General features: G+C 29.6%; 1 protein-coding gene across 2 annotated transcripts; it reads right to left on the bottom strand.

Annotated features, from left to right (window-relative positions):
- Positions 1-18,236: 18,236 nt before the first annotated feature.
- Dad (Daughters against dpp) lies at positions 18,237-86,637 on the bottom strand. 2 transcript variants are annotated; one of them, XM_065515023.1, is made up of 8 exons: positions 86,418-86,637; positions 83,644-84,118; positions 73,102-74,593; positions 49,284-49,331; positions 43,553-43,675; positions 25,193-25,417; positions 24,968-25,118; positions 18,237-24,899 (listed from the first exon to the last, which is right to left on the bottom strand). In XM_065515023.1, the coding sequence occupies exons 3-8, from the start codon at positions 74,288-74,290 to the stop codon at positions 24,731-24,733; spliced, it is 1,905 nt and encodes a 634-aa protein (XP_065371095.1). In that variant the 5' UTR covers positions 74,291-74,593; positions 83,644-84,118; positions 86,418-86,637; the 3' UTR covers positions 18,237-24,730. The 2 variants fall into 2 exon arrangements, with proteins under 2 accessions (XP_065371095.1, XP_065371097.1); XM_065515025.1 differs by having other exon boundaries at positions 86,517-86,637.
- Between the last annotated feature and the right edge of the window lie 37,799 nt (positions 86,638-124,436).

The raw sequence follows: 124,436 nt of genomic DNA, 5'->3' as shown, positions 1-124,436 counted from the left end.
TCAATGAAAAACTTTATTGCGTTTGGTGCGTGAAGTTTTTCAACAACCGCGAAAAAATAATACTGTGGTTTTTCATATTTTTTAATGCTCTATCCGACTATGCTATGCCAATTTGCATATTTGCAAAAATTGTCAATAGTTATATCCCTAATGTACATATACAATATATATATCGCACTCGTTCAACAATACTGTATTAACTCAAAATTTTTACAAATTCACTTTTTGCAAGAAATCAACTAACAACATCAATATCTATCTACTGTAAATTTCAACGTATTCCGATTACTCTTTCATCTCGAAAACCACATTTGAGACCATTTTCGTGATAATTAGTGACTACCTTGTATCAACAAAAAAGTATTATTTTGAGTTAATACAAAAATTTAAATAGAAATACATCGTATATTTTCATAAAAAAATGTATTATTTTGAATTGAGCCTTTATTCAAGTTAAAAATAATCAAATTGTTTTATTTAAATTTGGTTGTATTTTTAGTTGATACTTGGGGTATTCACATGGTCTGCTATTAGTCATATTGTCATAATGTCCTAATATATTATAATAGTTGTTGTTGTGTTTTAAACAAAAAAAGTATTATTTTATGACAAAACAATAAACATAGTTCAAATAGTGTTATTAGTTTAGAACTTTTTTGTTTGAAACACAACAAAAATTTGATTAAACTATCAAAATATATTAGGACGTTATGACAATATGACCAAATAGTAGACCGTGTGAATACCCCAACTGTTTTGTTGATAAAATAATACAAAAAAAATATCAAGAAGTTTTAGAAAAATGGTATTAACTCAAAAAATAGATTTATTTTGCAATAATTGCAAAAATTTTAAAGAAAAACAATGTAAATATATTTTCAAATGGAATTTGCTTAATATGATGTATTCGGATTTTCAAATTCTCTTAAAATGTAATCACAAACAGTTTTTGCCCTCTACTGAACATTTTAAAATTTTGAGTTAATACAGTATTGTTGAATGAGTGCGATATGTATGTATGCATACACACACACTTCCATATGTATATTAGAGTGACAGCCGATTTTTTTTTTTTAGATTTCAAAGAGTGCCGGGTGGAATATTGTGACACTAGGCCTAAATGTTAAGTGCTGAAAATTTGAGCCAAATCGGGCAACGATTTCTGGACGCACATCGTGGTCAAAGTTCAGATATATGCAAAATTTTACTGTTAATATGGAATAAATAGGTGAAACTCGTTAACTTTCTGCATTGTTTTCTAGAAATATGTAGATTTATTTATATTAATGAATATTACATTAAAAAAAAGTTTTGGAAATTAATCCTGTATCTCCTTTGGTTCAAAATTACCCAAAAACTGTATTATCGCCAAAATTAGAGAAAAATGCAAATTTTTCTGTTTTTGAAAAAATTTTGCTACTAAATAAATACTTTTGCAATTGAATGCAAAAGAATCGAAATATGTACGTAATTATCGATGTAATGAGATATAAATGACAAAATTTGATTAAAAATATTTAAAGTTATTACAAATTCGCCAGACCATTAACTTGTTTCAGGCCACTTGAACAAAAAATTTAGAAAAAAAATTAAGATATTTCGAGAAAAATTAAAATAAAAGCTCAATTTTACTTAAAATATGTCCATATTTACTTGTATATGAGTTTTTGTCTTCGTAGGATACCGTTAACCTTTTCGCAGGTATGGCCAAAAAAATATTTTTTTTAACGGCTGTTAAAACTCCATTTTAAAATTTTTAAAAATTTTGTTAAACAAATTTCAGATTTTTTCGATCATCACATTGGGGTTTATTGAGCTCAAAATAGGGAATAAAAATATGAAAAAATTATGTCAATACCTCTTACAGTTTTTCCGTACCTGCGATTTAAATTTTGCGTTTTTCAAGAAAAACTAATTTTTTGTCCATATTTAGGCGAATGAGCCCAATTTTCTTACTGTTATACATTTTAAGTAAAACCTATTCATAATATTATAGTCCTTGTAATTTTAAATATATAACCTTTGAATCGTGAGGTCAAAGTTCAAATTTTTCAATATTTGGAATTTCTAATGAAAAGATAGCGAAATGTTATATATTTTTGGGCCGATTTTCATGAAACTTAACATAAAGTCCTGAATTTAAAATAACTGCACAAAAATGGAAATTAACCCTTAGCAGCACTTGGGGTCCAAATTACCCTCAACTTTTAAAATCACGAAAAACACAACCATTTTGACCTCAAGTCCTCTTAAAGGTTAAAATTCATTTTTGCACTTTTGTTGTAAATGCTAGACCCCAATATATATTGTCCTCAAGTTTCATGAAAATCGGCCCAAAAATATATAACATTTCGCTATCTTTTCATTAGAAATTCCAAATATTGAAAAATTTGACCTTTGACCTTCACGATTCAAAGGTTATCGTTTTCCGATTTTAGTAAAACTTTCAGAACATATTTAAAATTACAAGGACTATAATATTATGAATAGGTTTTACATAAAATTTATAACAGTAAGGAAATTGGACTCATTCGTCTAAATATGGACAAAAAATTTGTTTTTCTTGAAAATCGCAAAATTTAAATCGCAGGTACGGAAAAACTGTAAGAGGTATTGACATAATTTTTTCATATTTTTATTCCCTATTTTGATCTCAATAAACCCCAATGTGATGATCGAAAAATATTGAAATTTGTTTAACAAAATTTTTAAAAATTTGAAACAGCCGTTAAAAAAAATTATTTTTTTTGGCCATACCTGCGAATAGGTTAACGGTATCCTACGAAGACAAAAACTCATATACAAGTAAATATGGACATATTTTAAGAAAAAATGAGCTTTTATTTTAAGTTTTCTCGAAATATCTTAATTTTTTTCTAAATTTTTTGTTCAAGTGGCCTGAAACGTTAATGGTCTGGCGAATTTATAATAACTTTAACATTTTTTAATCAAATTTTGTCATTTATATCTCATTACAACGATAATTACGTACATATTTCGATTCTTTTGTATTCAATTACAAAAGTATTAATTTAGTAGCAAAATTTTTAAAATATCTGAAAAATTTGCATTTTTTCCGAATTTTGGCGATAATACAGTTTTTGGGTCATTTTGACCCAAAGGAGATGCAGGGTTAACTTCCAAAAAAAAATGTTTAATGTAATATTCATTAATATAAATAAATCTATACATTTCTAGAAAACAATGAAGAAATTTAACGAGTTTCACCTATTTATTGCATATAAATAGTAAAATTTTGCATATATCTGAACTTTGACCTCGATGCGCGCCCAGAAATCGTTGACCGATTTGGCTCAAATTTTCAGCACTTAACATTTAGGCCTAGTGTCACAATATTCCACCCAGCACTCTTCAAAATTTTAACAAAAAATTTTTTCCATACAACTGATTGTCACTCTATGCAAGTAAAGTATATATGTATTTATTAGCATTACACAAATTATAATATAAAAAAGCAATTCTGAATTCATTGTAGCAACTGTAATAAAAACAATAATAATGGACACACAAAAAAAACTGAAAAAATAAAACATTAAATACCAGTCAATAATATATTATTACAAAAATTTATTATTTGAAATTTTAAATAATCTTTATTCATTAACAACAGCAAAATTTTCAAAATTTCGACGAATTCGGTGACACTCAATTTTTTTTTATATATGGGGCATTTCATGTCAAGTGAACCAACTTTTGAAATCGATGTCTTCCGATCGGGATGAAATTTGCACCAAGGTTAGCTCTATTGGATAGTAACTCAGACACAAAACATCGGTCGAGAACTCTCTGAGTTATAGGGGGTAAAATTTTGACAATTTGGTCAAACAGGGGTTTTTTCTTATCCATGTAACTTATTACCTATTGTTCTTAGCAAAATGTGTCCCAAATAGTATAGATAGCTATTTCTTCGATCTTTCGAAAAAAAATATTTAAAAAAAAAAATAAAAAATTTTTAATATTTTTTTTCCGAAATCAAAAACTTTTTTGACTTTTTTTTAAAATGCGTCCTTTTTTTTTTTTTTTTTTTTTTCTTAAAATAAAGTTTAGATATTTTCCTTGAACACCTACTTGGTCGCTTAGTGGGATGCGAGTGGGATATCTATCAAAATAAATATTTTGTAACTCAAAACATAAAATTTTTGACTTTTTTTGCAAAATCAAAAACTTTGTTGACTTTTTTTTTTCAAAATGGACCCTTTATTAATCTTTTTTTTTAGGTCAAACAAAAGCTTAGATATTATCCTTGAAGACCCTTTTGGTCGCTTAGTGGGATGCGAGTGGGATATCTATCAAAATAAATATTTTATTTTAATTTACTTAAAAGTATTACTACAATTAACAACTAAATAATAAACTACTATTATCACAGTATAAAGGAAAAGTAGTCCCTTGTAACCCTTGTAAACACATAAATGTTATAAGAAATTTTAAAAACAACCACTAATTAACAATCAGTTTTAGTGGTTATTTAGCAAATTTATTATTATTTCATGTGTAGACATTCTGAATTTTGCATTAAATGACAGCGTCAGTTCCCTTGCAAATGAGTTAAACATTATGTGGTTAAAGTTACTATGCAGTAAATCAGTAGGTTGTGTAATTTTTTTCAGATTTTTATTTAGTATTATCTGCAATTTTCTATTATAAGTTTTAGCAACTTTATGAAACCAGACTTGGCATCCATTGGACATAATTGGCCGAATACACATTTTGTAAATAAGAATCTTGTTTTTTAAATTATGTTAAGATCTTCTGTTGAGTAGGGTGTAAAGGGCACGACCGCATTTAATTGCTTTTTCACAAATCTATTTTACGTGTTGTTTAAATGAAAGCTTTGTAACTAATATGGTTTTTACACTTACGTGCATTTTGGCGAAACCATCAGCAAAATTTGCCAAAATATCAAAAATCCTATTGTTTTAAATGATACAAAATAAATTTAGACTGCTTTTCTTTTTTGTGCTATAAAATTAAACAAGAAAATAATTTTATTAGCAAACACTTTAGTTTCCGTTTTGCAGCTATTATTTAAAAAAATGTTGGACATGACCCTGTACAATATAAACGTATTAAGAACTTTTTTACGCCATTCATTAATTCGGGTTTTAAAATGAGTAACAAATTCTTTAGTAAATGAATTATTCACTTAGTCTAAATAATTTATAACAAATTGTATTATACCCGCAAGCTCTATAAACGTTGCCGAATCTTTGCTTAATTTTAGGGTCCTAGGGAGTTACACAAATCTGTCATAAGTTTGATATCATTGTCAGTGAACGTGGCTAATTTGAAGTCATACAGTGCATGATTGACGCATTTACAAATACGCTAAAAGTTTGTTACCATTTTAGAAAAAGATGTCCAACGATGTTTAACAGCATGTACAATAGAGTGTCCCTTAGAATTAAATTTTTGGAAATGTTGAGACGGTACCCCCTGAAAACTTGTGTAATGACATAAAATACCACCAAAAACATTTTTAGCTTGTTCTAAGAAGGAAAAATGCATTTTTTTCAGTTTTTGTAAAAATTTTGCCGTTAAATAATTACTTTTGCAACTTAATTTAAAAGAATCGAAATGTGTACGTAATTGTCATTCTAATAAGATATAAAAGACAAAAATTGGTTAAAAAATGTTATAGTGATTAAAAAATCGCCAGGCCATTAACGTGTCTCAGGCCACTAGAATATGAAATGTAGGAACAAAATTAACATATTTTGAGAAATATTAAAATAAAAGTTTATTTTTACTTAGAATATATCCATATTTACTTGTATATGAGTTTTTGTCTTCGTAGGATAGCTTTAACCTATTTCCAGGTATGACCAAAAAAAATTACTTTTTTTAACGGCAGTTTCAAAACTCCATTTTCAAATTTTTAAAAATTTTGTTAAACAAATTTCAGAAATTTTTGATCATCACATGGGGATTTATTGACAACATAAAAGGGAATAAAAATATGAAAAAATATGACAATACCTCCTATAGTTTTTCCGTACCAGCGAGTTAAATTTTGAGATTTTCGAGAAAAACTAATATTTTGGCCATATTTTGGAGAATGAGCCGAATTTCCTTACTATTATGATTTTAAAGTAAAAGCTATTCAGAATAATATAGTCCAGGTAATTTAAAATATAGTCTGAAAGTTTTACTAAAATCGGAAAACTTTAACCCTTAAATCGTGAAGGTCAAAGTTCAAATTTTTCAATATTTCAAATTTCTCATGGAAAGATAGCGAAATCTTATATATTTTTGGGCCGATTTTGATGGAACTTAAGAAAAATGTAACACAAAGTCTAGTATTTACAAAAACAACAGAAAAATTTAAATTAACCTATAATAGCACTTGGGATTAAAATGACCCCAAACTTCTAAAACCATTAAAAAATAGTCAATTTCAATAGTGCTGATGAAAATTTTATTTTTATAGGAAACAAACTTTAAAATATTGTGTTGTGTATTAGAAAATAGTATTACGAAGCCATTTTGAAAAATGTTCACAATTTTCTTCAATTTTGACCACACATTTTTCAAACGGCAAAATATTGTATTTAAACCTGATTTTTGCTTTAATAACGTAATTAATATTTTATTGATGATTTTTGAATAATAAAATTGATTTTAACCCTTTAGTGTACTTTTGATTTAATAGATTTAAAAAAATAACTGGAATGATTGAATTTATTTAACTCTGAAAAACATTAAAGTTATCACCATTCATATTGAATGTGTTTTTCGTGATTTTAAAAGTTGAGTGTCTTTTTAACCCCAAGTGCTATTGAGGGTTAATTTTAATTTTTGTGCTATTATTATAAATACTAGACTTTGTGTTACATTTTTCTTAAGTTTCATCAAAATCGGCCCAAGAATATATAACATTTCGCTATTTTTCATGAGAAATTCCAAATATTGAAAAATTTGACCTTTGACCTTCTCGATTTAAGGGTTAACGTTTTCCGATTTTAGTAAAACTTTCAGACTATATTTTAAATTACCTGGACTATATTATTCTGAATAGCTTTTACTTTGAAATCATAACAGTAAGGAAATTCGGCTCATTCTCCAAAATATGGCCAAAATATTAGTTTTTCTCGAAAATCTCAAAATTTAACTCGCTGGTACGGAAAAACTATAGGAGGTATTGTCATATTTTTATTCCCTTTTATGTTGTCAATAAATCCCCATGTGATGATCAAAAAATTCTGAAATTTGTCTAACAAAATTTTTAAAAATTTGAAAATGGAGTTTTGAAACTGCCGTTAAAAAAAATATTTTTTTTTGGTCATATCTGGGAATAGGTTAGCGGTATCCTACGAAGACAAAAACTCATATACAAGTAAATATGGATATATTCTAAGTAAAAATAAACTTTTATTTTAATATTTCTCAAAATATGTTAATTTTGTTCCTAAATTTCATGTTCTAGTGACCTGAGACACGTTAATGGCCTGGCGATTTTTTAATAATTTTAAAATTCTTTAACCAATTTTTGTCTTTTATATCTTATTAGAACGACAATTACGTACACATTTCGATTCTTTTAAATTAAATTGCAAAACTAATTATTTAATGGCAAAATTTTAAATGCACCTCAAAACTAATTCGCTAAGTCGGCACGGAACAAGCTAAATGGTATTTTTGGTGGTATTTTATGGTATTTTATGTACATTAATTCTAAGGGACACTCTAATGTACAATACTAACTCCATGTTTTTATTGCAACAAAACGTAAGTTTGCAATGTTTTGTGTTTATCATTAGATTCATTAAATATTTGTCCAACAATATTTTTAAATCATAGCCTTCGTCTATTTCAACGTAATCATTAAAAATGTCATCCTCAATATCACTTTCGACGACTGTTGGAATTGTAATTTTTATTGAGACTTTCACGATAACAATAAATTAGATACAAAAATTGTCAATTTCACATTCTATACTTAAAGCTATTAACGTTTTGCTTTATCACATTATAATTGAAAATGCTACATTCATACAAATTAAAATTTCGAATGTATTATAATACATATATACCAAATAAGTTCGTTAATAATGTTTGCTCCCGACATTAGCAATATCAAACAGAGATGTTCTGTTAAAAATGGATAAAAACTAGATAACAATTAAATTTTCACATCTGTTAAACAGCGTGGACAAAAAATGTCTAGTAAAAAATATCATGTTCTCTATCTACGAACTGTCACTGTCAGAGAGTGTTAAACTCTCTTGCTTTCTCGTTACAAGTTTTTAAAAGTAAACGAACGGAATCCCGTAACTTCCAGTGATAATTTGTACAAATTATTACAAATTATCAAGTACGCGAACACTACTAATATAAAACAAGTAAGAGTGCTATATTCGGCTATGCCGAATCTTATATACCCTTCACCTTTGTTGTGGATGCATTATTATTTTTTATAATAAGTATATAGGTATGTATGTACTAGGGTATTCGAATTGTTCGATTTATCTCTTGTTCGAATAAAACGAATAATTCGAATAAGAGATTTTAACTTGTTCGAATAATTCGATCACACGTTTAAAATTAATCGAATTATTCGAATAATTTAATTTTTTTATAAAAGTAAAGATGTCGGTTTTTTAATATTTTATTGTTAAAGAAAAACAAAAAATAACGTTAAAGTTAACAATTCAAGTATTGATAATGTTAAAAAACATTCGATAACAAAGTCCATCATTAAATTTTTAACAGAAATATTCTGATCAGAATAACTCCCGAACAATCTGCCAAACAATTGACTAGCAAACCCATTAGTTTTGGAGCTATGCTTTAAAAAAATTGAGCTAGTTGGACATGATCCTGAATTCAAATACAATATAAACGTATTAAGAACTTTTTTATTTCGTTCATTAATTCGGGTTTTAAATTGAGTAACTAATTCTTTATTAAATGAATTATTCACTGTTTTCTAAATTATTTATAACAAATTGTATTATACATCAAGCTCTATCAACGTTGCCGAATCTTTGCTTAATAAAGTGGTCTTGGGGAATTACACAATAAAGGAAATCTGTCCAAAGTTCGATATCATTGTCAGTGAACATGGCTAATTTGAAGTCAGGCAGTGCATGATTGACGCATTTACAAATACGCAAAAAGTTTTGTGATTATCATTCGATTTATTAAATATTTTGCAACACTTACGTATGCGATTAATAACATAATTTATAGACATATACCTATTTTAAGATCATGGCCTTCATCTATTTCAATGTAATCATTTTAAATGTCATCCTCAATATCACTTTCGATGACCGTTTCAAAATCACATTCTCCATCACATTCAACTCCACTTTAATCTCAGTTAATATTTTGATTATTAATTGCGATTCTTCTATTATTTCGACAGATAAATAACAAATACTTTATCCGTTCCTTTTATTTTCATTGGTTCAAGTCCTAAGTTAAAGATTTTTTTTTAGAATTGTAACTTCTTGCAGTAATATTTATATATTTATTTATAGGAACACTCATATACAGTGATCGAAAGTCCCTTTGTCTTTAGTTATTTGTCGAATTTCAGAAACAATATAATTTTTGTGAGTCATTATTACTTATTTAAATTTGAAATTATGAAAAATTTTATATAATTTAATAAAATTAAATATATATGAACATTTATTCGTTTTATTCGATTATTCTACATAAAATTGTTCGAATTATTCGTTATTCGAAAATGGTAATTTTTAAATTGTTCGAATAATTATTCGTAAGAAATTATTCGATTAATCGAACGATCATTAGTCGAATGAATACCCTAGTATACATTGCCCACTTTCAGCGTACAGCATCCTAAATTTATCAAGAACACAAAAAACAACAACAACGCCAAACGAAACAGAACACCAAAAGAAAAAACAAAAACAAAATACGCAAGGCAATGAAACCAACACACATCCAAACATACGTTTAATTGTATAAAAAACAACAACAACGCCAAAAGAAACAAAACACAAAAAAAAAAACAAAATACGCATAGCTTGCACATCCAACCATACGTTTTGTTGTTTTTTTGTCAAAGCATGCAATACATTGTGTTTTTTGATGAAATTTTCAGAGGTTGTCTCGGATTTTTGCTCATATCTCCGTTATTTATGGACGGATTTTGCTGATTTTAAATAGCAAAATTCTCGAAAGTATGTCTGACAGAATTGTTGAAGATTTGGATCCCGGAGATATCTGGGGCCTTCAGAAAATTGATTTCAACAGACAGACAGACAGACAGACAGACAGACGGACAGACAGACAGACAGACAGACAGACAGACAGACAGACAGACAGACAGACAGACAGACAGACAGACAGACAGACAGACAGACAGACAGACAGACAGACAGACAGACAGACAGACAGACAGACAGACAGACAGACAGACAGACAGACAGACAGACAGACAGACAGACAGACAGACAGACAGACAGACAGACAGACAGACAGACAGACAGACAGACAGACAGACAGACAGACAGACAGACAGACGGACATGGCTATCTATAAGGATCCAGAATATATATACTTTATAGGGTCGGAAATGAAAAATGTAGAAATTACAAACGGAATGACAAACTTATATATACCCTTCTCACGAAGCTGAAGGGTATAAAAAAGTTAAATCTATATACACTTGGCCGCATAAGTTTGCGTACAAGAACGAAAATTAAAAGTATACTCTAATTTTGGATATAAAAATAAACGTTACTCATTTGAAATTTTTTATATAAAACTCTTAAATATTTAAGAACACAACTGCATTGTAAAATTGATATTTAAGAATCAACAAAACTTATAAGAATTCAATTCATAAAAAAATTCAATTATGCATATAGGCAAAAGTTTGCGTACATAAAAAAAAATATTACTGATTTTTATAAATTAAACTGTATTTTAATGATTATTTGGATAACCCCGACGACCAAGAACATTATGAAGGCGTTTTGTCATTTATGAAACCAGTTTTTCGGTGTATTTCGAACTAATATTTCTCCATTCCTCAGTTAATACTGTTTGAAGCATTTCCTTTAATTTCATTACATGGTTTAATATTTTTCACTCCAGCAAATCCCATTAATGTTCTATGGGATTTAGGTCTGGTGACTGCGGAGGAGTTTTCAATTGTTTTTGTTTTATTAAACAACTACCAAAGCCTTGTGTTGTGTGTAGTATTCTTTGGGTGGTTGTCTTGCAGGAATATATAATCATCTTCAATGCCCAATTTGCTCACACTTTAGGTAAGATTTTTCATTAGAATGTCTAAATAGACCTTATGATCCATTGTCGATGGAATAAATTCTAAATTTCCCACGCCTTCACTTGTCATGTACCCCCGTACCATCACTGCACCACCACCATGCTTAACTGTTGGTTTTAAATTTTTAGGATTAAGCACTGTACAAGGCTTTCTCCAAACAAACTGACAGTCTTTTATGCCAAATATGCAGTACTTGCATTCATCTGTGAACAGAACATTTTTCCAGAACTCTGGAGGCATATTTATGTGTTCTTTAGTGAAAGCAATTCGTTTGTGTCTATTAACTATAAACACTGGCGGCTTTTTCCTTGCTACATGGCTTCTATAGTTGGCTTTTTCAAAATTCTGAGCACAGTGGCTTTGGACACATGTTTATTAAATTGTGAATTTAAGTTTTCAGCCATTTTCTATACAGTAAATCTGGGGTTTTCCTTTACAGATTGCATTATAACCCTCTTTTTCGCATTCAGTTAATTTTGGTGGACGACCAGAACGAGGCTTTGAGACAAAAATTCCAGTCTTTTTAAAATTGTTTATCACTCTCTGAATGAAGGAGTGAGTACGTTCAACTACTTGATCGATTTCGCGCAAAGTTTTCCCTTGTTTCCGTAAATATATAACAATTTTACGTTCAGCTATATCAATTAATTTTCTGTTTGCCATTTCTTGAAATTATTCCAATTTGAAACAAAAAATTTTCAAAAATCACTTTTATGATGAGTTTGAAACAAAAACTGCAGTATTGTAGTATCACACAATAACAAAAACAGTTACAAATTACATTTAATTTTTATGTACGCATACTTTTGCATACACGAAAAGTTAGCATACCATTGTTTTTAAGCTGTCAATTATTACCAATCTTTGCAAATGCAAAAGGAAAATACCTATCGTAATTTTCAAATGTTTATCTATATATAAAAACCAATTTTAAATGATTACCGTTGTTACTTACGACTAAAATAGCCTGTTAAAATATATAAAGTAGTTTGTACGCAAACTTATGCGGCCAAGTGTATGTATATGTATAAAAGAGTAACGTTACTGACTGACTGATTCATCATCGCACAGCCCAAACGGCTGAAGCTAGAATCACGAAATTTTAAATGTGGGTTGCTCCCTCCAGAAAAAGATAAGAAGGGATTTTTGGAAATTCGAACGTTTAGGGGGTAAAAACGGGTAAAACGGGAAAATTCGGTAACCTTATATCTTCAAAAGTAATAAAGATAAAAAAACTTAAAATTGCATGTTACATTCAAAAAATAAGCCGACAGGTGTTTCGTACTTTTTCAAAATTCGAAACTTTTAGGGGAGAAAACGGGTAAAAACTGTATTTTGGTACTTTTTTGGCACCCTATGTATCTTTTAAACCAATAAACATAGAAACTAATTTTAAATCGTATTCTTTAATTAACAAAAAATAAAAAAATATAAGTTTGGTACTTTTTGGAAATTCGAACCCTTAAGGGATAAAAATTGTGTTTATTTTTGGTACTTTTTCATAAAATATGATTTTCTATAATTTGACATAGACATATGAATTATGAGCTACCACCATTTTATTATGAGCTCCCACCATGATACAGAAATTTATTTGAATTAAATTTTACCAAAGCAATGGGGATAAAAAAGGTACCAAAAAGGGGATAAAATCGCTAAAATACATTATATTTGAAATTATGAAGCCAATTTTGATAATTTTTTAACATTGGTTCCTGGATTCGTACAAAAATTAACTAACAGGGTGTTATTTGGAACTCGAGTGCCTAGGTGTATATTGGGCCAAATCCGGGTAAACAGTTTGGTACTTTTTTTAAAACATATTTTTTCTTGGGCTCATTAACACAGATTTTAATATTTTGAGACATGTCTGTAGCATAAACAATTTTGGCAAAATGGAATATTTTTAAAGTTCGAACTTGATTGTTTCAAGGAAGAAAAGTGAAATTGGTACTTTTTTTTAATATTTTAAATTATTTCAGTTATCGACATTAAAGTTAGCTGATATGTATCTGAGTGAAGTTTGTGTTAGGAATAGGGTACAATATTTAGGTACCAAAATGTGAAAACAGAACTATAGGTACTTTTTTATTCATCTAATGGTACTTTTTGAATTTTATATGACAATGGACTTAGAAACATGAAATTAAGCATATATGGTCCTAAGTGAGTGTGAATTTTAGGGGTAGACTTTTTGGTACTTTTTCTTTAATCGAATGGTACTTTTTGTATTTTCTTCACCAATGAACTTAGAAACATGAAATAAAGCTAACATGGGCCAGAGTGGGTGGGAATCAACAAGTGTCTGCTTTTTGGTACTTTTTCTGTATTATAATGGTACTTTTTGAATTTTCTATAATAATGGACCTAGAAACATGAAATTAAGCGTATATGGTCCTATGTGAGTGAAAATTCAAGCGGGTACTTCATGGTACATTTTCTTTATTATAATGGTACTTTTTTAATTTTCTAGAACAATGGACTTAGACACATGAAATTAAGCATACACGGTCCTATGTCAGTGAGAATTCTAGGGGGAGACTTTTTGGTACTTTTCCTTTAATCGAATGGTACTTTTTGTAATTTCTTCACAAATGAACCTAGAAACATGAAATAAAGCTTATATGGACCGGAGTGAGTGGGAATCCACAAGTGCCTGATTTTTGGTACTTTTTATATATTGTAGCGGTACTTTTTTGAATTTTCTGTAATAATATGTAATTAATCGTATATGTTCTAAAGTGAGTGAGAATTCTAGAGATAGATTTTTTGGTACTTTTTCTTTATTCGACTTTTTGTAATTTCTTCACCAATTAACCTAAAACCATGAAATTAAGCTTATATGGGAGTGAGTGGGAAACCACAAGTGGGGGCTTTTTGGTACTTTTTATATATTCTAATGGTACTTTTTGAATTTTCTGCAATAATGGACATAGAAATATGAAATTAGGCGTCTATGGTCCCAAGTGAGTGAAAATTCAAGGCCATACTTCTTGGTACTTTTTCATTGTTCTCATAGGTACTTTTTTGAATTTACTATAATAACGGACCTAGAGTTTCCAAAAAACCGAAGAATTTCAAAACCGCGGTTTCGTTTTTTTTTCGGTTTTGTGATAATTTTTAAATATTAATTGTTATAGAAACAAAATTAGTTGATAATATAGGAAAGGCTATACAAATTTAAAATTCAAACTTGACGGGTTATGGTTTAGTGAGTGCGAATTCAAAAGTGATAATCAATGGTACTATTTGTTTATTGCAATGGTACTTTTTGCAATGGTACTATTTTATAATAATAAACCTAAAAATTTAAAATTAGGCACACATGATTCTGAATGAAGTTGAATTCACAAAAGGTGACTTTAGTGGGAACTTTCTTTTGCATTTTCTATAATAATGGACCCAGAAATATGAAATTAGACATTTACAATCAGATTCACAAAGGGAGACTTAATAGTACTATTTCACTCTTCTAATTGGGGTGGCTAAGCGCACCGGGTCAGCTAGTAAGATATAAAACACAAAAATTGGTTAAAAAATTTTAAAGTTATTGAAAAATCGCCAAGCCATTAATGTGTCTCAGGCCACTAGAACAAGAAACGTAGGAACAAAATTAACATATTTTGAGAAATATTAAAATAAGAGCTTATTTTTACTTAAAATATATACATATTTACTTGTATATGAGTTTTTGTCTTCGTAGGATACCCTTAACCTATTCGCAGGTATGACCAAAAAAAATATTTTAACGGCAGTTTCAAAACTCCAATTTAAAATTTTTAAAAATTTTATTAAACAAATTTCAGAATTTGTTGATCATCACTTTAGGATTTATTGTCGTTAATGGCCTAGCGATTTTTTAATAACTTTAACATTTTTTAACCAATTTTTGTGTTTTTTGTCTTATTAGAACGACAATTACGTACACATATCGATTCTTTTAAATTAAATTGCAAAAGTAATTATTTAATGGCAAAATTTTTACAAAAACTGAAAAAAATGCATTTTTTCCCTTGTAAATGCACCACAAAACTAAATCGCAAGTCGGCACGGGTTACAATCATGATAGAAAGACAAAATTTCATATTTAATAGTTTTATATATATAAAAAAAATTAGAGGGTATGCGTTCCGAAATTCCAAAAAAAAATTTTTTTGGGACACTAATGAACAATGCACTTAAATAAACGAATTTGTATGGAGTTTGATAAATAAATATGGGGCATTTCATGTCAAGTGAACCAACTTTTGAAATCGATGTCTTCCGATCGGGATGAAATTTGCACCAAGGTTAGCTCTATTGGATAGTAACTCAGACACAATTTTTCAACAACATCGGTAGAGAACTCTCTGAGTTATAGGGGGTAAAATTTTGACAATTTGGTCAAACAGGGGTTTTTTCTTATCCATGTAACTTATTACCTATTGTTCTTAGCAAAATGTGTCCCAAATAGTATAGATAGCTATTTCTTCGATCTTTCGAAAAAAAATATTTTAAAAAAAAAATAAAAAATTTTTAATATTTTTTTTCCGAAATCAAAAACTTTTTTGACTTTTTTTTAAAACACGTCCTTTTTTTTTTTTTTTTCTTAAAATAAAGTTTAGATATTTTCCTTGAACACCTACTTGGTCGCTTAGTGGGATGCGAGTGGGATATCTATCAAAATAAATATTTTGTAACTCAAAACATAAAATTTTGGACTTTTTTTGCAAAATCAAAAACTTTGTTGACTTTTTTTTTCAAAATGGACCCTTTTTTAATTTTTTTTTTTAGGTCAAACAAAAGCTTAGATATTATCCTTGAAGACCCTTTTGGTCGCTTAGTGGGATGCGAGTGGGATATCTATCAAAATAAATATTTTTTAACTCAAGACTTACAATTTTTGACTTTTTTTTTTGCAAATACGATTTTTTTTCCAAATGGGTCCTTTTTTAAAAATTTTTTTTGTAGTCAAAAGAAAGCTTAGGTCCATTCCTTTAAGATATTTTTAGTCCCTTAGTGGGATGCGAGTGGGATATCTATCAAAATAAATATTTTGTAACGCAAGACATACAATTTTTTAATTTTTTTTTGCAAAATCAAAATTTTTCTCCAATATGGGCCCTTTTTTAATTTTTTTTTTTGCTCAAAAGAAAGCCTAGGTCCATTCCTTTAAGATATTTTTAGTCCCTTAGTGGGATGCGAGTGGGATATCTATCAAAATAAATATTTTGTAACAATTTTTTAATTTTTTTTTGCAAAATCGAAATTTTTTTCAAAATTTTTTTTAAAATTTTTTTTTGCTCAAAAGAAAGCTTAGGTCTTTTCCTTTAAGACCTATTTTGTCACTTAGGAAGATGTGAGTAGGATATCTATTAAAATAAAAATGTTGTAACTCAAGACATTCAATTATTGACTTTTTTTTTGCAAATTCGAATTTTTTTTCAAAATGGGCCCTTTTTTAAAAATTTTTTTTTAGTCAAAAGAAAGCTTAGGTCCATTCCTTTAAGATATTTTAGGTCCCTTAGTGGGATACGAGTGGGATATCTATCAAAATAAATATTTTGTAACTCAAGATATACAATTTTTGATTTTTTGGCAAAATCAAAAACTTTTTTGACTTTTTTTTAAAATGGGCCCTTTTTGCAATTTTTTTTTAGGCCTATTCCTTTAAGATGGTTTTGATCGCTTAGTGGGATGCGAGTGGGATATATATCAAAATAAATGTTTTGTAACTCAAGACATACAATTTTTGTGTTAAAACATTTATTTTGATAGATATCCCACTCGCATCCCACTAAGGGACTAAAAATATCTTAAAGGAATGGACCTAGGCTTTCTTTTGAGCAAAAAAAAAAAATTAAAAAAGGGCCCATATTGGAAAAAAATTTTGATTTTGCAAAAAAAAATTAAAAAATTGTATGTCTTGCGTTACAAAATATTTATTTTGATAGATATCCCACTCGCATCCCACTAAGGGACTAAAAATATCTTAAAGGAATGGACCTAAGCTTTCTTTTGACTACAAAAAAAATTTTAAAAAAAGGGCCCATTTGGAAAAAAAATCGTATTTGCAAAAAAAAAAGTCAAAAATTGTAAGTCTTGAGTTAAAAAATATTTATTTTGATAGATATCCCACTCGCATCCCACTAAGCGACCAAAAGGGTCTTCAAGGATAATATCTAAGCTTTTGTTTGACCTAAAAAAAAAATTAAAAAAGGGTCCATTTTGAAAAAAAAAAGTCAACAAAGTTTTTGATTTTGCAAAAAAAGTCAAAAATTTTATGTTTTGAGTTACAAAATATTTATTTTGATAGATATCCCACTCGCATCCCACTAAGCGACCAAGTAGGTGTTCAAGGAAAATATCTAAACTTTATTTTAAGAAAAAAAAAAAAAAAAAAAAGGACGTGTTTTAAAAAAAAGTCAAAAAAGTTTTTGATTTCGGAAAAAAAATATTAAAAATTTTTTATTTTTTTTTTTAAATATTTTTTTTCGAAAGATCGAAGAAATAGCTATCTATACTATTTGGGACACATTTTGCTAAGAACAATAGGTAATAAGTTACATGGATAAGAAAAAACCCCTGTTTGACCAAATTGTCAAAATTTTACCCCCTATAACTCAGAGAGTTCTCGACCGATGTTGTTGAAAAATTGTGTCTGAGTTACTATCCAATAGAGCTAACCTTGGTGCAAATTTCATCCCGATCGGAAGACATCGATTTCAAAAGTTGGTTCACTTGACATGAAATGCCCCATATACAAAACACAAGTTTTGTGCACTTATATGCAAAATGCTCTTAAGTGAAAGGCAGGTATGTCAAAACTACTGTATTACATTCCAACTTTTTTCCCATACGATACAGGGTGAGCCAACTTTTTTATTTTTACAATTTTTCATTTTATTTTACGAGAACCTATCTAGGTTGAGCCAAAGGTACAAAAACTTGGTCAAATAAAAAGACATTTGTGTGTGTTTATATTTTGTTTTTAATGGTAAATATTTTTTTGTTTTCAATTTCATTTATTGTACAAAATTTCTTAAAACTTAACAATAGCCATACATTTAGATTATTTTAGTTTTTGTTTAATTTACTTTCGCATTTGTTTTTTCTTCACTTCACATGAAATTTGTTTAGATTTTCATTCTCTTTTTAATATTTGTTTATAATTTTACAATTAAAATACAATTTGGAATTTAATTTAACGATCCGTTTCACACAAAGTTGCCATTGTTTAAGTTTAAGGCGCTTGAATGCGACTGCTTTGACCGGGATTTAAAGTTGTCAAATAGTCTCTTCTATTTAATTTATATGGGTAAATGCGTCGTCCGTAAACTTTACAGCCTGGTATGAAATTGATCGTGTTTATTTAACTAATTTAGTTGTATTCATTTATAAATTTTATTTATATTTAGTTGATTTTCAATGGTATTTATTTAGTTACAAATAATTGTAGTTTTTTTCATCATCATATTCTTCTACTTCTTGTTGTTCTCTCAATAATAAATAAAAATAATACAAAAAGTTAACTAAACTACAATATTATTAAGGTATAATATTTATAAAAATAAAAATAATAATAATAATAATATCAGGAATCGACGATTTCATGAATTCAATTAACATTTTGTTTTCATTATGAAATAAATTTGTGTGAAACGATCTATACATGAAGATAGATATCTATATGAAGAATCATTTTAATATTAAAACGTGTGTGTGTGTATATATGTATGTATGTGTATGTTTGTGTGTACGTAGAAGTATATGTGTTAATCCAACACATTTAAAATTATTTTGGATTTGGATTATTTGCCAATAATCTTTAATTATATATGAAATGAAATTCATATAAATTAATCCATTAGGACGTTTGTTTACTAATTAAAATGGAATGAAAAAAGTTCATCCTTGCTGCTGCTAGTTACTTGATAGTATTTAATCATATCGTTAGGTCTTATAATCTTAAACACATCGGAGCACTACGACCATTTCATAAGAACATGAACGAGGAAAAAAACGTTCAGCTATTTACAAAAAGCTATAAAACAATTGATTAAATAAGTGTTCATCAAATAGAATTAGGAATAATTTACATTTTATGGGAAAATTTACAAAATCGCATTTTTGGTACTTTAATAAATATCTATTGTTGATAAATTTGGTACCAAATTAAAATAATAAATAAATAAGCCAATATTTCGTATGATTTATTTCTTTTTTTCGACCAATGAATGTTTTCCATTATTTATTAATCTATACCTTTTAGAAGACCAATCGAATAAGAATCACTGAGTAAACATATTTTTTGATGTCAGTATTATAAACTATAGGTCGGAATTATATCCTCACAAAGAAAAAAACTCAAATTTCATAGATCCCAAATAGTAATATTCCCAAATACCTACTGATAAATATCACGGTCTGATCATAATGTATCATAACTCTCATGTAGGAAGCAATTCCGAAAAACCCTTTAAATCTAATAAATCTCTTAAATTTGTTAGTACTATTAAAAAATCAAATATTTAAATACAATAATTCTCGCAATATGACATTAAGCATTTCAAGATATCGGTAAGAGGTATTTGACTGATTTGTCGGTGGATGGTCAGTGTTCGAATGCAATTATTATTTCTATTTACTATTACAGATGAATGACAGTATGTATCTCATTTTTGCATTTCCGCTTTGAATGAAATGCAAGTGAGTCTCACTGCAAAGACTTGCAGAAATTTCAAATCGTATATATTTTGTAATTATAATAAGATTCGTTTAACAATGATCATCAACTTGATATTAATGTTAATGTCACTTGAATGACTAGAAAAATTATACAAATTGAAACAGATCATAAATATTTTAGGTAGAGAGTTTTTTTATTTGGAACAGAAAATGATGCATATCAACATAAAATATTATAATGTTCGTATATGATCAATTTTTATAAATTAAATAAAAAACAATATTTAAAAAAAGAAATAATTAAAATTTTTAAATTTATAACACATAATGTAGGTAACACCGACACAACCAAATTGTCTTTTTGAGAAAAATATTGCATTTATTGTCTATTTTAAGTGAGGTTTTCTGTAGTCAAACTGGAGTGATTAAACAGATTAAACATTCTAACAATATCCATAACTGATGGCTTAAGATCCGCAGATTTAAAAACCAAGGTGAATTAATTACCAGAAATTTATTCAACATGTACATAAAGCCTGAAACACCAGTGAATTTTTTGATTATTTTAAGATCATTAAAATTATTATAGTCCCATTCTCAAACAAACCGGAACTTTTAAATTTTAATCGATGGATCGATTTTATTTTAAGATCATTAAAATTATTATAGTCCCATTCTCAAACAAACCGGAACTTTTAAATTTTAATCGATGGATCGATTTTAGGTTTTTCATTATCTTAAAAAAAATCATACTTTATAGTGTTTACTCACTTTTAAGGCTGTGTGTATGTACATTAGGGATATAACTCTTGACTTTTTTTGCAAATTTGGATAGCATAGCACAGTTTTTTTTATTAAATATTTTTGTTTTGAAATGTTTTATATTTAGTTTATTTTAAAAATTTGTGTTGGTGCGTGATGTTTTTGATTCCAAATGACCTAAAAAATGATTTTCATTGCTTATACAACATTGACCATCACGTGATGGTATGCCAAACATTTCGCCAAAATTAGTTATATCCCTAATGTACATATGTATGTATGAAATCGTCAACTTTTAAATTTCATTAGTTAGAAATTTAGAATTCAATAAATTTGTCTTGAGTTCAGTGCTTTGAAAATTTGACAACGCTGATTTGCCCATATGTTTGAAAAGAGAAACATTTTGTATAATTTTTTCTCTCTCCTAACCTTCTGTGTATTTATTCTATAGTGATTCTATAGTTATCTATGATAATCAATCAAAATAACAATAGTTAACTCGATATATGTTTTATTTAAATGCAAATAAGGTTTAAAAACAAAAACATTTTAGTGAACATTTTGAAATGTGGATTAGACAATTTTTAAATTTAATTGAATTTTTTATTTTTTTTGACATATGTACACTGATGGACAAAATTCACCGCCATTTCCCCTTTAGGATGTGTAAAGGACCGCCACGCTACGTATTTGTAAATTAGGTTAATTTAAAAAGACTTGTTTTAACTGAAGTATAATAAAAATGAATTATTGTTTTTGTTGAAAAAATAAAATTTTGTGTTTCAATTATATTTATAACGTGGTAGTCCTTTAAACATTCTACAGGGAAATGGCGGTGACTTTTGTCCATCAGTGTATATGATTTTTAGACTTTAACCCTCATTAACAATAAAACCTTAACTTTAAGCTCTCACTAACTATGTCTTAATATTTAATTTTGACACTGAAATGTGTCACATTGATTTTGCTACAATTATTTGGTAGTAAAGTGTTAACTATACAATTTATATTGGATAATTTTATAACTGAGAATTATTGAAATTAAGACCTAACGTTAAGTTATGTTTTTATTGCTAATGGGGCTAAGTGGATAAGTTTCAAGGTTGACTCGTTTAATTTCATTGAAATCCGATATGAAAAATTCATAAATAGTTATTGTTTGTCCTTTTTTGAGAGTTATTTCATTTTTAAAGTAGGGTGTTATACGTACATAGAGTACAACACAAAACCGTTCACAAAAAGTCCCGAAATTTTTCTATTACAGAAGAATTTTATTATTCACTATGTATAAGAAAAATATTAATTATTTTTAAAAGAGTATCAATTTAATTTAAAAATTAGATTAAATACAATATACATACTACTTTTAAAACAAAAGTCGGTGTAAACAGTTTTGCCCCTTGTTTGAAAAACAGATTAATTTTAAAATAAATATTTTGTATGACCACCACGAGCTTTGATTCATTCTGGCATACTATTTACAAGATTTTACGATATGTTTGGGCTTATATTTTGCCTTGCTAGAGGAGCTCGCTCCCACATTTCAACTACAGGTCTTGGAGAGTCTTTTTCGGCAAACATGTTCCGTTTCAAAATTGTCCAAAGGTGCTTGATAGGGTTTAAATCTGTGGCCTGGAAGAGCAGTTTGATTTCGTTATTTTTTTTTGTTATTTTCGCGTTGTCCTGCATAAATATTTCTTGTTGACCATTTTCAACACCGAATATAGCCAGACTCGGGAGATAAGAGGCCGCCAATATGGTAATACAGTCTGTGGCACTCATAATACCATTGATACGCCGAAGTATACCGGGCTCATTGCCATGAAAACATCAGCAAACCATGATTGATCCACCCCTAAAATTTCATAGTTTGACATATGTTGCGATGTTGTACCTCAACGCGTTTAACAACCCATGTCTATCTGACACCACCCGATTAATTTTAGTTTCATCAGACCAACTAACTTGTTACTAATCGTCAATGGTGAAGTTTTCGTACGATTTAACGAACTTTAATCGATCCTTACTATGATTTGACTTAACATTTTTTTTTTATAATCGCTCTTGCTATTTTTAAGACATATTCGAATTGTTGTCTAAGCACTTTATTAATCTAATTGCAGTGGAAACTGCAGTATTTGTGGCTCGACGACAACCACAATTTCGTGGGACTTTTAAATTAATTTATTTTTTTATTTTATTGTAAAATCCGATAGAAACTTTGTATTTTTTTTAGCAATTAATTGCTACGAAACTCAATTTTGTATATCTTCTTGGATGTTTTTCTTCAAAACTGAATTTATAGCTTTATCCATTGTAAAGTAACTGAAATTTTATTGAAGTGCTTTATTTTGTGTTTTCTTGTAATAAAGAAATTAAAAGGATTATATTTACTTAATTTTCTTCTTTTAATATCAGAATTTAATATAATTTTTTCACAAAATCTATTGGGGGACAATACTGTTCACATATGACTTCGTTCAGATGTGATTCAAAAAACGTATAAAAGTTCGGTTAGTTTAAGAGTGAGATACCAGATAATAGTAAATAGAGTGCTTAACAATTTACAAAAGGAAAATGTTATGGGACCAGTTGTTATGTGCAAGAAATAATCTGTAAATTAAAATTTCATCTAATCGTGAACAGTTTTGTCTTCTACTGTATGTATACTACTTCATTTCAGTATTGACTTATTTCATTTGGGAATTATTTGACGGTACCATAGTATTCACTGTAACAATAAAATGCAAAAAGCTCTAACTAACATTTTAATAAATATGTAATTGTAATTGAAAACACACTGCGAATCTATTATTAATATTTGAAAAAATGGCACTTAATGTACATACATATATATTTTTTATTTTAGAACGTTTTTTACATCTCTTTTTAAATTATTGAAATGTTAGTTACAACTTTTTTTTTAGCATTTTAAGTGGCAATATTGTAGATTTTTAAAAAAAGGTTATGTTACAGATAATGATTTTGATATCTGACCAGCAGAATATCAATATTTAAATTTACATAAATACACATACACACACATACAAGTACTAACATACATACATATATATATATTACATAAATAGATATTGATTAGGATGTAAAAATTTTGAAATTAAATAATTTATGTAAGTAAGAGTGTTTTACAATCATCGTGTGTATTGTAAGTGCAAATAGACCAATTGATTTTAGCTGAATCATTAGTGGAATTGTACTTAATATATAAGTTAATTAATTTAATTGTTAATCAGTTTAATTGTTTTTTTTTTTGTAAATTTATTTTGTTACTTGGATCACAGGATTTCCATTTAAAACAGTTTAACCGTTTTGTTGCAGAAAAGTCTACAACTAAATAATTAATTAATATTTTGATTAATTATTTATTTCTTTATATTTTTTGTATTTTTATACCTATTCGTATTCGTATATCTGTTTGTTTCTTATTGTGTCATCATCGTTGATGTTAATTTCAATAACGAAAACGAAAAATCTTCATGTAAATTGTAATTCCAGTCCTTGAGTTTGAGTTTATCTTTATAGTTGTAGTTGTGTTATTGATGTTAAATTAATTTCTATCATACGTGTAAATTGTGTTGATCCAATATCTGTTCTGTTCCCCATCTATTGAATTCACATGGCCATTTTATGATTTCTCGAAATTGATACATTGTCCAGCAGAAGACATTTAATCACTCTGACTAGGGTGGTTTGTAGTTTGAGCTTGAACAGCTTACACTGGTGCATTGGATGCTTATGGCCAATAAAAATTGAAGACGACCACTGCTTTTTTTTACGAGCTTTAGTTTCGATGGTGACGGTACTGTGACAGAGACCATTGTCGTCATCTCTTTTCACTCGTTGTCGTTGTTGCAATTTTGCTTTATTGATTATTTCTATCATTACTGCCGATTTACTATTGGAAGTCACTGCTGGACGGTTTTTACTATCCCATCTTGCTGTTTGTTCCAATGGTACAGATTTTACACCGTTTAACAGTTGCAATGCCTGTCACCGTTGAGGTTTGAAAAGCACCTCCAGCCAACAGGGGCAGAGCGTTATATCGGGCCGTTTGTAGGAACAACCCCAGCCTTTGCCAAAACTGATGCGCATGCTATATTTGTCGATTGGTCCGGTTTGTACGCCTGTAAATTGGCCAGGATGTACCAAGGTTTGAGCCCTAAAATACACGTAATCATTGTATACATAAATTTACAGAATATTTTTTAATGCCGCCATACACCATACCTGTACTTGTCAAAGGCTCTCAGACAGTCTCCGGGTTCAACGCGACAGACACGATACCAACTTTCGGTCAAGGTGGGCGAGTACACAAATATGGGCACTGTCGAACGATTATACAGCCACACACCATCCAATTCTTGACTTAGAGTCACACCTAAAGAAAAAATATTATTATTGAATTAATATTGCAACTACAGAAAGACTCTTATTATTTGATTCTAATCATACCTAAGCCAATTTTTTGTCGTGTGTACTGTACATCGTCCGGCGACGGTGTTGTACGTTTCTCGATTAATTCCTTGAGACACATCCCATCTTTATGGTCACCAGTAGATGCATTTGGCTTATCAGAAAATATATTTATTGTTGGTGTATCAGCTGGATAACGTTCACCCACCCGCTGTGCCATTTCCCAATAGGCAACTTCACACCAATTTGGTGAACAACGACGATCTGTAAAACAGAATAGAATACATTTGTAAGTAATTGATTTTATAAACAAAAAAAATATATGTACAAACATACATATATACAATTATATATGTAAATAATATGAAACCTAATCTTATTCAATATCTTTATAATCAAATAAATTTTCAAAAACCAATCGATAAGTGAGTTTAATTGCTTAATTATCAAATAATAGTAGTCTATATTTGTCTAAGCCTTCATGACGTTTATTCATTTGGTCAAATGTCGTTCGGAAATTGAATTCTGTGGTACAAAAATGTCGTAGGGGTGTCAGTTCTACTGCCATCCTGCTGGCAATTGGTCTACGGATGTCACTAACATTTGTTATGAGCCAAGGTGAAGGTACTATCCATTATTTTTCTTTATCTTTATTTAGCTTAAGTTCTTGTTACTGAGTCGTGGGATTATCAATTACGTATGTAGTGTCAGAAATAAGATTCTTATCTTATTTCTTCTCCATAACGAAGCGTATTAAAGAAATATTTTTCCTTGTCTTTATTAGTTTTTCAAATAATAATTTTGGCGCCACCATGTTACGAAAACAATGAAATCGCAAAAATAAGTGCAAACGTTTTTTTTTAATTAATTCGTATAGTATGTGTGTATGCATCTGTGTCTGATAATTAAAGTGATAAAAAGAGACATTGAGAGAATAAAAGTGTTAATTAATTGTGAATATAGCCCAATAACATTCCTACATGGGAGTACATATATCGTTACCTTAATATAGAAAAGCCCTAACTCGTGTGTTTTTTGTAAGTCCAGATTTTCGTTTATTGCGATTAATGGTCCGCTCATATATCATATTTAGCTAAAAAATCACGAGTTAGGACCTTTCTATATTAAGGTAACGATATACATATATTTAATTATATGAACTAATGGATTACTTGACGTTTTCATTATCATTATATTGAAAATAATTCTAATAACATATTTTTGAAATTTTTGGATTTTATGTGACAATATCTTCAAACTTCGTGGCTTATCGAGGTACCGCAGCAGCAATCCTTTCAAATACTAATTAAGATCTCTTTTGTCATTTAATTACAAAAAGTTATATGTAATTGAAAAAAAATGCATTGGCATTAAATGTCAGTTGAAATGTTTTACATTGGCATAGTTCCCATCTAATGCTAATGAAATGAAATTTCAATGCCAATTATAAATTCTCATGTATGGTTTATTGTAGCACAGAAATGTAGAACGATCGATCGAACAAACGAAATAATCACCATCACTTTTCAGTCAGTTGGTTCAATATGGGAGTGATTATTGGGCGGTGTAGGGGAGTTAACAACTTAACCGCAAACTGTTCTCTTCTAATATTAAATGAATATAAAACAAGTAAGAGTGCTATATTCGGCTGTGCCGAATCTTATATACCCTTCACCAAATTATACTTAAAAATTGAAAATATTTTTAGGTAAACAAAATTTAATTTTTTTTAGTTGTTTTTTTTCATTTTTTGGAAAAAAAATTTTTCGATTGTTATTTTAATTTTTTTAAATTTAAATTTTTTTTTTTTAAATTAAATTTTTTTTTTTTAAATTTAAAATTTTTTTTTTTTAAATTTTAAAAATTTTTTTTTTGGTTTTTTAAATTTTTTTTTTTGAAAAAAAAAAAATTCGGGTTAAAATTTTTTTTCCCGATTTTGACCCATTGTAGGTCCAACTTACTATGGTCTTATATACGTCGTTGCAAATGTCTTTGAAATATCTATCATTAGATATCCATATTGTCTATATTAATGTCTTAGTAATCCAGATATAGGTCAAAAATAGGTAAAAAATCGAGGTTGTCTTGGTTTTTTTCTCATATCTCAGCCATTTGTGGACCGATTTTGCTGATTTTAAATAGCAAAATTCTCGAAAGCATGTCTGACAGAATTATTGAAGATTTGGATCCCGAAGATATCTGGGGTCTTCAGAAAACTGATTTCAACAGACAGACAGACAGACAGACAGACGGACATGGCTTAATCGACTCCGCTATCTATAAGGATCCAGAATATATATACTTTATAGGGTCGGAAATGAAAAATGTAGAAATTACAAACGGAATGACAAACTTATATATACCCTTCTCACGAAGCTGAAGGGTATAAAAATAATAATAAATAAAACCTGTACAACCGGTCACTCAATCATTGATTTTGTTTGCTTCAGCTTTTACTAGACAATATACAGGAAACAACAAAAAAACCTCCAAAGGTGGTTTCCTAAGAACATATTTTCGGAATTTCTTGGCATTGGGTTAAATTTTCTTGATTTATAGCGTTGTTCCAGTAACTGATTTCTAAAGCAAAGGTTTATGTCGATTGATGAAGGACCAATACTTTACCATGTTTAGAGTTAAAGCAATGAGACTTTATTATTTGTAAATAAATAAATTTCTTTATTGTTGGGTGTATAATATGAATTTTGTTTGGTGTTGTTTCCACAATTCACCCCCCTTCCCTTCTAGTAATCGTGTGCATGTTTATTAGGGTGGTCCTTAAATTGCACTTTATCCCACATATATGATTTTTATTTTTTTAAATCTATGGGTAAATAAAACAAAGAAAACTATTTTCATTGGAAACTTTAAAAAATATTGCGAAATTTGTATACAAATTTGGTTTTTGATTGATGGAGAACAGCATTTAAGAACCATCCTAATGTATATTAAATAATAGAGAAAGAAGGAAAGAAACAAACAAAATAATGAAATAAAAAACAAAAACAATAACAACTTAAGTAGTTTAAGATTTATTGTTATCTTTGAAAATGCCGATTGTATTAATGTTAATTTTTAATGGGATGAATTAAAAATGTGGACATAAAATTTAAACATTTCGTTTTGTTTTAATGTGCAAAATTAAACTTTGAATTTTATTTGAGAAACAAACACAATCACACTTATTCATATAAGAAATGTATGCATGTACATAAGTATGTGTGTTTCTGTTTCTGTTTTATTTGTTGTTCACATTCAAATACGTATTTTACACATTTATGGATGACACCCTGTTAATGTAAATGACATTTGTTGTTGCTGTTGCTGTCTAAATTACATGTTGATAAAGTGGTCAGAAGAATACAAACAACAAAAACATGACTACAACAAAATTATAACAACAACCATAAGAACAATAATTATTAATACGACAACGTCGAGGAGATACACAGATAAAAATAATTCTAAATTTAACGATGATGTAGTTCAGCCAACCAGCCAGCCAGCTACCCATTCATCGGTCGGTCGGTCGTTATTAACGTCTCTGAACATTCTGCAGAGACTCGTAGTGAGTCAAAAAATATCTTTTTTTTTTTGTATCTTGTATTACTCTTCTCCTCTAGTCTCTTTAAAGTAAAATAATACGTACGTACATACATAAATACATATATTTTCATTTATTTATTTACTTTTTTTTAATGTTAGAAAATATCAAAGTGTTTTTCTTTTCCATAGCATTCAAAAACTTTTCACAACTTTCAAAATTAGAATTTATCGAATTTGTTTGTTCTTTTCGCAAGAGTGTAATAATCGGCTGTGTCGAATCTTATATAATAACCAGTAACCGATTTGATTAATTTTATATTTTCTACTACTAGAAAATATCAGTGGTGTATTTCAACTTGCTAGATTCAAGAATTTAACCATCATTTTCACTGACAGTTTTCATACAAAACATAATTTTAACAGACAGTATAACATTAAGTTAAGAAATAACCAGACGTCGTGCAAACAGGGCTAAATGTCGGGAACAAAATGTGTATAGTGGTAAGTCTGAATAATGTTGTTCATTCACACCAACTCAACTTATGTCGGACTGACTGACAGTTTGTTATATAATTTTTTTTTATTTTTTTGGTTGGACTGAGTTTGCCTATTTTCAATGCTAAAAATGTATGATCAACAGAAACAGGGCTAAATGTCGAGAACAAAATGTGTATAGTGGTAAGTCTGAATAAAGTTTTTCATACATTTTGATCCAAAACTATTTACAAATTCAACTTACGTCGGACTGACTGACAGTTTGTTATATAACTTATTTTATTTTTTTGGATGGACCGAGTTTGCATATTTTCAATGCTAAAAATTTCTGATCAGCAGAAAATATTAGGTGAATATTTTATATCCCTTGGTCCTTACCTCATGGCTTTATTGCGGCGGACGAACATAGGTAGATCGTCTTAAAATTCTATAGTGACCCAGAATATATATACGACCAATATTTCGATGTGTTTTTTCTATATAACATTTTGAATTCAACTAAAAAATAACAGATCAACAACAATTTACGAATTGGATTAATTTTTGATATAACGATAGATTAAAATGAGTGATAAGATATTGTCGGGTTAGTCCAAGACGAGTTTATGGATTTTTTTATTTATTTTTATACATATGTATATAGAGCTTGATATTCACTTGAGTGGTGAATTGTTTGAGTTTATGGAATTTGAAAATTGTATGAAAAACACGAGTATGTTTATGAATTTGGTTACAATTTTATATCGATCCCCAACAAAGTTTCAGTTTTCGTTATCGGCGCCGATTACGGTGTATGCGGAAACCCAGCTTTAACCGTCTTACAAAAGCCGGTTTCTCAAAAAACCGAAAAGTTAAAAAAACCGAAACCGGGGGAGTTTACAAAGATGAAAAAACCGGTTGGAGTACTCTAATGAGTATGTTCTGAGTATGTATGTATGTAAGTATGTTGCATATACACAAATTTGAATGAAAATTTTAAATAAAAATAGGAAATAACAAAATTTCAAACCAAAACATGGAATTCCTTGGTTATTTAATTTTATATTTTTGGTTTGCTTTCGATTTGCTACAATTGAGAGCAACCAATAAATTAGAAACGCGTGGTGTTTTTATGGTGTTTGTTTATAATAGTGCCGGCACTATAAAAATAACAATTTTCCTATGTATAAGTTGTGTATGTGTGCGAGTTTGTACATGTACATATTCATATGTACATTAGGATGGCTTCATTTGTATGGAATCTGAAGAATTTGCTAACTGAAATACATTTTTTATTTGGGTATTTGACCCTTAAGATATTATAAAGGGGTCCTTATTTAGAGGTGCTTATGACTATTTATATTTTTATATCATTTTCAAAACGATTTTCAAACAAATTTAAAACTTTAAGAATTACTTTAAAATCTTCAGTATATCGAGGGCCTATATTCAAAATCCTCTATGATGGTAAAATATTCAGTAAAACAGCCCTCATCTATGGTGTGAATTTCATAGCATACATATTTTTTTTACTATTTTATCTCTTCAAATAATTAATTTTCAAAAATTTTTATGGAATAATTTCTTCTTGCAATTCTTTTGTTTATACTAATTTTTGCTGAACATGAATTTTAAATTTTTTAAACATTTATCAAAATAGCGAATGCCGATTCTTTAATTTGCATAAATGAAATCAAAATAATTTAATCTTATCATTTTCATACATAATATTGAATATTTTAATAAGAAAAACTCTCTATCTTTCATAAAGTCCACAATAATGCTAAAATGTTGCAAACAATTATATGTGAGATTCAGTAGTTACTTTAAAAAATATTGTAGAATACCGAATTTTAATAACTCAAGTAGTACGCGAAAATAAAGCAGTTTTTTGGCTCTCCTGAAAAGTTGTTTTTTTTAAGATACAAGGTTTTGAATGTAGGCCCTCGATATATTTTCTATGCATTAATATTAATAAAGAAGTGGCCACTTAAAATCCGTACGCACTATAGTAATCATAACAACGCCCCCTGTTATCAAAATGGAAAAAGATTTTTAGTTTTAAAAAGTGTAGACACAATGGAAAATGAAGCTAGGGAAAAATTGTGCACAAATATCTAGAAAATCCGACTTTGTCGGGTTAAAAGATAGCCAAAATCTGATTTTCGGCAGATATCAGGTCAAAATTTTTACGTCTCGGCACACCTTTAAAAATGAATAAGTAAAATTGAACAAAAATATGTTGCAGCTGCGGTTTGAAGAGTCAAGCTTTTCAGACATGTTTTTAAAGAATTTTCAGAATTATATATAAAAAGAGAGTTTCGAAAAGCGATTGCTGTCATTTATAATGCTCGCTTTAATCCGTACGGATTTTAAGTGGCCACTCTTTATTCTGATTATTTTTTTTCGAAAACTGAGAACAAATGATTACTAAAAATTTAGTTTTTCCCAAAAAGATTAAATCCTTCTTCAAATCGCATGTGCCGCTAAATTATAATGATTATTGTATTATTATTTAATGCTATCCTTAAGAACAATTCTTAAGTTTTTAGAAATAATTTTTGAAATGGGTATAAAACATTATACTTTTTTGGTGGCAGATGGGAATTTATAAACGTTTACATAATAAACCAATTTGACGTTTACATTTTTTTTCCAAAAATGATAAAAAAATAAATTTACACAAAATAAATATATGAGTCAAATTTCTAGTTCTAGAGTTTTATTCCAAGTGTCACAATTATCCGACTCTCATGCACTGTGTTTATTATTGCATTAATCCATTTCCAAATAAAATAAATTTTTTTTTTTTTTAAATTTAATTTTCTTTCATTTATAAGAATTCGAGGAATAAATTGTATTAACACGACCCAATTAAGCCGGTTGGTTGTTAGACTTCCCATTTACCAATACAATGCCCATCTAATACAATTTTATTTTATGCATTAACATAAACAACAACAACACTCGCACAAACACACATCCATCCATACATGCACACACGTATATAAACAATAATAATAATAATAACATTAGGCGCCATATTAGTTAGCGCCGGAACTTGTGTCGCCACAACTAAAAGCAGCCACAGTCATTTGCAGTTTCATCATTATTTCATTTTTCAATCATCATCATACTTAATGCAAATAACTCACGATATTTGAATGTGTGTATAAAATAATAATAAAATAAAAAAAAACAAATTAATGAAGAGAAAAAAAAAAAAGAATACAAAAGGAATTGGAACTACAACACAATGCACATATTCGTACAAACATACCAACACGCCGACCGGGTGGTGGTGGGTACACAATAGATACTTCTACTTGCACATATGTACTTGTATTCACACGTTAAGAAGGCGAGTCAAGAGACAACAATATAAAGAAGTGGCCACTTAAAATCGGTACGGATTAAAACGAGCATAACTTTTAAATGAAACAACGTACTATGTAAACATTCTATACATGAAATTAAAGGTAATTTATTAATCTTAACTGTGGGTTTATGTGTCTTTATTTCTGGCTTTTCTTTTTATGCCTCCCATTAATAGCTGCACAACTTTTCTTTCCACTTCTACCGTTATTCCAGCATATTTATTCCACTTTGTTCTCAACAAAATCTGGTTATTTACTGTACCTGCACTCATTTTCAATTTACGTTTAACAATTGTCCAATATATCTCGATTGGACGAAGATTTGGGCAATTTGTTTAATTGATGTGTTTTGGTATAACATCAATATTATTCTCATTATACCATTTCATAGTTGTATTTGAGTAATGACAACTTGTATCAGATGTGAGATGTCTTATAAATGACAGCAATCGCTTTTAAAAACTCTCTTTTTATATATAAATCTGATGTAATTGTTAAACGTTTCTGAAAATCTTGACTCTTCAAACCGCAGCTTCGGATTGCCTGCCAAAATAATATTTTTGTTAAATTTTACGTATGTATTCATATTTAAAGGCCACACAACTTCGAGCTGCCGAGATGTAAAATTTTTGATCTGATATCTGCCGAAAATCAGATTTTGGGTATCTTTTAACCCGACAAAGTCGGATTTTCTAGTTATTTGTGCACAATTTTATCTCTAGCTTATTTTTCCATTGTGACTACACTTTTTAAAACTAAACATTGCAATTTATTGCAGTATAATGGTAGATTTTTTGTTAAAAACATATGTAAATCTTTTTCCATTTTGATAACAGGGGACGTTGTTATGATTACTACAGTGCGTACCGATTTTAAGTGGCCACTTCTTTATTCTTATGTACGATTGTTTAAATTAGACCTGCCCTTAAAAATAGAATTAATTTGGATGGGTCTTATTTCGTTCTTTAGTAGCTAAAACTAACTGCTTCAACATTTGAGGTCAATCGGATATACATATTACTTTTGGCTTAACACTATATTACAAATATAGCTACATATTTAAATAATTTGTTTTAAACATTGGAAATAAATTATATCTTCTAGAGAAATGTATCGTTTTAACAAGGTATAAAACATGAATGTCGAGTGCTTTAACTAGTAGTTGTAGGACTTTGAGATATATTTCTCTAAAGCTTCGCTATGCTTGTATTAGAAATTCAAAATATTGCAAAATTTTACCTTTCACCTTCACGATTTAAAGTTTACGTTGTCCGATTTTAGTAAAACATTCATGGTATATTTAAAATTATCTTGACTATAATATTCTGAATAGGGTTTTTTTAAAAATCATAACAATAAAGAAATTGGACTTATTGTTATTAGACTTATCTTTAATAAATCCCGAAGTGATGATCTAAAAATTCTAAAATCACAAATTGTTGGCCATACTAGACAATAGGTGAATGTTATGCTACCAAGATAAAAATACGGATATACTTAAAGTAAAAATATGCTTTTACTTGAATATTAATCAAAATATGTTCATTTATCGCATTAGAACAACAATTACGTAAAGATTAAAAAGCAAACAAAATAATGATTTAATGCCAATATTTTTGCAAAAACTGAAACAAATACATTTCCCCCCTTAATTTAAAATTACAGAACGTGTTTCTATAATCCATAGAATAATTCTAGGGGTAGGGCGCCCTGTACTTAAATACTTTTTTTCGGCCATACAATCTTGGAGCAGTCTAATGCACATTCTTGCGTACATGTGTCAAATGTATTTTAATAATTTATATTCTTGATCTGTTTCTTTTTTTTCCTTTCGCAAACATTGAAATTAAAATTCTACGTACGCGTTTATATACATTCATACATACATACATACATATGTACATTTTTGCGAACCGAATTATAGAAAATTAAACGAAACTTTGTTAATTTCAACGTGATGGACCTTAAATTTCTTATCAGTGTTATTTTCGGAGTTTGTTTTTTCTTCATTCTTTAAATGGAAATGGAATAAATAAACATCGAGAAACTAAAACAAATAAATAAAAACACCAACACCGCTAAATGCTAAAAATAGCAAATGCTGTAATATACAAAACTATTTGTACACTGAAAGAAATCGTAGCGATAATGCAAAATTATATGTACCTAATGTTCTAATTATAAAATGTGTTGAAAACAAGGTAAAAATATGAATTAAATTGAACCAGATTCACTGAAAACACAAGGTAGATTTTGTTTAAAAATTGCTTATATGTTTTTCAAAATTTCACCTTTGACCTCTGCGATATTAGTCAACATTAGAGTTTTTCATGGGAATTCCCAGGGCAGGAAATCCCGGGAAATTGTGCGAGAATTCCCGGGAATTATTTTCCTTAATTTTATGTGATGTTTTTGAACATGACTTTCTCTAAAGGATGCTTAAAGCTCCAAATGAATGTTCAAGAATAAAAGCAAGTTTTAATTAACATATTTACTTAATTTTTGATTTAATAAGCAAAACATGTATCTATTTCCAATATAAAAAGTAAACAAATATTGAAACATTTTCAAATTTGTTAATATTTAATATTCATTAAAATTTGAAAATTAGTTTTGGAACCAATTTTTGGGTAATTTGTCTTTAAGGCTTAAAAATATGTAAATATCAAACAAAAGTAATAGAAAGTATGGTAAAATAACTGGTGACAATTTAAAAATATTTTATACCTACATTTATTTTTTTTTTATTATTTATTTATATTCTTAATTGTACAATGACACACATACAAAGTGCAGTAACAAACAACAGCAATAACGAAAAAAAATCATAAAATATTTCAAGACTTTGGCGCACCTTAAAATAGCAAAAAATAAAAAAATAAAAAATAAAAATTAAAGTGAATACTTATCACTTTAGATTCAACTGTCGTCATCCCGAAACAACAAAGTATTATTTGCCGGACATTGGATTTTATTTTCTGAATTGTAACGTTGCTCAAATATGTACGTATTTATTTATTTATTATTCAGAATGGAAAGAAATGTCTGCATTTGGAAATAATATGTAAATCTAAAGAAAAATATTTATATTTATAATATTTTCTCCTCTCTTTTTTATAATATAATAAAATAATTGTTTGTAAATTATTTCATTTATATTCGTATGTATGTATTTTATAGGTACATTAGACCGACTCTCAGAATATAGTGATTTTATTACCCCCCTCAAAATAAAACTTGATAGGTTTTATGATAGTTCCCAATTTACCACTGAAGAGAAGGTACTTTTTCGAATTTTATTTTAGGTTGAAATCTTCTAGAAAAAATCAATATCCCAAAATTTTTAAATTTTCAAAAAAGTACCTCTTGTTCTGCGGCTCCTCATATGGATGTATCATTTGGAAAGACTTTTCAAGTCCCATTTAATGCTGTATACGTCCTATCTAGTCTGGCCGTTAATAGTAAGATATTCGACAGTTTATTTGATTTTTCAAGAATTGTTTATGAACATTTCTACTTGATTTAAGAAGTGTATCGTTAATTGTATCTGAAATACAAAAATAACATTTTCATAAAAAATTTCTTAGAAAATCACAACTTGTCGAATATGCCAATATTAGGGGTCAGGTGGGACATACTGATGATGTTGAAAGTAGTATGTGTTGGATTTGAACAAATGTAAATATGTATTAGCAAAGAACTAAAAATGTTGTAACTCACCAACCCCAGCCGTTAAGCAAGTAGTCAATGTATCCCTTAAAGACAGTAATTGTCACAAATGTCTTATCACTTGGCTGACTCCAATTTATATATTTTGGTCATTTGACACGTGTGTGCACTTTGTAGTGCATAGAGAAGACAATTGGTTACTTTATACATCCCAAGACAATTGACACTTAAGTGTCTCTAAGTAATCTGAAGTGTAGTCACTTTAAACGTTTTGTGAGTAATTCGTACAAACTGGTTTTATACAAATGTTTTTACTTGAATATGTATTGATATAATTCTCATACAGTTTATTTTTATTTTTGCTTAAATATACAGATATCCCATGTAACATAGCATGAAGTCAATAGTCACTTTAGTGTCTCTTAGTAACCTATGGTGAAGTCACTTCAAACTTTTTTTTGTACTGCACTTTATTTTACCCACCAGAAGCGTTGACTACTTTCGATCAGCTATCAGATAGTCACATTGTAATCAAAAGGGTCAATTGACCACCTGCTTAGGACATGCACGTGTTAAAATAACTAGTCAAGTAGCTGATCAAGTAACCAGTTATAATGCTAGTAAGGTAACTGACGCTATGTAACCAGTATGTGAAGCCAATGCGTTGCATACTTTGGACCAGCTATTAGACAGTCCCATTGTAAGCAAAAGGAGACGATTGAACATCCTGCTTATGACATGCCCGTGTTAAAATGACTGGTCACGTGGCTATTGAAGTAGCTAGCTCCCACCCTAAATGATGGGTAAAATCACTATTTTGAGAATGGGTTTTTTTTTTAACAAAATCACTCCATACGCAGTGAGTCGCTCTAAGGTAATACATAGTTCTCTCATTATTTTGTTTCTACAAATTGTATTTTTTTTGTGAGTTTAGCCACTATTATAGTTATAAATATGTCTGGCGCCAGTTTAATTTAAACAAATTATTTGCAAAAACAAAAATATATTTATTCATTATTTAATAAACACATACACACATACAAACACAGAAATAAAAACTAATAAATAAACAATACAAAAACAAAAAAACACTTAGGCGTCAAAAAATCACAATAATTTACTACAAAAAAAATATTTAAAATAATTTTATTTTATTAAGAATTTCGAAATACATACATACATAATATGTATGTATGTACATAATGTGGTTACAGAATTAACTAATTAATGTTTTCTTACATTTAATTTTGCAAAACTATCAGGATTTTAATAAAAGCCTTGACTTTTTTATAAATCTTATACGTATGTGCGTAAAATTAGACCAGACTTTCAATAATAAATTTGTCTTGCATGATTTAAATTGTGTTCATAGTATCTAAAGCTAATTGATTTGAAGCAAATCATATAATAGAAGCTCGTTCACCTTAATAGAAAATATCTTGTAAAAAAATATTTCTTTGCGACCCTGTTTAGTATAGTTAAACATCGTTGAAAATTTTATGAAAATTAAAATCACATGAAAATTAAAATCACTTTATGTGACGACGTTGATTTTCAATGCCAAAATTTTCATGATTATCTGACAAATATGCAGGTCTGTATGTTATTTGGGGGTCCGTAGGTTATTTTACTGTTAGAAAGATCATTTTAAGCAGAATATAATATTTCAAACTGCTAAAAATATTATTGAAAACGCAAAATTGTTGTACAAATAAATTATAAAAAATTATCAGCCTAACCACAAAAGTTTCCTTAAAGTCGATTTTAAGTCCATAAAGTTGACTATTATTTTAAATTTCGTACCATAAAACAAATTTCAAATATAATTTAAAATGTTGTTTTATTATTTCATAGAAAAGCTTTTTGTTTTGAACTTTTATGTACATTTTGTTTTTTTTTAATATTTTGAAATTTATTTTTTTTATTACAGTTTTGAAGCTTTTTTCAAATAAAAACAAAAGTTCTTTTTTAAAATAAAGTCGACTTTAACAAAAATTAACTTTAAAATTTCTTTCATAGTTAAGCTGGGTTTCCGCATACACCGTAATCGGCGCCGATAACGAAACTGAAACTGCAAAACCTTGGAGTTCGTCACCGTCTCGTTTCTGAATGGTTTTCATTTCAGTTGGGTGCGTTGGGGCATAAAACAGAGACGAAATTAGTTTTTAATTTTGGATGTCGCACATTAAATAGAATTTTATTATTTTTGACAAAATCTATTATTTTTTCCTCTTTTAAATTTAAAATTTATTTTTTTATTCATTTTGATTTTCTTTAAATTTGAAATAAAAAAAATAATTAAAATAATTTCGTTCCTACAGCACAGAAAACAACCTACTTGAAGTTGTTTTCGTTTCGGCCCCAAATGTCAGGTTTTTCGTTACTGATCGATGCCGTTTCGTTCCCAATTTTCATTGCCGATTTCTGAAACGCACTTTTTTTGGGTGCAAATGTATGGAATTTTGTTTTCTGTGCCGATTACGGTGTATGGAAACGTAGTTTTAGGGCGTATGTTTACATGAAATTACAACATTTAATCGATGTTCGGCTATATTTCTCATTATCCGATTAACTTCTAATTTAGCATAAATTTGCTAAAACTACCAAAGATATTTTATTTATATTTAAAATAAAAAAATGTGAATAAAAATATATAACGAGAGTATTCGAAAAATAGTTTACAGATAGAAATTATTATATGTAACTGTTTAAACGTAAAATAGAAATTGATAATCGGAAAAAATCTATATGTTAAAAACGTGATCAAACCATTCGTCGACATAAAAGCAAACAAAAAATTGCAATTGGAACTAAATAAAATATCATATAAAATGATAAGAAGACATAGAAATACAATAAAAAAAATAAATTAAACCGACAGCACCCATGTGTAAATATGTATGTATGTTAATTAATATTTAAATGAACCGGTAGAATGACGGTTTAAACAAACGGCCTGTCAAAACAATACAAAAAATGCGTACTCACAGTAGCAACAATTCAATTTCATCAACATTTTTTATTCAACAGCAGCAGCAGCAGCAAAATACATAATAATATCATTTTGTGCTGTTGCTGTTAACTATTGTTTTTGTTGTTGTTAACTGACATATCGCCTTGATGTTAATTGCATGTACTGACATAAGTGGTCCTAGTATGTAGTATAAGTAGAGACATTCTCATATTCCCACATACTAGATACTACATATCAAGCAACATCCACATAAACTACATACCAGATACTAATACTAGATACAGACAAACGTACGAAAGAGGCCCATATAATTTTGTTGTACCTACTTAATATACGGTTGAAATTAAAACAAAATTTAAACAAATAAAAATACATTCATACATACAAAAGGAAAAAAACGAAAAACGAAAAAAAATACACACAAAAATATACAAAAAAATATAAAAAAAAATCGCGCACTCACAATCGCTGAAAAGTTAAAATATCATCAATATATTGTAGAAAGTGACGACTTGACGCGGCAACCTGGCGCCTAAGAAAACATGACTACTAGCCCCCATGTTTCCCCTTTGAAACCCCGCCACCAGAGTTTATTGTGTGGGGCTGACGCCGACAAATTCGTAAGATAAACGACGACAACATTGAATAAATAAACAAACAAACAAGTGAGCCGATACTCATGGCTGCCGTCGCGGCGCTCTGTCTTCTACTCACACACACACACATTCATTCCAACTATAGTTGCAAGTATCTGTGTGACTACCCAGCAGTTCGAGGAGACAGTACCGAACTAGTGATTTTACCCATCATTTAGGGTGGGAGCTAGTCACTTCAATAGCCACGTGACTAGCCATTTTAACACGGGCATGTCCTAGGCAGGGGGTCAATTATCTCCTTTTGATTACATTGAGACTGTCTTATAGTTATTCCAAAGTAGTCAACGTATTGGATTCACATACCGTCAGTTACCTTACTAGCTACCAAACTGGTTACTTGATAAACTACTTAACTAGCTTTTTGTGTCGTATGCGGAAGATTATTGATCCCAAATAGTCAGTCTAAAAGACATATCCTTCTGGTGAGTTAAATAACTAATTTCTTAAGTTCAATTTAAGAGTTGTAATAAGTTATAAAACCAAAATGATATATTTAAAATACAATATGTACATAGTCAGATTGACCGACTCCAGGTTACTTAGCGTAAGTTAAATTACTAGTCTCAAAGTATTATTTTCAAAGTAACATAAGGTAGTAAGTAAAGTTGCTAGTCCTTAAATATAATTATAGTTGTACTTTTGTAGTGAGTAAAATGGCTTATCCCTAAAGTTAAATAAAATTGAAACAGACTATACTTCAGACTAAAATGAGACATTAGGAGACAATTGACTATTCAATAGATTACTTCTGGTGGGTAAAATAACTACTTTCTAAAGTGCAGCACAAAATAATATTTTAAAGTGACTTCACCGTAGATTACTTAGAGATACTAAAGTGACGATTGTCTTCCTGCCAGATTACTTGTGGTGTATAAAGAAACCAATTGTCTTCTCTCTGCACTACAAAGAGCACATACGTGTCAAATGGCCAAAATATATAAATTGGAGTCAGCCAAGTGATAAGACATTTGAGTACGAATTACTCACAAAACGATTAAGGTGACTACATTCCAGATTACTTAGAGACACTTAAGTGACGATCGTCTTCACGCTAGATTACTTGGGATGTATAGAGTAACCAATTGTCTTCTCTCTGCACTACAAAGTACGCACACGTGTCAAATGACCAAAATATATAAATTGGAGGCAGCCAAGTGATAATACATTTGTGACAATTACTGTCTTTAAGGGATACATTGACTACTTGCTTAACTGCTGGGTATAGTATAGTCACACAGATACTTGCAATGTTGTTTCTTGATGGTTGAATTCTGTTTTCATGTTTTGTTCTCTCTGCATTTTCTATTTCATGGATGAGTGTATGTGTGTGTGTCGATTTGCAGATACTAGAGAGCAACAGAGTTACCAATGTTTATACATTTAAGAAACTGTTGGTATATAACTATACGGTTTTTACAAAAGGACGGTTTTCGTGTTATTCGACAAAACGGATTTTTTTGTCTCGAATTATTCGACAAAATCGAATATTTTTGTTTTATTCATTTGTCATATTTTATGCAAAATCTAGAAGCTCAGCTAGCTCAGTTAAACATTAAAATAATTTCAAAATCCACACAAAAGAACTAATATTGCTATAACTAGCGACTTAAAACAAGATTTAGATTATTTGGACAAATTTTCAAAATGATCAAATAAATTAAATATTTTATAGGTACATACAATGATGCAATTTCAAATATTTATCACATATTGAACTGGTTTCAATTATTTCATAATTGAATCAAGTATTCATGTGCTTAAAAACAAAATTTTCTAATATTTTGTACTGTATTTTGAGTTTTGAATTTGATAATTTTGATAATTGAATATATAATTTTCGTTATTGATTGAGCACATGAATACTCAACATTTTTGAAACTAAAAATCATCAAAATTACGATTAATCATCAAATCAGGCAACAGTGGTGGTTTCGCTAATACAATTATATTGATGCTCTCTCCTTGTGCTCTCTTTCCGTTTATTTTATTTAAAAAAAAAACACTTTAACATTCTGGCAAGAACCAATTTTAGTATATGAATTAAAAATGAGATTCAGCCCAATCATGAATAAAAAATCCGCGGGAGTTTTTTCCCTTTTCCCATTTTTAACACTGAATTTGAATAGGAAATATGGGAAAAGGAAAAAAAACTCCCTCGGATTGTTTATTCATGATTGGGCTGATTATATTATTAAGAAAATAAACAAATTGCGATCCTAGCACCACAATTTTGGAATCAAACCTCACCCACAAAACAAAATAAATATCCCACCAAATTTATTATTTTTTATAAATTTTCTATTAAAATATCGGATACTTATTCACCAAGTTTTAAACACGGCATCGACACAGGTATGATAAAAATACACGCATTTAGCGTATAGATAAATTTTTTCATTGAATTTTTTTTCATAAATAGATTTTTACCTACAATAAAGTCTTTAGTTGTAGTTTCGAGTGGGCATGGCTATAAATTTACAGATACATATACATATCATATACATATTGAAATACCATTGCAACAAAGTAGGTATGATGTAACTTAGAAATTTGAATCGATAATGGGCCAATTAACCCGATTTTTGGAGAAAATATCTATATTAAGGCCACAAAAAAAATCGTTATAGTACTCCGTTTGGTTAATGGTCTATTCTACTATACTAGGACCATTTTTGTATATTTGCTGTATAAAAAAGTTATAGTTATATGTACTCAGTAGCCTATGTAAGTATGTATGTGATCGTATAAAAATTTCAATTGATTAAAAGCCAAGTCAAGTACTTGTTCTGCTTGTTAATGATGTTGATGTCAAACACACAAGCCAATAAATGCAACAATGTTTGTAGTGCGCTCAGTTATTTCGACTCAAATAGGGACGATATTTCCAGCAACAGCAACAACACCGCAATCCATCCATCTATCCATCCATCAATAATAAAAAAAAAACAACAAATCTTAATCTTGACATTCTTTCAACAAACGACAACAGCATTTGGTTCATTTGTATGCGGCGCTTAAGCTGTAATACAAACAAAAACAAAATAAAAAACAACAACAACAACTACTTGTTCTTGACAGAGTCAGCAGAAAGAGAAACCGATACAGATCAATTCGACAAGCAGCTGAATTGATTCGAAACACTGCATTGATTTCGATTCCATTCACGAAATCTGAAAAAAGTACATTTAATATGTGTACTAAATGCATTCCAAAAAGAGAAAAAACAACGAGAACAACATTATATATTTTCCATAGATATTTTCCAAACGATCGATGGAATGTTTTGCAAACATTTTAAATTCTTTATACTATTGCTTATTATAAAAACATTGAAACAAACCAGCTAGCATTCAGGATATGACTCCTTTCTATTCATGCAGTGCATTGGGTTGGGTTGGTAATAGGAGAGTAAGTAGGTTATACTTCTTAGACATATCGGATGATTTTAAAAGTAAGTTAATTCCTGGTAAGCTACGATTGGCTAAGCTGTGACTATTTCCCGGTAATGTGTTGTGTGATCTACTGGCTAATCGACTAGAAAGTCATGAAATCTTTTGTACAAACTGGTAAGTAAACACACTGAATCGAAGATATTTACTTCTGACACTGAATTATAATCTAAATCTCACTAAAAAGTAACAACTTAAATAAAATATCTATGATTTAAAAGATGTTTTTTGTTAAAAAGATTTTTCGAAATTACCTTCACCGTCAGTGGTTACTGATTCGGAAACTCGTGCTCGTAGATCGGAATACTTTTGTCGAATGTTTTCTGGGTCTGTGCTTCCGAATGATGATGAGTTTATTCCATTTTGTGAATTTTCGCCTAAAAGAAAAAGACACAGATAATATGTTTTGATTAATTAGATACTCATTTAGTTTATAAATAGAAATATAAAAAATATAATAAATTTATTCATCCCTGTTGTAGACTTGTACTCTAGTTGAAATGTCTCAAAGGGCCATGCTAAGCGATATTATCCACAGAGAAAACAGTTTCAGTTGCAGACGATCGAAAGATCTCGATGACAGCAATTATATTTTGTTTGTAGCAATAGAAATGTTAGATAAGTACAGAAATACAACGAGTATCTTCGTTAAACCTTAAAATCATACAATAATTGTAATGTTGACGATCGCAGAACAAATTTTAAATTGATTGTTTAATGAAAAAGTTGTGGTACTTTATTTGAGCGGGGAATTTACAATTTTACCTGATAATTTGGAAAATGTTCACTTGGGCTGCCTATGACGTTGTTGGCATGTTTGCAGTCAATTTGTTGCTTTATTATCTCGATTTAGATTTAGTTATATTCACGTACAACCAGAGCTTCGAATGAATTAATTAAATTTGAGCTCAATTTACTAAAAATCTTAATTTGGACTTATCGCAACATATAATTCTTACCATTATTCAAAGGTTTTTTTTTTAAAAAAGTTAAATTAATCCATAATGGAATTAGTTCATAACAGAATTCAAATCAAATGCAAATTGAATTAAAATATTTTTTTATTCTGTTTTGTTTTTCTTTTAATCATTTACAAAATTAATTGAAAAAAATTGACTTAAGCCTTTTTGCAACAGATTTGAAATGAAGAATAATTGAATCATTCAATACATTTTTAAAGCTATTTTGGAATTGATTTGAATTAAAGAATGAATTCAAAATATTTGAAGTACAAAAGCATTAATTCATAATGAATTCATTAGCGGAATGGTTAAAAGATAAAGGTATATACTTTAAACCTTTTCTGGTACAATTTGAAGTTCTGAAGTACTCCCGTTGCTCATTTGAGAATCATAAACAAACAATTTAATATTAAGTAGAATAAAACTTTGTTTATGTACTTTCACCATAACAGAAACAACTGCATTTTCCTAAAAGTATTTGCAAAGAATAAAATTATACCATCAATTTTAGAATAACGTTTATCATAAATTTGAAAAAAATTTGGCAACTGATTTAGACATTCTAATAAAATTTGGAACATAGGGTCAGTGTCAAAATGATAAATTCAATTACTTTTTGTTCTCTTTATGTAAAAAAAAAATTGTTGGGATTGGTACCATTAACTAAAATACTTGTTAATCATATGTTGATATCTTTTGTACCGTTACTTAGTTCTTATAAAACAAAATATCAAAAAATATGCATTTCAAACTGCGTCAAAACGATAAGGTCAGTGTAAATTATTAAAATAAAACAACATTTAATACATCGGCCATTTTTATTAATTGTTTTATAAATGCGATTTCGCATACACAATTTAGTTTTTTCTTAAATGTGTTCGTATCTTATTAAATGTTGGTGTATTTAAACTACTGTATTTACCAGGCTTTATTTGTTAAGTAGAATGAAGTCCATAATCTTAATAAAATTGTCTGCGACATATTATCACAGTTCATGGATTCGTGTAACTTTGTATAGGGATCAGAACCGATAGTTTATGGTGAAGGGTATACACATTTTAATTTTAATAATCTGAGTACTATGAGATCAAATATAAAATATCAGAAATATTTACATTCATATATGGGCAATTCCATGACATCGTACGTGACATTTGTACGCCTATAGAGTGGAATAGATTTTGCAAAAATAAGATTATCTAAGTAAAATAATTTGGTCTTTATTTTCCGTTTGCGATATTCGGATATTTATATGGTCAAAATGCATGCAAATGTATAGGATACATACTAATTTCAAATCGATATATCTCGATTCCTAGACCTGACCCAGCGAAACGCCGGAACACGTATAACTTTTTTTTACCGATCTAACATTTTCCGGTGGGCAGAACCCCCGCCGATCCTACTATTTCTCACATAGTGTAATCAGAATGAAATTCATTTCATACTACATGCTAATTGGGAGCAATTTTAGCCTAAGATTCAATATAGTCAGCTTAAACTATTATGTTTCCCCTTAAAATTAATGAGCTTTAAATACTTTCACATAGTAACATTTTAGTGTTTTCTCCTATTCAAATCATTTTGAAAAAAGTTTCAAGGGTTTTTGTTTTTTCAATCGTGGTTGTCATTCTCGTGGAGTTGCCCATATGTATATATTTTGATGGTGAACAAACATTTAATTGTCCATCCTTGGTTGTGTGTGAAGGACGTGCAAATGCACAGAGCAAAAAAATTAAACTAAATAAATACAAGTTTATACAACATTGTTTGTATAAAGAAAAAAAAAATACTCTGCTCAGTGTGTTAGTTTTTTATTTAATTTGTATTTATTTTTTTGCGAATAATAAATGTGGCGCCACCAAAATTTATACACATTTGCTCCATCGCCACATACATACAAACATATTTACATATGTATGTATGTATCTATTAATGTTCGTGGTGGTTGTGTGAAAAGAATTAGGGCAATAAACAGCACAAATAGCAGCAACAACCAGAGAGGCAGCAGCAGAAAACCCGAAACACAAACCATCACCCTGGACTGAGTGTGGTGCAGTGCAAAGGTGGGAGTAGACGTCAGTATTGTTTGTTTGCTTTAGCAAATAACGGCGCCACATTTTTTCTTCTTCCCAAAATAATAATTTTTTTTATCCACCGTTTGTAACACATCAAAGTATTTGTAGCAGACCCACATTAGTATATATTTTCTCGGTCCTTATAAGATTCTAAGACGGGACAATAATTGTCTATGATTTCACCTAGCCCCCATACAAATGTCCCTCCGGAATATTGTTTGTGCAGTCATATTTATGTTGATTATGCCGCAATCCTGGTAAATTTTTGCACAAATTAGTTCTAAGTACACAGAAAGCAAAAAAAAAACACTTCTAAATTTAAGTTTATTTTACTCAAATTTAGCCAGTATTGTACTTAAAAATTTAAGTACGATTCATACTCATTTGTACTTAGAACAAGTATAAATGGGATTGATTAAAAAAATGAAGAGGAAATTTTCTTAAAACTTGAATTTAGGAAGAAGCTTTTAAGTGGAAGCATCTAATAATACTGATTTTTGCAAATATAATTTAACAAATCTTAATCTTATTCTACAGTTTGGCATCGATGACGACACAATTTCTGTCCAATTAAACGTTGACATAGTTGGAATACTATAGTTAAATTGTATATTTATTTTTTTTATCTCATATTAAATATTAAATTTTTAAAACAAAATAAAATTTATTAAAAATAAAAAATAATGTGTTTTTCTTAAATCAATCTTAGTTTGGCTTACATCAAGTACGAATTCGTGCTTAAATCTAGTTCAGCATTCTTGAAACAAGCTCATTTTGGGATTAATCAATCCGATTTTTGGATTATATCAAGTGTGAATTCGTGCTTAAATCAATCCTATTTTTGGATTATATCAAGTACGAATTCGTGCTTAAATCTAGTTCAGAATTCTTGAAACAAGCTCATTTTGGGATTAATTCAATCTCGGACATTCTTAAATCAATCCGATTTTTGGATTATATCATGTGTGAATTCGTGCTTAAATCAAGTTTAGAATTCTTGAAACAAGCTAATTTTAAGATTAATTCAATCTCGGCCGTACTTAGGGAGAGCTAAAATTAAGATTTTTGGGCTTGATGAATCCGTAGCTGAATCAAGTATTTTGTACTCGGTTTAAGAAAATCCGTACTTACCCTACTATTAACACCGCTCCAATTTGATTTAAGTACGGATTACTCAAAAAAATGTAACAAGCGGTTATCAAAATCGTAATCTACGATGAATTCTAAGAATGTTTGCCGAAGAAACCATGGGTCTAAAATCAAAACCGAGCTTCCCATTTTAACGCGAAAATTTTCCTTTTGTATTTTATATTTTTGTTTAAATATACTAACATTTTATTAAGCCTTTTAAGAAACTTGACTATGTTTGGGATTGTTCGAAAGGAAAGAATGGCAAAAAAGACGAATCTTTGCAAATAGAGGAGATTATCAATAAACTACACCCGAGGATGGTTACAAAATCTCATATTGTGGTTGTGCGAGATCCTAAAACCGATATTTTGGGTCACAGTTGGGGAAATGAAAAATAAAAAAAGGTGCAAATAAACTTGTAAGTTCTAAACCGATAATCCGATTTTAATAAAATTTCCCACGACTATAGAGGAGGTGTTGCTAGGCTTATGTTTTGAATTTGGACTTTCAGCACTAAGGAGGGTAGGAGTCTCAAGAACCCAAATTGGGGTGTCTCGGGTATATTACAAATTAAAAATGAAGCAAAGTTTTTATTCTCGATCCGATTTGAAATATTTGTATATATGAGAAATCTACTAGAAGAGAGATACAAAAAATATTATTTTATCTTTTATAGTTTACGAGATATACACCATAGTCAAACATAGTCAAGTTTCTTAAAAGGCTCAATAAAATGTTAGCATATTTAAACAAAAATATAAAATACGAAAGGAAAATTTTCGCGTTAAAAATGGGAAGCTCCATTTTGATTTTAGACCCATGGTTTCTTCGGCAAAACTTCTTAGAATTCATCGTAGATTACGATTTTGATAACCGCTTTGTCGAGAAATAAATTGAACCACTCTAGTGTACATACTCTGAAATTATAATGTAAAGTATGGCGAAAATCGGGCAACATGTGTTCCTAGTTGACATACTTGAACATTCGTTATTATCTTATAAGAATTAATATCGTGATGAAATTGGACATAAACAAGTTTAATATGAGCCTAAATATTTTTAGGCTCGGTTTGAGAGTCGGTCCATAACTAATCCTACCCCCCATATAACCCCTGTATCAAACAAATATTTTATTGTCAATAAATAATTCATATCTCATTTAAAGTTTTATGAAATTAATCACTCTATCAAATTCCATACAGATCGGATCATAACTCATTCAAGTCCCCTTAGAAGACGAAAACTTTATATAGATGGTGGGTATACAAGATTCGACTGAGCCAATATACATATATTATTCTTACTTGTTTTATTTGATTTAATTATAATTATTTTGCAAATATTTATACAAACAGTAATGAACATAGAATTATTTACACGCTCTACGCATCTAAAGGTAAAGCGGCGTCGATATATAGTATGTATTGAAGTATTTGTGATTCGATTTAAAACTTTTTTTAGCGAAAGCCATTATCATTATTTTTATTTTCAATGATATGTTGTTTTTGGTATTGTAACACTTGATATAATAGTCAAATCGAATAATGTTCGCATTTTGTAATCTTTACAGAATAAATTTTAAATATAAAATTAGTTGGAATTTTTTAATTTTACTCGTTTTTTATTTTCTTAAATAAATAATAAAAATTTAATAAAATTATAATTTTTCTGATTTCGACAAAAACTAAATTTTTGTTAATAAGTTGGTCAATAAAACAAATTCAGAGTAGTATTAGCTAATCCTAATAAAAAAAATAATTAAGATTTTTCTGAAATCATTTTATAATTTTTTTTAAATTTATTTTGAAAATTACCTTCGAAATGATTCATCCTTTGACTTTGATATGGAAGTGGAGCAGTTTCTAAAAGAAAGAGAAAAAAATAAGCATAAAATATATTAATAACATGATAAACAAGAACATTAAATAAATTATATAAAAATCTTTAGATTTAAATTTTGTAAAATGTTTACAAATTTCGCCAGATTTAAAAAGTTCATGACATGAGAACATGATTGAGTACAGTAGAATAGAGTTTGTAAAAAACCGGTTTGTTGGTTAACCAAAAATTTCCAATATATCTATATCTTACTGACTTAAATTAAATTTATTAATTTATGCAAAAAATTGTTAAAGTGGAATTATGGACCTCCACATTTGTTCCATTCATTTCCCATCATATGAGTTGAATGTCATTAGATGTTATAAAAGTTTTCCAGTTTTCCAGATTTCAAATGAAAAGTTCAACTATTTAAATTTACTAAATATCAAGAGTCAACATAGCTAAAATTAGGACCAACTATAGAAATCCCTTTGTTGGCTTATTCTACCGGCAAAAATTGTGCTTACGAGGAAATCCAAATCGCAGGTGATGAAAAAATTATGACAACATACAATGTATGTATATTAGGGTGGCCCTTAATAAACGAAAGTTGGATTTTGGCCATTCTCACCCTCCAGTTTGGTGAACATTAGCAAAAAAATCATCCTGAAAAAATTTTAGGTAAATCGGTTGGGGTTAAGACGTGCCGCAAGCCCTCTGAAGTTTTGAGATGCATTTACAAGGGCAAAAAATGCATTTTTTTCAGTTTTTGTAAAAATTTTGCCATTAAAAAATTACTTTTGTAATTTAATTTCAAAGAATCGAAATGTGTACGTAATTGTCGTTCTAATGAGACATAAAAAACAGAAATCGGTCAAAAAATGTTAAAGTTATTAAAAATTCGCCAGGCCATTAACGTGTCTCAGGCCACTAGAACATGAAATGTAGGAACAAAATTAACATATTTTGAGAAATATTAAAATAAAAGCTCATTTTTACTTAAAATATGTCCATATTTACTTGTATATGAGTTTTTGTCTTCGTAGGATACCGTTAACCTATTCTTAGGTATGAACAAAAAAATTTAATTTTTTTAACGGCAGTTTCAAAACTCCATTTTCAAATTTTTAAAAATTTTGTTAAACAAATTTCAGAATTTTTTGATCATCTCATTGGGATTTATTAAGAGTATAATAGGGAATAAAAGTGTGAAAAAATTATGAAAATATCTCTTATAGTTTTTCCGTACCTGCGATTTAAATTTTGAAATTTTCGAGAAAAACCAATTATTTGGCAATTTTTAGGCCAATGAGCTCTATTTCCTTACTCTTATGAATTTTAAGTAAAACCTATTCAGAATATTATAGTCCAGATAATTCAAAATATACTCTGAAACTTCTACTAAAATCGGAAGACGTTAACCCTTAAATCGTGAAGGTCAAAGGTAAAATTTTTCAATATTTGGAATTTCTCTTGGAAAGATTTCGAAATGATCGAAATGTTGTATATTTTTGGGCCGATTTTGATGAAATTTAACAAAAATATAACATAAACTCTAGGGTTTATAATAACAGCACAAGAATGGAAATTAACGCTTAATGGCACTTGGGGTTAAAATGACACCAAACTTTTAAAATCATAATTTTTTATGGTTTTAGAAGTTTGGGGTCATTTTAACACCAAGTGCTATATAGGGTTAATTTTAATTTTTCTGCTGCTTTTGTAAATACTAGGCTTTGTGTTATATTTTTGTTAAATTTCATCAAAATCGGCCCAAAAATATACAACATTTCGAACATTTCAAAATCTTTCCAAGAGAAATTCCAAATATTGAAAAATTTGACCTTTGACCTTCACGATTTAAGGGTTAACGTTTTTTGATTTTAGTAAAAGTTTCAGAGTATATTTAGAATTATCTGGACTATAATATTCTAATTAAGTTTTGCTTAAAATTCATAAGAGTAAGAAAATAGAGCTCATTGGCCTAAAAATTGCCAAATAATTGGTTTTTCTCGAAAATTTCAAAATTTAAATCGCAGGTACGGAAAAACTATAAGAGATATTTTCATAATTTTTTCACGATTTAATTCCCTATTATACTCTTAATAAATCCCAATGAGATGATCAAAAAATTCTGAAATTTGTTTAACAAAATTTTTAAAAATTTGAAAATGGAGTTTTGAAACTGCCGTTAAAAAAATTAATTTTTTTTGTTCATACCTAAGAATAGGTTAACGGTATCCTACGAAGACAAAAACTCATATACAAGTAAATATGGACATATTTTAAGTAAAAATGAGCTTTTATTTTAATATTTCTCAAAATATGTTAATTTTGTTCCAACATTTCTTGTTCTAGTGGCCTGAGACACGTTAATGGCCTGGCGAATTTTTAATAACTTTAAAATTTTTTAACCGATTTCTGTTTTTTATGTCTCATTAGAGACAATTACGTACACATTTCGATTCTTTTAAATTGAATTACAAAAGTAATTTTTTAATGGCAAAATTTTTACAAAAACTGAAAAAAATGAATTTTTTTCCCCTTGTAAATGCATCTCAAAACTTCAGAGGGCTTGCGGCACGTCTTAACCCCAACCGATTTACCTAAAATTTTTTCAGGATGATTTTTTTACTAATGTTCACCAAACTGGGGGGTGAGAATGGCCAAAATCCAACTTTCGTTTATTAAGGGCCACCCTAATGTATATCCATAATAAAATCCCAAATATAATTCGTTAAATATATGTAATTTAAAAATGTTTGAGATTACTGTTTTGAAAATACATACACCCTAACTATGAAAGAAATTTTAAAGTTCATTTTTGTTAAAGTCGACTTTATTTTAAAATAGAGCTTTTGTTTTTATTTGAAAAAAGCTTTAAAACTTTTCCCAACATATACATTCAAATAATTGAAAATGTACATAAAAGATCAAAACAAAAAGCTTTTTTTGAAATAATAAAATAATTAGAATATTTGAAATATACTATTTGAAATAATAGTCAACTTTATGGACTTAAAATCGACTTTAAGGCTTTTGTAGTTTGGCTGATAGTATTCAAAATTCTAATAAATATATTCGTATTTAGAATATGTAAATAAATTAAGTATGTAAAGTATATCTACATATACATACGTACATGTGTAATGTATACAAGTGTATTTGTATTTATTAATACATATGCCAGTATTTATGAATGTATATTAAGTAATAAATTATATCATTATAGATCAACAACCATCAGACAGAGACCGTCCTATCGATAGATAGATCGATCGAACGAATAACTAAATAAATAAAACTAATCAAATCAGTAAATAAGTGTTGCTTTTTTGTTTTTCAAAAATTCATTCATAGATTTTGTTTTGTATTGTTATTTTATCAAAATTAGAAATAAATGATTGAATATCTCATTCATAAACTTTTCGTCAAAGTGTTTTGTTGTTGCCGTTTGTTTGTTTTTCTATATTTAATTTTTCTTTTGTTTTTTAATGTAAACTGGGCTAAAAACACGCGCACAACTTAAATGAGACATAAAGTAAAATTGGTTTTTAAAGTTTTGTTTTTGTTGAATGTAGTTTGTTTGTAGGAAGGTTTGTTTGTCACACTTAAAATTGTTTTTTTTTTTATTTTTTTGATTCAGTGTTCAATAGTTGTACATTAGGGTGGCCCTACTAAGCTATTACGACATATTAAAACTTACTCATTTGCTACAAAGGAAACATATGCCATTTTGTTATCATATGATAAATTGACTCTGCTGCGACTGACGATTAAACTAACATTTTGAGAAATGGTGTGTTAAAATTAATTTTACTTTAATTTAAATGGGCCACCTTAATGTTCATGCATACATATGTACATAGATTTATATGTATGTATGTATATTAGGGTGGTCAACAGGCGTATAGCAAAAACGTATTCTACGAAAAATTCTATGAAAATTTCCCCTAGAAACTATGGGTCTAAAATCAAAACCTAGCTCCCGCTGAGAGACTTCAAAACACACAGTTATGTAATTTTTAAAAACATGTCTTAAATTTGTATGTCTCTCGGTGGGAGCTAGGTTTTAATTTTAGACCCATACTTTCTTTTGGTGATTTTCTTAGAATTTTGTGTAGATTCCGATTTTGCTAAACGCCTGTCACATTTTTTCTCACCCGAACAAATTGACCCACCCTAATGTATGTATATGCTTATCTATGAACAAAAAAACGTTTCTGGTTTTAACAGGTCTAAATATGGGATTGACTGTATTTTATTCACAGTAATTTTCATTTAAATGCTGAATTTTTTGTTAAAAAAAAACAAATAAATAGAAGTTTTAAAAAAACTATAAAACTTTTTGTTTGATGTTTGTCGTTTGTCTCAACAACAGTACGCGGCAAAACTCAAATATTGACAATTCATACACAAATTCAAACAACTAAATTCAGCCATTCAAAATTCTTTGACTCAATTGTTGTTGTTCGTCGTGTGTTTCTTGAAATCTAATATCACACCAAAAGTCATTAACAAAAATCTATACAAAAATGTTAATCCTCTACTAAAAGTTATAAATTTACAATAAAAATAAAAAAAATAAAAACAAACAAACAAGTTAGAGTTTTATATTCGGCTGAGCCGAAACTTGTATACCCACCATCAATATGTAGAATCAGTTATGGTCCGAACTGTACAGAATTTGATAGAGTGAACTTTAAACGATTTATGTTAATTACACTCTGCTACAAAATGACACTTTTTGTCAGAACTTGAAAAGCCACCTAGTGGAGGTTGTAGGCCTAGGTGAGGATATACTAAAACCGTTTTCAAAGATTTTGAAACACCCTCAAAATGTTTAGTTATTTTGAAAAAACTGTTTTAGGGTAGGTCGTAGTACTTTAGTACCTCAAACTCACACATTTTTAGACCGATTTCAAAATTTTATAGTTAGGTAAAGAATTAAGCTTTCATAAAATGTATGTATAAGATCTATATTCCTAGAAATGTTTAAGTTTTTATAAATAGTTTGGCTTTCTTTTTTATTTTTTTTCCTAATTTTTCAAATTCAACAATAGGTATTTTAAATTTTGTCTATGAAACCCTATTTTTTTGCACAATAATTTATAGACAATTTTATGTAGACAAAAACGAGATATTAGTTGTTAAAATCGGAGAGCTTGTATGGTGACTAGGTACAAATGTTGTCCGATTTTTAAGAGTATTTAGAACTAAATTTTATTACGATCATTTATGACTGCTGAAGCAGTATTTCAGTGGGACATATGTATGGGGGCTAGGTGAAATCATTGACCGATATTGGCCATTTTCAATACCAACGAAACCTTTCGTTTTGGCCCTATCGTGTTTTCAATAGACAGACAGACGGACGGATATAGCTAGATCGTCTTAGAATCTTATGAAGACCCTGGATATATACACTTTTTAGTTCTACGACCAATATTCCGATATGTTACAAGGGTAATGACAAAATCAATATACCTCCCATATTTTTCGATGGTGGGTATAAAAATTAAGCCAAAATCAAAACTAAAACAGAAACGAAAAAGGAGTGGCACAATACATATTAAAATACATATTTAGTTGAAAAATAAAAAAAAACACACAAAAATAAGCTGTTTTAATTGCACCAACAAACAAATCTAAATCAACAAAACCACACAAATTACTGACAAACACAAACAAGATTAATAATAATGACGAAAATATACCCTGCAGATTTAAAAGAGCTAATTCCCAATTTAGCACTTGCTACAATGCTACATATAACATAAATTGGATAATTTAACTTATCTTACGCGCACAAAATCGATAGTAAGATATTTAGGATATTGAGATCCGAGTATCGATCTCCTCTATGAAGCCACCAGCTTCTGAGCCTATCTCCATTTTAGATCCACCTGCGAATACATCCATCAAACAGACTACCGGGTCCAAGCCCGCCTTTCCTTGCAGGAAACGTTACCGGAATCACGGAATAATAACTTCTTGACTAAGGCAACCAATTGCGTAGAAAAGCGTTAGCTTCCTCTTTTTTGGCCCGACCCGTACAACATTTTGGCATTTAATTTATTTTTACATAAAACTTATTTCTGCAGAAATAATAGGGGATATGTATGTGAAATAATGGGCCGATTTCAACCAGTTTCAATATAGTTCATCATTGGCTTAATAGAAAGTCACTTGGTATTATCTTCGATGATAGGTACACTAAGGGAAAAACTACAACTTAAAAATAAGAACGCGTCATATTAATTCAATAATATTCATTATAATAGAAAAACCATATTGAAATAAGATAAATCAATAATTTTCAACATTAAATTAATACTTTTCCATCTTGAAATAAAAAATTTCAACATTACTCGACTTTCGTTCATGTTTCTTATTGATTCGATATGGTTTTTATTGATTTTAAGTTGTTTTTTCTCTGGGTGTACATTTTAAGGTTTAAATACAGTGTGTACAAATGTACATTAGAGTGCTCCATGATTGTATGGACGAGAGTCCAAACTAGAAAAAACTTGCTCGGCCATTAATGTGTCTCAGGCCACTAGAACAAGAAATGTAGGAACAATATTAACATATTTTGTGAAATATTAAAATAAAAGCTTATTTTTACTTAAAATATATCCATATTTACGTGTTTATGAGTTTTTGTCTTCGTAGAATACCGTTAACCTATTCGCTGGTATGACCAAAAAGATTCTATTTTTTTAACTCCAATTTCAAATTTTTAAAAATTTTGTTAAACAAATTTCAGAATTTTTTGATCATCACATTGGGATTTATTGAAAACATAATAAGGAATAAAAATATGAAAAAGTATGACAATACCTCCTATAGTTTTTCCGTACCTGCGATTTAAATTTTGCGATTTTCGAGAAAAACTAATTTTTTGGCCATATTTTGGCGAATGAGCCGAATTTCCTTACTGTTATGAATTTTAAGTAAAACATATTCAGACTATTATAGTCCAGATAATTCTAAATATAGTCTGAACGTTTTACTAAAATCGGAAAAAGTTAACCGTAAAATATTGATGGTCAAATGTCAAATTTTTCAATATTTGGTATTTCTCATGGATAGATAGGGAAATGATTTTGATGAAACTTAAGAAAAATATAACATGAAGTCTGGTATTTATAATAAAAGCACAAAAATTAAAATTAACTAAGCCATTTTGAAAAATATTCACAATTTTGTGCCCCAACATTTATCAAACGGCAAAATATTGTATTTATACCTGATTGTAGCTTTAATAACGTAATTAATATTTTAATGAGGATTTTTGAATAATAGAATTGATTTTAAACCTTTAGTGCAATTTTGATTTATTAAATTTAAAAAATAACTTAAAAGATTCAGTTTATTTAATTCTGAAAAACATTAAAGTTAGCACCATTCATATTGAATGTGTTTTTCGTGATTTTAAAAGTTGAGGGTCATTTTAACCCCAAGTGCTATTCAGGGTTAATTTTTGTTTAGCTAGTACATAATAAAAACAACGGTAAAAACTAATTTTTCAACTACAATTGAAAAGTCTGACTCTTATGATTGGCCCAAAAGATTCGGTTGTCGCAAAGAAACAGTTTGCTCTGTATGTATATAGCAGGAATGATGTGAAAAGCAAATGCAATTATCAAGTCTCAAATTGGGATGACATGACTGACAATTTCGAAATGCCAAATTACAAACAAGTCAATGAAATTTAATTGAATTACATACATACAAACGTACTACGTTAACTATGATTCCATTAAGGAATGGCTGGAACTTAAATCAACAAATTTCCTGTTTTGTTTTAAGTATGTTCATTAAATTAATGAATGTTTGGGTGGCTGTGCTTTTTCTTTGAATTTTAAAAGATTTAGTCCGTTTTATTTTGTTGTGCATTCTTTTAAACAACTACAAAAACAAACTCTTTTCTCAATAATTGGTAGTAAGTAATCAGAATTACACAAAACTAAAAAAATAAAATAACAAAAAAAAAAACAATAACAAGTTTGTTGCTACATGGCGCCGAAGCTTTTAAGCCAGTCATCACATCAACATCGTCGTCGTCGTCGTTGTCTTGTATGGATAATGGTGTATTCCTTGCACTGACTGGCATTTGTTGTTGTTCAATGTTAAGATGCATCAATGGTACAAGCTACAATTCTTGGAATTGATCATTGCTTTTGGGTTTTTGTTTTACTTTATCATTGAACATTATTTGCCGCCGCCGATATCCAGGATTGAAAGAAGACGAGAACGACAAAAATAGCAACAAACACAATGAAATGCTCGCCTTACTACAAGGAAGTTTAGAAACGAGCAAAAAAAAAACAACAACAAGTATATACATATGTATGGATGTATGTATGTCTGCCTGTATGCCAGACCAAAAAGATGCAAGATGTAGAACCAACATTAAAGCCAGCCTTTTCCACAAAATATTGTAAATTTTTTAGTTAATGCCAGTCAAATCAGGTTTTAATGGATTCTTTGAAAATTAACTGCCAAAACAAAAAACGTTTCAAGTTTTTTTTTCAGTTTTATTTTTTGTGAAACTTAAAATATTGATAGTTGCTTTTTGAAATGTTTCTTCTGCAGCTGATGATGATGATGACGACGAAAAGAAATGATGGCCTTTTGACATTTTGATTGGCAAAAATGAAAAATAGGAGTTATGTAAAGAAATCCTTTGGAAAATCTTTAAACGAATAGAACTTTATATAAATAATTCAGTAATTTAAAATCAAATTTTACATAAATTTGTCCAACCTGAAACAAGTTTACTCCATTCGAATACATATTATATAATGTCACCTTCGTAAGATTTTGTTAAAAGAAAATACTAAAGAATTAAGTATTGCTCTTAAGGATTTGAATAATAAATATACAAGAATACCTTCCAAAAATAATTAGATATATGAGGGATTTCACGTCAAGTGAACAAATTTTTAAAACCTATGTCTTCCGATCGGGTTAGTCCTATTGGATAGTAATTTAGACACAATTTTTCAACAAGATCGGTCATTCTTATCAAAGCATTAACGAATCTTAGAAAATTAAATTAAGTCTTGTATTTTAATTTTCTAAAGTCGAATTTTGAAACTTTTTGGAAAGATAAATTTGTAAAGATTATGATTCCGTTATAAAAACTAAAAATGCAATTTTCCTCTTGCAAGCGCATTTTCAAACATTCGATTTGACACAAAGGCCCTAAAATTCAAGCACATGAACATTTTGTTGGAATTTGACTTGAATGCAAATATAATGCTATATTGAAATAAAGTGTAATGCAACTATAATTCAATTGCTTAACACTGGACTCAAGGCTTGAATTACAATTGCTTTCAAACTTGAAATCCAATAAAAATGCTTATTGGGATATGTTAAGTGTCACAACAATCCGACCCGTACAGCACGAAATTCCCAAAATGTATACAAAACAAGCAAGAAAGTATGGTCGGTCAAGCCTGACCGTATAATACCCTACACTAATTAACAGAGCAAACAAATTTTACTTTTAAAATTTCAATAATTCGTGAGTGATTTTCAGAAGTGAGCTTTATGGACCGATCACCGATATGAAAGTTATTTATGTTGAATCTTATGTGGATACCAACATTTTTATGAGATTTATGCAGGTTGAAGTGATTTTCTTATATGGGAGCTATGACTAATTAAGGACCGATCATAATAAAATTTGGTGACATGAATTCTGTATATATACAAATTATTTGGAGCAAAATTTGTGTAGATACCTATATAAATTAAACATTTATGACCGATAAAGTCCAATTTCGGGAAGACATTTGTATGGGGACTTGGTGAAATAATCAACCAATTTCAGCCAGTTTCAATAGGCTTTGTCCTTGAGCCGAAAAAATTATATGTTCCAAAATTGCGACCTGTACTTTGCGTAAAAGGTGGTGTAGGGTATAAAAATACCACCCTACTGTAGTATATGTCTGTCTGTATTTGAACATTTTTTTTTGTTAATTTCTGAGAAATTAATTTAATGATGACATTGTTTCTAATTTCAAATTAGTAAGCATATTTCAACATTTCCGGTCAGGCATATTTATTCCAGAAATATTTAACCAAAATTTATAATTTCTTCAAAGAAATATGTACATATAATCAAATATAAAAGCCAAACTACTAAATAAATTTATGTTTTCGATATAAATACATGTATGTATGTATGTACAAATGTCTGATATTTCTTCTACCTGTTTTGCTAAAATTTTAAATATGCACAATAGTACTGGGAATTACGAGAGAAAGAAAAATAAATCAAATGATCGTGTGTAGAGAGGTAGGATTGTGCATATGAATTCTCGGCCAAATAATCGCTCTGTTGATGAAGGAAAAACATCAAAGATTAAATAAACAAACACCAAACTAAACAACTATGTACGAGTTTCATCATAATCAATTTCAACGTCAGCGGCTACAACAAAACCAACAAAAATACCTAGTAGCAGTCAGTGACTGAGTCCATTTGCACAGTTAATTTGCCACGATTTGTGTGTCTGATCCCTACCAACAACAACAAAAAAAAATCAAAAAGAAAAACTCCTCTTTCTCCTACTGCATCCATACCCTTTATTTAAGCTTATTTTGAATGCCTGGGTATTGTGTATGTGTTCCTAATGTCAGAGCATATAAAGAATACATTCTTAAATTCAATATATGCGACTGATTTTGTTTTATATTAAAGTATTAATCACATTAATTGTCATTTGAACTTCAACACAGAGTAAGAGCATAACTCTGGAGATTTCTTTTGTACGATATCTCAGTATTTTCCAGAAAAATAAAATAACGATCTTGACAAACAAACTCGGTTATAGTTCAATTCCTTTTTTCTAATTCTAATCTTTATTGCTGCTGTTTCAAGATTTCATTTTAAATTAACACTTTTAACGCATTATAAATTTAATGCGGATTCCCCCACTCACTATTTAATTACAATTTTTAGGTTCATTATTATAGAAACATTATCCGATTTCACTCAAATTTTCAGTGTCACAACATTTTTATAATATTTGGGTTGAAATCTTCTAGAAACAATCAAGTAAATGGGTTCTAAAAAAATTGGTGCTTAACAAAACGTACTTTTTTATTTATTTTTATCAGCACTACACCATTTCCAATTGAATTTCAGAAATTTTCATTTGTATTTCAAGGGGGGCGAATTAAAAAAAACACAATTTCAAAAAAATTTTAAATGAGCAAAAAAAGTACCTTTTTGTTTTGCGGCTCCTCATACAGTGTAGCCAGATGTGGGGATTTGTCCCCAATTTGGGGATTTCAAGATTTTTTTGTGGACAGAATTTCGTGGGGAGGGATTTGGGGATTTTAAAAAAATTTGGGGATTTATATCCATTTTTGGGGATTTTACATTTTTAGACATTAACGGTATTCACAATGTAGAGTACTTGGCTTAGTAATAAAACAGAAGAGCTATTTATTGACAAACATTTCAATTTCTAATCTATTTGGTTTTATATTTTGTTTAAATAATCATATTTTATTTCTTTCATTTCTTCAGAATTTGATGAAAAACACAAAAATTTTAGATTTATCGTTTCCAGGACACTACTTTGATAATAAAAAAATTAAAAAAGGATTTCATCAAAAGTTCACAGATATTAAATTGTTTTAAATTCTTGCTAAACACAGAAAGGTAAATCATTCTCTAGGAGCCAATTTTTGACTTCGTATTTAAATGTTAATTACACTGTGCGAAAGTGAAAAAAATGTCAAAAAATTTCAGAAACATCCTCAAATTCAGAATTTACTTATCGTCGACCTGTAACTTAAGCTGACCACACACGGTTGATTTTGATTATGATTTGTTCGTGTTCGACATCTTGTTACTTGTTAATGGGGATGTGCGCGATAAAAATCACAAGTAATTGAAAATTTTCAATCACAAATCAGGCGAACAAATCATTCCGTGTGTGGCCAGCTTTAGTCAGTTTTTGTCCGACTTTATATTTTTCAACGGGTTTGGAAAGAAAACTGATTACGTTTTAAAATACAGTGCATCTTTTGATACATTTGTAAGTTATAAGTATTGTTTTTGTTAAGAATATCTAAAAAAAAGAAACAAAATTTGTTTTTAATAGCATTTCAATACTTATTTTGATATGAAAGCTTATACCAATGCATTGATATACATTTTTATTGCAATGTATAAAGAAAATTTAGTTCTTAACATGTCTTCTGTATATGTATATGAAAACTATTTGTGTTGAATTTTATTTGAGTTTGAAATATTTTTAAGAAATCTATACTCATTAAAATGATTTTCGAAAGTGGGCATTATATGGTAAATTTGGTGAATTTGGTTTTTATATCTATATAACTAAGATATTTATGAGAGCTTAACTATTTTCAGATAGGTCAATCGTATGGGGGCTATGAGAAATGATGTACCCATTCAAATTCAATAGGCTTCGTCCTTGGGGCAATACAAGAGTTTGTACCAAATTATCTTTGAAATTGCGACCTGTAGTTTGATTACAAGGTTTACATGGACGGACGGACAAAACGGCAAAATCGACTCAGAAAGTGATCCAGAACATATTGGTATACTTTAAGGTGGGTATTGGGACAATATTTTTGCAAGTTGCAAACATCAGCTCTTTGGAACTTTTTTCGAAAAAGTTTAATAACTTTTGCAAATATAAACCGATTTCGACAAGTAATGTTTATATTGTCTTTAAAACACTGTGTAAAAAATAGGTTTTCATAGAAAATAATTAAAATAACTTTGTTGAATATGAAAAACGACGAAAAAAATATGCAAAATGTGTGAGTTAGAGGTACTAAAGTACTACTTAAAACTGTTTTTTCAAAATAACTCAAAATTTTGAGGAAGTTTCAAAATCTTTGAAGACGGTTTTAGTATTCCCTCACCTAGGCCTACAACCACCATTGGGTCGCTTTTAAAGTTCTGACAAAAAGTTTCATTTTGTAGCAGAGTGTTATCTTTAAATTCTATTTTAATACGACAATGAGTTTTTCAGTGCTTTTTTTTAAATTATACTTAAATGGATTCCACTTCCGATGCGGAACTTTCTTTTTCTGGAATAAAAAATCGAATATTATAAAGCTCTTGATTTCTCAAGGAGTTATAAAAACTAATTCATACAAAAATCGGATAAACATCAAGAATTTTTGGCAGGTTTCAAAGTAAAATGACATCTTCCAAACAACTTGTTCCAAAATCGATGAATCAACATTTTGAAAACTGACAATGAGGTAAATAGATGTAAAATAGATGTACTATGTTTAGTTTCTTAAACTCAACATAGTAAAATTTAGTATTTACAATATAATTTAATTTTTTTTATGGTGACAAAATTGGGGATTTCAATTTTGAAATGGGGATTTTTTGGGAACATCGACTTTCAGATTGGGGACATAAGGTAAACTTTGTCTGGCAACACTGTCCTCATATACAATTTATACCAGTTTTAATGTTAATAATTTCCAAAATCACTTAAAACTTCAGTTTGTATTAAATCGAACAACTAGAAAAGTTAAGTTGTGTCTGTTTTTGACACAGAGCGAAAATAGTTTTCATTGTGATAATGAAAATGATTCAGTCTAAATGACAGACATTTTCTAATCGAATAATTCGATTGACAGCAAATCACAACGAATTTGTATTATCTGTGCAGATCTTTAATAAGAAATCTTATGAAGAAATTATCAAAATTTATCGATAAAAATGTCCCGGAAATTTCTAAAAAGTATTCTCGTGAAATTCCTTTAAAATGTTCCCGATAAGGAATCCCACTTGTATGGATCATACTTAGTGCATTAAAGGTAATCAAATATTTAGTTAAAGACTGATAGAGTTCAGTCCTTTAATGACTGCATGTTTGTTGCGATAAAATGATCTGTTAGCCTTCCGTTGAAAACTTAAATACAAATTTACATTAAAGTGAAATACACCAACATACAAAGATGTTCGTTCTGAGTGTAATTATATGTACATATGTATGTTTGTAAACAGAATGAATGCAATCTGTATCAGGAATGGAAAATGCAGTAGTATTTCAATGTTTCTAAACATTAATAACACTGTGCGACAAATGGTAGGGGAAATTGTATTTTTTTTTCATGCATTTTGACCATCTAAATGTCCGAATGTCGCAAAGTGATGTTCAGCAAAGTTGTTAAGCTATATTGTAGCCGGCATTGAGCTTAACAACTTCGGACATAAAAAAGCAAAAAAATACAATTTGACCTACTAACTTCAAAACGGTGTATCTCGATTTCTAGACCTGACCCAGCAATCGCCGGGACTATATACATTTTTTGGCCGATATAACTTTTCCCGGCAGACAGAACCTAATCCGATTTGGGCTGTCACACTGTGTAAACGAATAGACTTTAATTTTGATAATCATAATCAAATAGAAATCTGAGCATCAGTAAACTTTTTTTTAAAAAATTATTAAAATAGTGTTTTGGACCTAAAAATGTTCCCTTTATTTATTCCAAATAATACATATTTCAATACTATTTTAACTCATTATGCGAGTTCAGTCAATTCCAAAATCTGAATGTCCCATGTCTGAGCGACTGCAAATATGTAGTATATTTGATGTTATATTGGCGTCTGGTTAAAATGAATGCTGACAAATCATGATACTTGAGCGCATGGTTTGCTTGTTAAACAAATGGATTCCATCCTTGAAGCGCACACACGACGTCACGAAGCTGACATAAATTAAAAACAAGAAACAAACAAAAACAAAAAAAGGAAACAACTTGTGAATAAGACTAACAACAACAGTAACATCGACAACATCATCCTCGGCGACAACAACTTAAACACAATCAAATACATACTCTGTTGTTAATACAAAAGAAATGGCCAAGTTAAAATCACTAAACAAGTTAAACGATCAAATTCGTACGTACTTGTGGTTATTACTTATTTACTTATACACTGACATTGAGTCCCTACTAGTTGCAAGTAGTCCCTATAGGCAACATGTTGTATATTGCGGCCCTAACTCTTTGCTAAACTGTTTTCCATTAATTTTTCATATGATTTTCATTCCCTTCACCATGAGTGGTAAAGATATACATATCTACATATCTATATGAGTTTGTCAATCCGTTTGTTATTTCCACAATATTCTTTATATTCTTATAAAGTAAATATTTGGTCAATTCACAGGGTCTCCTATCATGTCATATTGTCTTAAAAACAATATTTTCAACCCATTGTGAAATATTAGGACATTATGATAATATGACATGATAGGAGACCTTGTGACTTGACTAATTGTGTATATATAGCCATAATAGTGTTGCCAAATGTCTCAATTTTATCGGAATCGTCCCTCTTTTAGTTACTGAATACCGCGTTCCGCACGAGTATCGTAATTTCATAATTTGTATCCGAAGTTATTAAAAAAAAATTTAAAAACGGTTTTTCACTACAATACTTTGTATTATTAGGGTTTTATAGTCTGTTTCACAATATCGAATGAAATATTTCGTTCATATTCTAAGAGTTAGGGAAACCAAAATCAGGTTTCATTCGCGAACGAAATCTTTCTTTCGATATTGTGAAACAGGCTATCATTGTCTATAATACAAAAACAAATTAATTGTCAAATTGAATTTTCATAAGTATTGGAAACAATATTTCTACAAATTTTTAAAAATTTTTTAATCAATCAACCAAACAAACAAATATTTTATTATGAAAAATAATGTTTGGAAATTTTGATTTGTATTAATAAAATAAAAGTACTGTATTGTAAAAGCCCTTTAACTCTTTCAGCCACGCTTTTTTGTGTATAATTTTAAAATCAAAACAATTGCATTTTTAGTTTTATTTAAGGTTAGTTTATTATAAAAAGTAAGAAAAAATAAATCAAAACATAAAAACACACCCCATTCCAACCATTGGCATTAAAAATAACTATGATAAAAATTTTTGTTTCGTATAAATTTTTTTGAAATCGAATATTTTTGACTAAATTTTCTGACCAAGCAACCGAAATAGCAAAGTAACACTGAATTCAGTGAATAATAAAAACTCTGTGCTTTTTTTATTCAATGCGTGAAATTCTTTAAAAAAAACAGATTTTTACAATATATTCAAATTAATTGCCCAATTCACAATTGATGTCGTAGTATTGTAGCATTGTATGTCATAAATATTTTTCAAACAAATTATTCGAAACAAAAACAAAGCATTAATAAAAAAATACGACATACAACGATACGACGCTACGACACTAATTGTGAATTGGGCAAATATATGTACATATTTATCTAACCAGAAAACCCTGACGGCAAAGTGTTGCAAAAAATCATAAACGATGACTTCAAAAATATAATTGTTTAGCAAAATGGCAATATATGACAATATGCTATGTTTTAAAGACTATAGAAAATGTGGTTAGTAAACTAATATAATAAGCCTAATACTTTTGGTACGTGATAATTAGACTGTTTATTACAAACTATGTAAAAATCAGGTAGATCAGAAGACATAAAAAATATTAATTAATGCCACCCTTGAACCACTGTGCGCCGCCTATTTTTTTTATCAAAATTTCAACTTTGGGCCACATATTCTAAAATCCCAAAGCTGGAATCAAAAAACGGAGAGCAGTTTTGGAAGCTCTGATGTGTTCCCTATTTATCTCCAAAGTATTTTCGAAATATATGCAGACCCTGTAGTCAGCCTAGAACCATATGTCTCTATGTCAACACGCTTTCTCTAACGACAATTGCACTAATTAAAATGTCGACAACTTTCCTTTAAGCGCCAGACACGGTACCGGTTACATTATCATTGGCTAAAGTATTGGACTTTTATTGACACTCCTCGAAATTTCCCCAAAAAAAAATCATAAAAGCCACCCTAATATATAATAATAATAATAATAATAATAATAAAAATACGAAGTCGAGTATGCCAGACCACCTCTGCTGATTTGCCTTAACAGGCAATACAACAATCAAACATAAATAAATAAATATACTGTTGTCTGACTTACGGGCAGTCAGACAACTTTTAGAATGACGGACAGTTTGGCTGTCTGCTTAGTCGGTCAGTCACTATCAAATGCACACACACATATACCGCCTTTCCTTCTCTCATACATAAACAAGAACAACAGCAACAACTAAAATAGGCTAAATGTATAATTCTTGAAATGCACGCAAATGCAAGCACTTAGTTAATCGCCACTCCACCATAGTCTAACCTAACTATGGAATAAATAAACTAACTTACTCACGGACTCACTCGCTGCTACATATAAGTGAGTGAGTGAGTTAGTGAATAACCCAGCAGTTCTGGGTGACTGTCCCGAACCAGTGATTTCGCCTAACATTTAGGGTAACCAATAGTTACATAAATAGCTACGTGACTAGTTAGTTTAACATGCGCGTGTAATAAGCATGGTGTCAATTGATCCTACATAGATTACAAAGAGACTGTCGAATAGCTGGTCCGAAATAGTAAACGTCAACGCCTTTAATTCATAAACCTCTAACATTGAGTCAGTTACTATCTAACTGGTTACTTGATTAGCTAATTGACCTCAAATAGCCAGTTAAAAAGACAAATAAATCTTCCTGGGTGACATAACTACTTTCTAAAGTGCAGTACAAACTCAACGTTTAAAGTGACTACACTCAAGATTACCTAGAGATACTAGAGTAATCAATTAACTTTTCTTTGCACTACATAGAGCACATGCCTGTCAAATGACCCAAAATATATAAATTTGAATCAGTAAAGTGATCAGACATTAGTGACAATTACTGTCTTTAAGGGATACATTGACTACTTATAAAACAGCTGGGAAGTGAGTGAGTGAATGTGTATGGTGTAAGTATGTATGTGTAGCGTGCTCGTTTGGTCGTACACACATACACGTGAACAATATAAAACACTCTCTGGCGCTTACAGATACAGTCAGTCATATTTATGGCAGTATCCACGTACAGTGGCGCCAAGCATTCAGGCGCCAACGACCGACAGACCACAATTTTAAATACACATTCATGCAAACATACAGACACACACAGATACTTACGTATCGTTTGTTTGTATGTACTTGTATTTATGTGCTTTTTTGACTTTTTATTTGTTTTTTTTTTTTTTTTTGTGTATTTTTGTTGTTCCTATTGCTGCCGCTAAATTATTTCCAACTACCGCAGTCGTCGATCGGTAAGTTGGTTGGATGGTCGGTTGGTCGATTGGTCGTTATTATTATTTATATTGTTGCTGTTATTGCTGCGCGCTATTAAGTTTTATTGTAAAGCAAATGAACAAGTTGGCTAAATGAGCGAATATGTCAATAAGTTTGTACGAGAATAAAATTGTTGTTTTTATAGAATCACTTAATTCTATACACATGCACCTACTACATACATACATATTTATGAACATAGATACACGCATACAAACAGACATACTCGCACTAGCCCCTACAACAACAAAAACTACAATACCCAGCAGTTAAGTAAGTAGTCAATGTATCCCTTAAAGACAGTAACTGTCACAAATGTCTTATCACTTGGCTGACTCCAATTTATATATTTTGGTCATTTGACACGTGTGTGCACTTTGTAGTGCATAGAGAAGACAATTGGTTACTTTATATATCACAGGCAATCTGAAGATAATTGACACTTAAGTGACTCTAAGTAATCTGGAGTGTAGTCTCTTTGTTTTGTGAGTAATTTGTAAAAACTGGTTTTATACAAATTGTGTTGATATAATTCTCATACATTTTATTTTTGCTTAAGTACTATATACTGATAAATCATGTAACATAGCATGAAGTCAATAGTCACTTTAGTGTCTCTTAGTAACCTATGGTGAAGTCACTTCAAACCAGAATCGTTGACTACTTTCGATCAGCTATCAGATAGTCCCATTGTAATCAAAAGGGTCAATTGATCCCCTGCTTAGGACATGCCCGTGTTAAAATGACTAGTCACGTGGCTATTGAAGTAACTAGCTAACACTCAAAATGATGGGTAAAATCACTAGTTCGGTACTGTCTCCTAGAACTGCTGGGTATTAAATCTAAACGAGCATACTGACTGATAAACAAACAAATTCCCCGACAGACTGACAGACAAACAGACACATAGACACAAAATACCTAAAGATAACTTTTTTCTGTTTTTAGAAAATATTCTCTGATTTAAACTGAATCAAGTAATGGCCATAAAACGACTTGACTTGACTTGTCTAACTTACAATGTTCGACGGGTATGTATTTTTATTTTTTCGCTATTGTTAGTGTTGTTTTTGTAACAAAAATTTAAAAATATAAATTCTTAACAATGATCTCACGGTCAAAAATTATTTATTCAAAATATGTTCTACTCAAATTGTGTATAAAGTTTTATTTATTAATTTCATTACGACGGTCTGGCATATTTATAAGTAGTTACCCAAAAAACAATGACATATTACTTTCACATTGATTATGATCACAGATTAGTTACTACAACTAATGACAGTTGTCAAAAAATTAATATCGAATGTAGAGTATCCAAAACCGAAAACCGGTTTTTTCATCTTTGTAAACTCCACCGATTTCGGTTTTTTGACAAACTGGTTTTTGTAAGACGGTTAACCGGTTTTAATGAAATATATTTTCTAAAGCTCATTCAAACATATTATTGAAAAATTTAATTTTATAGAAAATAATTCGTAAAAGACAATATTTCGTAAAAATATAAATAATTGCATAAAGATAGAGCCTTAAGAATTCAAAAAATTATAAATTTGCGAAGATTTATTAGACAATTCTTAACGCATTTCCAATTAGCGTCCACAAATAAAAATAATTTTTAAGGAGACATTTTTCATATTAAACAAAAATTTAATATAAACCGGTTAACCGGTTTTTTTAAAGCTAAAAACCGAAACCGAAAAGACAATAATCAAAACCGGTTAAACCGGATTTTCTTGATTTTCCTGATTCATATCTGTACAATTTTCAAAATTGGCAAAAATAACTTTGGTGGGACGAAAAATAAGAATACTTATTCCATTATCTTAATTAGTGTTTATAAACCGGTTAACCAGTTTTCCAAATTTGGCACTAAATTCAATATATTTCATATTTGGTGAATTTTTTAAATTCTAATATGCTGATATGTCAAGCACTTTCTAGGCAAATTTTCAATACAAGCGACGAAAATTTACCAATTTTTTGAAGCTACGAAAACTTAACCTTATAAAATGTTAAAGTAAATTAATGAATTTGATTTTATTAAAGATACATATCGTTTTTTATATATTCTGGTAGACAAAACTCAAATAGACCTCCATATTGACGAATAACAGATTTACAGTAATTAAAAAAAGCCCTAACTCATTTAAAGTTGAATGCATATTTTTTGGTTTATATTAAAACAAACAACTTTTCTAAAAGTATTTTTTGATATATGTATTACAAATTTTTATTTTTTTTTTAATTTTAAGATTTTATTGAGTTTTTTCCTTCTTGTGTAAGTAACTAAAAGTTGAGATACGACATTTCCATAGCCATCGATATAAAAGCCACAAAGAATTAGTTCAATGCTTTCTCTCAACATTTTGTCAAACCTGCCATTTGAACGTTAAGGATTTCCGGAAAATTAAATTGTTTGCAATAATTTTTTCAATATACATACATATCATTATTTTGTAATACTTTTGTATTTATTAGCTTATTTTTATGATGTCTGAAGATCAAAATAATGTTAAACACTGTAACATTTTATCAATTTAATATTTATTTATTTTGTTTATTATTATTTAAAAAGAAATTAAACAAATTTACCCTTTATGGGTTAATTATTGAAAAATAATGATTTCTATATATTTCGATTATAAACTCGTCGAAAGCTTTTCTTTAACAATTCATGAGAAAACTCAATTAACCGTTTTTTTCATTTAATTAATCATAATACATTGTCCGACATTTTTCAATTTACCAAAAGTAGATAAAAGTTGTATTTTCAAAAAGGATGACCTTTCAAAAATTAAAAAAACTCGGGCATTATTTATTGATAGTAAAAAAATAAATCTATATATGGAGGATTTTATGTCAAGTGAACCAATTTTTAAAAATTTTGCACCAAGGTTAGACCTATTGGATAGTAATTCAGATACAATTTTTCAACAAGATCGGTCAAGAACTCTCTGAATTAGAAGGGTCAAAATTTTACATTTTGGCCAATCATGTGTTTTCTCTCATCCATGTAACTTATTACGTATTGTTCTTAGCAAAATGTGTCCCAAATAGTTTAGATAGCTATTTCTTCAATCTTTCGAAAAAAAATATTTAAAAAAAAAAAAATTATTATTTTTTTTCCGAAATCAAAAACTTTTTTGACTATTTTTTCAAAATGGGCCCTTTTTCATTCTTATTTTTTTCTTGAAAGAAAGCTTAGATAATTTCCTTAAAGACCTATTTGGTCGCTTAGTGGGATGTGAGTTCGATATATATCCAAATAAATGTTTTATAACTCAAAACATACAATTTTTGAGTTTTTTTGCAAAATCAAAAAACATTGTTGAAATTTTTTTTCAAAATGGGCCCTTTTTTATTTTTGCTCAAATGTGAGTGGGATATCTATCAAAATAAATATTTTGTAACTTAAAACATACAATTTTTGAATTTTTTTTGCAAAATCTAACTTTTTTTCCAAAATGGGCCCTTTTTTAAGAAAAGAAAGAAAGCATAGGTCCATTCCTTTAAAAGTGTTTTTGTAACTCAAGATATACAATTTTTGATTTTTTTGGCAAAATCAAAAACTTTTTTGACTATTTTTCCAAAATGGGCCCTTTTTTACATTTTTTTTGCTCAAAAGAAAATTTAGGATATTCCTTTATGAGCTTTTTGGTCTCGTAGTGGGATTCGAGTGATATATATGTATATCAAAATAAATGTTTTAACTCAAAAATTGTATGTCTTGGTGCAAATTTCATACTGATCGGAAGACGATTTTAAAAATTGGGTCACTTGACACGAAATCCCCCGTATATAAAAATCGATGTTTGTACATATGTGTGTATGTATGTTCCGAATGAACTCAAAAACAGCTGGACCGATTTTGATGAAATTTTCAGAGAATCTTCATAATAGCCTGGCGGATAACACTGTAAAGTCAGATTTTTTTTAACTCTTGCGTATTAGGTGCATGAATAAGAAATTTCCATATGAAATTTATTAAAAAAAATAATATTTTAAATAACTCGCATTCCGCTTTTAATAAAAAATAACGGTTTTATTCAAATAAAATTTGTTTACCGAGAATAAGAGAACGAGAATCACGGCTTCAGCAAATGCGGCGCAGTGCATCTTCATCGAGAGCTGTAGAGACACCTCAACAGCATATCGAAAAACTAGAAGCCAATCGCTCCCGGATTGGCAGTGGGAACGTGCAATTTTGGCATACAAAATTATGATGTTAACAAGCTCGATGACCAAATTCAATTCAAAGTGCCTGGCGAAACAGTAAAATAAAAATCGATTGACACAGTAAACAGATGTTTTCTAAAGACCAGCATCGCGGACCGGGTTCAGCTAGTGTTTTATAAAAGCATTGATTATAAATACCTTAAAAATATTTATCTCAACATAAGTCCGTTTTTCAAAAGACCCTCATTTTATAAACATTTAATAAACTACATATTTCTTAACAGACATATTCTTATTGATTCTTCAGATTATCAACAAATGTGGTAGATACATACTCTCCCAGCAAAAAAATGCCGCTTACCATGAAGCACTTTAGTAACGAGATTTAAATGATGGCGCATCATGAAATGAACGATGTGTTTTTTTATAATTTTTTGAATTTTTCAGTTATCTAAATAAATAGAAACCTATAGTTGGTTGTACAAATTGCAATGTTTGTTTATACCTGCATCGAGTTTCCTCGAGAAAGCCTAGATGCATTCTCAAAGGGTCCTAAATGCTAATAAATCTACAGTGGTCACGATTTAAAAAAAAACATTTTTTCCATTTACGTTGTACAAACTACAATTTTACAATGTTGCACCTACACACACACTTGCATACTCACTTATACTATGATAGAAATAATGAAATGAGATTTCTTTAATATAAAAATACGCGGATAGAGAGGGAGAGAGAGTGGGAAATTGATGAGTGATTGAACGAAAATACATATCTTGAATTTTGTAAACTGCATGCACAGATCCATACATACTGCATGTAGGCAACATATATACAAACATTCATACACACATATGTATGTATGTATATATGTGTATCTATGTATTTGTTGGCAGGGTAGATGTGTGTGAATTAGTGCGTGTTTGTATTAGTAAATGATGGCGGCTAAATTCTTTACAAACGATTTGCGTAAATTTAGCAAGTGGCGCCAGGAAAAATGCTACACGTTGCCATAGAGTTCGCGTGGTTGGTTGTGCTGCCGTTTTATTATTTGTTTTCGTTTTAGTTTGATTTATTTTTTCTTCTTGTTTTTTTTTTTTAATTTTTTGGTTGGCAAATCGTCGCCAAAACGCTTATAGACACATTCAAAGTATTTGAAATAGTTACCCTTTGGTATGTTGTGTTCAATGCGTTCGAGTGCAAAAATTTCTATAGTTTTTCAAAAATGTGAATTTTGAATAAAAACAAATTTTCGTTCGGTGGACGAGATCAAGTACTCTTCACTTTTCAGGTTTGTTGTTGTTGTTTCAGAGGAAAAACACAAACATGATAAGAAGGAGAAAAAAAAGGAAAGAAAGCTATTAATGTGCAGCAAACATACCTGTTTCGAGAATGCGACACCAGTGTAATGGATTGCAACATACATACACTGTGTCGCGTTCGTTCGGACACACGGGCAAACGTTTTAGTTGGGAGGCGTTTTTCAGATCTCGCCAAAAAAATAGGCGACATGCTATCACATAAGGTTCTTCGCCGAGAATATCGGCACGTCGTATTAGTATACAATTTGTCTGGTAGTTGGCCACACAACAGCGCTGAGACGAGGTGGTGGAGGTTGCTGGTGGCATGATGGGGATGACTTGGTCGTGTCGGGATTTGACTGCTTTTAGCAGTGACGAAATTTGACTGCCCTTGAGTTGTTTCATTAGGGTGTTGAAATATTGTTCGGGTGGATAGTTGTGGCTGGTGGCCGAATGATCTACACCACTTGTGGAGTGTTCGTAGTTTAGTTTGTTGCAGGTATTGTTGTTGTTGTTGTTGGTGCTGGCAATCGTGTTGGAAGGTGTAGTTGTTACGGAATTCGAAGAGCCGAAAGTGCCGCCACAACAATTCCTTAGAATCTTGGCGGCGGTAGCGGCAAACGATGTCGTGGAAGATGCGGTCGTTGTAGTTGCTGATGTCGCAACTACTTGGGGATTTGTTGGGATATTTGGTTGGGGAGACATACGGCGAGCTTTCTTCTGCAGTTCCGCTGTTAACTGGTAACTGCTGGACGAGCTGGTCTCGTTCAATTTTTCGTAATCGTCGACGAGCATTATGTCGCCAGCATTTACGTAATTGCAACCATCTCTGCTGGATGGTGCTTGCTTTCGACTGTAGGCCGTATCGGAGTCTGTCGCCGAGACAGATGTTTCCGTTTCTCCGTCTGTGGGATACGTCTGATGCTGACGAAATGTCAGACGATAATCCTGCTGTGTCGCCATCGAGGAGCAATCCAGCTCGGGCACAGAACTGTAGGGCGGCGGTGGGGTACTGACATTTTCCTGACGTAGCATGCTCATGCTCGTAGTCGTCGACGAAGTTGAGCTCTCGCCATAGCCGTCGCCACAGCCCAATAACGTTGCCTGAGGAGATTGTGTCATCATGGCCCCAAGTTCCCGAGGCTGAGGGTGGCGTTGATGTGGAAGGCGATGCGGCAGTGGTTGCTGTCTGGTCGTCCCACGGACAGGTGCTGTTAAGTTTTTTGACGCATAACGCCATAGTTCTTTCTTCTCGCTTTGAAATTTCATGGAGAGACATTAAATGTAGTGGTAACATCGATCTTATCCTATTTGCATTATTCGCTTTAACTGATGTTTTCGTACAAGGTCACCTGTTAACCGACCTCAATTTTTGAGCGCTTACTTTTTACTTCCTCTTTTAACGTTGCAGTGTAACTTTATCTCACCTCTTTTCTTATTCACAGACACATACACAAACTATCACAAATGAAAACGGCAATATCGTTGGGATATTTATCGGAGTTACAAGATAAACCTTACACTTTTCACGATTAATACTCACGAACAATACTTTTCAAAAAGCTTAATGATCTGAAATTATAAAGCAAAGGAAACATTTATTTAATACTGGAAAATGCAGATTCTGAATAAGTATTCAATATATTTAACATCGAAATTGATATTTTTTAAGATTAACTACCACGATGTCGAAAGAAAACTGTATGAAGGAAAACACTCAGTTTTTTTAAAATTCTTTCGAATGGTTTTCATAAAATTTTCTTCGAGATCGTGTCAGTAAAAACCAATTTTAATTTAAGGCTAATTTACTCTATTCAGTTTAAGATTTAAAGCGACAGCCAAACAGACAGGCAGAAATCGTTTGTTGTACTTCCTATTATTTTTGCTACATGTTGTAGGTAATGTGGCGCTTGTGGTAAATTTATCAGATAAATTATTGCATGTGTGTTCTCTCTGCTTATTCTGCATGTCATGGTTGAAATATATTTTAATGCAGCACAAAAGCAAAGCAACAGACTTAACATTCAGAATATAAGCAGGTAAAAAACAAATACATTATCATCAATTTAACCAATATTGTGCATAAAAAAAATACAACTAAGAGTGCTACTAAATAAATTCGGCATTAACAGTATCGACAATACCCTTCACTCTATATTGCAAATATGATTCCGTAGAAGTAATAATAATATGAATTTGCTTTCTATTACCGATTCTATAATGTTTGGTAGCACTGGACTTATTCAACTCAAGAGCCAGTGCTGCAGTCCTATTTTCAGAATTTCAGAATTAAACTACATTTTATATAAAGCGTCACAATATTCCGACCCTATTGTACAAATGTCACAAACGAAACAAGGAACTTCGAAGATCTGCTGAAAAGGGTGAATAAAAAGGTAACAAAAACTCATAATACATTTTTTATTTCACTTTTGAAATGACTTCAAGAAAAGCTAAAGTTGTTGGTTAAATGCCTTCATCGGCCGACATCAAGTTATCGACAATGGCTACGCTGACGACAACGAAAAAAGACAGGCAGACAGACAGACAGATTTAGTATGGTATGTAGACAACGACAGTTTAATGTTATCGTTGTGTGTTAATTGAGTTTCGTCTCCCATATTGTGCTGCACTGAGTTTAGATTGTTATTTTTCCACTTTTTTGCTTTTATGTCATTAAATTTAATGCCTGACAGTCGGTTAACTCAACTCAACAGTCAACAAAGCATTTAGACAGATTGCCAACCAGACATCCAGTCATCGCATTATGACCAACTAACATTATGGACAGGGCTGCCAGAAGAATTTGGCAAAAAATCGTCAATATCCCGATAAAACAGAACAAAATCGTCATTTCGAATTTGAAAAATCGTCAAAAAAAAATCTGAAAATTAAAAAGGTCAAGATTTCTAATAGGAATTTTAAATTTGTTTTTAAAAAGTGAACAAAAACGTAACAATGTAAATTTATAAGTGTTTTCTAATATACATATGGGCAATTCCACGAGAATCGCTACCACGACTGAAAACACAAAAACCTTTGAAACTTTATTTCAAAACGATTTGAATAGAAGAAAATAATAAAATGTTACTATGTGAAAGTATTTAGATCATATTACTATTACAATATTTTAAAGACCAAAATAATTTAAATTAAAAGAAAACATAACGCCTCTCACGATTCGAATATTTTCGCATATTTCTACATGTACCTCAAAATGAGTTCCGTTTATTGTCACGTACGATATACCCTTATTTCGCTCAATATTTTGGACAACAATATTTCGAAAGAACTTTTTATTATTTTAAAATATAGTACCCTCTGAATGGAACATAAAGACCAAATTATTTTTCAGATACTCTTATTTTTGCAAAATCTATTCCACTGTATAGGCGTACAAATGTCACGTACGATGATATGGAATTGCCCATATGTACATATGTCAAAAAAAACACTTCATAAAATTGATGTTTATAAATAAGTGATCACTAAAATAAAAAAGTGAGACTCAATATATTTATAATATAAGGTTTCATTAGAGTTGAATGTCTGATCATCTCTGACATATAATTTTTAAAGAAAATTTCATTAAAATGTAGTCCGCGATTATACAGTATGCGATCCATTTGGAAAGTAAAAATTCATGAAATTAAAGTTTGGCGGTTTCAATTGATTAGGTCAATGTCAATATATTTTGATTAAATTTTGTCAAAACAGAAAAAAGCTCCATTAGAATTTTGCAATTTTATTTTAGTAATTGTTTTCCAAAAATTGATTTAAAATCTAGAAATTTTAATTCACCGAATTCAAAATCTAAATATTCATTTTCATGTTCACCAACAAAATGAGAAAATTCTTTAACTATTTCATAAAATAGTTCCATATTTCTCAATTTCGAGAAGGAAATCGTCAAATCGATACTTTGGTATTTATGAAACCAAAAATCGTCAAAATGACGATATATCGTCAAATCTGGCAGCTATGATTATGGGTTTTGAACATTCATGCATGTATATTGTACATACATATGTATGTATTTATTTATTTTGTTAACAAATCAACCAACTGAAGAAATAGTTACGAGTGAGTACCGTCCTTTCCTTAAATGGCAACTACCATTTGTGATTGAATATACATAGATTTTTTTTTGGTAGCTAGCATTGTGGCATGTAGTATGTATGTCGATCGGTCGGTTGGTCGGTCGGTTGGTCGGTCTTCTGTTTGCCTGTCTTTCACTTTATTTGTTTTATACTTTAGAATAGTTGGTAACATTTACAATATTCATTCTCATAAGATAGTAATTTATTGAAAAATCTAATTATTTTGAAATTTGTGTTCCTTATCACACCTTGTTTGTGGCACCAACCATCAAGCTAAAAATGTCGTTAGAGTAGACTAAACACGACCACATTAGCGGCGTCTAACAGGCACTGGAAACAAAGTTTCCTTTATTCATAGGTACATACTTCCATATTTTTTGTGTTTGCGTGCTGTTGTTAGTCAGGCTAAATATGAAAAAAAAAAAATATTAAATACAAACACATAAATACAATCATTCTACTCGTCTGTCTGTCTAGTCAACTGTTAGGTGAGTTAGTCAGTGAGTTTTCTAGCCAGCCAGCCAGTCAACCAGTTATTTAGTTACTATTAAATGTTACTCCCTGTTAAGTGAACGAAGTAGCAACAAATTATTAAATTAGTTGAAGGTAGCAGCAGCTTAAACAACTGGCGCCAGTGGGCGCCACTGACGTAATAAAAAAATAATAGTAACGACGACAGCGGCGTCATGCATGGCGCCAGAAGCAGACAGAAATATACTCACAAATACATTCATAGGTATGTACATATTGAACACGAACATCAACTAAATATTTAGCAAACACACAGATACAAGAGACAAAACCAATACCATTAAGACAGACAATCAGACATTGATAATGACACACAGATACAATACGCACGTCCATGTCTGAAAGTTGTACTTATAAATATGCACTAATACCAACCAACCAACCAATATATGTACTAGTGCATAAATTCATTATTTTTCTTTGAAAAAAGTCGAATATTATTCTCCTGATCTCTTTTTGTATTTTTCTCATTAAGTCTCTCTCGATCTCTTGTTTTGTTTTGATTTGTTTGTATTTGTCTTTCTTTCGTTTAGCTGAATCTCCCATGATTGAAAATTTACTTGAATCTTTTTCGCTCACTAAGTACTCTGCATAAACGGGTCTAATTAGATTGTGTTCTTTTATTACTATTATTTTTTATGATCGTCCTAGAATTGTAATAAGCTGGTTCGGATTTATGTAAATACTACATCAGGGATGTCAAAGTTGGTACTCTTTTTGGTACAATTCGATTCGGAAAAGTACAATGGTACACCCACCAATGACTCATTTGGTACAATTTGACAATTATACTTTAACTTTGAAAAAATATTAAGGGCCATTATTACAACTTGCCTTTATAGTAAAAGGTAACTTTAAGCAATAGAAAAAGGTACCCTTAAAGTTAACTTTAACTATAAAGGCAAGTTGTAATAATCGCCCTAAGATTCACAAATTTTAAAAATATCATTTAACGTCCTTAATAAAATTTTACAAAAATATGTATTAATAAATTATAATGTTATATTAAGCAATTGTATATCAAATAAGAAACAAACGTTTTTCCAATTTAAAGATATTTATATCTTATTACTTCTATTCATTGGGTGATACATTCGGCTACCTCAAACGGACATTAGGGCGGCTCTCATTTATCCATTGCTGATATTTGCGACTTTGATTTTTGCAACTGAATTCGAATTAGACGCCGTAGTTTAAAACAATTATTTTTAATTTTGGGATACTTTGCTGGAATAGCAAACTTTCGTTTAAGATAAAAAAAATTATCAGTACACTGAAAGAAAAAATTGCTGAATTATGTGAAAATGGAAAAATCACAACTTTATATTTCAAATGACACTAAAATTACTAAATGCTTGATGTATGATAGTAATGTGAATAGATCATATCATTCATCATTAACTCGTCTGTCCCGTTAAGTATCCCGTTCTAGTATTCATCTCTGATCTCTGATCAGATCTCTGTTCCTACCAACCTAATGTATCACCGTAATGTCAGAAAATTAAAGCTCGCAAGAAATCATTAAACTTTTGCTAACCTAGGAGAAAAACATTGGTCTTCTCGAGACAAAAACATTGATATATCATACATTAAGATTCGACTGAAAATGATAAAGATATAACGAAAAATTTAAAAAGGCGACCCCTACTTTCGCCAAAAAAAATCAATTTTTTTTTTCGTAAATGCCTTGCAGAAATACTTTATGTTATGGGTGTACGGGGATTATTTTTCTGCGGTACGGTCTACTGTACCTATGTAGGGGATTTCATGTGAAGTGAACAAATTTTTGAAACCGATCTCTTCCGATCAAATTTACACTAAGGTTAGTCCTATTGGATAGTAGTTTATAACAGTAGTTTCAACAGGATCGGTCAAGAACTTTTTGAGTTAGAGGGGGTAAAAATTTGACATTTTGGCCAAACATGTGTTATTTCTCATAACTTATCCTTTTTAAATAAAAATATTTTGACTATTTTTTGCAATTTAAAAATGTCAAGATTAGACATTTTAAATATTTTATACTCATTCGAAATATGTATGTTTAAAGTCATATGAGGAGCCGCAGAACAAAAGGTACTTTTTCGCCCATTTCAAATTTTTGGGAAATTGAGTTTTATTTATTTCGCCCCCCTTAAAAAACTGCATGAACCTGGCAATGGTAACAAGTTTCATTCTTATCAATAGATACATCTAACTGCTATAATTCACCGCATTAAATGTTTAGGATGTTTGATATTAAACCATTTTAATATCGGAAAAAGAACCTTTTGTTAAAAAATCAAGAAAAAAAGTACGCTTTGTTAAAAACAAAATTAAAAAGTATGTATATTTTTTTAACGATAATATTTTAAATTAGTGTTTTTAATCCTGATCTAATATATTAACAAATTACACATTGAAATTAAATATTTTTTTTTTGTTTTATACTAGTGTTGTACGTTTTGTTAGGCACAAATAAAATAAACTAAAAATTAACAATCAATGATCGTTAAATAGAAAAGTAAATAGGATGATAATGAAAAGAGTCTAGGCCCTAGACTCTAATTTATATAAGACAGAAATAGAAAGTGGACTGTCGTAGGTATCGAATACCGTATTAACTTCATTATTAAAAACTTAAATGTGAAAACCACTTTTAATAAAAAATTTTAATTTAGAAAAAAGTGCCAAAATTGTATAAGACAATGGGCATCATATCTCGAAACTGGAATGATAAGTAATAAACTTGCATCTGTGGGACCATACAAAGTGGGTCGTTAATTAATAATTCCCTTTTTAACAAGATGTAATTGATTAAAATTGGTTGTACAATATTTATGTTATTACCGATTCCTATGAAAATTTTCAAAGTACCAATTTCTTTTTCCCATTGTACGAGTACTAAAGAATATTAAAAAATATTAAGGATTATTCAATGCTGACTTTGCAACACTTTGTAGAGCACGCAATTGTAAAAATATGAACAGATTTAAATTTTACTTTGTTATATTGCAAATAGGAAAATAAAAAAATCCTGTTTTAATTTACTTAAGTTTCAATTTAGAAATTAAAATTGACAAATAAACTCCAAAATCAGACGTTAAAACTAGTTTGGCAACATCTTAAACTGCCTGGTCGTGAAAAATAAAACAGTGATACAAAACTGTATGAAAAAAATATGAAACTTAGCAATTCAGTTTCGTTCAAAATTGACAAAAAAGGAGCTCAGTTATTTAAAATTTCTCTCAACCATTTTTATTATTATTGTATTTTTACACATTTGGTAAGAACTAGCTTCAAAAATTGCAATTAATACATTTTTACAATAAATCGATATAAATCAGTCATTTCGAAAAGAAGGACGACGAGTCACTTTTCAGGAAGAACAAAAATATGTTTAGAAGTTGATAGATAAAAAACGTAAGTAATTTAAAAATTTTTTTTTTTATAAAAATAGTTGTCGTATAGATATTTTTTTAATCCAAATTTTCAGACAATGTCGTTGTTTAATCATGAAGATATTATTGAAATACATTGTCAGCTATCATTGTTGGTGATATTCAATACCGTTTTATTTGAAAATGAAACCTGACGTTTATTCACTTTTTATTTGACTTTCCACGTAAATGATCAAGAAAAAAAAGAGTTACATTTAGCAAAATTAAAAAAATATTCATTTAAAAGAGGTACACACAGTTACTAAAATATACGTACGATTTACTTTTTGTGCCTTTTTTAAAAAATCTATATATTTAAAAATACAAGGCCTGACTCATTCATTCATTCACTCACTCATGAATGATGAAGCAGTGAATGAGTGAGTGAGTGAGTGAATGAATGAAAAGGCCCAAAAAGTCGATCGTACGTATAGTTTAGTAACTGTGTGTATATCCTATTAACTGGTTAACATAATTAACTTATCACATCTTATTTATGAATTATATGTAAAAAGCCAATAAGTGGAGGACTCGTGACGTTTTCGAACCGACTGAAATTTTCGATAGGTATAAAAAATTGTATCAAAAATTGTGATATTCGAAAAAAAAAAAATATTTGTGCTCTTTACAAAATGACGGGTTCAATTGTAGAAAAAGTGAATAATTAAATAAAAAACATCACATCGAAATTTTCAAGTTTCTTTAGAAATTATAATAAACATATTTATTGGAATTGATCTCCATTTAATTGTTACCTGCCCAGTAAACCCGACATATTTTGGGAAACATCAGAGAATAAACCAAAGTTTATTCTGGAGGGGGCTAACATAAACGCTCTTCATACAGAGTGATTAATTACAAAGGTCTAGTGTTAGGGGTACACTGTCTGGCTGTTAAAAGTGCCTTCACACGATCTCATTTTACGATACTCTTTTGAGCCAGGAGCTTATAAAAGTGTGTATTTAACAGCTTTAACATAACAAGAGAGCAACATATTATGTTTATATGAGATACAGATGGCTATCTTTATTTTTTGAAAATTTTCCTAAAAACATTCTACAAGTGGATTGTTATGAAAAATGCGATCGTTAGTAATAATGCAAACTTTTCAGGAAGAACAAAAATGTGTTTTTTTTAATAAATATGGCGCTAAAAGAAATAAGCATATGACGTTTTCTTTTCTGACACAAAATGTTGCCAACATATTTTTTTCCATCTATTAAAGGTTACTCATAGGACGCAATAGAGCACAAATCATTGCCATTTATGCAATTTTCTTTTATTTAGCTTCTAAATATTCTAAAACTATACTTTTTGCTTTCATTTTAACACATTCACACACAAACGAACTTCAAAAACAGCTCTTTAAAAAGTGCTGCTTTCTAACCCTTTCATAAAATTGAGGGTGAAATATTTAGCATATTTTCGAAACTAAACATTTTTTCAGAAAAGAATAGAATAAAAGGCCAATATAAACACAGAATCATTTTGAAAATTATTAGTTAAAATATATTTTTGTTTACCTCTTCACGGATACACTGGAATGTTGTTGGGGACCCGCGAATGCCCATATCGGAATATGAATATTCATACATAAATACAAATGTGGAGCCGCAGAACAAAAGGTACTTTTTCGCATTTTTTGACAAATTGTTTTTTTTGGTATTTTTATATTTTTTACTAAAGCTACGTATACACGGTTGTCATATTCTTACAATATTGTCAGAAAATGTTCAATAAATGGTTAACACCCATATGTTTCAACATAAGTTCTCATGGTTGTGTTAACCATTTTCTGAGCATGTTCCTGACAATGTGACAACCGTGTATACGTAGCTTAAGAAAATGGGTTCTAAAAAAATTGGTGCTTAACAAAACATACAACACTAGTATAAAATGAGAAAAATAATTGGTCAATTCACAAGGTCTCCTATCATGTCGTATTGTCATAATGTCCTAATATTTCACAATGGTTTAGAAATGTTATTATTGCCTTTCAAGCAAAAAATTTACTAAAATAATACTACTCTGTATGCTATGATTATTGTGTTATCAGCCAACCAGCAGAGACCTGCGCCTAACGCCTAAGAGTCGGTTAAGTCTAGCCGCCGAGTCGTAATATATTAGGACATTATGGCGATATGACATCATAGGAGACCTTGTGAATTGACCAAATATATTTAATTTCAATGTGTAATTTGTTTGTATAATAGATCAGCATTAAAAACATTCATTAAAAATATTATCGTTTAAACAAAACGCATAAAATACGTATTTTTTTACATTATTTTTTAACAAAATGTTATTTTTCCGATATAAAAGTGGTTTTATATCAAATATCCTTAACATTTTTTGTGGTGATTTATGGCAGTTAGATGTATCTAATGATCAGTAAGAAACTTGTTAGCATTTTCAGGTTCATGCTGTTTTTTAAAGGGGCGAAATAAATAAAACTCATTTTCCCAAACATTTTAAATGAGCAAAAAAGTACCTTTTGTTCTGCGGCTCCTCAAATATGCTACATACCTACTTATGTTCTATATAGAAATTCATGTAAAATGCTGTATTAACTTACATGATTTATTTATAATGCAGCTTTTTATTGATCGCCTGTGCTTGCTGTTGCTTATCCAAATTAATTGATTTAGTTTCAATTGAATTAAGGAAGTATTATAATTTTTGTTTTTTTGGTTGTTGTTGTTGTTGTTTTATTTAATTGATACGTTAGATTTCGCTTTGATTTATTTAATAATTTATAACTAATGATTATGATTATTAATTTGTTTTACTTAAATCAAAATAGAGGAATTATTTAAGACGTTCTTAGAGAACTGTTGATTATGTATGATGCTTTGTAATTATTTCTATTTATTTATTTATTGTAGTATAATTGATATGTTTGCGTTGCTATTGAAATTATATTCAAATTATTTTCAACGACGTTCAAAATTTGATTTATCTTGCTGTTGTTTTTTTGAAATTTTTCGTTATTTATTATTATTTTTTGTTTATTTTTTTGGTTTATGTTGTTTTATTTTATTTTGTATCTACTAAGTATTTAAAAATAGATCATTAGATTATTGCTTGTTTAGAATAGAATAGATTTTGTTTATAGAGGAGGTTTATGCGAAAAACAAATCATAAAATACGCGCACACCACACACACTGTTTGTTATTTATATTTATTTATTTATTCATTTATTTATTAATGTCTGTCTGTCGGTCTGTATGCTTTTGACATTTACTCATACTATCATAAAACACACACAATCGCACCCTACACATACACGAATATGAACACGAACACGTAGAAAAGGCAACAACATAAAAAACAACTGGGCAAAAAAAAAATAAAAAATAAAAGAAATAAAACAACAAATAATGGCAAATATGTAGGTATGATTTGGTTCTTTAGTTGTTATTTTTTTAGTCTAACCACGTTTTGAAATTGTTGTTTTTTTTCATTTCATTTCTTTTATTTGGTTTTATTTTCGTTTTGTAATTTCACAAATTTAATATTGAATTGTGGTTTATTGTTGCTGTCGAGTTTAAATTGAGTAGAGAAACGAACAACTATTTATTGCCAAGTAGTTAGGTATTTATAAATTCTTAAGTACAACAATATTCAGGCAACAAACAAATATTAAAATGTTACGTGTTTTGAATCTTTAAGAACATATCAATCACTCTGTTGTTGATTTTGTTGTTGTTCTTTTGGTACAATTTAATATTTCAACTCGCCAAATGTGTAATAGGCGAATTACACCGGTTTTATTTTATAAATCGTGTAATTATTGTTTCTCGCTCTAGCTCTCTCTCTCTTTCAGTATTTCTCTTTTAACACCCTCGTAGTTATATTCAATGTTAATTATAACTTGGTATTCGAAAGTATTGCACTTGGCCAAAATACATAAGTGGAAATAATAGAATGATAGAACCCAATTTAGTGCCACCTCTAATTTTCCATCATTATAAATATCTGAGTAAAATGGCAATTTGTTTATTTTCTTCTTCTTCTTCTTCTTTTAATTCCTTGACAAACAACCACACGATTGTTGTTTTGCTTAAATTCCGATGCGACTTGATTGATTGATTATTATTGTTTTTCTTTATATCTACATATGTACTGTTATTTTGTTGCTCTCTGATTACAGTAAAGATGATGTTTCTTGTTGTTGTTTTCTATAAGGAGAGAGTGAGTATCAATCGATTTGTATATTTCTCTGTTTTTGTTGTTATTTTTATTGTTACATGAAGTTTTTACTGTGGTCTTTTTTTGTTTTAGTTTTATAAAAATAAAAAAAATGTCACCAACCAACAAATAACGATGTGACAGCGGCTGAGTTGATTTAGGTTTTTTTTGTCTCAAATATTCGTAAGAGCGGAGCACACCGACTGAAGTGTTCGTGGGGGAAGAAGGATGGTGAGGGGCTTGTCGCGTTACGGCACCTAATACAAATGACGGCGATAAGAAGCGAACAAGTACAAATTCACAATCTCTCTTTATAAAAATTAATAGAGAGCCCCTCTAGTAAGCACAACCAGTCAAGTCAGGCAAACTTTTTGAATTCAGCATACACCGACTCGGACAGGCCACCATACAGCACTGCACTGCATAGCTCAGCACAATACAAATCCAATACAGTTGAGGAGCGAGGAGCACAATAAAGAGCGAAATTGTGTCCAATATGATGATTCTTTTTCTGCTCGGATTGTGTCCGTCGTTGTTTTTGTAGTTGAGTTTGAGAATTCCTACACACAAGTAAAGATACAAAAACATTCACATATACAGCCGATTACGTGCAGAATATACATATGTATGTATGTAGTATGTACATATGTATGTGTGTATCTATGTTAGTATGTACGTATGTATGTTGAAATGTGTGGATTTTTCTTTCAGTTCTATGTAAAATAAATCGTAATGGTTTTTGTCTATTTAAAATTGTTCTTCGAAATCAAAAAAAATATATTAACAAATCAGCCAGGAAATTACATATTTCACAAAAATTATCTTTTTTCTATTTTCGTTTTGCACTTCTTTTTTATGTAGGTACATATTAATTTTTTCAATAATCAATAATTTCAATAAAACTTTATTACATACATAGGTACTAGGTATATGCATACACATGGGCAATATTAAAACAATTAGTATTTCCAATTCATTTACTCGTTTCGATTCAAATTATATCAAATCAAATGATATGTACATATGTATGTATGTATTTTCAAATTTACTTCATTTATTTTCACTTATTCTTTTGAATTATAACAATTCAACATTTTTTTTTTTTTTTAAAAAAATTAAAAATAAAAGAAATATTAAATTTTCACGTTTTGTATTACATATTCTTCAGACTTTTTTGGTTGTTTTTCTTTCTGGTTGTTGTTGATAATATAATATTATATATATACAGACACACACACACACATACACGTTGATACCGTTTAGTTGTGTGTCAGCAGATTTTTTATAAAAATATAAAAAATAAATAAATTCTATGATATTTTTTTAAATTTTATTTTGCTTTATCACTTATACGCCAACGTGTTGTGCGGACTAGTTTTAAACACCAACTAAATTCAGTAAATGCAAATAAATTTGTTAATGGCTGTTTGTGTATCCTCTCGCACTCTCTTGTATCCGAAGCAGCTGTTGCTCTCTTATAATATTTACAATGAAAGTGTATCTGTGAGATACATTACAAATACAAGATACTTATACAAAATACATACCTATACACATTTAGTAAAAACATTTCTCTCTCTCGATTCAAACCAAGTTACCAGATGATCCTAGTTTTCGACTAATTTTATATAAAAATCGAAAAATTAAAAATACGTACAATTTTATTTAATAAGCATTTTTTTGTAGTTTTCAGAGTTAAATCGGATTAATCCATGCCGCATCAGCTTCGAGAAAAAATTAAAAAACTACAACAAATTTGTTATTAAATATTAAATTTCAAATTTAGTTGTAACGGAATCGAAATCTATACAGAATTATGTTTATAAGAATGTATACAAATTTATATACAGCACAACTTCGATAATACGGACATGCACCAGTCCGGTCACTCCAATAATTCGGACGTTTCTACATTTCGGACAATTTTAGAACAAAACTTAAAAGCCGTTGTTTCACCGTTTTTACCGCGAACGTTTTGTTGGTTCTACACATGTCTTTTGCAACAGAGAAATATTAAAATTTAAATATGGATTCTTTATAATATTATGTATTTATGTTTTTGAATAAATATATCTGCATATAGTTGATACAGGCAATATTTTTTTTATTGTAAATTTTTTTAAACACCCTAAGTATTAAGCTATTTTTTGATAAAAATATATTTATACTGCAATTTTATTTGCATTATTCTTTTAAATGAATTTAATATTGTTTTTATGTCTTCGAAATAAAAAAGTATTTTCAAACGTGCCTTTCTTTTATTGATATAAATTTGATAAATTGCGACTAGTCTCGATTGAAAATGATTGCGACTAACGGAGGGTTAAACAATAAACACAAACATAAAACACTAACTTTAAAAGAAAAGTGTAATGTTTTACAAAGTCTTGATGAGTGAAAATACTATTTCGAATACGTATAATGGACCCGATAATATTTGAACTAAAATAATGTACTAAACCAGAATTGGAAAATGTGGCTGGAAAAATAAACCTTTATCTTATCCTTAGAATCTCATTTTTTGACATGTTTTTCCAATATTAAAAACTAATTTTTACAAAACCAAAATACAAAAATTAAGAACATAAATTTCGGGAAATCTTTCTTCAAAGGACCCTAAGAATAATAATAATTATCCTCTTTCTGATAAAAATATCTGTTAAATAAAAAATCTTCAAGGATTTTTATAAGACCAAAATTATAAAAATAGGACAATTATTTATAATAATATACACAAAAATGTAAATAGTATGTACATTTTTTCAAATATATGGGGGATTTCATGTCAAGTGTTGAAATCGATGTCTTCCGATAGGGATTTTTCGGTCTAGAACTCTCTGAATTAGAGGGGGTCAACACTTGACATTTTGTCCAAGCAGGTGTTTTTTCTCATCCATGTAACTTATTATAGCTTTTTCTTCAATCTTTCGAAAAAAAAAATTAAAAATTTTTTATATTTTTTTCCGAAAAAAAAAACTTTTTTTAAAAATTTTGTAACTCAAGACATACAATTTCTGACTTTTTGACCAATTGAACTAACATTGGTGCAAATTTCATACCGATCGGAAGACATCGATTTAAAAAGTTGGTTCACTTGACATGAAATCCCCCATATACCTAAATTTCAATTATCTCTAGAACCATGGGGTCTCATTCTGAAATATATTTAAGTGAAATCTCTGGAAACTGGATGATGGCTTTTTTGAAATATCATTTGTTCAAGGACGATTTTGATAAGAAACGGATTTCTATAATAAATAAAATCTGGATAACAATTGTAAAGTTATTATTTAGGTTTTTGCACTCATCTATTAACAAAATATGAACTTCGAACCTGTATATAAAAACCAACCTAAAGCGGACTTTGAAATACTGGAGAACTTTAAGAGACTGATTCAGAAACACGAATGGAAAATAATTTTAAAATGTTTGTATGAAAATCACTCAGTTTTTAAATAATTTTTGAGTGATTTTCATTTTAAAATTGCTTTCCTTTCGTGTTTCTGAATATTGTATGTCCATGGAAAACATGTTTACCAAAAATTATCGATTTCAGAAGAGTAAAAATCCAAAAAATTCATTTTTTTATGGACATTTTTCGTCCCTTATAATATTTCGCAGTTTCCATTTAAAAACAAAGTATTTCCTAATTTGACCTTTGACCTAAAATGTTTATTATCCGATTTTGTTTAAACTTTCGAGTTATATTTTCGATTATCTGGATTATAATATTTTGAAGAGGTCATCTGGCATTTCTGCCTCAAAATATAAACATGGTGTTAATTTCGCTAGTAAAAGTTTAATAAATTTTTATAATATAAAGTGTAAAAAAACTATTTCATTTCGTTTAATGGGGCAATAACCCTAAATTCAAGGTGCCTAACACTTCTGATAGACACAGCACTAGTTCCAACAGATTTAAAATACTATATGAAGAAGAAGCAATTGCTTTAAAAATAATCCTCCTCGAATTGTGGATTCTGCCCATTTCAGAATTAGAAACAAAAAGATTTAGTGTAGATGACTCGCTTTATCTGATCAAATTTGACCGTCAGCATGTATCAAAGAGAGAGATCATGAAATTAAAATATTTTTGTAATATTGCTGGGTGTTGGAGAAAACCTTTACAGGACAACAAAGGTCCCACACAATGCACCAAGTCTGCCACGTGTGCACAGGGAGTAAACATTTAGATCGTGTCGTAGTGTGTTCAGCCAGCTCTGGAAACGATGATTATGCAGTCTGTTCACTTAACAAAGGTAATATTATTTATAAGTATTTATTTATGATTATATATAACTGCGTATAAAAAAAACAAGGAATATTAAGCATAGAGCTGATGACCCAAAGTGCCTCAGTCGGCAAGAAAATTTAGAGATCCGGCAACGAGTAACATCTAGATCAAGGGTGACTAGCAGAAGAACTAATGTTTCTAAATTTAACGAGGACTTTAGGAAATATTTTTTTGATGCTGTCGACACTTTGCAGAGATGTCAACATGCAAAATATTCAACTCGTTTAAACAATGTTCATGTTATGCACTGGAATGCCCAAGCTTAACAACTGAGCTGCCCAGCTGGAATACGTATTGCATAAAAGGAAAATCGATATTCTCCTTTTGAAAGAGACATTTTTGAAACCATACACAAATTTCAATTTGGTGACTATAAAATTTATAGAGAGGATCGATTTGCGCATGGCGGTGGGGTTCTAATTATGCATATGCTGTTACCGAAAATTAAAACGAGTACTTCTAAGAGCATCTCAAAATAAGACAATAAAAATTTCAAGGCAGATTTGGATAAACTCATATCTGTCGTTCGTAAACATTCTTGACAACGAGAAATCTTTGATATTTGTAAAATGTTAATTGCATAATGTGACCTAGCGTTGTCATGATGGAATATAAAGGTTTCACGTTTGGAATCATATTCCGGACGTGTTAACTTAGTGCCATGGATATTTAGCTTTGGTGTCGATTCGGCAGATTGGCCGGGTTTCACATACGACCTCTTATGCTTCGGGTTATTGCAATGGATCCATTTTTCGCAAGTAATGATTCGGTGCAAAAATGATTTTAGTATTTTAGACATACAATATCGTATTTCAAAGTCTCTCACTCAAAGCTGATTGTTACTAATTATTTTATATAATAATTTTGAAGAGGTTTTATTTAAAGAACATATTGGCAATTTTAAACATCCCAGGTAATCTAGCGTGAAGTCAATGTAGAATGTAGTTATTTACCCACCATAAGTAATATGTTGTATAGTAAGGTTTGTCTACAAGCAATCGGTTATTGGACTGTCTAAGATATACCTTTGTAACTAACTATTTGAGGTCAATTAGCATCCGCTTAACCTGCATACATGTGAAAATAACTATAGTAATGTAGCTAATCAAGTAATCAGTCAGGTAGCTAGTAAGGTAACTGACTCGATGTAACCGTTATTTTAATTCAATGCGATGACTACTTCGCACCAACAATTAGACAGTCTATTTGTAATTTATGTAGGGTCAATGATGGATAGAATCATTAGTTTGGGACAGTTCGAAAAAATCAATGTGTTTACACCTTTTCATTAAAGCAATCACACATGCAGTCACTTGCTGCTAGGGATGCCAATCCCGAATCCCGGGATTTGTGAAAAAGAATCCCGGGATTTTTCGGGATTAACAAATCCCGAAATATTATGAGATTTTTGATATTTTAGGAAGATTTTTGAAGCACCCAAAATACTTAGAAAGCTATATTTCAGCATATGTATAATACTAATCTCGCTTCAAATCCAAACGCAGCCAGATTTTTTCATTTGAATCAGGGAGCAGCATGTCTCCCTTGCATTGACGAAATTTATGTTCAAGTTATTTTCTGAAGGGGACTAGGGGAAAATATAGTCCGATTTCCGCAGTACTCTACAGTATTATTTCAGAGTACTTACAACTTATTTTGTGCAAAATTTTATAAGGATTGCCGCATAATCAAGATATTTATGACTGCTCAAACAATACTCCGGGGGACAATTGTGTGGAGCTAGGGGAAATCATGGACCATTTATTTTAATTAAATGCATTAGTTTTTGATTTGTTATATTTTTACTTAAATATATTAATGAAATCAATAGTTTTTATTGTTGAATTTGATGTTTTGACGTTTAACTAAAATCCCGAAATCCCGAAAAATCCCGAAATCCCGAAAAATCCCGGGATCCTGGGATTTACATTTCTAAAATCCCGAATCCCGGGATTTGTAAAACCCAGTCCCGTTTGGCATCCCTACTTGCTGCTCATTGTGAAGTGAATTTACTTTGACAGTGATTTTCGATACTATCTTGCAAGTAAAGACAAATATAGTTTTAGAATTTTTTTTAGATATTGTGGTGAAATAATAATTTTATTTTAAAATTATTTTATGTATTTCTGTGAAACAAATGGCCATTAAGGTGTGTCGTTTTCGTAAAAATACCAATTTCATAAATTTTTAAAAACAAAATTGTTAACACAAACATTTGTCCCAGAAATGTTTGTATTTTAAAATTTTTGTAACAAAATAAAATAATAAAATTTGACTACAAGTTGTAAATGGACTCAAAAATAACAAATGCAAATATTATAAAGGAATATTCATCTAATTCGCTATATTTTTCTTATATTTATTCTCCTAACATTTAAATAAAGAACTATAACTTGCATGTGTAAACACTCAAGCAACTTGCAGACATTTCAATGTATTTTTTTGAACTTTTTGATTCTCAACTTTCAAAAATTTACTTGCATGTGTAAATGCAGGCTAAGACCTCTTTCACACTAGGCAATTTAGTTGCGCAAGTCTCTTGCCCAACAACAAAACAGCATCTACAAACACAAGAGACTTGCGCAACGAAATTGCCTAGTGTGAAAGGGGTCTAACGTACATATCTCAGACCTCACGACTAAGAAATGTAAAACAAATTTTCATTTTAAAATTTTATACCATTGGATTCTACGACCTAAAATTAAGTGTGGTTGTTTCGGAGTTTTGTTCAGTCCTTTCAAAAGTTAAAATTTAACTTACAGTGTTTTTTTATTTTAAATTTTTTACATATATTTTTTATAAAGACTATTTTTTTAAATATAAAATTTGACCAATTATGGCTAGGTTATTGAAAATAATAAAAAAAATTGTTTACACTCGTCCTCAAATGCAATAAAATTTTTATATTTTTTTTAATGAAAATTACACATTTTATGAAGGTCACCTTCATAAAATGTATTTGAATTGCATAATAATTGTTTGTTTAGAAATATAGTAAAGTGTATGTCTTTCCAGGATTCAATCATACTTCCATTCATACAATTCAATACAGTTTTGTTTATTCATAATTTGCTTGTTATTTGCCTGATTGATAAGGTTCTCGATTAAAAAAAAAAAAAATCAAAAACTAAATACGAAAACAAAAAATTAAAAAAAGGGATGAGATAATTTGCTTTCATTTTGGTGGCATTAATGACTTTGTTTTGCTTTTATTTGTGTGGTTGCTACAAGTATTATATGTTTGTATATAGTTATCTGTGACCGCATCAATTTCGTTCCTTGCAATCGCAGTAAGACGCCGTGTTCCTCACTTTTATTTTATTTCTTTTGCGAATAATCATTTCTTGTAAATACTAGCAGACAGGCGGCAGATACCCTAGCAGACAAATTCACTAAAAGTGAAGTAAAGTATGAACGTACAAACATACATATGTACATTAGGATGCCCCTTATATTGTACTATTTCGGTTTAAACCAGAGTTCCGGGTCAAAGTAGCAATATTTTCAATAAAATACAATTAATAATAGCATTTGTTATTAACCCTTTGACGACGAAGAATTTTCCGCTGGAAATTTTTAAAATTTTATTGCGGAAGTAGAGTACTGCTATATTTACATAGCAAAACCAATAAAATCAAACAATGGCAAAAGGTGTTCCCAAACCTAAAGCAGCCAAAGAATTTTTAGTTAAACTTCAGAGAAAAAAAGCCAATCAAAATTAAGTTTCGAAAGTTTATACCGACCGTGATTGCATAGCCAAAGGTATTTTAGAAGTGTTTAATACAGTTTGAGAGTTCGACAAACTAATAGAGTACATAATTCACCAAACGAAACGTATTGTGAACAGAAATGTATAATATTTTCCATAAGTACTGGTCTACGATGGAATATATAAGCTAGGGAGTCGTTACGAGTTTAAATTGGTTATTTATATAAAACTGATATAAACATAGGCAAAGAGGCAGAGAGGGAGGTTGACATTGGCGAATCCGTAGTTCAAGACATGACAGCAGAGCTAGAAAATGTTATATTTCGGTAAAATTTCCAATAATCCAATATTGTTATGTATATAAACTTATGTAATTAAATATAACCAACAATACTCCTTCCGGGACTGCAAAAATATAAACATGACATCACTTCAAGAAGACCTTAACAATACCTCGTGGAATTATATTTACTATATACCAACTGTCAGTGATCAAGTTAACTTCCTTAATAATAGTGTTCTCCATATATTTAATAAACATGTTCCTCTTAAAACCAAAAAAGTGAAATGCGGAGTTAGGCCATGGTTTTCTACTGAAATAAAAGTACTAATAGAACGTCGTGATAACTTGTATCATAGATGGAAACGCTACAGAACCAGTGCCTTACTCCAAGATTTTCGTATAGCTAGAAAGACAGTTGTTGCCATAAATAATAAATTTAACACGGCAATTGATACTAAGCAAACATGGAAGAAAATTAGGGACATTGGCATTATTGGAAAGCAGATTCGTAGAAATGATGTGGATGTTAATGAATTGAACAAGAAATTTTTTAATATTTTACAACCTCCGGTGCAAACCAACTTTTATGACCAGTATTCTTTTGTTGACTCTTTAAATCCTTCTAATTTATTTTATTTCCAGTGTTTCAGTTTATCTGACATAATTGAAGGTTTCCAAGCTGTTAAATCTAACGCAGTTGGTCTAGATGACATACATCCCCGTTTTATAAAACTAATATTACCACGGATAGTTCGTCACGTTAATCACCTGTTTAATACAATCGTTACCACAAGCACATTCCCAGCTGAATGGAAGTATGCCAAAGTTATCCCAGTACCTAAAGCTGATAAAGAATATCGACCTATTTCTATCCTTCCTTACCTCTCTAAGGTTTTTGAGCGTCTTTTACATAAACAAATCACTAAATACATTTATGAAAAAAAGCTATTAACTGATAGACAGTCTGGTTTTAGATCACAACATAGTTGCACAACAGCTCTAACTGAAGTAGTTGAAAACATACGCAGAAATTTAGATGATAGTCAAGTAACTTTTCCAGTTTTGTTGGATCATTCAAAGGCTTTTGACACCGTTGAACACCGAATACTGATAATGAAACTAACAAAAATGTTTTTCTTTTCTTTAACGGCATGAAAGTTAATATCATCATACCTGTCCAACAGACTTCAATCGGTTGCAAACAATGGAACTGTTTCCAGTTCTCTGATACTATCAAGAGGTGTCCCGCAAGGCTCAATACTTGGTCCACTTTTATACTCATTATATGCTAATGATTTACCCCAACAAATTCAGAACACTCGTATACAGATGTACGCAGACGATGTTCAACTATATCTCAGTTGCTTAAAAACATCAATTCGGCATAAAGTCAATGAACTTAACTATGATTTAGGTAAAATATTTAATTGGGCATCAGCCAATGGTTTACGACTTAATCCTAAGAAGTCTAAATGTTTAATAATTTGCAAAAAAAACTGTTGTGTTCAGCGAGGAAACAAATATATATCTTGGAGACTCTAAAATCGAATTGGTTAAATCTGTCAGGAATCTAGGAATTATATTTAATAGCTCGCTCAAATGGACTGATCATATTAATCAAGCTTGTGGAAGAACATATAGTATGCTCAGAAGTTTATGGTCTAGTCATCATTCTACGCCACTAAAGATAAGAATGCTGTTAGCTAAAACATATTTAATTCCCACGCTCCTTTATTCATCCGAAATTTTTGCTAGCTGCAGTAGTAATGACAAGAGGAAAATTAACACAACATTTAATAACATAACTCGTTATATATTTGGTTTAACAAGATTTGAAAGTGTATCACTATACTCTAAACGTATATTTGGAATCTCTCTTGATGAATATTTGAAGCTAAAGAATCTTGTTTTTCTGCACAAAATTATTACAACTAAAGAACTCAACTACTTATATGAAAAGATAACATTTACTTCATCACCAAGAAATAATTCCATTAGGACCTTTAGGTATCGACATACAGCATCTTCTCATCAATTTTTCATTTCTACTATTTATCTCTGGAACCATCTTCCCACGAACATACAATTCACTAGCAACGCAATAAAATTTAAAAAATTACTAATGAAATATTACCAGTAAAATTTTGTTATTTAAAAGTTCAAAATTCTGTATATTTATATTCCACTAGGATCGCCTGGTGGTCAAAATTCGACCACTAATAACGAAATTATACTGTTACTTTTTTCAATGTACAAAACAATATTGTTCACGTTTGTGTACAAATACACGTGTATTTAGATGTGCATAAACATAGATGTGTTGTTGTTGTTTTTCAAGCAAATTTATAACGCTTTTTAATAGTTTTATGGAAAGAATTTAAAAAAAAAAATTTATATTGTGCACATCTAGATAAAATAACCTTTTAAACCATATATGTTTCATCAATATTGGTGGACAATAACATACTTAAAAGTGTACCACAAAAAAACGTGTGGCCTATTTATATATAAGATATTAAGTATATATTTTTTTGTTTATTTCTTTATGTATTTATTAAACTAGCAATGTTAAAATTATAATTATTAATGTTCAATTTGTTTTATCTATTTATTATATTATGTTTAATTTATATTAAGTGAAAATTTTACTCTAATTATTAATAACTTATCGGATTCCAATGCTGTAATTAATAAGATATTGTATCTTGTTGTATTAGAAAGGCACTTAATAAATACAAATACAAAATATAAACTTATGATCAATCGAAGATCAGATTTTATAATCGTATGTTTTTTGAACAAGATAGTATGGAGGATTCAGGACAAAAAACTGAATTGATAGTCGAACATTTGTTTCGCGTGTAAAAAACGAATGTCCTTTACTGGAACAGAAATTGTTTTGAATTTTATCAGAACTAAGTTCGATTTTGATTTAGATTTTATGAATCATTTACAGCATAGAATAATATATATATGGAAAAATTACTCTCTTTTCACACATACGGGTGATACAATAACAAAATACGTGCAATACATTCTGATGAATTAGGTTTTTGACAACAGACTTAGGTTTTTGGCTCTCAGTTACCTATCTAGTTGTTGTCTATGATTTACAGGATCTCATAATTTTAAATGAATATTTTGTGTTTTTTACTGAATTGTTTGTGTTTTCGTTGATTTTCAAATATAAAATATTAAATAAAATAAAAAAATTAAAAACAAAAATCTCCTTTATTTTTACCTTTGGGACATACAGTGATGGTCTTAAGTATAGGCACAAGCGGCATTTTAAAAGAAACTGGTGTTTTATTTGTATAAGAAAATTTATTTTATGATTAAATTATAGGAGTATAGGTTGTACATTAAAATAGTAAGCATGAAAATTAAATACATCTTCTTTGCAAAAAAAGTTATTAAAAAAAACATTCAAAAATTCATTATTTTACTGGACAAAAGTATAGGCACAACTATTTGTACAATAATAAAAACGTCTATTAACATTAATTTAATATTTAGTTGGCAGTCTTTTTTACTGAATAACTTTTTGGTTCTATTTTCTCCTATGTTATGTCATTCTTCCATGCTCAGTCTTATATGAAATTGGGCGTTTTTGGATTCGTCGCTCCAACTCCTCCCACAAATGGTTTAGGTCTGGGGACTACAGGGGGTGTGGCAAGCCATGAGCCGTATTATAGGCTGGAATACATGAGCCGTTGTCTTGCTGGATGGTAAATGATTTAGGTAGGTTAGGTTCCATGGGCTGCTGCTCCTCAAGCAGCTCACTTGGATTTGGTAAGTTTAGCTTCTCTGCGCTTTTTATGACATTCTCCTTCAAATGTTAAGGTAAACTGTCTTATCAATTATCTGGTCAATGAATACGACCTCTCCCACACGAGCAGAAGACATTCAGCCACATACCAAAACAATTCATCCACCATACTTTACTGTTTGTAAAACATTTTTGCCTTCATATAGGTACAGTGTTACGCTTTCGTCAGACCCTAGCGTGTCCATCAGTTCAGAAAATATTAAATTTACTCTGTGAACAGTACCTGATCCCAAAAATCGCATTGCTTATTTTCAAACTGTTTGGCATAGTCTACTCCCTTTTTTTGATTACTAGTAAATGTTAACGGTTTGCGTCTAGCCACACGTGAGTTATAACCAGCTTCATGCAACGTTCTCCGAACATTTTTGGAGTGTACACCTGGAAAGTTGTTATTTTTAGATCAAGTCTTACTTTTTTCGTACGATTTGAACACGTTCTTTCTGAGTTAATTTTCGAGGACGACTACATTTTCAAAGTTTGTTTGCCTTTGGACCTATTTACAATAGTATGTATGGTAAAACGACTGCGATTCATTAATTCCCCGATCTCATCAAACGATTTGACTTAGTTATGCAAATGTAAAGTTACTCTGCGCTGAGATTCAGAAGTTAGAGATAATTTTAAAAAGATAAACAAATTTATGTGCTGTTTTTCTATAGCGAATGAGCGTTTTACGTGGACGTTTTATATGTATTTTGTTTTTGCTACAATAACAAAACACATGTTAAATTTCCACTCAAAGTACTCGTTCGCTATAGAAAAACAGCACATAAGTATTTTCCAAACTTTTTGAAACTTCTTACTTATGTCAATGACTAAAAAATAATAGCGGATCATAAGAGCATGTGCCGGATGTAAAATTATTGCTTGATTATTAAAATTTAAATAACTACATGATACATGAGTAAAACTGCTAGTATCTAAAAATATGTAGCAACCTTTAATAGATTAAAGGCCATTATTACAACTTGTCTTTATAGTTAAAGTTAACTACAAAGGCAAGTTGTAATAATGGCCCTAATAGTAGTTTCAATACCAAAAATATTATTTCTGCTTTTAATTTAATCTTTAAACACAAAATTGTTGTTGTGCCTATACTTAAGTCCATTACTGTATATGTCCCATCATATTTTCAGTCCCCCCGGGAAAAGTATAGAACCGATTCAAAATGCGTTGGTCAATAAATTTACATAAGGCATTAGTACATCTAATACTAAAAGTTTATCCAGCAGTATCAATTAGAACTCGAGATATAGGAAAACTAAAATTTAAAAAAAAAAAAAATACAAATTTCTGATTTTGAGAAGCCCTTAGCCCAACTGAAACAACATAACATTAGTGTTAACACGAATACCAAAGAATACATTTGTTTTTTTTTTTATCGAACAACACCGCTTAGATCAAAATCCAATGGAAATTCTGGCTGTATCCTTCGGTCCAGCTCAACAAATACCGAGGCCACGACAAACATTTTGAGAAATAGTCTTCCCAAACAAACTAATCTTTCATTTTAGTTGGGAACATTGTCACCTTAATTTTCCTCCATATAAACGGGGCCAACCTAATACACGTGTATTTATGAGTACTGCTAAAGGGCTTTCATAAACTGCCTGCAACTAGTGAACTGCAGTTTTTTTAATACAATATTTAACTTTATAAAAAAGGGATAGTTACCGAAGCCCCAACAACAAATTATTAGTGGAATTTATAGCTGCAACACCAGTTATTGCGGTTATAAGTTATTTTTCAACTTCCTCAACTTTAATTTTTTTTTGTTTGCTTCGAAAATGACGTTTTGATGTTTTGTTTTACTTCTTTAATTTAAACAAGAGAGCTATATTTGGCTGTGCCGAATCTTATATACCCTTCACCAAACTATACTTCAAAATAAAAATGTTAAATATTTTTAAGTAAACAAAATTTATTTTTTTCCATTTGTTTTTTTAATTTTTTTGAAAAATTTTTTTTCGAATTGTTTTAAATTTTAAAATTTTTTTTTAGATTTTTAATATTTTTTTTAATATTAAGCGAAAAAAACTTTTGGCGAAAAAAAATTTGGGTTAAAAAATATTTTTTCGGATTTTGACCCATTGTAGGTCCAACTTACTATAGTCTTATATACGTCGTTGCAAAGGTCTTTGAAATATCTATCATTAGATATCCATATTGTCTAAATTAATGACTTAGTAATCCAGATATAGGTCAAAAATCGAGGTTGTCCTGGTTTTTCCTTATATCTCAAACATTTGTGGACCGATTTTCTCGATTTAAATAGCAACCGAGCCGGAAGAATTCCGGAGATATTGATGTATGAATCGTGTATGTAAGTTATTTGGGGGCTTCGGAAAGTTGATTTCAACAGACAGACGGACATGGCTTAATCGACTCCGCTATCTATAAGGATCCAGAATATATATACTTTATAGGGTCGGAAAATTATATTGTGGAAATTACAAACGGAATGACAAACTTATATATACCCTTCTCACAAAGATGAAAGGTATACAAAAATTACGCTAGAGCCCAGGCCAGCCAAAAATTTTTGAATACCAATAATTGTAGTTCATTACTGCATGATGACTGTTGTCAAAAGCAACAAGTGCTTGGTTGAGCAAAATTATTGGGAGCTACTCAATCAGAAATTTCAAAACGTTTGCTAGCAGCTGGATTCATCCAGAAGTAGGGAAACGGTGTACCATACGAAAGACAATGTTGTATGTCTGAAATACTGCTTGAACGCTGTAAAAGAAAGTCATTTTTGCCAAATATCCATGGCGCTAAGGTAATACTCTGTATTTAGTGGGACCAAAACGGTTCTACACTGGTGCTTATTCCTATAAACGCACACTACTTTTTTTTAAAAAGATTGTAAAAATTAAACATGATCATATTTAGGGGGCTACAAATTTGTTTATTCAATTAAAATATAGTTTACAAAAAAAAATTTTACTTTATTTATTTTTTTTACTGAATTTTCGATATTAACAGTTATTTTTAAGGGTATTCTCCTATAAACGCACTTTAATTTATGGGCCACTGTAGCATTATTAATAATGTATGGATGATTCTTTGTTATGGATTGTTTCAAAAATATGGTCTGGCATTGATTCCACTAATTTTTTAAGCAGATTGGAATCAATTTCCTCCCAGACTTGTTTAATTCTTAGTTTCAGCTCTGTCACTGTCATTATGCTTTCATTCTGGGCATTATTTGCATAAACTTTACGGGCCATGTATCCCCACAAGTTCTCCATCGGGTTTAAGTCCGGACTACAAGCCGGCCAGTCCAACAGAGGAATGCTATGTTCATTAAACCAAGATTTCGATTGCTTAAAAACATGGATTGCAGCATTATGCAATCTTCATCCATTTTTTCATCCATAAATGATCCATTCCATTTTTGTCGGAAGAATACATATTTTCGACTTGCCAACTGCAGAAAACGCTGCCCAAACCATAACACTGCCATTACCGAAATTACGTTTTGACATCCGAACATCGTTTGATCTCAAATCGTGCGAATAGCATGAGTATGAGTCAGGACCGTCTAAATTTAATTTTTTTTCGTCAGAGAAAATTACTTTTTTCCACTCATCTGTTCTTTATGGTGTTTTTTTCTTTATTTCGGTTCTTTCCATTTTATGTTTTCATCGATTCGTAAAATGTGTGCAACGTGTTTGGAAGTCACTGGAAGATTCAATTTATTCTTTATTTGTGTGGAATTCAATTTGTTGCGGGCTGCTTCTTGTTTTATTAGATTAAGATGTCTTCTTGTTAGTTTTGTATTTCCCTTTGTAGGTTTGCGAATTCCATAATTTTGACCTTTCTTCACGAAATTTAGCACCACACTTTCCGAACGATCGATTTTACGTCCAATTTCTCTATTGGTCGTGAAAAAAATTTAATTTGAATCTGTTCTTGATCGGACAAAAAAGTTCCCTTGGGCATCTTTAAAAGTGACGAAATTTATTGATTCAAATAGAAAAAGTTGCAGTAAATTGAGATGTTACTATTAGAAACATACCTTGGTTGAAAAAAAAACTAAAATTGATATTTTATTTTTGGTAACTTTTTTAAAAACAAATTTCACGTCTGCAATACGAATCTTCCACTTAAAATAGCACCAAGAACATTTGAAAGCTAGGTCACATGTTGCAACACCTGTTAAAAACTTTTTATAAAGAAATGGTTGCGAAGTTTTGCCTCACCAGTCTTATAGTTCACAGCTTGCGCTGTCCGACTTCTATTTGTTTCGATCGATGCAGAGCGCTCTCTTTAAAAATTAAATCATACACCTAATATAATAATCGTTTTTTTTTTGAGAAATGAAAACCTTCGTTACGAGTCACAAACATCGGGGTCCTGCATATATAATTTATAGAAATTACAATTTGGTTACAGATAATTTTTGAGAACCAATAACGGTTTTCCAGACATATGTAATGCATTTGTTGTACTTTGCACCATGAGTTGGAAGGACATGTATAATGCAATATTCATTTCCGATCATATAAAGTCTATATCCAGCCCTAACCGAAAAAATATCTTAACTACCAATATTTTCGATTTTAATTTTTTTAAAAGCAAACAATTTTAGCTTGAATGCATACCTTCTTCCGTATGTTGACATTGAACATGAAACCAATTTCAAAAAAGCTTCTCCTGTAAATTTTGTTGTTATGACTTAAGATATTTTCACGGTTAGGGCTCAATATCTCAATTCTTATATATAGCCATAATGACTTAGAGACGGACTTACTTGTAATATAAGTAAATATATCAGATATAGTCATGAGAATTTTTATATTGAATCCGCCTAAATGGCTGAGTAATATAGCAAAACCCACTTAGCATAAATGGAGATGTAGACAGGAGTCAAATTTTGAATGTACCACATTTTATCAAATTAAAAATGTTACACAGCGACCATTCCCATAAATGCTGACAGACAGACAGACAAACGTATCGTATTCGATCTCCTTAGGTTGAAAAATTAATTTCTCCTTTTATTTTCAACGCATGCTCGCCTTCATCTTCGACATTGCCGTTGACGACTCAACTCTATACAACTCATCGTACATAAGTATATCTACATAAATAGTATGTTTGGTTTTGGTTTTGGTTGCTGTTCCTTTTAAGTTGCTGTGTTTATAAAAATATGATTGCTGTGAATACAATACATTCGTATGAATGGCTGTGTGTTTTCGAATGTCCGTCTTACACATCGATCCGTCCATCCATCCATCCATCTTACTAGTGGTTTGATTTCGTTTGGTTTTCGATTAATGAGTGTTTGGTGTGGAATTTCTGTGGCCTGTATCCCATTAAGGAATTTATTATTTGTTTTTGTGGCAAATTCTAAGAAAAAAGAAGCGCATAGTATGACCAATGAAATGGCGTTTTTTTCATTTTTACCGGAAGATCGTTGGCAGTAAAAAATAATAATTAGCTTGAAGTAAGTTCAAGTAAATTTATCTTTTTTTAATATACATACAAAATAAAATAAGAAAATTGTTTAAGGTTAATTTTATAAAAAATATAAAGTATTAAACCAAAGTACATATAACAAGTAGTCAGAATCTCTATTTGTCAATATTACTACTCGTATCTCATACATACGGATGCCGTGAGAATTCAACACCCTTGTCATGGATGTAAAATTGTTAATAGTTTGTAAATTTTAACAATAAATTGTCGAATAAATAAATTTGATTACACGTAAATTCGTTAACACGCATTTGGGGGATTCAAACGGTCTCCTATTAGGTCGTATTGTCATAATGTCCTAAAACATTTTTTTACTTTAAACAAATTTTTGTTGAGTTTCAAACAAAAAAGTTATAAACTAATAAGACTCTTTGGACTATGTTTATTGGTTTGTCATAAAATAACACCTTCTTTGTTTGCATTACAACAGGAATTTGTTTAAACTAAAAAAATATTTTACGACATTATGACAATACGACATATTAGGAGACCGTTTGAATCCCCAAGTTATTTCATAATTTTTTTCAATATATTTAGAACTTTTCAATTTCCGAAACACAATTTTAATATTCGTTGTTGACATTATATTTAGACATTATAGTGTGTTAAGTGATAGCATGTATCTACATATCTTCATTAGCGTGTCTTGTTATTAAAATTTAATTTTATTAATATAATAAAGAAAAAGTCCTTGAATTTTAACTCACTTGGGACCAGATATGCCTAATTCCATACTTCTATGTCCAGTATTACAGAAAATTCAAAAAGTACCATTAGAATATATAAAAAGTACCAAAAAACCCCCACTTGTGTATTCCCACACACTCGAGTCCATATAAGCTTAATTTCATGTTTTTAGGTTCATTGGTGAAGAAATTACAAAACGTACCATTCGAATAAAGAAAAAGTACCAAAAAGTCTACCCCTAGAATTCTCACTCACTTATGATCATATATGTAAGCTTAATTTCATGTTTCTAAGTTCATTGTTATAGAAAATTCAAAAAAAGTACCATTAGAATATAGAAAAAGTACCAAAAAGCAGCCACTTATGGATTCCCACTCACTCGGTCCCATGTAAGATTTATTTCATGTTGCTAGGTTCATTGGTGAAGAAATTACAAAAAGTACCATTCGAATAAAGAAAAAGTACCAAAAACTCTCACTCACTTGGGACCATATACACATGCTTAATTTCATGTTTCTAAGTTCATTGTTTTAGAAAATTCAAAAAGTACCATTATAAGAATAAAAAAGTACCTATAGTTCAGTTTTCTCATTTTGGTACCTAAATATTATCCCCTATTTCTAACTAACTAACTTCACTCAGACACATATCAGTTAACTTTAATGTCGATAAGTGAAATAATTTAAAATATTAAAAAAGTACCATTAGGAGAAAAGTACCAATTTCCCTTTTCCTCCTTGAACACCCCACAAGTATGAAATTTAAAAATATTCCATTTTGCCAAAATTGTTTATGCTACAGACATGTCTCAAACTATTAAAATCTGTGTCAAACTGTTTACCCGGATTTGGCCCAATATAAACCTTGACACTCGAGTTCCAAATAACAACCTGTTAGTTAATTTTTGTATGAATCCCGGAACCAATGTTAAAAAAATTATCAAAATTGGATTAGTAATTTCAAATAAAATATATTTTCCCGATTTCATTCCCTTTTTGGTACCTTTTTTATCCCCATTGCGGTGGTAAAATTGTATTCAAATGGTGGGAGCTCATAATAAAATATTCGTATGTCTATGTCAAATTATAGAAAAAACATATTTTATGAAAAAGTAGCAAAAATAAACACAATTTTTATCCCTTAATGGTTCGAATTTCCAAAAATTACCAAACTTATATTTTTTGATAATTAAAGAATATGATTTAAATTTTGTTTCTATGTTTATTGTTTTAAAAGATACATAGGATGCCAAAAAAGTACCAAAATACAGTTTTTACCCGTTTGCTCCCCTAAAATGTTCGTATTTCGAAAAAGTACAAAACACCTGTCACCTTATTTTTTAAATGGAGTAACATGCAATTTTAAGTTGTTTTGTATCTTTATTAGTTTTGGGGAGGGAGAAACCCACAGTTAAAATTTCATGATTCTAGCTTCAGTTGTTACTCATTTACATATGTATATAATTTGGTCAATTCACAAGGTCTCTTATCATGTTATATTGTCATAATGTCCTAATATTTCAGAATGGTTTTTATTGCTTTTCAAGCAAAAAAATATCCTAAAATAATACTATTCTGTATGCTATGTTTATTTTGTTATCGTAAACAACCAGCTGAGACCTGTGCCGAATGCCTAAGAGTCGGTTAAGCCGAGCTGCCGAGTCATGATATATTAGGACATTATGACAATATGACTGATAAGAGACCTTGTGAATTGACCACTAGATTTATTTAACATATTGTACAAACGTGCTAAATATCTATTCAGAAATATTACAGCATTGATAAAAAACGTTCTAAAATACTTGATTTTAAATATTTTTGAAATCTGTTAATGCTGTTTTATTACTTATTTGGTATGATCTTTAATGACAAATAATCACAGTTAAGAAGTAGTGCGTTTGCATCTTATAGGTCCTTTTGTGGGACTTGGAGCTTTTTGAGTATCAGAAAGTCGAGGTGATAATAAATTTCAAAATGATCAAATATTTGACTGATAAATTCAAAATAAAATGGAATTAGCACCTTTGCATATTTATAGTTATTATATATTAACCATTTTGTTTGAAATTTTAAATTAATTTCTTTCAATGTCGCACAGTGAGCAGAATCAAAATTTTTGGAAATAAATCTGGCATTTCATTTCCGATCGGGATAAAATTTGATGTGGGCGTAGCCAAGGAGTATCCAAGTTATCCAGGGGCGGCGATATGGGGGCTCATGTAAAATTTTTGAACACTTTAAATTTTTTTGTTTCCCATCCGACATCAAAGATTTTTATATTTTTGGAAAGCGCTCGGCTAGATCTTGAAAAAAGATCTTGTGCTATTTATCTCTTATAATTTCCGAGTTATAGGCATTTCAAAATTGAAATTTTAAAATTTTGCAATACCTTGGTCCGCATTTTTAAAAATATAGGTCGTAACTTTGGACCGAATGTACTCGAATTTTTTTTGGTTAGTTAGACAATTAAATTGCAAATATCATACAAAAGATTTCAGAGCAATATCAATTATGGATCCAAAAATATACGATTTTTAATTTAAATATTCAAAAAATAGTTGGTTTTTGCTGTTTTTTGAACAAAAAGGTGACTTCACTATTTTTTTATTAAAAAAAATCTTTCTTTAAGAACATATAACAATTTTATATTTTTCTATAAGGTATCTTTACGTAGAACATTTTGGTGTAAAAAACATGTCCCATTTTTTGAAAATGTCGCCCGTACGTCCATCGGAATTTGACCTATTTTTTTTATCAAAATTTAAACTTTGAGCCCCCATAGCGCCGCCCCTGGATTATTTGTAGGGACCATTTTAATGTTAGAATGATCATATTTCTTCGTTTATGTGCCGATTTGAAAGATATTCGCATTTGAAAATTAAATTTTCAACATTTTACCAACCATACTCCAGCTTTTTTGATAACAGCGGATCCAAATATTTCCCAAAAATTAACTTATAAGTCGCCAAAGCACTTCTTCTAAACTGTTTATATTTATTAATGAGTGTTTTTATAAAGGCGGAGAACTTTAAATAGAAATTAAAACAGAGATACACGTTTTTAATATCCAATTAGCTTTATCTTAAACTTCAACATTTACAATAACAATGGAAAAATTTAAATCAATTCATAAATGCTTTTTGTGAAATAGTTTTAAAGCAATACCTAATTTTTACATAATTAATCAGGGACCTAAAATAATAATTATTCTTGAAATTTTTCACGATAAAAGCCATTACAAGAAAATATCGGAGAGTCAAGTCGTTTGATCGTTTTCAACTATATTTCTTCCCCTTAATAAAACAATAGTGTATAATTTTTTTCCCATTTCGAAATAATTGAGTTTTAAATTTTTGTGTTAGTAGACATCTAGAACAAAAGTAATATTTCAATTGATCTTTTGACCCACTTTGTGGAAGTAAAATTTTTCCAAATTTTGACCACATATAGAATCAGTTATGTAGATTCTTGTTATGCAATAAAAAATAATGGTGTATATGCTTATACACTATTGTTTTATTGAGGGACGATTTTCATAAAAGACTTTGATTTTTTTTTTCAGATTCTGATTTTTATATTTTTGTCAGAAATATTTGTCAGACTTTGATTTTTATTTCTTTTCGTCAGAATTATTTGTTATTTCATCGTCAGACTAAGATTTTTATTTTTTTGGCAGATATAAAAATTAATTATTGAGTTTTATTTACATACTAGCTGAACCAGGTCCGTTCAACAATCACTTACCTTGAAAGCCTGTTTATAGGAAACTAAATAAACTATCTATAAGAATTGAAGAAAAGGTCGATCAACAATTATACAATAATCTTTTTTTTATGTCATTAGTGGTATAATGTAAAAATTTGATTTTGCCTTCCGTCCACAGACCAAAAATCTTTGTTACGATCCCTGTAATTAATGTAATTAATTTTTTATTGCAGATTTTTAAACAATTTTTTTACGCAGATTTGATTTATTAAATTTTAAAATAACATAAATTTGTTAGATCATTAATTCAAAAGAATATTAAAATACACACAATTGACAGTGTATTCATTGGTATTAAAATTTTGGGATTTTATTGGACCCAAGTACAGAAATAATGAGTAAATAAAAGTACAGAATAAATGTTTATTATAGTTTAAAAAACATTAAACAAATTTATGCATTGTCAAGTTTTAATTGTATATTTTTAGTTGCCACAAGCCAATATATATTAAAATATGCTGACACGACCTCAACAGAACATATAATGTTAAAATATATGTAGTTTCGAGTAAAATGACTTAGTCTGCTTTTACACACAGCAAGTTTACTTGAAGCAAGTCTCTTCGATTCCCTTTTAAACTTGCTCGGCTGTTTACACACAGCAAGTCTGTGTTCAATTTTGTATGTCAAAACCTAATAGACGCCATAGTGAAAATGAGAAAACAAAAGAGAATTGAAGAGACTTGCCGGTACAAGTGTGTACCCCTCTTCTTTCTTCTTGCCTCTCTCTCCTATAAACTCTAGACTTGCGCAAGAAAACTTGCCCTGTGTAAAAGCAGAGTTAGGCCGGGTAACTTATCAACATTTTAAACGGAGTTAAGGTTTAATCAATGTTTAAGTATATTTTTTGTATGGAAAAAACATTGATTATGATTCACTAAAAGGAAGTCTCTTTAAGGGCATGATTCAGAAATACGAAAGGAAACAATTTTAAAATTTTGTATGAAAATCACTTAGTTTTTAAATAATTTTTGAGTATTTTTCATACAAAAATTTGAAACATTTTTTCCTTTCGTGTTTCTGAATCTGTTTATTTTGTACTTTAGAAAGTAGTTATTTTACCCAACAGAAGCAATATATTGGAGAGTTTTCGGAGCATATTTTGTTTACAAGCAATCGTTTATTTGACTGTCTATGATATGTCTTTTTAGCTGACTGTTTGTGGTCAATTAGCATCCGTACATGTTAAAATAACTAGTTATGTAGCTGATTAAGTAACCAGTTAGGTAGCTAGTAAAGTAACTTACGCTATGTAACCGGTATTGGAATCAAATGCGTTGACTACTTTGGACCAGCTAGGGGTCAGCATGTGTTAAAATAACGAATCACGTAGCTAGTTATGTAACTAGTAGTCACCCTAAATGATGGGTAAAATAACTAGTTCGGGACTGCTGGGTACCTACATACAAACTTTTGTATGGATGACTCAATACAGATACATATGTATGTAAGTCTTGACAATTGACGGCGCCAACAGTTCGCATTTGGGTGACTTAACACAAGTCAACTGTGGCCATTTAAATAGCGCAGTGTTAGCGATCTTACATTGGTCCCATGTATGGTAATGGAGATCACTCAACCAGCTAGAGGAAGTAATTCATTTCAACTTTACGTTTGAAAAGGTTCAGAACAATATTAAATAAGTAAGAATGTTATATTCGGCTGTGCAGAATCTTGTATACCCACCATCAATATGTGGGTACATAAATACGTATATGAATAAGTGAAAACATGTGGAAATTTTTTGTTATAATTACTTTTTATTATAAACTTTTTTGTAATTTTTTTTAACAAGTTTTAGGCCGGGTAACTTATCAAAATTTTAAACATGATTAAGCCAAAACTATGTTTAAAATTTAATAAGTTAACCGGCCTTAGAATAATAATAATCAAAATAATATAACTATTATAAGTACAATAATATAAACATGATATATTCTTCTATAATATACATACAGTAGCCCAATAAAGTCTACATATAGGAATTCAAATTAAATTTCTTTCGTTGAAAGCTGTATTTGTAAGTTAAAAAGTATTTGTTAAAAAAATAAATTCACACTAAAAAAAATTAAAACAACATCACTTAAGTCGGGTTTAGCAACATTTCCTATCACTTCCAAAATTCCACCCTTATTAAATTTTTTGATTCTGAGTCAAATAACGAACATTTTTTTTTGTTTTTTTGGCTTTAATGTTCAAAATATTATGAAACTTAATAGTCCCGCCCACCCAAAAGTAGGCGTGACCGAGAATTAATTTTTCGTTATTTTACTCAGAATCAATAACTCTAATAACTGTGAACTTTTGGGCGTTATTTGAACTTTTTTTGCTAAAATCGACATAAGACATTTATTATTATATATCTCATGAAAAAAACTAAAAAAACTGCTTTAAATTAAAGTAACATAATAATTTTTCCTGTATGTAGACTTTCTTGGGCTACTGTATGTACTAACAAATATATGATTACTTAATACTGTTAACATAAATATTACATATACATATATATGAGGGGTAGGGTCAGTTATGGACCGATCCTCACAAAAGTTGGTAGATAGATTCAGATTCATATAAAACTTGTTTATGTCCAATTTCATTACAATATTAATTATTATAAGACAATTATGAATGTTCAAGTCATTTGCAGAGGAGGACCTTGTATGGGGACGAGGGACAGAGTACTTAGAACTAATTTGTGCGAAATTTTATCAGGATTGCCGCATAATCAACATATTTATGACTGCTCCAAAAGTATTCCGGGGGACGGACAAAGCTATGTATATCATCTTAGAATCTTATGAGGACCCAGAATATGTATACTAATGTGGGTTTGCAACAAATATTTTAATATGTTACAAACGGAATGCCCATCAGTCAACAGAATGTATACCCAATAAACACTTATTTTTAAACATTGTGAAGCTCTTAACAATTTTGTATTCAATTTGGAAATTATGGCTTTATCAAATAAAAAGGCTTTTTTTTGTAAATAAGTCGGTATCTCGAAAACTATTTTATTATTTTTAATTTTGCGACCTTTTTTGATTCCCGGGAATCGGGAAATTTTTTTCTACATTCCCGCGTACCCGGCTATTCCCGAAATATATAATAATACTGTAAATTAGGAATATTATAGCCAAATTTCATATAAAAACTTAGTGTTATAATTATTAAATATCAGAGCTTCGAGTTAATTAATAAAATTTGTGCTTAATTCACTAAAATCTTAATCCGTAATTAAAGAATATCAGCCTTTCATTCCATAAATCCATTCCTAATATTTATTTTTTAGATTCATTACAAGGCCTTTGTTTAATTAAACTGAATTAATTTTAAAGTTAATTAATAACAGAATTTATTCAAACTTTTAATGATTAAATTTTTGTTAAATTATTATAAAAATTAATCGAAAAAATTGTCTTTTTGTAATAGATTTGAATTGAAGAACAATTTAATCATGTAATAAATTTTTGAAGCTATTTTTATGGATTTGAAAAAGAAATTTAAAGAAATTAGAATGATTCAATAAGAAAAAAAATCTATAAATAATGAATTCACTTTTTGTAAAACTGTAAAAAACTTTTCACTGTTTAATTCCCGGGATTCCCGACAAAAATCCCGGGAATCGGGTAGTGAAAAATTGGCAAAATTCCCGGGAAATTTGTACCGGGAATTCCCGGGATAAAAACCCTAGTTGTAGCTGAGGTGGTTTCTAGTTGATTTACAGCTATTCAGCTTTCTATGGATAATGGGGGTCAGTGGCCATAGCCATCTCGAGTCTCACATTTTTTAAAAAATCGACAAAAAACCATTTATGATCCAAATAAGCTGAAAATTAAAATATAAATAGTCCTTCAGCATATGTAAGTTATCTCTTTTAGTTGAAATTTATCTATTTTTTTAATATTGTTCGATCTTTTTTTGTTTTTTTTTTTAGATGGGCTTACGCATGGTAAGCTATACAATTCTAAATAAAAAATCTTGCTAACAGTTATGTCGTCCCTATAAACAGTTACACGCATCCAAATTTGGAACAATAAATTCCAAATTATTTTCTCTTTTGTCGAAAAAAATTTTCTTCGCCACTATATACAATTTGTATATGATCCGGAAAGAGAACTTAATGCCAAAACGTGTAAAGCCACGATCGGCAACTCCTATACACAGTGCATTTTGGCCGTTACTAAATTTACACAGACTACTCACACGCATAGAAAACACAATTCAGTCTCATATTACATTTACACTGTAAAGTCAAATTTGGCTCACTTAATCGGACATAGTACCCCGCAGACCTATCCAAACTTGGCCAATTTTAAAAACAAATTTTAAGTTTGAGTAAAAAGTTCTGAAAATGCAAAGCACCGAGATCCTCGTAAAAGCTCTATAGTTGTATAAATCTATATGTTGTTTAAATACATAACTCACACTAGTAGTGTGATAGTAAAAAAACCGATTTTTATTAGAAATTTCGGTTTTTGCGAACCGGTTAATTTAAAATGTTTATTTTCGGTTATCCGGTTTATATCACAACTAATATTTAATATAAACCTCTTTCTATACAAATTTTTAAGAATTACAATGATTCTAAATAGTACAGGACGATGAGTTTACTTAAAAACCTTTTCAGAATCAATTGCACATAATGAAACTATTAAAAATTAAATACCGCATAATTCCTGAAGACTAAATAGTACTAATAATTTATTAAAAACAGAGTGATTATTTTACCAAGCGTTAAATTGAATGTACATCAACTACCTTATTTCAATAAATTTGACTTCATTAGTGTGTTTTGTTCATAAAATTTTATTATACCCTTCATCTTCGTGAGAAGTGTATATATAAGTTTGTCATTCCGTTTGTAATTTCCACAATATAATTTTCCGACCCTATAAAGTATACATATTAAGGAACCTTATAGATAGCGGAGTCGATTAAGCCATGTCCGTCTGTCGGTCTGTTGAAATCAATTTTCTGAAGACCCCAGATATCTTCTGTCAGACATGCTTTCGAGAAGTTTCCTATTTAAAATCAGCAAAATCGGTCCACAAATGGCTGAAATAGGAGAAAAAAACCAGGACAACCTCGATTTTTGACCTATATCTGGATTACTAAGTCATTAATATAGACAATATGGATATCTAATGATAGATATTTCAAAGACCTTTGCCACGACGTATATAAGACCATAGTAAGTTGAACCTACAATGAGTCAAAATCAGAAAAAATATTTTTTAAACCGAATTTTTTTTCACCAAAAAAAAATTAAAAAAACAAAATTTTTTTTTTAAATTTAAAAAAAAATTTAAATAACAATTCGAAAAAATTAAAAAACAACTTTGGAAAAAAAATAAATTTTGTTTACCGAAAAATATTAAAAATTTGTATTTTGAAGTATAATTTGGTAAAGGGTATATAAGATTCGGCACAGCAGAATATAGCTCTCTTACATGTTTTATTAATAAATTCGTTAGCTTAGTGTACAAAAGTTCTAAGTTCCTTTTCAGAAATATAACAGGACAGACAAAAAACATTCTGAAATTTTATAATGATAAATAATCACAGTTAAGAAGAAATGCGTTTTCATCTTACCGGTCCTTTTTTGGGACTTGAAACATTTTCTGTTTCATAACATAAAGTCGATATGATCAAAATGTTTAAATATTTAATTAACAAAATTATGATTTACAAGTTTTGGTTGACATATAATAAATAAACCAATAACACTCTTCTACAAAATAACAGTTTTTTTAGAACTTGAAAAGCGACCTAATGGGGGTTTTCAAAGATTTTTAAACACCTTCAGAATATTGATTTTAAAAAAAAAAAAAAAAAACTGTTTTAGGGTAGGTCGCAGTACTATATACCTCTAATTTTTAAGAATTAAGCTTTCATAAAATGTGTAAGTTTTTTTATTTTTTTTCGTAATTTTTCAAAATGAAAAATTTTTCTATGAAAACTTATTTTTTTTGCACAGTGTTTTAAAGCCAATTTTATATAGACAATAAAATCGGTTTATATTTGCAAAAGTTATTAAATTTTTTAGAAAAAATGTGTATTGATATTTGCAAGCGTTAATAAAATATCACACAAAAATTAAAGTTTGGTAAAGTTGGGCCAAAAATTTCCGGGGAATGAAAGAAATTTTTTATAAATTCCCGGAATGAATGAAATTCGCAAAATTAGAAACCCTAATGATAGCTAACCGTTTCCTTGGTCTAATTAAAATCAAAATTAACACGAACAATACTAGTTTTAAATAGACGAATACATATAACCAAATTGTAGGTTTTATGCAAATTTTTAGATTCTAATTATACGAAATGACATCAGCATACCAAATTGTATTTATATTGGAGAATTCTTTTTATATTTTTGTGCATAACTTATATGGGAACACAGCACTGTGCGAAGGCGCAATGTTTTGTTTGTATTAAATTAATCCTTTAATTCCACTGGCCATTTCACTTACCTAACAAACACTGGAATTTCTCAGTTTTAATTATCGTTTTTTTTTTATACAAATCACTTATAATCCTGAATCAGGTGTTAATTTTATTTAAAATGTCCTCGGATTCACAGTTATTATTTTTTTGGTTTTATTAATTAATTTGAAAAGTGTTTTGAATGGAATTGGGAATAATATTAATTGAATATTTGTGTTGTTGTTGTTGTTGGTTTTTATTTATACATATAATATTAATAATGTTGTAGTAAGTAACACGACGTTATTTATTAATGCTTTCGAGAATAATAAAACATAATTTTGAAATTTGTTAGATATTTAAAATACAATAACGAGGACGATGATGACGACGAGGTTGTCTTAATCATGTTTGCATGTGTACTAAACAGGAGCTCGTGCTTTGATGCTTCTTTTATATGATGGCAGAATGTGAGTGAGTGTATCTGTGTGTAGTTTTTTTGTTTTTATTGAATGAATGCGCGGGAAACTTGTAGTCATATGGACGAATAAAATTTACAAAAGGATTTTTTACGATACGAACGATATGATATGTTTAGCACAGTACAGCGTCCTTTTGCCGGTCGCCATTCATCCTGACTCCTGAATTTCAGCGACTGACTCGCTGGCGCACAGTGGCAAGATGTTTTGTTTTTGTTTTTTGTTTTTATTTTTTTGTCGCCACAATAATACGATGTCTATGTGGATGGCATATTGTTTTCATAAAATGTTTGTTGCACATACCCATGACAGTGTCTAGTTGTAGACAACGGAACATTAATAACATCTCCCAACTCGATTGTGAAAAGTATTCGAATAAAATTTTATTCCATTGGAGACACACACAAATTTATTTCACTTTAAAATTGGAGACAAATCTAAATAAATTGAATATGGGTTTCATTGACTTAACTTAGTTAACTATGAACTGAATAACTTATTATCATTCGCATATTTCCAATTCCCAGTTGCCAATTTTTTCCATTTGCAATCATACGTTCGAACAACTGTTGACGTTAAAGTTATGATTGTTATGATGATTACTTGTTTTATTTAGTAATTGTTATTCGGAATATAAGATAATTATTTATTCAACACTGTAAATTGCAAACAGTTTTCATTGAAAGTGTTAATAATGACTATAACTTCACCCTTCATCTTACAGATTTATGTAGACACTTACGTTATTCGAAAATTTCAAGAAGTGCGAGTTTCGAGAAGTGCGGCTTGGATTAGTAGTCACTTGGCATGTAACTGCAATATTGAGAATTTTAGTCAAATCGGATGATTTTCTTCTTGTAAAAATGTATGAGTTTCGTGAAATTACAATTACCTAGTTTAATTCCACATTTTTCATATCCTGCTTTCTGATTTTTACTTAATCTCAACCTGAACAATCATTTGAATTACTATTATTCTCAAATTAGGACCTCATTGACCATAATATCGTTCTTTAATGCATTCGTTTTTGTGAATTTACCTGACTTTTGAATTTACACAGTTACATTTTAAGCTTTATTTTTATTTGTTTTTAGTTCAGTTCTTTATATCGTAATTTTAATAATTAATTTCGTGTTTATCTTTTATACCCTTCACCATGAGTGGCAAGGGTATATAGAAGTATGTCATTCCGTTTGTAATTTCTACATTTTTCATTTGCGACCCCACAAAGTATATATATTCTGGATCGCTATATATAGCGAAGTCGCCATGTCCGTCTATCCATCTGTCTGTCCGTATGTATGTTGAAATCAACTTTCCGTAGCCTCAAAATAACTTATACATACATGATTCATAACTATTTAAAATCGAAAAATCGGCTGAGATATAAGCAAAAAACCGGGACAACCTCGATTTTTGGGCTATTTTTTATCTATATCTGGATTACTAAATCTTTAATATAGACAATATGCAATGATGTATATAAGGCTATAGTAAGTTGGACCTACAATGGGTCAAAATCGGGGAAAAAAATTTGGAAAAAAAATTAAAAAAAAAAATTTAATTTTGAAAAAATTTATATTTAAAAATATAATTTGGTGAAGAGTATATAAGATTCGAATATAGCTCTCTTACTTGTTTAATTTGTGTTCAATTTCCTTAACTAATGTATGTATATAAAAAAATATGTTCACCTAATTAATTTTCGGATATATCTTGAGAAATTCCATTTATTATCTCATCTATACTATACTCGAAATCCCCTCATTTAACACAAAAACATATTTATACGGACACCCTACATCCAAACACTAAAACACAACAAGTAACCCAACAAACCATTTCCGGCGCCTGTTGACTATGTTGGACCATACAAATGTAAATGTGATATACTTTAAATAGTGTACGACAGTGTTATTATTGAATACCAATATTTCAGAGAAATATTTAATAATAAAAAAACATAACAACCTAAAGAAAGCTATTTTTTTTCCTTTGATTTGACCCTGGACAAATATTTTATGAAACGGTATCTTATAATGAATTAAGATTTTATTTTAGTTAGAAACATCCAGAACTTTTTTTGGGGCCATAATATTATTTTTTTAGGATAGCTAAAAACATTAGATACCGACCTAAACCTTTTTTTCAGAACCGAACCTAATATTCGGCCTTCGAAAATCATATAATCATTTAAAACCAATTTAAAAGGACATGTGACGCGATCTAAAGAAACTGTGTGCGCAGTGTACATAGGAATATATCCATTTTTTCATATGTATTGAAAAAATATTAAAATTGTTACAGGGTGAAACATTTAGTTTTATAATATTTTTTTGTGTTTCACATATAAAGTTACAAAAAAACAAGTAATAGAGCTATATTCGGCTGTTCCGAATCGTATATACCCTTCACCCATTGTAGAATTAGCAAGGTACAATTATTAGAAAGTATGTTCTCAATTATACATTCCCTATAACGTCAAACAAAAGAAAATTAAAAAATATAAAAAGTAAATGCCAAAAAAAAAAATAATTGAATTAAAATTTGTATTACATAAATTTACTAACAATTGAAGAAAAACTATATTTTTTTTAATAAGTGTTTATAATTTCAGTTAAATCGTAACAATTTTAAAAAATATCGCGGTAACAAATTAAAAAAAGTTAAGTGATTATATACATAGTTTGACGTTTTAGGGGTGAACATTGGAAACTCTCTCTAATAATTGTACCTGGTACCTGATTGTACCATGCCCTTCACCAAACTATACTTCAAAATACAAATTTTAAATATTTTTAGGTAAACAAAATTGTTTTTTTCATTTTTTGAAAAAAAAAAATTTTTCGAATTGTTATTTTAAATTTTTTTATTTTTAAATTTAATGTGCTGTTTTTCTATAGCGAACGAGTGCTTTGAGTGGACGTTTTACATGTATTTTGTTTTTGTTACAATAACAGAACACATGTCAAAATTTCCACTCAAAGTACTCGTTCGCTATAGAAAAACAGCACATAAATTTATTTTTTTTAATTCTAAAAATTTTTTTGGGTTTTAACATTTTTTTTTGGTGAAAAAAAAAATCGGTTTAAAAAATATTTTTTCCGATTTTGACCCATTGTAGGTCTTATATACGTCGTTGCAAAGGTCTTTGAAATATCTATCATTAGATATCCATATTGTCTATATTAATGACTTAGTAATATAGATATATGTCAAAAATAGGTAAAAAATCGAGGTTGTCCTAGTTTTTTCCTTATATCTCAGCCATTTTGTCATAAATTCTTTTTCCAAAAAAATTAATTAAAGAAATTTAAAAAATAAAATTTTGAAAAAACTTTTTTAAAAAAAAATCAAAAAACAATTTGGAAAAAAAAAATTGAATTTGTTTAAATAAAAATATTTAAAAAAAAATATATTTTTAAGTATAATTTGGTGAAGGGTATATAAGATTCGGCACAGCCGAATATAGTTCTCTTACTTGTTTTATAATAACACGGTGCTCAGGCTTGCTGAGTACATTACAAATTGTTTCAAAAAATTTCAGAAACACCCTCAAATTCAGAATTTATACTAAAAAACCGTTTTCAGTGATGTTCGTCAACTTAACGACCTGTAATTCAGTCAGTCTTTGTCCGACTTTAAATTTACGTGCATTTATTTACAATTATGTGCATTATGTGTTATAAGTATTGTTTTGTTAAGAATATCTAAAAACAAAATTTATCCACTTTTTTGATTTTAGTCACTTTTCATTGATTATTTTGATATGAAAGCTTAGTTACTATATATGGTCTATACTTTCACGTATATGTATATAGATTTCTCCATGTGTACAAATGACTGTTATATAAATAACAAAAATAATGTAACCGTTTTTTGTTTTTTTTTTATTTGCAGTTATTTATTGTATCTTCATGAACTAACAATAAGTGGTTCAAATCTTATATCTAACTAGCTGACCCGGTGCGCTTCGCCACCCCAATAAGAAGAAATAAATAGTACTATCAAGTCCCACTTTGTGAATCTAATTGTAAATGTCTAATTTCATATTTCTGGGTCCATTATTATAGAAAATGCAAAATGTGTTCCTAATTTTAAATTTTTATGTTTATTATTATAAAATATTCAAAAAGTACCATTGCAATAAGGAAATAGTACCATTGATTATCACTTTTAAATTCGCATTCACTAAAACATAACCCGTCAAGCTTGAATTTTAGATTTGCATATCATTTCCTATATTATCAACTAATTTTGTTTCTATAATACTTAAGATTTAATAAATTATCACAAAACCGAAACCGATCGGTTTTTAATTTTTTAAAACCGAAATCGCGGTTTTGAAATTCTTCGATTTTTTGGAAGTCTAGGTCCATTATTATAGGAAATTCAAAAAAGTACCATTATAATATATAAAAAGTACCAAAAATCCGCCACTTGTGGTTTCCCATTCACTCGGATCCATATAAGCTTAATTTCATGGCTTTAGGTTCATTGGTGTAGAAATTACAAAAAGTACCATTCGAATAAAGAAAAAGTACCAAAAAGTCTCCCCTAGAATTCTAACTCACTTAGGACCATGTATGCTTAATATCATGTTTTTAAGTCCATTGCTATAGAAAATTAAAAAAAAAAGTACCATTAGAATAAACAAAAGGTACCATGAGGTATCCGCTTGAATTTTCAATCACTTAGGACCATATACGCTTAATTTCATATTTCTAGGTCCATTATGTTATAGAAAATTCAAAAACTACCATTAGAATACCAAAAGTACCAAAAAGTACCCACTTGTAGTTGCTCACCCACTCGGGTCCGTATAACCTTTATTGAATGTTTCTAGGTTCATTGGTGAAGAAATTACAAAAAGTACCATTTGAATAAAGAATAAGTACCAAAAATTCTCCCCCTAGACTTCTCACTCACTTAGGACCATATATGTTTAATTTCGTGTTTCTAAGTCCATTGTTATAGAAAATTCAAAAAAGTACCATTATAATATAGAAAAAGTACTAAAGAGTATACACTTGTGGTTTTCCAGTCACTCGGGTTCATATAAGCTTTATTTCATGATTCTAGGTTCATTGGTGAAGAAATTACAAAAAGTACCATTCGAATAAAGAAAAAGTACCAAAAAGTCTCCCCTTAGAATTCTCACTCACTTAGGACCATATATGTTTAATTTCATGTTTATAAGTCCATTGTTATAGACAATTCAAAAAAGTACCATTAGAATATAGAAAAAGTACCAAAAAGCAGCCACTTGCGGATTCCCACTCACTCTGGTCCATATAACCTTTATTTTATATTTCAAGGTTCATTGGTGAAGAAATTACAAAAAGTACCATTCGAATAAAGAAAAAGTACCAAAAAGTCTCCCCTAGAATTCTAACTCACTTAGGACCATGTATGCTTAATTTCATGTTTTTAAGTCCATTGCTATAGAAAATTAAAAAAAAGTACCATTAGAATAAACAAAAGGTACCATGAGGTATCCGCTTGAATTTTCAATCACTTAGGACCATATACGCTTAATTTCATATTTAGGTCCATTATATTATAGAAAATTCAAAAAGTACCATTAGAATATAGAAAAAGTACCAAAAAGCACCCACTTGTAGTTTCCCACTCACTCGGTTCCATATAAGCTTTATTTCATGTTTCTATGTTCATTGGTGAAGAAATTACAAAAAGTACCAATCGTATAAAGAAAAACTACCACAAAGTCTCCCCATAGAATTCTCACTTACTTAGGACCATATATGCTTAATTTCATGTTTCTAAGTTCAATGTTATAGAAAATTCAAAAAAGTACTATTATAATAAACAAAAAGTACCAAAAAGTCTCCCCCTAGAATTCTCACTCACTTAGGATCATATATGCTTAACTTCATATTTCTATGTCCATTATTACAGAAAATTCAAAAAGTACCATTCGAATATAGAAAAAGTACCAAAAAGCAGTCACTTGTAGATTCCCACTCACTCCGGTCTTAATTTCATGTTTTTAGGTTCATTGGTGAAGAAATTACAAAAAGTACCATTCGAATAAAGAAAAAGTACCAAAAAGTCTCCCCCTAGAATTCTCACTCACTTAGGACCATATATGCTTAATTTCATGTCTCTAAGTCCATTGTTATAGAAAATTCAAAAAAGTACCATTAGAATATAAAACAAGTAAGAGTGCTATATTCGGCTATGCCGAATCTTATATACCCTTCACCTTTGTTGTGGATGCATTATTATTTTTTATAATTATTATATAGGTATGTATGTACATTGCCCACTTTCAGCGTACAGCATCCTAAATTTATCAAGAACACAAAAAACAACAACAACGCCAAACAAAACAGAACACCAAAAGAAAAAACAAAAACAAAATACGCAAGGCAATGAAACCAACACACATCCAAACATACGTTTAATTGTATAAAAAACAACAACAACGCCAAAAGAAACAAAACACAAAAGAAAAACAAAATACGCAAAGCATGCACATTCAAACATACGATTTGTTGTTTTTTTGTCAAAAAAACCAACACACAACCAAACAAACGTTTAGTTGTATAAAAAACAACAACAACGCCAAAAGAAACAAAACACAAAAAAAAAACATCCAACCATACGTTTTGTTGCTTTTTTGTCAAAGCATGCAATACATTGTGTTTTTTGATGAAATTTTCAGAGGTTGTCTCGGATTTTTGCTCATATCTCCGTTATTTATGGACGGATTTTGCTGATTTTAAATAGCAAAATTCTCGAAAGTATGTCTGACAGAATTGTTGAAGATTTGGATCCCGGAGATATCTGGGGCCTTCAGAAAATTGATTTCAACAGACAGACAGACAGACGGACAGACAGACAGACAGACAGACAGACGGACATGGCTTAATCGACTCCGCTATCTATAAGGATCCAGAATATATATACTTTATAGGGTCGGAAATGAAAAATGTAGAAATTACAAACGGAATGACAAACTTATATATACCCTTCTCACGAAGCTGAAGGGTATAAAAAGGACAAAAAAGCCCACACTTGTGGTTTCCCACTCACTCGGTTCCATATAAGCTTTATTTCATGTTTCTAGGTTCATTGGTGATGAAATTACAAAAAGTACCATTCCAATAAAGAAAAAGTACCAAAAAGTCTCCCGCTAGAATTCTCACTCACTTAGGACCATATATGTTTAATTTCATGTTTCTAAGTCCATTATTATAGAAATTTCAAAAAAGTACCATTAGATGAACAAAAAAGTACCTATAGTTCAGTTCACACATTTTGGTACCTAAATATTACCACCTATTCCTAACACTAACTTCACTAAAATACATATCAGCTAACTTTAATGTCGATAACTGAAATAATTTTATTTTAAATTTTAAAAAAGTACCATTAGGAGAAAAGTACCAATTTCCCTTTTCTTACTTGAGCACCCCTCAAGTTTGAAATTTAAAAATATTCCATTTTGCCAAAATTGTTTATGCTATAGGCATGTATCAAAATATTAAAATCTGTGTTAATGTGCCCAAGAATAAATATGTTTTAAAAAAAGTACCAAACTGTTTACCCGGATTTGGCCCAATATACACCTTGGTACTCGAGTTCCAAATAACACGCTGTTAGTTAATTTTTGTATGAATCCAGGAACCAACGTTAAAAAAAATTATCAAAATTGGCTTAATAATTTCAAATATATTGTATTTTCCCGATTTTATCCCCTTTTTGGTACCTTTTTTATCCCCATTGAGGTGGTACAATTTCATTCAAATAAATTTCTGTAACGTGGTGGGAGCTCATAATAAAATATTCGTATGTCTATGTCAAATTATAGAAAAACATATTTTATGAAAAAGTACCAAAAATTAACACAATTTTTATCCCTTAAAGGTTCGAATTTCCAAAAAGTACCAAACTTATATTTTTTATTTTTTGTTAATTAAAGAATACGATTTAAAATTTGTTTCTATGTTTATTGGTTTAAAAGATACATAGGGTGCAAAAAAAGTACCAAAATACAGTTTTTACCCGTTTTCTCCCCTAAAAGTTTCGAATTTCCAAAAAGTACGAAACACCTGTCAGCTTATTTTTTAAATGGAGTAACATGCTATTTTAAGTTTTTTTGTATCTTTATTAGTTTTGAAGATATAAGGTTACCGAATTTACCCGTTTTTACCCTTTTTTACCCCCTAAACGTTCGAATTTCCAAAAATCCCTTCTTATCGGATCGTTTTGGGGAGGGAGGAACCGACAGTTAAAATTTCGTGATTCTAGCTTCAGCCGTTTGGGCTGTGCGATGATGAATCAGTCAGTCAGTCAGTCAGTCAGTCAGTAACGTTACTCTTTTATATATATAGATAACTATTATTTAATTAGTCCAGCCAATGCCGGAAGAAAAAATTGTTTATTCATGGTTGTTTTGATTAAATTGTCATTCTTCCTTCTAGTCCTTGGATTAGATCTGATGTGTCCCTCCTTAATCGAGTATGGCCACGGTTATCTAATATATTGCGGGCCAATGGGTTTGGGTGAATTTCAAGTTTTTTTTAAATATTTTTCTAAATTTTTTTAGATTTTTTAGTATATTCGCCTTTTTGATGTACCAGGGGCCAACTGTGATCATTCTTAAAAACTTGTTTTTCCGTCTTTGGATCTTTTCAACATTTGACGCTGAGGCCGTGTCCCATAGCTGTATGTCATAACACCATATCGGTTTTATGATCAAGCTATAAAGTAGATGTTTACAATCTAAACTAAGCGTAGAGTTTCTGCCAATAAGCCAATTAATTTGAATTGATTTCAATTTCATTTGAGTCAACTTTGCATCTATATGACTCTTCAATCTAAGGCGATAATCGAGATGTATTCCGAGGTATTTCACTTCCGATTGTTAAATTATTGTTTGGTTATTGATATGAATAGGGGACGTGATTCTCTGCGCAATGTAAAAATTATATGTGTACATTTTTGCTCGTTGGCTTTAATTTTCCATTGTTTTAACCATTTTTCTAATTCACATATGGGCAATTCCACGAGAATCGCTACCAGGACTGAAAACACAAAAACCCTTGAAACTTTTTTTCAAGATGATTTGAATAGAAGAAAATAATAAAATGTTACTATGTGAAAGTATTTAGATCATATAACTTTAAAGACAAATATAATAGTTTAAACTGATTATATTTAATTGTTTAATGTTTTAGGCATACAGAATAGACATAGAGCGGAAACTCTCCTGCCAAAGACCTAACTCAGTTGTCAGAAACCTAAGTGATGAGAATATATTATTTGAAAAAACTATGTGAAAACAAAAACAACACTCGTATGTGTGATTATTTTGAGTAATTTTTTTGTTTTAGTTTTTTTCTAGTTTCCGCTCTATGTTTCTCTATGGTTTTAGGTAACTAGGCTCCCAATTCGCTTGTAGTATGAAATGAATTTGACTCTGAATGTTTTTTTTGCTATTGTCAAATTGTTTATTGAAACCAAATGTATATTTTCTATTCACTTTTTTAGTTTTTGTATACATATATTTACAGAATATACATATATATATAATTTTATTATAAGAAAAAAATATGTAACGTACTGTATGTCACGTGCGATATTAAATTTTATTTATTATAAAATCATCCAAAGATTGTTTTTATTTAAATATTAAGGATTGTAAAGGAAAAATATTTCGTTTAGTGTAAGAAATTAAAAGAAAACATAACACCTCTCACGATTAGAATATTTTCGCATATTTCTACATGTACTTCAAAATGAGTTCCGTTTTATGTCACGTACGATATACCCATATTTCGCTCAATATTTTGGACAACAATATTTCGAAAGAACTTTTTATTATTTTAAAATATAGTACCCTCTGAATGGAACATAAAGACCAAATTATTTTTCAGATACTCTTATATTTGCAAAATCTATTCCACTCTATAGGCGTACAAATGTCACGTACGATGGAAATGGCTTTCCGATCTTTTTTATATGTATTTGCGGGTAAATTTTGACTCAATATGTATATTAAACCGTCAGTCATGTCATCTTTATCAAACGCTGTCCATGAAGAGTGCGGAACAATATTTCTTTTCTTTAAACGCTTTTCTCACAATATTTATGTACAAGTCTATGGGTTTGTTTGATAGTACTGTGTTTTCTTCCAAATCCAAATTGATTATTCGGAATACAATTATTTTCAGTTAACATCGGG

Source organism: Calliphora vicina, chromosome 1 (assembly GCF_958450345.1).
Source record: "Calliphora vicina chromosome 1, idCalVici1.1, whole genome shotgun sequence".
Classification (NCBI taxonomy): domain Eukaryota; kingdom Metazoa; phylum Arthropoda; class Insecta; order Diptera; family Calliphoridae; genus Calliphora; species Calliphora vicina.
Note: the sequence above shows the minus strand (reverse complement) of the source record. Positions and strands in the feature narration are given on the sequence as shown.

Coding starts and splice junctions, on each gene's coding strand:
- Dad (XM_065515023.1), bottom strand. CDS start 74,290: ATGAAATTTCAAAGCGAGAAGAAAGAACTATGGCGTTATGCGTCAAAA. Junction 25,119..25,192: donor ACGACAAAAAATTGGCTTAG/GTATGATTAGAA, acceptor TTTTTTCTTTAG/GTGTGACTCTAAGTCAAGAA. Junction 24,900..24,967: donor AGAGCCTTTGACAAGTACAG/GTATGGTGTATG, acceptor CGTGTATTTTAG/GGCTCAAACCTTGGTACATC.